Source organism: Lagenorhynchus albirostris, chromosome 5 (genome assembly GCF_949774975.1).
Source record: "Lagenorhynchus albirostris chromosome 5, mLagAlb1.1, whole genome shotgun sequence".
Taxonomy (NCBI): domain Eukaryota; kingdom Metazoa; phylum Chordata; class Mammalia; order Artiodactyla; family Delphinidae; genus Lagenorhynchus; species Lagenorhynchus albirostris.
The window spans coordinates 15802951-15947129 of NC_083099.1; the positions used below are offsets into that span (position 1 = coordinate 15802951).

The 144179-nt window shown below is 37.2% G+C and overlaps 2 pseudogenes; one reads left to right on the forward strand and one right to left on the reverse strand.

The window, feature by feature from the left end:
- Window positions 1-63612: 63612 nt before the first annotated feature.
- On the reverse strand, window positions 63613-75322 carry LOC132520804 (ferritin light chain-like; annotated as a pseudogene).
- A 9976-nt stretch (window positions 75323-85298) lies between these two features.
- Window positions 85299-109227, forward strand: LOC132520805 (52 kDa repressor of the inhibitor of the protein kinase-like; annotated as a pseudogene).
- The last annotated feature ends 34952 nt before the right edge of the window (window positions 109228-144179 follow it).

The window sequence follows — 144179 nt, forward strand, 5'->3', positions numbered from 1 at the left end:
TCTATACAACCGAAAATCAAGCTATTTTGGAAACACGTCCCGGAAAATTGAAAACTGTCCTAAAAAAATGGTTTCCCAGCAAGATCATAAGGTGAATATTTATCATCATTGGAACAGGGGTGGATTTAACATTTGTTAAGGATCTTATTTGAGCCAAGCATCTATTTTTAGCAAGAAATTTTACTGAAACAAATTCAGTGGAAAAACCCAGAAATAAGGATTAAATGGTCCGCTGTGAAGGTATCAAGCAGATTTATGAAACTAAACAAGGCAAACTCACAGTAAAACATTTCAGTTGAACGGATAGAACTTTTTTTGGTTCCTGCTCCACCTGCAGGTGATACTGTGCTACTCACCACATCGTCTCTGGGAAAGGAAAACTCAGAGGGACACAAGCGTTTAAAAAAATAATTTTGTTTCACTTGCAATGTTTTGCAAAAAGGACTTCAGAATAACTAGCTATCCAAAAAAAAAAAAAGCCAACACACAAGTACTTAGAGTAAAAACCAAAAAAAAACCCATAAATATTACCATAGTTATAGGTAGTCTGTTCAAGGTGGGGAGATAGCAGTTTGCTTACTTGATTTTCATATCTGCAACAGTCAAAGGTCATCATATGTCTCCAGTCATCAGTATTTCAAAAGTAGGGGAGATAGCAACTTAGAGAAAGGGCTGAAGGCTTTACTTACTCAGAAACCAGTGCTCTAAAAGAATGCTTTTGCTTTAAGTTTATCTGAGGATACAGATTGCTTTTTTTCTCACTGTTTATGTGAGGCGCTTAGTAAAAAAGGCAACAGAGCAAGGAGTCCATTTTGCCCTCTCAGTCCCTGTTTCTGGTTAAATATCATTCCCACATAAGTAGGGATTTGACCACATATGTTTGTATAGCTATTTCTAATTCAGTATCAATAATTTGATGTTTATTTGGCTGGTTTTATTTTATTTTATTGTCATGAATAAACAAAAATGTTCTTGTTAATATGATTACCATAACTAGAACCATGTGAAACTAGAGCATGATATTTAATTTCTCTCTGGAGGCTTTGTAAAAGTCTGAGGGCCATAAGTTAATCGCTTTTTTTCAGAAGTACTTTTATTGCCCTTATAACTATAAATTGCAAGGCTTGGGTTCAGAAAACAACCAATGTACCCCTACTAAGTTTTGCCTGCAATACTATAAATGTAGAAATATTTCTCTTTCTCTAAGATCTCCAAGATTCCTGTCCTGCAAGAAGGTAGCATTCTTTCCTATCTGTAAGTCTAGGAATCTATAAATCATAGAGCAGGAACCAAAGAGTATATTGTGGCATCATTTCCATATGAAAAATATATTCTTTTTTCCTCAATAGACTTATCATGCCTTACTAAATAAGATTTTTATTGAAACTATGCAAATAATTATAATAAAAAGCCACAAGAGATATTAAAGGCATTTTGCCCAATATTTAACCATTGTTCTGAGCAGTTCTGTCAATAGGAGCCAATAATGTACCTTTGATTTAAACAAAACCATCTTTCTTAAATTTTTCCAATTATGTTTATTTTGTATATTGAGGGTTTTATTTTCAGGACTCTTACTGAACTCTAAGAAATCAATTAAATATATGTCATTTAAAGAATTTTTGCAGTTTGTAATAAGGCTGTTAAAATGGATAGATCAAGAAGAAAAGTGTTCTCACACTTAATAAAAGATAAAACATTAAGTACAATTAAATTTTCTCTTTAGAGTCATTCAGTCTGAAGTAATTACTTCTTACTCATTTGATCTGAAGTTTTTGGGGAGTCCACTATCACAAAGTCATCTGCATCTATACCAAGAATGCTAGAAATCCTGTCTGATAGATATCTGCTCCTGAGAGCTGTATGCTGAAGGCTGTTCCTTACAGAATCAGTAGTTAAGAGTGTGTGGTCAAGTCCTTTACTGAAGTCATCATTCTTTTGATGTTTCTTCCAGTACACTCTGAAGCTTCTCTGATGTTTCTCCAGTACACTCTGAAGTAGGGACCTTTAGATAAGTGTGAATGAAAAGCAGAAACCACTTTTTGTTTATAGGATTGAAAGACTCTGGTTATTTTATTATAAGAATGAACAAAATAAGAATGGAGAAATCCGCTACTGAAGTTTCAGAGAAATCAATTTTTTAACAATTCAGTAAATGATTACCCTGAGAATAAGAACATATTAATGAAGTGATGTCACTGACAAGTCTCCAGGGTCTTTTAATTTATCCCCCAAAATGTGTGTTATAATTGTCACCAATTGGCAAGCTATTTTAAACCGAGAAACTAACTCTTTATAATCAACTTATTGATAGTTGTTGTAGCCGTCTTTGCACACTATGGCTGTCTTTGTACATTAACTTGACTGTTGCTATTCATCCTAAAAAGTACAAATGTACTAAACTATTTATTTTGCATATAATTATTATAGGAAAAATGTGCTCTTTTTGATTTGTCAGCTCTTATATCTTGGGCTTGGCAAACAAGTCAGGTTTCACAGTAATGTCGAGCCAATTAAAATTATGGTATGATTTTATATACATACACAATTATTTTTTAGCATCCCTTCTTTTATAAAGTAAAAGAGAAATTTACTGATGTATGATTATTGATTGATCTATTAGTCTTCTGGGTATAAAAGACACCTTGATAGTTTTATTACTCTGGTTTTGAGGGCTGAATCTGTTGCTCTCAAAAGAAGATAATATATGTTATGAGGGTTTAAAGATAAATGCTTATAGGAAACAGTTACAATCTTGATTTTGACTGAAAATAAACACAGCAGTGAGTAACAAGATATATGAGGAAATCTAGCTTTTCAGAAGTGAAATCTTGTTAAAAATATATTCAAAAGCATGAAAAAAGTACACACACAAAAATCAGTAGGCTCTTGAGTGAGACTGTTTTGATGATTATAAGAAACTTTTGCCATCTAAGAAGAGAAAAATGTAGTGCTACTTGTCAAGAGTGGCCAGTAGATTCAAAGATCAATTTTCCTTTGAACTATTTCGTTGTTTTTCTCTTTATTATTTCTCTTTATTATAAGCTTCCTTTAACAATTTTAATATCTTCATATTTATCTTTAGACATATAGCGATGCACATTTAGTTAAAGGCTATTGTTTAGATTATCTCAGGATGCAAATTGCTTTCTCCCCCCTCTCTGTGGCAAATAAATAGGCTTATTCAAAATGGCAAAGAATAACAAGTCAACATTTCTTCTCACCTGGTACACAGGAAAGAAAGGGCTTGACAGGAGAAGTCCAGTATACTTTCTTGTCCAGGAGAGACATCACACATGTAAGCTCCTGAGTAAAATGTACCTTCTCTTTCCAAAACGAACACAGCAGGCTTGTATTTCTGTTAACTTGGCAGAGGAAGAAACCATGAACTAAAAAAGATAAGTTCTACGTAGGCCAAATTTCTTAACTATTCATCCTGTTTTAAAATGGTGAGGATAGAGGTTCAACGTAACTGTCTCATTGCATTCTGTTGTTTAATAAGCTAACAGTTAAGGAAAACGCTGTGCCTTTATCCTTAGGGAAAGATCAAGAACACTCATTTGGTACAAGCTTTATGCATCTAAATTACATAAGGGTGTGTCCTTTGAAATCATAACAGGGGAAATACACTGAAATTGGCAAATATATTTAAGAAGGGTTAAAAGAACCTTGGAAGTGGAAGTTTCAAATTTGCTCTTTGCACACTCTGTATTTTGTTAGCTAGCCATAATTTATCTTTAAATCATCCCATAGTACTGTTAGGGTTAAAAAAAAAAAAAGATGGGAGGGAAGGGAGTATATAATTAATTTGATACAGTTGGGTATGACCTATACATTTTGATTCCTGTCCATCCCACAACACCACAAGTACATATTTTACTATAAAAATATGCCTGGGTAGTTCATTCAAGGTCGCCCAAGTTGTGTCAGAAATTAAAGTATACACATCACCAGTTTATGGTAATTTTTAGGATCTTAACATTCCTTGGGGGAAAAAAATGAGGGAGTGGGGGCTTAACCGTAGATTTTTTTTTTTTTGCAAGGGTGATTATTCTGTAGAGGAGCCCACTTAATGTGACTTGTTTCAATAAGGAATCTTTAAGTGTGACTAAAATATTTTAAAAAACGGTTAAAACATTTTTAATGCAAAAGAGAATGGTTTTCTTTCTCATCTGTTATTAATTACCAGATTAGGACTTGCACAAATGGAAACAAATAGCTTCGTTTCATGAATCATCTTCTGAATAAACATACAACTCCAAAAACAAAAAAAGAATTCAGATTAAATACCTCATGTATTTGAGGCAGGCCTGGGCCAAAGTGTCTTTCACCAAAAGAAGTACCAGAAAAAATGCTGAGTAACATCAAGAAGATGGAGGAATAGGAAGTTCTAGCCTAATACAGAAACACCAATTTTATAACTGTCCACAGAAGAAAATACCTTCATGAGATTTCTGGAATCCATGTGAGAGGTAACAGCACCAAGGTGGAGCACAGAAATAAAAAAAGATGAATTGAAAAGCGTATGAGTAGTTTCACTTTATGTGCATCACCCATCAAAGTACAATGCTAAGAGAGATCCCCTTGGCCCACAAGTCTCTCATGGAGGAAGGGAGACTGAAGTGAGCAAGGGACTTTGCTGCAGAACCTCAAACACTGGTGGACCCCATCAGCCAGCCCACCCAGAATCTTTGGCTGGGCTGACTGGTGAAGGCCTTTCCCTGCAAAGACTGGAAGAAGTGTTCCTTCTTCAAATGCATGGACACCAACACAAGGCCACAAGGATCACAAAGAATCAGGGGAAACTTGACACCACCAAAGGAACTAAAATAGAACCCTAGTAACTGCCCTAAAGAAATGGAGATCTTACTACCTGACAAAGAATTCAAAATAATTGTCTTAAAGAAGTTCAATGAGCTATGAGAGAACATAGACAACCAAATGAAATCAGAAAAACAAAATACATGAGAAGAACTTTATGTAAAAAAGCAAAAAATCATGTACTGTATAGATGAGAATCATCTATGCTGCTCAAAAAATGGTTTCTTTTTATCTTACATCATTGTACGTTTATAAAGTCATGTTTTCAAAGACTGTATAGCTCTTTTTGAGACACTCCTAAATTAGAGGCCCTATATAGGAAATACATTTCGACTTCTTTGAATAAAGCAATTAAATATTCAATAGTAAAATAAACACACAAAGTATCTGGACTCCAAGCAATATTAATTTGTAATGTTTTAAATTCTAATTGAAGTGAAAAGAGTTTTGCTTTTGTACAGATGGGAAACTTCCTGAAAATATCTTTCCTCATGTTTTCATTCTTTCACGTTAAGCTAGTTGGGAGCCTGAGAAAAACAATGTGAGACTTTGAGGAGCATGAATAAAAACATGAGGTCAGAGGAGGCTTGGATGATGAGAGCAGAGATTCATGATGGGAAATAAACTGTTCTACTCTTGGGGGGAAAAACACTTATAAAATCATACTAAGTGGAACTGTCATTGTAAAGCCACAATGTATTTCATTTTAAAATATATATATAATGATTCTATGTGTGCATTCACATGTAACATTTTCTAGCTTTGTCAACTAAAAAAGCCTAAAAATGATTGACAATAACCAACCCATGAGCAATAAGCATTTTAAGTTTCCAAACTGTGATCTTGAAATAACAATTTAAAGGGAAAGAAACCAGAACATCTTGAAAAGTGACGTGATTCCAGTGCAAGAAATATACTAGTTGAGCCAAGAACACCTTGTTCTACCAGGTGGTAAGGAAGCTGTCAAATATCACAAGGGTCATGTTAAAAGGATGCAGGAGCCAACTTGAAGGGGCTCCCACTGACCAAATATGGAACAATTTAAGTTTTAATATGGAGAAGAAATGCAGTGGATTGAATTCCATCAAAAATGTTTAAATATGTAAGTTCATAATAATATTTAAAAAGTAAACCAATAAACTAGGTATCTTCTGAGAATGACAGTGAAGCAGTTTTTCATCTTGAAAACTGTATGTTTTCAAGAATCAAGAATTTATCCTGACTGTCCCATATAAACTGTACTACTGGTCAACCTAGGAGTAGGTAAGAGTAAAAGGCTTTTTATTAAAATCATTACAGCTAATAAATGAAAAAGAAGTGATACAACTAGAATATCACCTTTTTTCAAACTCAATTGAGGTTAACAGGTCTAGGTACTAAGTATCAATGATTACCACACCAAAAAGGAGCAAAAACCGACAGCATGTGTCTTCTGATGGAAGAACATAGCCTTACCTACAGAATGGCCAAAGAGATGGAACCTGAGTCTGATCAGGACTTCTAAACCAGCTGCCGATTTGCATGAAATACAGAAGACAGAGAACCATGTTGACCTACATCATAAGTGTGCAAGATGAATATATAAAAATTAATTGTATTTCTATACACTAGCAATGAATAATTCAAAAATAAAATTAAGAAAACAGTTCTATGTACAACATAAAAAATAATGAAATACTTAGTAATAAATTACCAAAAGAAGTACAAAACATGTTCTCTGAAAACTACAAAACATTACTGAAAAAAGTTAAAGAATACCAAATAAATAGAAAGACATCCTCTGTTCATACATCTTTTCTCTCTCACAGCTTAGTCAAGAAAGTTCAAAATCCTGTTCTTTATCTTTGAGAATGTCTTCTAACATAAGAGATTAAATAGAAAATAACAAAGAGTTCATTCCTCATAATGGCTCCTACAAATAAAAATGAAAGCTCTAAGATCAATAGATTTATAAGAAAATAGATAAAAATTTAAATGAGGTGAAACATATTGCTTGATATTTACTTATCCCCGGGAACTGGCCAGATTTCCAAGGCTCAGGAATCTTCGTGATTACTCCCTTCTTTATCTGTTAGTTCCCAAGACTTGCTAGCACCGTTTCTGCTGACCTGCATGTAGTCTAGCATTTCAGCATGTAGCTCTTTCAGGGTCTTTGTTTAGTCAGAGGCCTACTGTTGCCTCTGAAGCCTGAACAAGACTATTTTACTAGCTTCCCCAACACCTTCCAATACCAGTGGAGCTCCAGGAAATGTCAAAAGATGACTCAACACATGAAGGCCTGGTCAGGGTTCCATAAATTTATTTAGATAAAAGATGAAAGCATCAGGAGATACAGGAGGATTTTGTGGACTTCTCACATCTCAGCTCAGGTGTTACCCCTGCAAGGTCTTCCTTTATAGAAAACATTAGAGAGGTACAAAGATAACAGAAGCATCATTTGAAACCAAATAAACAATACAAGTGACAATTTCAATTGCATGAGAGAAGCCTGAAGCATACAGCATCAATACTTTGCTACTCAAAGTGTGGTTTTCAGACCAGGATGAGCATCACCTGGGAGCTTACAGAATTCCAGATTATAGGCCTTGCCAGACCTACTGAATCAGATTATGCATTTTAACAAGATCACCAATTAATTCATAAACACATTAATGTTTGAGAAACTGTGCTAGACAGATACTCCTTCACCTTATTTAATGGGTAGATGAATGGAATCATATAGATAAAAGCTAAGGAATATTTTAGTCTCAGCACTTCAGAGCCAGGTGATCAATATTTTCCTTGCTTCCTTAAGCTATAGTTTACAAGAGTCTAATTGAACATTTTCATAGGAAATAATCATTCGAGTTACTAAATCTATAGATATAAAACTATAGAAAAGTTATATTTATTGAAATTCTAGGCTAAGCATAACATATGCTAAATGTTGTAGAAAATATAAAAACAGAAGTTTGATAGCCTCAAAAACATGATTACCATGATCAGAAGGCTACAGACACCCAGAAAAAAAGCATTCTATATAAATAAAGATAGCAATAGATAGAAAAGTAAATATACACAAACATTTGTGGATAATAAAACCACCTTGAATCAGAAATGGAAACAGATATGGGGAAAAAACAGGGAGAAATAAAAAAAGAGTTGCTTGAACTCAGGAAAGAAATGGCAGAAAAGACAAAATTATCTCAGAAATGAAAAATATAAGATGCTGAAGGCAGAGTCGTGTCAAATAAAAATGTAACAAAGGCATTGAAGAAAGGCAGGAAAATGACCAAGAGAATGAAAATGACATAAAGAAGTAAAAAGGGTGGAAATAGAAGACAGGTAAAGTAGGAATAATATTTATATTATCAGAGTCGCTGGAAAAGAAAAAGAAAGCAATGGAACAGAAATAATATGTAAAACTATAGCCCAAGAAAATATTCCAGAAATTAAAAAAAAATCACCTAAATCTACACATTGAGAAGGTTTACTGAGTAGCTGGCAAAAATGATGAAGGCGTTTTCTTAGTAAAATAACTAGATTTTAAAGATAAATTTAAAATCTTCAAGACCTCCAAGCAAAAATTCAAATAATTTACAAAGTCAAAATAATTAGATTGACAGATTTTTCAAAACCAAATACAACTATGAATCAATCTTTATAAAAATATTCAGTAAAAGAAAATGTGAAAAAAGGATTTTATGTTCAATCAAGCTGTCCTTTAAATATCAAACTTAGTAAATTCATTTCTAACATACAAGAACACAGGAGATTCTGCACTTAGCAGCCCTTCTTGAGGAATTAACTAGCGAAAGAATTTCAACCAAGCAATGATGAGGAAACCTTCATCAAAAGGATCAATAATAAGTGTAATAAAGTATATAAATGTACATATAAGACTAAAGCAATATGGGATAAATGTGGAAGACTAAAATACAAATGTTACATGCTGTGACATAGTAGAAATTAAACTACTAAAAAAATGGAGTAGAACAAAGAAGGAAATAGTGAAACAGAAAAGGCTCATTGCTATATAGGTAATAGGTGAGCATTAAAGAATGCTGAAAAAATAGTATAAACCAGATAGTAAAACGTTAGATAAGAAAACATGGAACTAAATATATATATATATATATATATATATTTTTTTTTGGCAGTACGCGGCCTCTCACTGTTGTGGCCTCTCCCGTTGCGGAGCACAGGCTCCGGACGTGCAGGCTCAGCGGCCATGGCTCACAGGCCTAGCTGCTCTGCGGCATGTGGGATCTTCCCGGACCGGGGCACGAACCTGTGTCCCCTGCATTGGCAGGCTGACTCTCAACCACTGCGCCACCAGGGAAGCCCCTAAATATATTTTTAAAAGGAATAAATACAAAGGTAATCACAAGAATAAAAATACAAATCTTCCTAAACACAAATAATAAATGAACAAAGAAGAACATAAAGAATATTCATCTCATAGATGAAGACAGAGCAAATACAACAAAATATCCATAATTACAAAATATCGTGACAATTGAAATGAAATATATCAGTCATATCAATAAATGTGAATGTATTTAACTCACTTATTTAATAAAAAAACAATTTCCAATTTGGCTTAGAAAACAAGGCCCAAATATATGCTGTAAACAAGAGACAACCCTAAATCAATGTAATTCAGAGATGCTAAAAAATAAAGAAATGGATTTCCACTTACAGGAAGATAGAATAGACACACTTTTCCCTATTTCTCCCACTAAGTACAACTAAAAGTCCTGAATATTATACATAAAAGAAACATGAAAAGTCTCTGAAAGGTGGAAAGAAGGCAGACCAGCTAGGGCTCTCTGGACCTAAGGAACAAATCATAGTGAGTTTCTTGGGTTTACTCTTTTGGCTCATGAGTCCTAAACTTTGAGCTGAAAAAAGCAGCTACCTCGAAAAGCCAAGGTACACAGACAAAAACAAACAAAAAACCCCTGCTCTCTTTAAAAAAGGACTAAGAAAGGGGCAGCTTAGCACAACATAAATATATAGATAATAACCACGCTACTCCAGTCAAACAACACAGAAAAAAACTGTGGCTCACCCCAACCTATGCCAGAAAAGGCAAAGTAGGCAGCCACCACTTCCACCATCATGCTTGCCTTCCACATAGCAAAGACTGTAAAAGAAGAGCAATTAGCCTGTCATATATAATAAAACTCACTCTTGTCTCCTTTTTGTCAATATGGTTTGCTGTTGGGCCTCCAATATTCTGGACCTCTCACCTATGTGTACCTCTGCCTGCCTCATGAAGTTGGCCTTTGCACTAGATCTGTGAGATGTAACAGCTAGTTTTGGTCTCTGCTCTTCAGACTGACCTCGATGCCCTCCACATTCCAAAATCACACACAAAATTATGTAAAGTCTCTAAACGGCTTTAGCTTTTTATTTCCCAATTGTTTTAAAATTTGTTGAAACAATACCACTTTCACTAGATTACTTGTTGAAAGGACAAAAATATTAAAAAACATGGAAAAGAAATAAAAGCTAATATTCAACACATGTTAAAAACCACTACCACTAAATATTTGAGAGTTATTTGCTTATGTAAGGGGAAACTTCACCCAAGCCACTGCAAATAATTTTCAAATGATGTTGCATAATATTATCAAATATTGGGCATTAGAATAAAATGCTTATTTTCTGATTGTGTGAGATTTCTCAAACAGATCCAGACATAGTGTAACATCTCTTCAGGACAGATTGTATTAGAAGATATTTTTAAAGTTCTCAAAAAGAATGAAAGTCATGTTTTATATCTAATAAAGTATTTCTTGAATTTGAAAGGTAATGTTATATTTGTATTATCTGCTCAACTATGAGATGACTTTGGGACAATATCTTTATGAAAAGATAAAAACCATTGTTTTATCATCTCTCCAATAGGACATCAAAGGCACAGGCCATGAGAGAAAAAAACAAACAAATTGGACTTCATGAAGAATTTTAAATTTGTGCACCAAAAGACAATATCAACAGAGTAAAAAGGCAACCCATAGAATGGGAGAAAATATTTGCAAATTATATATCTGATAAGGGATTAATGTCCAGAATACATAGAGAATTCCTATAATTCAAAAAGTAACAAAAGATCCTTATTCAAAAATAGTCAGTGGGGCTTCCCTGGTGGCGCAGTGGTTGAGAGTCCGCCTGCCGATGCAGGGGACACGGGTTCGTGCCCTGGTCCGGGAAGATCCCACATGCCGCGGAGCGGCTGGGCCCGTGAGCCATAGGCCGCTGAGCCTGCGCTCCGCAACGGGAGAGGCCCGCATACCGCAAAAAAAAAAAAAAAAGTCAGTGGATTGAATAGACATTTCTTTAGAGAAGATATACAAATGGCCAATAAGCACATGAAAAAATGCTCAACATCAAAACTTTAACAAGATACCATCTTGAGATACCATCTCGCGCCCATTAGGCTGGCTACTAAAAACAAACAACTACAACAACAACAGAAAATATAAAGGGTTGAAAAGGAGGCAAAGAAATTGGAACCCTGTGAACTGTTGATGGGAATGTAAAATGCTGTTAAGATGCTGCAGCTGCTGTGGAAAACAGTATAGCATCTCCTCAAAAATTAAAAATAGAATTATCGTATGATCCAGCAATTCCACCTCTGGATATAAACTCAAAAGAATTGAAAGTAGGGCTTCCCTGGTGGTGCAGTGGTTGAGAGTCCGCCTGCCAATGCAGGGGACACGGGTTCATGCCCTGTTCTGGGAAGATCCCACATGCCGTGTAGCAGCTAGCCCTGTGAGCCATGGCCGCTGAGCCTGCACGTCTGGAGCCTGTGCTCCGCAATGGGAGAGGCCACAACAGTGAGAGGCCCGTGTACTGCAAAAAAAAAAAAAAAAAAAAGAATTGAAAGTACGGTCTCAAAGAGATATGTAAAACCATAGTCATAGTCATAGCCGCATTATTGACAATAGCTAATAGCTATTCACATGAAAGCATCCAAGAGTCTATGGATATATGAATGGATAAGCAAAATGTGCATATGCATACCATGGACTGTTATTTGGCCCTAAAAGGAAGGAAATTCTGACATATGCTACAACATGGATGAAACTTGGGGTTATTATACTAAGTAAAATAAGCCAGTCACACATGCACACACATGCACACACTGTATATGAGATACTTAGAGTACTCAAAATTATAGAAAGTATAAAGTATCTGTGGGACATCCAGAAAGCGGTTAGATGTCAGATTGTCAGAGGAGTCGACTGGGATAGAAATAAACTTCAAACTCAAATAGGTCCACAAATCATCAATTTATCCCCCAATTTATTCTTACACCTATTTTCTCTATCTTGATTTTAATATCTCATCCATTCCATTTTCCAAAACCAAAACTGTTTCTCTTTCCCTTCCCCAAACCAAATTGATTCCACATTTAGTTGTAATAACTAAATAACTTCTCTTCATTCTAACTCTCACTCAGCCTGAATTATCTGTCCTGGGTTCCTGAAATGCTTTCTCAGGGGGCTTCATGCCTTTCATTTCTCCTCCCTCCTCCTAATCTATCCTCCAAACTGCTCCCAGGATTATCTTTAAAAAATATTGTTCTGTTCTGGTTTCTCACCTAGTAGCTGGTATCATCAGTGATTCTTCATCACTATCAGGATAAAAATCTGTATTTCTTAGCATGATCCTGTTTACTTTTCTAGACTTATCTGTTGCTACCTTCCCCCTTAACGACAGGAACGTTTTAAATTATCTTTGTTTCTCCTAACACAAAGTGTGGTAAAAGCAGGCATTTAATGTTTTTCAAGTAAAAGAATAAAGAAGGATCATTTTCCTTAACAAACAGTATTATTTTGTGCTCCTCAGTCTTTTGCACAAGTCTAGAAAACCTTTACATCCCACACCACACTGCTGCTCTCCACTGTCTCTAACATTCACTTATTTGTCCTTCAATATTCAGTTCAGGTGTCACTTTCTTCAATGTATCTTCACTCACTCCTCCCTACCAAATAGAGTAAATCAATTTCTCTTCTCTGACATACTTTATCATGGTGATACTATTCTACATAGCAACAAGCAATTATAATTAATTTGTTTACATATATTCTTTCTTAACAGACTTGAGGGTAGTATTTCAATCAACTCATACATTCCCAAAGTTTGGCATAGAAATTAGCAAGTAGTGGGCTTCCCTGGTGGCGCAGTGGTTGAGAGTCCGCCTGCCGATGCAGGGGACGCGGGTTCGTGCCCCGGTCCGGGAGGATCCCGCATGCTGTGGAGCGGCTGGGCCCGTGAGCCATGGCCCCTGAGCCTGCGCGTCCGGAGCCTGTGCTCCACAATGGGAGAGGCCACAACGGTGAGAGGCCCGTGTACTGCAAAAAAAAAAAAAAAAAAAAAAGAAAAAAAAAAAGAAATTAGCAAGTAGTAACATAGAAAGGGTACAACAAATGATTTTTCAGAGAATAAAGGAATAAAATTATAAATCAAAATATAAGAAATTTGGTAAGGGAGATTTACAACATATATCATTATAGTAGAGCTACTGTCTATTAGTGTAAATATTTTCAAATATTCTAACTATTAACCTAGGTGTATTCTTGACATGGTATGCTGTACTTTCAAGAAATAATGATTCATGATCACTAAACTTCCAAGCCTAGGAGTTTTGAAAAATATTCCAAAGAACTAGAACTAATCACAACAAAGAGAGTGAAAAGGAGACATGTCTCTGACAAAAACAAAAAGACTAATTTTATCCAAAATAGAATTAAAACACACATTTTCAAATTCAAAAATCTTTGTTTTGACTTCTATTGCTTATTTTTCTAAATTTCTTCTCTTCTTAGAACAGAAGTCTTAGTGTACCGTTTCGTGGTCTAAAATAACCTGACCAATTTCAAGACCAAACACACTTTGCTAAGATCAGGATGCAAATTCTTGCCCCAAAGTAACTTGTAACTGCTCATCCATCACATATCAGTGGGTAATAAGAAGTATTTGGGATCTGGGTATGCATAAGCTTTGCTCTGAGGAGGCCAGAATTTGATTTTAAACGGGACACATTCCTTCAATGGAATTAGAATGTTCTTACAAGAAAGGAGAGAGGGATATTTGTAGGGTTAAAAACCAAAGGATATAATAGTGGCTGGCATATAGTAGATGGTGGATAAGTGTTTGTTAAATAGGATTGATTATTTGTGATTGAATAAAATAGAATATGTTTGTTAATTCCTAATTACTATCACTTACATAACAGAGAGGATTTGAGAAGCAATCCTTACCTTAAAGTGTCTTTTCCTTATAGAAAGGCTCAGCAGTAACTCTTTCTCTGACAGATGACCACTATGAAATTATTCTTATGAGAACAAATTGTTGCATGTGAAAGCTATAAAGTTAAATGTTACTTGAGTTATTAATAACATTACCCCCCCACACACACACACTATTCCATATATAACTAATAAGTTTACCCCTCAAATGTTAAGGAGAAAATGAGAGTTGAGATAGTGTCTACAAGAGGGTAAAAAAAGTAGATCCAGAGATGAAGAAAATGTTTTTTGAGGAGACTCCATGGATAAGTTAGGGAAGAGAGGACTCCTCTGCTGTGGAGGCTACTATAGCTGGAACAAATATCTGAGACAACTTTCACTGTGTCTCATAATTTTGCCTAATTTAGAATATAAGACATTGATCACCACCCCCAACTCTCAACCGTGCCTGCCTTAAGATGAAGCAGCTTTATATGGACCCCTTTCATTTCACAGTTCTCTGAAGACCATACCTTATGAAGCTCCAGGAAGTCCTTTAGACTTGTCTAGTCACCCTAGGGCATTCATTTCTTAGTTACCTCTCTAAGAACCTAACTCCAAAAGGGTGTAATTCATCCATACCACTCTTCTGCCTTCTGTTTTCTTTGTTCCCATCCTGGGGAGAATGAGAAATCTAAAACATCACTTAGAGCCCCTGCTGTAATTTTTACTTTATCTGTAAATACCTTAGAACAAAATGATCTGCTAGAAAGAAAATCTAAGGAAACTTCAATAGGTATTTGACGTCCAAATCAGAGAGTCTGCTTATAGCTTTCCAGAGCTTAGGAGCCAAGCTCCAAGAAGAGTCAAGAATGGCTTTTCCAAAATCCGCATAACGGATGAATAACTTCCCTTCAGCCTGCACCTGATCACCATTCAATGTGGAGGCCTTTCTTTTGTTCCTTAAGTTGTTGAGTGCTCTTATTCTATGATTTATTGAAAGCTTTTGTTTCATAATTTGTTGAGGGCTTACTGAGTAAAGACCAGATGCCAAGATACAAGCTTTACATATATCACTTCTCCTGTTTTGATGGAAAAAAAAATTTTTTTTTACATCTTTATTGGAGTATAATTGCTTTACAATGGTGTGTTAGTTTCGATGGAAAAATTTTAAATGAAGTTCTTCCATACCTAAGCCAAAGGTTTTTTTTGGTATTTATATTGCTACTATTCAGTGAAACTGGACAAAGCATTTTAGATTTATTTATCCACCTTTTTCTTTTGACCACTGCACTAGTTTAACCCGTCTTTGGAACATCCACAAACAGATCATAAAAATTATCATCAGCAGAAAAGAAGACTAAAAATTTAAAACTAGAAAACAACCAAGGCTTGATCTAAAGTTTATTTTGGTTATTAACAAGTTTATATTTCAGTGCCAAGATGACTGTGGAGGGTATGGAGGGAAAAGAAGAGTAAATGATGGTGTATGTATTCTTTTTGTTTTTGATAATTTTAATTCCATTCCTCAAATTGCTCCAAAAGCACATTCCCTCTTTATCTTCAAAATACCTTTCTTTTACATTCTGTTTATTGTCCCTCCTTGTAGCCTTCATTTTTCATTTCCACCTACAAATGTTTGAGTTGATAGGGAAAGGAGAAAAATGAGGCTTAGGAAAGCTTAATGATGAGAAGTAAAAATGATTTCAGAGCTATTAAATCAATTTTGTTTTGTCCATCCAAAGGCCAACTGCAAATGTTATTTGGGTTTCTATGAAGCCAATTGTATTTAGTCATGAGAAAACTTTTATTGAATAAAAATAAGGTGAAATCATCAAAATGGCTGTATAGGAGTTTTCTACCATCTTCCTCCCCAGAGAAAATAGACTTTTGGCTATCATCCATGAATGACAGAGCCTCTGTGGATTTCCGAAGTTCAGCAGAGAAGATACACATACCAATGGAGCAAAAAAAGTCTGAATTGGATTCGTTGAAGAGGGTAGGAGGAGCAGTTTTACTTTACCTGTGTCACTTTCCCCAGGGTGCACAAAGTGCCAAGAGAGACCTTCTTGGCCCATGATTTCTGCCACAGGGGAAACTGAGAACATGTGAGTGAGCACCTGATTTCCCCAGCTGTGCGGGTCACTGCCATTTCTTTCTTGCTCCACCCACAATACTGCATCATGAACTGCACAGCTGGGAGGCAGTGAATGGCTGGGAGAACAGCAGCCTGGGCTATGAATGAAACATATCGAAGAAATGCAGATCCTACTAACTGGTTTGCAGACTCCATCAGGAAGACCACCCATGAGCCTCTGGGGCTGCCTCACCTGAAGATCATCCCAACTGGCCCATGGGTTCCTCCAACACTCCACATGCCTCATTCTCCCTCCCCCACCATGCACCCCAGGCCAGCTCCCTATGTGTGCCCCTAACTGCAGACAGTTAGTGAATGTGTGCAGAAAGAGACTCAACTCTGCAGGTTTGGGAAAAAGTACACAAACCTGAACATTCAATACCACACTAGGGAAAGCAAACAAGACACAGTGAGCACCTGGCCTGGCTTGGCAGGAACCAGAGAAGGCATATAATCTTGAGAATTCTTCCTCAATAGGACACAAGAAATGTAGAGCAGGCATATCCAAATAAAAGGTCTGAGAAAGCCTCAGAATCCTTAATAAGGAAGTACAAGAGTTTTTGTATGAGATCAAAGTTAAGTTGCTATCATCTTAAAATAGACTTTTTTATCTATAAGGGTTTTATGTGAGCCTCATGGTAACCACAAAGTAAAAACCTACAGCAGATACACAGAAGATAAAGAGAAGGGAATCAAAGTATACCATTACAGAAAATCATTGTTACAAAAGACAGCAAGAGAGGAAGAAAGAAACAAGAGAACTACTTAACAGTCAAAAACCAATAAAATGCCATTAGTAAGTTCTTAACTATCCAGAATTTCTTCAAATGTAAATGGATTAAATTGTCCAATCAAAAGGTACAGAGTGACTAAATGGATTAAAAAAAAATAACACACAACTATATGCTACCTACAATAGACTCATTTCAGCTTTAAGAACACACATAGTTTCCAACCGGGAGAAGGGAAAATAGTATTTAATGCAAACGGAAACCAAAGAGAACAGGGGTAGCTAATTTTTTTTTTCTTTTAGATATTTATTTATTTGGCTGCACCAGGTCTTAGTTGTGTCATGCAGGTTCTTTAGTTGTGGCATGCGGGATCTTTTAGCTGTGGCATGTGAGCTCTTTTAGTTGTGGCATGAGGAATCTAGTTCCCTGATCAGGGATGCATTGAGAGCATGAATCTTAGCCCTGGACCACCAGGGAAGTCCCACAGGGGTAGCTAATCTTAGATCAGATAAAATAGACTTTAAGTAACAAGGGACAAAAAAGGGTCATTGTATAATGATAAAGAGGTCAATTTATCAAGAGAATATAACAATTCTAAATATATATGCAACCAACATCAGAACACTTACATATACTAAATATACTAAGCAAATACTGACAGATCCAAAGGTAGAAATAGACAACAATACAGTAATAGTAGGGGCCTTCAGTACTCCACTTCCAACAATGGATAGATTATCCATACAGAAAATTAATAAGGAAACATTGAACTTTAACTGTACTTTAGACCAAATAAGCCTAACAGGTATATACAGAATATTCCATCCAACAGCAGCAGAATACACATTCTTCTCAAGCACACAAGGACTATTCTCCAGGATAGATCATATGTTAGGCCACAAAACAAGTCTTAGCAAATTTAAGAAGATTGAAACCATACTAAGTATCTTTTCTGACCACAGTGTTATGAAATTAGAAATCAATAACAGAAAGAAAACTGGAAAAATTCTCAAATATGTGGAGATTAAACAATAGGCTATTGATCAACCAATGTATCAAAGAACTCAAAAGGGAAATCAAAACATATCTTGAAACAAATGAAAATAACATACCAACAGTTATGGGATACAGGAAAAAAAGCAGTTCTAAGAGGGAAGTTTATAGTGATAAACATCCACATTAAGAAAAAAGAGAGATCTCAAGTAAATTACTTAAATTTATACCTCAAGAAACCAGAAAAAGAAAAACATACTAAGTCCCAAGTTAAGAGAAGGAAGGAAATAACAAAGATTAGAGCAGAAGTAAATGAACTAGAGAAAAAAAAATAACAGAAAAGATCAACAAAACTTAAGAGCTGTTTTTTTTTTTTTTGAAAGGTAAATAAAATTGAACATTTAGCTAGACTAAGGAAAAAAAGAGGGCTTCCCTGGTGGCACAGTGGTTAAGAATTCACCTGCCAATGCAGGGGACACAGGTTCGAGCCCTGGTCCGGGAAGATCCCACATGCCGCAGAGCAACTAAGCCCATGCGCCACAACTACTGAGCCTGAGCTCTAGAGCCCGTGAGTCACAACTGCTGAGCCCGCATGCCACAACTACTGAGCCCATGCACCTAAAGCCCATGCTCCACAACAAGAGAAGCCACTGCAATGAGAAGCCCGTGCACTGCAATGAAGAGTAGCCCCCGCTTGCTGCAACTAGAGTAAGCCTGTGCAGCAATGAAGACCGAATGCAGCCAAAAATTTAAAATAATTAATTAATTAATCTAAAAAAAAAAAGAAAAAATTTTCCTCTAGGATCAGGAATAAGCCAAAGATGCCTATTCTTGCCACTCTTATTCAACACAGTGTTGGAAGTCCTAGCCAGAGGATTTAGGCAAGAAAAATAAAAGTTATCCAAATTGGAAAGGAAAAAAATTCAAATTGTCTCTGTTTGCAGATGACATGATATTATATACAGAAAACCATCTCATTTACAGTAGCATTAAAACAATTTTTAAAAACATTTGGAATAAATTTAATCAGGAGGAGAAAAATCTGTGCCCTGAAACATGAAGACACAGATGAAAGAAATTGAAGACACAAATACATGGAAAGATATTTCATTTCATGAACTGGAAGAATTAATATTGTTAAACTGTCCATACTACTCAAAGCCATCTATAGATTAAATACAATGCCTATAAAAATTCTAATGTTATTTTTCACAGAACTAGAACAAACAATCCTAAAGTCTGTATGAAACCACAAAAGACCCCAAATAACTGAAGCAATTCTGAAAAAGAAAAACAAAGCTATGGGCATCACACTTCCTGATTATAAGCTATATTACAAAGCTACAGTAACCAAAACTTTATGGTACTAGCATAGAGACAGACTCACAGATAAATGGAACAGTATTGAAAACCCAGAAATAAGCTTATGCATTTACAGTCAACTAATACTTGATAAAGGAGCCAAGAATACTCAGTAGAGAAAGGATAATTCAATAAATGGTGTGGAGAAAACTGGATATTCACATGCAAAAGAGTGAGACTGGACCCTTATCTTACACCCCTCACAAAAATTAACTCTAAATGGATTAAAGGCTCAAATGTAACACTGGAAACTCTAAAACTCCTAGAAGAAAACATATTGAAAAACTCCTTGACATTGGTCTTGGCAACAATTTTTTGGATATGACACCAAAAACATAAGCAAAACTAGCAAAAATCAACAAGTTGGCCTATATCAAACTAAAAACCTTCTACATAGCAAAAGAAACAGTCAACAAAATGAAAAGGCAACCTATGGATTGGGAGGATATCCTGATAAGGGGTTAATATGCCAAATATATAAGAAACTCATATGACCCAATAGTTAAAAAAAAAAAAATCCAATTAGAAAATGGGCAGAGGAACTAAATACACATTTTTCTAAAGAAAATATACAAATGACCAACAGGTACATGAAAAGGTGCTCAACTTCACTAATCATCAGGGAAATGCAAATCAAAAGCAATGAGATATCACTTACACATGTTAGGATGGCTATTATCAAAAAGACAAGTGACAGCATGTTGGCAAGGATGTGACAACATGGAAACCCTGTGTCTTGTTGGTGGCGATGTAAATTGGCAGAGCCACTATAGAAAACAGTATCGAGATTCCTCAAAAAGTTAAAAACAGAATTACCATATGATCCAGCAATCCCACTTCTGGGTATATATCCAAAGAATGAAAACACTAACTTGAAAAGATTATCTGCACGCCCATATTCATTGTAGCATTATTCACAATAGCTAAGACATGGAAACAACCTGTGTCTGTCAACAGATGAATGGATAAAAAAAAGTGAGATTTATATAAATATTATTCAGCCATAAAAAGAAGGAAATCCTGCCATTTGTGACAATATGGATTGACCTTGAGAGCACTATGCTGAGTGAAATAAGTCAGAGAAAGACAAATACTGTATTGATATCCCTTATACATGGAATCTAAAAAAACCAACTCACACAGAAAGTAGAATGGTGGTTTCCAGAAGCTGGGGTGGGGGAAATGGTGAAACGTTAGTCATAGGGTACAAACTTCCAGTTACAAGATGAATAAATTCTGCGGATCTAATATACAGCATGGTGACTAAAGTTAATAATATTGTATTATAGACTTGACAGTTGCTAAGAGAGTATATCTCAATTGTTTTCACCACACACACACACACACACACACATACACACACATGCACAAAGGTAATTATGGGAGGTTATGGATGTGTTAACCAAGATTATTGTGGTAATCACAGTATATACATGTATCAAATCATCACATTGTATACCTTAAACTTACACCATGTTATGTATCAATTATATCTCAATAAAGTTGGGGGAAAAAGAAGTACATTTATATTTTCTTCTCATCAAAAGACTCAGTTACTTGTTAGAAAGTTTTGCCCTTTCAAATTAATTAAAGGCAAATATATTAGGATTTTAAAAATAATAGTTGCTAACAGGTGAAGGGCACACTAGACCTCTCTGTACAAACTTTGCAATTTCCTATGAATCTATTTCAAAATAAAAAGTTAAAAAAACAATAAAGATAGAGAAAGTAGTATGCAAAATATTCTTCTTGAATTTAATAATGGGTATATAGGTGTTCACTGTATTACTCTTTTTACTCGTCTATGTGTTTGGAAATTTTCATAATAAAATTTGGAAAATAAAACTTTTATTTAAAAGAAGTAAAAATTATTATTCAACCCTGGAATTCATTCATTTTAATTGTGTGTACATATATATTCTGTTATAAATTGATTGCAGCCGTTTAACTTCTGCATATATACCATGTTTCTCCAAATGGATGAATACAGACAAGTAATACTCAGAAAAAAAAGTAAAAGGAAAATTATGAGAGAAAAGAAGAACACATAAGAAGTCAATTTAATTCTTCAAAATTCACTTGAAAATGGCTTTCTCAGGGCCATTTTATGAAATGAGTTTTCTACTTATCCCCTTACAATGTGTAATTTTCAGTTCTTTAACCTGATCTTTTCCATTTTCAGGGCTTCAGAACACTAAATCCAAGTGGATTTAGTTTGGCTTTAGTTAGAAATTTCAGGCTAAAGTGGTTTTCATCCTGCTGAGCTTTTTTTTTTTCTATCTTTCTTCTCTTCTTTCCTCTCGCTCCTTCTAAGAATGACATTTGACTCTAATCCCTAACAACTAGAAAAAGACTTGACTTTCATTTGTATCTTAAAATGATACTTTGGAGATAATGACAGAACAACCTAGGACTAGTTAATTTTAGAGAAAGGCGGTATATGAATGTTAAGTTATTAAGTTACTCAGCAAAATATACCAAGATTATATCAATACATTTATTGGGGGCCTGACATAGAGGCTCTCTAGGACTTCTAAATGATGCTAAAGTGCTTTAAAAACTTAAAGCACCTGAGGTATGCGCACCAATCTCACTCATCACACAGTAGACTGATAAAGAAGCCCTTGAGATTGGAAATAAAAAAACAAAGATAAAAAATACACTCAGAGACTGGAAATAATCAGTTTTCTGGTATCTTTGTAAATAAGACATTGCTGAAAGAAACCCAGATTAACTTCAGCTCCCCCTGGTCTAACCACTTCTCAACCTCTCTCAACATTCATGAAAAATTCATTCATTCCATAACAAAAAAGACCTACTTGACGTTGACAAAATTGCTCATTTCCCATATGCAAATAATATTTTCCAAAACATCACTGTAAAAGGATAACACATGTCAAGGAAAATGAAAACCTTTAATTAACATTTAGAGACAGGGACTTCCCTGGTGGCACAGTGGTTAAGAATCTGCCTGCCAATGCAAGCGACATGGGTTTGAGCCCTTGCCCGGGAAGATCCTACATGCCGTGGAGCAACTAAGCCCGTGTGCCACAACTACTAAGCCTGAGCTCTAGAGCCCACAAGCCGCAACTACTGAGCCCACATGCCACAATTACTGAAGCCTGAGTGCCTAGAGTCCGTGCTCCACAACAAGAGAAGCCACGACAATGAGAAGCCTGCGCACGGCAACGAAGAGTAACCCCTGCTCAGTGCAACTAGAGAAAGCCCACGTACAGCAACGAAGACCCAAGGCGGCCAAAAATAAATAAATTAATTAATTAAAAAAATTTAGAGTCAGTGCAACAGCGTGGTCCCAGGAATGCAAAAATACTTATATGTTTATTTTCTGTGGGTCCTTCTTAGTTTTGCCTTGCTGTTTTCAATAGTTCTCTGAGAGATTTAACTAAGGGTTCAAGAATATATTTGTGATTTCTCTTCTGGTCTGAGTTAAAAACCCTGAATGCCCTGCGGTTACTCTTTTTATAGCATTTTATCTGTACAATTGCAAATGTGTTTGTCAGTCTCTCCTCTTGAAGGCAGGAATAATAATTTTTTAAGGGCTTTTAGAATACGGGAAATAGGTGCACATATCAGAACATTTATTGCTGAATAGGAAATTGTGCGTTGACTAACAAAACTATGTTTAAAAGAAGTTAAAACAAAAAAACTGTTTTAATACAGCAGAACATGTACCAAAGCCAGCTGAGTGACCTGGATTGCCTTTTCTTTTTCACATAAAATTTGTTTGTCAACTAATTAAAAAAATACCATAATCATTATTATAAAGGAGTGAAAACAAATTCTCAGAACATAAAACCAACACATTAATGAAAAATAAACTCTGAGGAAGAGAAGGTTAACAGAACCTGTGCCCTAGCCCTCATTTATATCCATACCTCAAGGTTGCATTATTAGTTTCCCTTTTATGAGAAGAAGGGAGAGTGGGAAGGAGGGAGGAAGCAAGGGATTAAGAAAGAAAGAAGGAAATAATGAACTGTTATGATTGTAAGCCAGAATTTTGTGCATACATTTAATGTTCAGAAAACAATGGATTCCCTATTTTACAGCTATCTTTAATATCAACTAGCCTGGACTTAGTATTTTTAGCTCATCTTTTCTTACTTTAAAATAATAGTTCTTGTCCTAGTTAGGGCTCAGAATTACCTACAAAGTTATACAAAATGCAGATACTAAGAACCCATCCCAAGATTACTGAATCTCCAAAGGTAAGAAGCAAGAATTTGTATATAGTTTTATTTTTTGTTTTTTTAATTTAATTTTTTAATTGAAGTGTAGTTGATTTATAATGTTTCAGGTGTATGGCTAAGTAATATATATATATATATATATATAATTCTTTTTCAGATTCCTTTCCATTATAAGTTATTACAAGATATTGAATATAGTTCCCTGTGCCATATGGTAAGTCCTTGTTGTTTATCTATTTTATATATAGTAGTGTATATCTGTTAATCTCCAACTCCTAATTTATCCATCCCTCCCTGCCTTTCCCCTTTGGTAGCCATAAGTTTCTTTTATATGTCTATTGTATATATTTTTAAAAAGAAAAGGTAAAGGCACAAGGGATTCAGATATGCATCTCGGTTAAAAACCCAGTGCTACTAAAAATCCAGAGAACCAAATGAAAAGGGTAACACATAAGTAAGCAAAGTAAGAGAATATAAAATTAATGTGTAAAAATATTTTATCTTTAAGATATAATGTTACAAATAAAATAAATAAAATAACAGCAAAAATATAAAACATCTAGGAATAAAATTAAATAGAAGCCTTCAAGATCACTCCAGAAGAAACTTTAAAATTCTCCTGCAGGACACAGAAGAAGACAGAAACAAATAGAAAGTCCATGTCCTCAAGAAGGAAGATTCAACAACATGAAATCACCCAGCAGGATGTTGTAAAAATAGGGGGAGACCTTCAAGATGGTGGTGGAGTAAGACGTGGAGATCACCTTCCTCCCCATAAAAACATCAAAAATACATCTACATGTGGAACAACTCGTACAGAACACCTACTGAATGCTGGCAGAAGACCTCAGATTCCCAAAAGGCAAGAAAAGTCCCATGTACCTGAATAGGGCAAAAGAAAAAACAGAGACAAAAGAATAGAGATGGGACCCACACCTCTGGGAGGGAGCTGTGAAGGAGGAAAAGTTTCCACACACTAGGGAGCCCCTGCACTGCCGGGGATGGGGGCGTTGGCAGGAGTGAAGCTTCGGAGCCATGAAGGAGACTGCAGCAACAGGAGTACAGAGGGCAAAGTGGAGAGATTCCTGCACAAAGAATAGGTGCCAACCAGCACTCACCACCCTGCCAGGGCGGGTGGGGGCTGGAAGCTGAGGCTCAGGCTTTGGAGCTCAGACCCCAGGGAGAGGACTGGGGTTGGCTGCATGAAGACAGCCTGAAGGGGGCTATTTCATCACAGCTAGCTGGGAGGGTGTCCAGAAAAAAGTCTGGACCTGCCAGAGAGGCAAGAGACCTTTGTTTTGGGGTACATGAGGAGAGGGGATTCCTTCCCAGTGTGCCCACAGAAGGCAGAGCACCACCTAAGTGAGTTCTAGAGATGGGTGAGAGCCACAGCTATCAGCTCAAACCCCAGAGATGGGCAAGAATCACTAATGCTGCTGTGACTGCCACCAAGAATCCTGTGTGCCAGCACAGGTCACTGTCCACACCCCCGGGAGCCTGTGCAGCGTGCCACTGCGAGGGTCCTGTGATCCAGGAAAAAGTTCCCCAGGAGAATACATGGTGTGCCTCAGGCTGTCGCAATGTCACGCCAGCCTCTGCTGCCTCAGTCTTACCTGGCATTCCAATTATGACTACCATACCCCTCCCTCCCCCTGGCCTGTGTGAGCAAGAGGGCCCTAATCAGCTGCTGCTTTAGCCCCCACACCCATCTGGGCAGGGAACAGACTCCTGAGGACAACCTACATGCAGAGATGAGGCCAAAACAAAAGCTGAACCGCAGGAGCTGTGCAAACAAAGAAGAGGAAGGGAAATCTCTCCCTGCAGCTTCAGGAGCAGCACATTAAATCCCCACAATTAACTTGATAAACCCTGCCTCAAGAATACCTGAATAGACAACGAATGTTCCCAAAATTGAGGCAGTGGACTTTGGGAGCAACTGTAGACTTTGGGTTTGCTTTTTGCCTCTAATTTGTTTCTGGTTTTATGTTTATCTTAGTTTAGTATTTATTATCACTGGTGGATTTGTTTATTGGTTTGGTTGCTCCTTTCCTTTATATATATATATATTTTTTTTTTCCATTTTCTCTTTTTGTGAGTGTGTATGTGTATGTTTCTTTGTGTAATTTTGTCTGTGTAGGTTTGCTTTTACCATTTTTCCTAGGGTTCTCTCTGTTCGTTTTTTGTTTTTTTTCTCTTTCATTTTCTTCTGAGCTATGTGGCTGCCAGGGTCTTGGTGCTCTGGCTGGGTGTCAGGCCTGAGCCTGTGAGGTGGGAGGGCCGAGTCCAGGAGTTTGGACCACCAGAAACCTCCCTGCCCCAGGTAATATCAACTGGCGAGAGCTCTCCCAGAGATCTTCATCTCAACACTAACACCTAGCTCCACCCACTGCCAGCAAGATCCAATGCTGGACGTCCCATGCCAAACAACCAGCAAGATAGGAACACAACCCCACCCATTAACAGAGAAGCTGCCAAAAGTCATACTAAGTTCACAAACACTCCAAAACACACCACCAGATGCAGTCCTGCCCACCAGAAGGAAAAGATACAGCTCCACCCACAAGAACACAGGCACCAGTCCCCTCCACCAGAAAGCCTACACAAGCCACTGAACCAACCTCACCCACTGGGGGAAGACACCAACAGTAATGGGAACTATGAAAGTGCAGCCTGTGAAAGAAGACTCCAAACACAGTTAAACAAAATGAGAAAACAGACAAACATGCAACAGATGAAGGAGCAAGGTAGAAATGCACCAAACCAAACAAATGAAGAGGAAATAGGCAGTCTACCTAAAAAAGAATTCAGAGTAATGATAGTAAATATGATCCAAAATCTCTGAAATAGAATGGAGGAAATACAAGCAACATTTAACAAGGACCTAGAAGAACTAAAGAGCAAGCAAACAATGATGAACAACACATTAAATGAAATTTAAAAACTCTAGAAGGAATCAGTATCAGAATAACTGAGGCAGAAGGACGGAGCAGTGACCTGGATGATAAAATAGTGGAAATAACTGCCATAGAGCAGAATAAAGAAAAAGGAATGAAAAGAACAGAGGACAGTCCCATGGACCTCTGGGACAACATTAAATGCAACAACATTTGAATTGTAGGTGTGCCACAAGAAGAAGAAAAGAAAGGGACTGAGACAATATTTGAAGAGATTATAGTTGAAAACTTCCCTAATATGGGAAAGGAAAGAGTCAATCAAGTCCAGGAAGCAGAGAGTCCCATACAGGATAAATCCAAGGAGAAACATGCCAAGACACACAATATTCAACCTATCAAAATTAAAGTCAGCAAGGGAAAAGCAACAAATGATATACAAGGGAAACCCCATTAGGTTAATAGCTGATCTTTCAGCAGAAACTCTGCAAGCTAGAAGGGAGTGGCAGAATATACGTAAAGTGATGAAAGGGAAAAACTTAAAACCAAGGTTACTCTACCAAGCAAGGATCTCATTCAGATTCGATGGAGAAATTAAAACCTTTACAGACAAGCAAAAGCTAAGAGAATTCAGCACCACCAAACCAGCTTTACGACAAATGCTAAAAGAAATTCTCTAGGCAGGAAACACAACAGAAGGTAAACACCTACAAAAACAAACCCAAAACAATTAAGAAAATGGTAATAGGAACATATCAATAATTACCTTAAATATAAATGGATTAAATGCTCCAACCAAAAGACACAGACTGGCTGAATGGATACAAAAACAAGACCCGTATATATGCTGTCTACAAAAGACTGACTTCAGACCTAGGGACACATAAAGACTGAAAGTGAAGGGATGGAAAAAGATACTCAATGCAAATGGAAATCAAAAGAAAGCTGCAGTAGCCATTCTCATATCAGACAAAATAGACTTTAAAATAAAGACTATTACAAGACACAAAGAAGGACACTACATAATGATCAAGGGATCAATCCAAGAAGAAGATTTAACAATTGTAAATATTTATGCACCCAACATAGGAGCACCTCAATACATAAGGCAAATGCTAACAGCCATAAAAGGGGACATGGACAGTAACACAATCATAGTAAGGGATTTTAACACCCTACTTTCACCAATGGACAGATCATCCAAAATGAAAATAAATAAGGGAACACAACCTTTAGAAGACACATTAGACTAGATAGACTTAATTGATATTTATAGGACATACAATAAAAAAAGGACAGAATACACTTTCTTCTCAAGTTCTCATGGAACATTCTTCGGGACAGATCATATCCTGGGTCACAAATCAAGCCTCTGTAAATTTAAGAATATTGAAATCATATAAAGTATCTTTTCCAAGCATAGCGCTATGAGACTAAATATCAATTACAGGGAAAAAAACTGTAACAAATACAGGGAGGCTAAACAATACGCTACTAAACAACCAAGAGACCACTGAGGAAATCAAAAAATACCTAGAAACAAATGACAATGAAAACACAATGACCCAAAACCTATGGGATGCAACAAAAGCAGTTCTAAGAGGGAAATTTATAGCAATACAATCAAGAAACAAGAAAAATCTCAAATAAACAACCTAACCTTACACCTAAAACACTTAAAGAAAGGAGAACAAAAAAAACCCCAAAGTTAGCAGAAGGAAAGAAATCATAAAGATCAGAGCAGTAATAAATGAAAAAGAAATGAAGGAAACAGTAGCAAAGATCAATAAAACTAAAAGCTGGTTCTTTGAGAAGATAAACAAAATTGATAAACAATTAGCCAGACTCATCAAGAAAAAAAGGGAGAAGACTCAAATCAATAGAATTAGAAATGAAAAAGGAAAAGTAACAACTGACACCGCAGAAATCCAAAGGAACATGAGAGACTACTACAAGGAACTATATGCCAGTAAAATGGACAACCTGGAAGAAATGGACAAATTCTTAGAAAACTACAATCTTCCAAGACTGAACCAGGAAGAAATAGAAAATATGAACAGACCAATTACAGGCACAGAATTGAAACTGTGATTAAAATTCTTCCAACAAACAAAAGCCCAGGACCAGTTGGTTTCACAGGTGAATTCCATCAAACATTTAGAGAAGAGCTAACACCTATCCTTCTCATCTCTTCCAAAAAATAGCAGAGGGAGGAACATTTCCAAACTCATTCTTCGAGGCCACCATCACCCTGGCACCAAAACCAGACAGATATGTCACAAAGAAAGAAATCTACAGACCAATATCACTGATGAATATAGATGCAAAAATCCTCAACAAAATACTAGCAAACAGAATCCAACAACACATTAAAAGGATCATACACCATGATCAAGTGGGATTTACCCCAGGAATGCAAGGATTCTTCAATATATGCAAATCAATCAATGTGATACACCATATTAACAAACTGAATGATAAAAACTGTATGATCACCTTAATAGATGCAGAAAAAGCTTTCAACAAAATTCAATACCCATTTATGATAAACACTCTCCAGAAAGTAGGCATAGAGGGAACTTACCTCAACATAATGAAGGCCATATATGACAAATCCACAGCCAACACTGTTCTCAGTGGTGAAAAACTGAAAACTTCCTCTAATATCAGGAACAGGATAAGGTTGCCTACTCTCACCGTGCTTATTCAACATAGTTTTGGAAGTTTTAGACACAGCAAAAGGAATCCAAATTGGAAAAGAAGAAGTAAAACTGTAACTGTTTACAGATGAGATGATACTAAACATAGAGAATCCTAAAGATGCTACCAGAAAACTAATAGAGCTAATCAATGACTTTGGTAAAGTAGCAGGATATGAAATTAATGCACAGAAATCTCTTGCATTCCTATACACTAATGATGAAAAATCTGAAAGAGAATTTAAGGAAACAATCCCATTTATCATTGCAACAAAAATAGTGAAATACCTAGGAATAAACCTACCTAAAGAGACAAAAGTCCTGTATGCAGAAAACTATAAGACACTGATGAAAGAAATTAAAGATGATACAAACAGATGGAGAGATATATCATGTTCTTGGATTGGAAGAATATACATTGTGAAAATGAGTGTACTACCCAAAGCAATCTACAGATTCAATGCAAACCCCATCAATCTACCAATAGCATTTTTCACAGAACTAGAACAAAATTTTACAATTTGTATGGAAACACAAAATAGCCCGAATAGCCAAACCAGTCTCGAGAAAGTAAAATGGAGCTGGAGGAATCAGGCTCCCTGACTTCAGACTATGCTACAAAGCTACAGTAGTCAAGACAATATGGTATTGGCATAAAAACAGAAATATAGATCAATGGAAGAGGATAGAAAGCCCAGAGGTAAACCCATGCACATATGGTCACCTTGTCCTTGCAAAGGAAGCAAGAATGTACAATGGAGGAAAGACATTCTCTTCAATAATTGGTGCTGGGAAAACTGGACAGCTGCATATAAAAATGAAATTAGAACAATTCCTAACAGCATACACAAAAATAAAGTCAAAATGGATTAAAGACCGAAGTGTAAGGCCAGACACTATAAAACTCTTAGAAGAAAACATAGGCAGAACACTCTATGACAGAAATCATAGCAAGATCGTTTTTGACCCACCTCCTAGAAAAATGGAAATAAAAACAAAAATAAACAAATGGGACCTAATGAAACTTAAAAGCTTTTACACAGCAAAGGAAACCATAAACAAGATGAAAAGACAACCCTCAGAAATGGAGAAAATATTTGCAAACATAGCAACTGACAAAGGAAAATATACAAGCAGCTCATGCAGTTCAATATCAAAAAACAAACAACCCAATCCAAAAATTGGTGGAAAACCTAAACAAACATTTCTTAAAGAAGATATACAGATTGCCAGCAAACACATGAAATGATGCTCAACATCACTAATCATCATAGAAGTGAAAATGAAAACTACAATGAGGTATCACCTCACACTGGTCAGAATGGGCATCATCAAAAAATCTACAAACAATAAATGCTGGAGAAGGTGTGGGGAAAAGGGAACCCTCTTGCACTGCTGGTGGAAATATAAATTGATATAGCCACTATGGAGAACAGTGTGGAAGTTCTTTAAAAAGCTAAAAATAGAACTACCATATGACCCAGCAATCCCACTACTGGGCGTCTACCCTGAGAAAACCATAATTCAAAAAGAGACATACCACAATGTACATTGCAGCACTATTTACAATAGCCAGTGCATGGAAGCAACTTAAGTGTCCATTGACAGATGAATGGATAAAGAAGATGTAGCACATATATACAATGGAATATTACTCGGCCATAAAAAGAAATGAAATTGAGTTATCTGTAGTGAGTTGGACGGATCTAGAGTCTGTCATACAGAGTGAAGTAAGTCAGAGAGAGAAAAACAAATACTGTATGCTGACACATATATATGGAATCGAAAAAAAAAAAAGTTCTGATGAACCTAGGGGCAGGACAAGAATAAAGACGTAGAGGTACAGAATGGACTTGAGGACATGGGGAGGTGGAAGGGTGAACTGGGACAAACTGAAAGAGTAGCATGGACCTATATACACCATCAAATGTAAAATAGATAGCTAGTGGGAAGTAGGTGCATAGCACAGGGATATCATCTCGGTGCTTTGTGTGCACCTAGAGGGGTGGGATAAGGAGGGTGGGAGGGAGATTCAAGAGGGAGGGGATATGGTGATATATGTATACATATAACTGATTCATTTTGTTATACAGCAGAAACTAACACAACAATTGTGAAGCAATTATACTCCAATAAATACATTAAAAAATAAAAATAAGCTGATTCTAAAGTTCATATACAAAACTAACAAGGAAAAGTCACTAGGGAAATTCTGAAGATTACTGATGGATTATCAGTTTTTCAGAAGTCAAAGCATATTATAAAACTCTAATAATCCAGCACATGAATGTCGTAAAGCTACAATAAAAAGCATATGATTAGCTATAATAATGGAAAACTGATAGTGGGAAAAGGAAATCCAATAGTAGATGAAACACACAAAGAGATATGGTATACAATAAAAGTGGCATCTCAAATCAATGAAGAAAATCAGTTTATTCAGTAAATGCTGTCATCATCAACAATAAAAAAATGTAAATCTACTAGATGATAATATGAGAGTAGCATGTAAAATAAACTTGGAGTAAAAGTTTTCTTTCTAAGTGTAGCATAAAACTCAGAAGCCAAATAAAAGATTGATAAATTCAACTACCAAAAATTTTATCAAGGCCAAGAATAAAGCCTATAGAAGGAAAATAAGGAAAAATATCAACAACATATCACAGACAATGTGTTAACTTCATTAACTGACAATAAACTTTTACAAAATTTAAAAGGGTCAGCAGTCCAACTAAAATTTCAGCAAAGGCTATGAACAAAATGCAGAAGAAGAAAACAATAAACTAAAACTTCAAGTAGGTCTTAACCATGTGCAGCTACAGATATTTTCCTCTTGTCAGTTTGGCAAAGATCACAAAGTGTTACTTTCAGAAAAACAAAAATTGCTGCCAAAGGTGTGGAAAAACAGGCATTTTCATACATTACCAATGGGAGTGCCACTGAGAAGGGTGATTTAACAATGGCAGTTCAAATAAAAAATGTGTGTATTCTTTGACCCAGAAAAGCCACTTCTATTAATATAACCTGATTTATATTTGGAACTGATATATGCAGAACTTATTCATTTTAGCATTGTTTATAAGATCAGAAGGTTGAAAACAACTTAAATCTCTATTACTAAGGGTCTAGCTAAATAAATTGTGGGTACACATCTATGCAATGGAATAGTCAGCAACTGTTTAAAAGAATAAAGTGTTTCTATGTAGATTTACAGTGAAAAACCAAGGTGCCAAGTATTTTGTTTATTCTGCTAAGTTATTTTCACATAGCATATATACTTTTTTGTGAAATGGAGTATCTCCAAAATATACATGAAATTGATACTAGTGATTTCCTCTTGGGAGGAGGATTAAGTGGCTACAGAGAAAGAGTGGCAGGAAGGTTTACTGTTCATCATATATGGTTTTGAATATTTTTTTAACATTTATTCAATGAAAAATATGAATTGGAACTCTAAAAACCAACACCCTACTCCTGCCTGAGGTTTTGCCAGTTTGTTTATCAGACACAGCCCCTTTAAAAAGAAGAGAGACAACACCCAAGGCAGAGCTTCCCTGGAAATGCCAAATTGGCCTGTTAAGACAGTGATCTTGAATTACACACTTTCAGCTACTGTGCCTGACTGGCTCCATTATTGTCTGGTCCTCTTTCAGCTCTCCTGGCTGAAATGACTTCCATTGTTCCTTGCTTCTTGATTGCTTTAACATGTGTGGGATCGCTAAGTCAGCTTGTTTACTCCCTCCAAGAATAGCTTCATTCTCATCTACAACCACTAAGGATACAAGCAGTACTTTATCCCACCATCTGCCTTGGATTTCTCATCACAGTCCCTTTGACCTAGCCCCAGCTCAGTTTCGCAACTTCTATTCCTACATCTACAGATTAGTTAGGCATGCCTGGCAGGCAATCCCCTCCTCACCCTACCTCCCAATTTAGTTACTAGCCTTGCATCAGCTTCCTTTTCCCTAGGGATATATGTCCACTTCTCAATTCAAAGGAGAAGAATTTCATGCAGAGCAAGGATATGTGTACTGATAGGTACATTATGGACAATGGATCAAAAAGGTCAGGAGTGGGAGGTACAAGAGGAGGTGGTAAAGTCAGAATTATTCTACTAAGGTCCAGAGAACAACAAACAAGAGTTTGGTTAGAGAGTTGAGGTTGAAAATGAAAAGAAGTGAGTGAATTTTTAAAATTTTCAAGACTAAGAGAATTCACTGAGATCTAGAATACCAGGGGCAAGGATGAAGGAGAACAATGATCCTTGGCTTCTCGCTTGATAACTACATGGAAGTTGGTACTTTCCTGATATGGGAAAAAGCAAGACACAAAAGGGTAGAGGGACAAAAAGAGTTTAAGATGCTTTGATACAACCTGGCAGAGAAGCAGGGTAGCTATCTGGGTATAATAGCCAATAGTTATTGATGACTTAACTGCACTCTAGATCTAAGAGATTTATATATTGTTATTTTAACAATATATATTTTTTATATGCCCCCCCACAAATTCATATGCTTAAGTCCTAACCCCTAGTATAATGGTATTAGGAGGCAAACCACTTGTGAGATGATTAGAGCATGAGGGTGGAGTTCTCATGAATGGAATTAGTGCCCTTATAAGAGACACAAGAGCATGCCTTCCCTTTCTGGTCTGGAAGATATAGGAAGAAGACAGCCATCTGTAAACAAGGAAGGGGTCCTTCGTCAGACAATGGATTTGCTGGTATCTTGATCTTGGAATTTCCAACCTCCAGAAAACTTACTTTTCACCAATACTGTAAGAAAGAAATGTTTAAGCTACTCATTCTATGGTATTGTATTATAGCAGCCCAATCTGACCAAGACATAAGTAATTCAAGCCACATAACAACTCCTAGTGATTTTTTTGTTTTTCGTTTTTCGTTTTTTTTCATACAGAACCATCACTGTTCTTTTTTTTTTTAAACATCTTTATTGGAGTATAATTGCTTTTCAATGCTTTGTTAGTTTCTGCTTTATAACAAAATGAATCAGCTATACATATACATATATCCCTATATCTCCTCTCTCTTGCGTCTCCCTCCCACCCTCTCTATCCCACCCCTCTAGGTGGTCACAAAGCACCGAACTGATCTCCCTGTGCTATGGGGCTGCTTCCCACTAGCTATCTATTTTACATTTGGTAGTATATATAAGTCCATGCCACTCTCTCACTTCGTCCCAGCTTACCCTTCCCACTCCCCGTGTCCTAAAGTCCATTCTCTACTTCTGCCTCTTTATTCCTGTCCTGCTCCTAGGTTCATCAGAACCTTTTTTTTTTCTTTTAGGTTCCATAAAGATGTGTTAGTACATGGTATTTGTTTTTCTCTTTCTGACTTACTTCACTCTGTATGACAGATTCTCGGTCCATCCAACTCACTACAAATAACTCAATTTCATTTCTTTTTATGGCCAAGTAATATTCCATTATATATATGTGACACATCTTCTTTATCCATTCATCTGTCAATGGACACTTAGGTTGCTTCCACATCCTGGCTATTGTAAATAGAGCTGCAATGAACATTGTGGTACATGACTCTCTTTGAATAATGGTTTTCTCAAGGTATATGTCCAGTAGTGGGATTGCTGGGTCATATGGTAGTTCTATTTTTAGTTTTTTAAGGAAATTGCATACTGTTCTCCATAGTGGCTGTATCAATTTACACTCCGACCAACAGTGCAAGATGGTGCCCTTTTCTCCAACATTTATTGTTTGTAGAATTTTTGACGATGGCCATTCTGACTGGTGTGAGGTGATATCTCATTGTAGTTTTGATTTGCATTTCTCTAATGATTAGGGATGCTGAGCATTCTTTCATGGGTTTGTTGGAAATCTGTATATCTTCTTTGGAGAAATGTCTATTTAGGTCTTCTCCCCATTTTTGGATTGCTTTGTTTGTTTGTTTTTTTTTTTGATATTGAGCTGCATGAGCTGCTTGTAAATATTGGAGGTTAATCCTTTGTCAGTTGCTTCATTTGCATATATTTTCTCCCATTCTGAGGGTTCTCTTTTTGTCTTGTTTATGTTTTCCTTTGCTGTGCAAAAGATTTTAAGTTTCATTAGGTCCCATTTGTTTGTTTTTGTTTTTATTTCCATTTCTCTAGGAGGTGGGTCAAAAAGGATCTTGCTGTCATTTATGTCATAGAGTGGTCTGCCTGTGTTTTCCTCTAAAAGTTTTATAGTGTCTGGCCTTACATTTAAGTCTTTAACCCATTTGAGTTTATTTTTTTGTATGGTGTTAGGGAGTGTTCTAATTTCATTCTTTTACATGCAGCTGTCCAGTTTTCCCAGCACCACTTATTGAAGAGGCTGTCTTTTCTCCATTGTATATTCTTGCCTCCTTTATCAAAAATAAGGTGACCATATGTGCGTAGGTTTACCTCTGGGTTTTTCTGTCCTGTTCCATTGTTCTATATTTCTGTTTTTGTGCCAGTACCATACTATCTTGATTACTGCAACTTTGTAGCATAGTCTGAAGTCAGGAAGCCTGATTCCTCCAGCTCTATTTGTCTTTCTCAAGATTGCTTTGGCTATTCGGGCTTTTTTGTGTTTCCATACAGATTGTGAGATTTTTTGTTCTAGTTCTGTGAAAAATGCCATTGGTAGTTTTGTAGTGATTGCATTGAATCTGTAGATTGCTTTGGGTAGTAGAGTCATTTTCACAATGTTGATTCTTCCAATAAGAACATGGTATATCTCTCCATCTGTTTGTATCCTCTTTAATTTCTTTCATCAGTGTCTTATAATTTTCTGCATACAGGTCTTTTGTCTCCTTAGGTAGGTTTGTTCCTAGGTATTTTATTCTTTTTGTTGCAATGGTAAATGGGAGTGTTTCCTTAATTTCTCTTTCAGATAGTTCATCATCAGTGTACAGGAATGCAAGAGATTTCTGTGCATTAATTTTGTATCGTGCTACTTTACCAAATTCATTGATGAGCTCTACCAGTTTTCTGGTAGCATCTTTAGGATTCTCTATGTATAGTATCATGTCATCTGCAAACAGTGACATCTTTACTTCTTTTCTGATTTGGATCCCTTTTATTTCTTTTTCTTCTCTGATTGATGTGTCTAAAACTTCAAAAGCTATGTTGAATAATAGTGGTGACAGTGGACCTCCTTGTCTTGTAACTGATCTTAGTGGAAATGGTTTCAGTTTTTCACCATTGAGAACGATGTTGGCTGTGTATCATATATGGCCTTTATTATGTTGAGGTAAGTTCCCTCTATGCCTACTTTCTGGAGGGTTTTTATCATAAATGGGTGTTGAATTTTGTCCAAAGCTTTTTATGCATCTATTGAGATGATCATATGGTTTTTCTCCTTCAGTTTGTTAATGTGGTGTATCACATTGATTGATTTGCGTATATTGAAGAATCCTTGCACTCCTGGGATATACCCCACTTGATCATGTTGTATGATCCTTTTAATGTGCTGTTGGATTCTGTTTGCTAGTATTTTGTTAAGAATTTTTGTATCTATGTTCATCAGTGATATTGGCCTGTAGTTTTCTTTCTTTGTGACATGTTTGTCTGGTTTTGGTATCAGGGTGATGGTGGTCTTATAGAATGAGTTTGGGAGTGTTCCTCCCTCTACTATATTTTGGAAGAGTTTGGGATAGGTGTTAGCTCTTCTCTAAATGTTTGAAAGAATTCGCCTGTGAAGCCATCTGGTCCTGAGCTTTTGTTTGTTGGAGGATCTTTAATCGGTTTCAGTTCCAGTGCTTGTGATTTGTCTGTTTATATTTTCTGTTTTTTCCTGCTTCAGTCTCAGATGGTTGTGCTTTTCTAAGAATTTGTCCATTTCTTCCAGGTTTTCGATTGTATTGACATATAGTTGCTTGTACTAATCTCTCATGATCCTTTGTATTTCTACAGTGCCAGTTTTTACTTCTTTTTCATTTCTAATTCTATTGATTTGAGTCTTATCCCTTTTTTTCTTGATGAGTCTGGCTAATGGTTTATCAATTTTATCTTCTCAAAGAACCAGCTTTTAGTTTTATTGATCTTTGCTATTGTTTCCTTCATTTCTTTTTCATTTATTTCTGCTCTGATCTTTATGATTTCTTTCCTTCTGCTAACTTTGGGGTTTTTTTTTTGTTCATCTTTCTCTAATTGCTTTAGGTGTAAGGTTAGGTTGTTTATTTGAGATGTTTCTTGTTTCTTCAGGTAGGATCGTATTGCTATAAACGTCGTTCTTAGAACTGCTTTTGCTGCATCCTATAGGTTTTGGGTCATTGTGTTTTCATTGTCATTTGTTTCTAAGTATTTTTTGACTTCCTCTTTGATTTCTTCAGTGATCTTTTGGTTATTAAGTAGTGTATTGTTTAGCCTCCATGTGTTCGTATTTTTTACAGATTTTTTCCTGTAATTGCTATATAGTCTCATAGCATTGTGGTCAGAAAAGATACTTGATACATTTTCAATTTTTAAAAATTTACTAAGGCTTGATTTGTGACCCAAGATATCATCTATGCTGGAGAATGTTCCATGAGCGCTTGAGAAGAAAGTGTATTCTGGGGTTTTTTTCGGTGAAATGTCCTATAAATATCAATTAAGTCCATCTTGTTTAATGTATCATTTAACACTTTTGTTTCCTTATTAATTCTCTGTCTGGATGATCTGTCTGTTGGTGTAAGTGAGATGTTAAAGTTCCCCAGTATTATGGTGTTACTGTTAATTTCCTCTTTTATAGCTGTTAGCAGTTGCCTTATGTATTGAGGTGCTCCTATATTGGGTGCATATATATTTACAATTGTTATATCTTCTTCTTGGATTGATCCCTTGATCATTATGTAGTGTCCTTCTCTGTCTCTGGTAATAGTCTTTATTTTAAAGTCTATTTTGTCTGATATGAGAATTGCTACTCCAGCTTTCTTTTGATTTCCATTTGCGTGGACTATCGTTTTCCATCTCCTCATTTTCAGTCTGTATGTGTCCCTAGGTCTGAAGTGGATCTCTTGTAGACAGCATATATACAGGTCTTGTTTTTGTATCCATTCAGCCAGTCTATGTCTTTTGGTTGGAGCATTTAATCCATTTACAGTTAAGGTAATTTTCGATATGTATGTTCCCTTTACCATTTTCTTAATTGTTTTGGGTGTGTTATTGTATGCCTTTACCTTTTGTTGTGTTTCCTGCCTAGAGAAGATCCTCTAGCATTTGTTGTAAATCTCATTTGGTGATGCTGAATTCTCTTAGCTTTTGCTTGTCTGTAAAGGTTTTAATTTCTCCATCAAACCTGAATGAGGTCCTTTCTGGGTAGAGTAATCTTAGTTGTAGGTTTTTCCCTTTCAACACTTTAAATATGTCCTGCCACTCCCTTCTGGCTTGCAGAGTTTCTGCTGAAAGATCAGCTGTTGACCTTATGGGGATTCCCTTGTATGTTATTTGTTGCTTTGCCCTTGCTGCTTTTAATATATTTTCATGGTATTAAATTTTGATAGTTTGATTAATACGTGTCTTGGTATGTTTCTCCTTGGATTTATGCTGTATGGGACTCTCTGTGCTTCCTGGACTTGATTGACTATTTCCTTTCCCATATTAGGGAAGTTTTCAACTATAATCTCTTCAAATATTTTCTCAGTACCTTTCTTTTTCTCTTCTTTTTCTGGGACCCCTATAATTCGAATGTTGGTGCATTTAATATCGTCCCAGAGTTCTGTAGGACTGTCCTCAATTCTTGTCATTCTTTTTTCTTTATTCTGCTATGCGGTAGTTATTTCCATTATTTTATCTTCCTGGTCACTTATCCGTTCTTCTGCCTCAGTTATTCTGCTATTGATTGCTTCTAGAGTATTTTTAATTTCGTTTATTGTGTTGTTCATCATTGTTTGTTTGCTCTTTAGTTCTTCTAGGTCCTTGTTAAACGTTTCTTGTATTTTCTCCATTCTATTCCCAAGATTTTGGATCATCTTTACTATCATTACTTTGAATTCTTTTTCAGGTAGACTATTTCCTCTTCAATTCTTTCATCTGGTGGGTTTTTACCTTGCTCCTTCGTCTGCTTTGTGTTTATTTGTCTTTTCATTTTGCTTAAGTTACTGTGTTTGTGGTCTCCTTTCCACAGGCTGCATGTTCATAGTTCCCATTGTTTTTGGTGTCTGTCCCCAGTGGGTAAGGTTGGTTTGGTGGGTTGTGTAGGCTTTCTGGTGGAGGGGACTAGTCCCTGTGTTCTGGTGGATGAGGCTGGATCTCGTCTTTCTGTTTGGCAGGACCGCATCCGGTGGTGTGTTTTTGGTGTCTGTGCTCTTATTACGATTTTAGGCAGGCTCTCTGCTAATGGGTGGGGTTGTGTTCCTGTCTTGCTAGTTTTCTGGTATATGGTGTACAGCACTGTAGCTTGCTGGTTGTTGAATGGAGCCGGTCTTAACATTGAGGTGGAGATCTCTTGGAGACCTTTTGCTGTTTGATATTACGTGGAGCCAGGAGGTCTCTGCTGGACCAATTTCCTGAACTCAGCTCTCCCACCCCAGAAGCACAGGCCTGACACCCGGCCTGAGCACCAAGACCCTGTAAGCCACACAGCTCAGAAGAAAAGGGAGAATAGAAGAAAGGAAGAAAAAAATAAATTTATTAAAATTAAAAGTAATTATTAAAATTAAAAAGTAATAAAAAAAAGAAAGAGAGAAGAGGAGAGCAACCAAACCAAAAAACAAATCCACCAATGATAACAAGCACTAAAAACTATACTGAAAAAAAAAAAAGGACCGACAGAACCCTAGGACAAATGGTAAAAGCAAGCCTATACAGACAAAATCACACAAAGAAGAATACACATACACACTCACAAAAAGAGAAAAAGGAAAAAAAATATGAAAAAAAAAGGAGAAAGAGAGCAACCAAATCAATAAAGAAATCTACCAATGATAATAATCTCTAAATACTGAACTAAGATAAACATATAACTGGGAATAAATTAGATGCAGAAAGTAAACCCCTAGTCTACAGTTGCTCCCCAAGTGCACTGCCTAAATTTTGGGATGATTCGTTGTCTATTCAGGTATGCCACAGATGCAGGGTACATCAAGTTGATTATGGATATATAATCCGCTGCTCCTGAGGTTGCTGGGAGAGGTTTCCCTTTCTCTTCTTTGTTCGCACAGCTCCTGGGGTTCAGCTTTGGATTTGGCCCCGCCTCTGTGTGTAGGTTGCCCTCTGGCATCTGTTCTTCACTCAGACAGGACGGGCTTAAAGTAACAGCTGATTTGGGGGCTCTGGCTCACTCAGGCTGGGGGGAGGGAGGGGTGCGGATGCGGGGCAAGCCTGCAGCGGCAGCGGCCGCCATGACATTGCACCAGCCTGAGGTGCACTGTGTGTTCTCCTGGGGAAGTTGTCCCTGGATCACGGGACCCTGGCAGTGGCGGGCTGCACAGGCTCCCCGGAAGGGGGGTGTGGATAGTGACCTGTGCTCGCACACAGGCTTCTTGGTGGCGGCAGCAGCAGCCTTAGCATCTCATGCCCGTCTCTGGGGTCTGCGCTGATAGCCACGGCTCGCGCCCGTCTCTGGAGCTTGTTTAGGCGGTGCTCTGAATCCCCTCTCTTCACGCACCCCAAAACAACGGTCTCTTGCCTCTTACGCAGGTCCAGACTTTTTCCTGCACTCCCTCCAGGCTAGCTGTGGCTCCCTTCAGGCTGTGTTCATGCCGCCAACCCCAGTCCTCTCCCTGCGATCTGACCTCCGAAGCCGGAACCTCAGCTCCCAGCCCTCGCCCATCCCAGCAGGTGAGCAGACAAGCCTCTCAGGCTGGTGAGTGCTGGTTGGCACCCATCCTCTCTGTGGGAATCTCTCCGCATTGTCCCCCGCACCCCTGTTGCTGCACTCTCCTCCGTGGCTCCAAAGCTCCCCCTTCTGCCACCTGCAGTCTCTGCCCGCGAAGGGGCTTCCTAGTGTGTGGAAACCTTTCCTCCTTCACAGCTCCCTCCCACTGGTGCAGGTCCCGTCCCTATTCTTTTGTCTCTGTTTTTTCTTTTTTCTTTTGCCCTACCCAGGTACATGGGGAGTTTCTTACCTTTTGGGAAGTCTGAGGTCTTCTGCCAGCGTTCACAGGAGTTGTTCCACATGTAGATGTATTTCTGATGTATTTGTGGGGAGGAAGGTGATCACCACATCTTACTCCTCTGCCATCTTGAAGGTCCCCCCAACTCCTAGTGTTTTATATCATTATTAAACCCATTTTTGTGCATTAACTCATTTAATCCTCATAACAAACTTACAAGTTTTGTACTAGTATTAAACACTTTTCACATGAAAAAACTGAAGCATATAGAGGTTAAGAGATTTGCCCAAGTCCAGATAGACTGATGAGGGGCAGAGCCAGTATTTAAATTGGGGCAGTTCCTAAATTGAGCTCAGAGAGGAGCTCTGAGACAGAGAAATCCATGGTGGAGTCAGTCAATAAACTGTGTTTATAGCCATGCAAATAGATTGACACAGTTTAAGGAGAGCATGTTTTAAAGGAGAATGCAAGTCCTGTGGAAAGCTAATGTTTTGAGGTTAATTAGAGAAGGGAGATTCAGAAAAGGTGACTAAGGAGGAAAGACCAAAAAGGTGGGAAGAAAACTCAGAGACCTAATGCCCTGCCACTCTCTCCAATGTCATTGTGTATTCAGAATGGTCAGCTTTGTTTAAAGTTTCTAGGAGAAGGAAAACGAAGAGGAAAGGCAAAGGAAAGAAATGCATAAAAATGTAATCAATCAAATATGCTTGTCATAATATGGGGAGGGGGCAAAAGATGGAATCTTAAGTCTCAAGTAACTCATCAGAGTCTTATTTTCCAGATGAAAAGCTGTATGTCTAGCATAGATCTAGTAACCATAGTTTCCAAAATATGGTTGAATTTATGGGACAATTGAATTGAAGGATATTCCAGAAACTCCAAAGCACAGGGTGGCCATTATCACATAGGGAATAATGAGTATAGGATCCTTCAAGGAAGGAGTTTCCCTTTTATTCCCCAAACCTGGAACACAGGAGACGCTCAAAAAGGGCTTGATAACATTGGACATAGCACAGAAAGATTCATTTAGAAGATAAGTAATTTTGAGGGAAAAAAATACTGCTTTCCTTTTATTTTTAATGTCACTAGATTTGCAAAGTTTGCACTCTCAGAATTAGACTAGTTTTACAAAGTTTTCCTCATTTGCTTTTGCCCAATGCCATACCAGTCAAGTAAAATAAATCTTCAGTTCCACTAACATAGCTTGAACTATGGATTTAGGTCTTATTTACAGAGCAGAGTTCAACCTTTGAAAGAGTTTTACCGCTACATCATGAAGTAATAAATGTGCAGTAATGTTTGACATTTAGAAAGTTATTACATGGAACTGTAAATTACAGATTTATAAGGGGAACGGTAGGTTTTTAATCATAACAGTTTCATTAAATTCAAGATGTGTATCTACACAGAAAGAAATATGTCTTTCTTATAGTTATTTAGAAACCAAAGAAATATGTATAAATTACCACAATCCTCTCTAAATGGAAATTTCGTGTCTCTCAGAGAGAGAATGCCATCTCTTATGTTTTTTAAGTACAGAAACATTTCACTGATTTTCCACAAAATGTTTTCATTAGAGTCAGGGGAAGCTTGGCTTTTCAACCTGTCCTCTTCTAAAAAGAGACGGCAAAAATGTTTAATGCAAGACTATTGAGAATTTTGCAAAAGACTTTCACCACCAATGTTTAAAGAGTTCCCAAATGTCATTTATATTTTGATAAAATTTGATACTTTTCTTCGACATGGGGAAAAAGGAAGTAGCAGAATGGAAAAAACTGATGAAAACAAATAGCTTGAACCTATGCTTAGCCCATCTCCAGGTTGTCAGGTTGAGATGAGAGCCCCAACAGAGTCCCCAAGAACCCCATGTCTGGGTTGTCAGTACACCACATGTGTCCAAGAGAAGAGAAAGAAACTTTATGAAGAAATAGAAAAATGTGTACTTGGTATTTTTTTTTCTTCTAATGAAGACAGCAAATAGAGGTATTTTCTTCCACTCCTCTCCTTGAGGCCCAGTGAATGGGTCAAAACCGTGAAAAATAGGGAAGGAAACATCATCCTCAGTAAGTCAAGGAAATGACCATGTTTTCAATGATGATTCAGGACACATATCTGTTAAATTGTGAAGGACAATAAAAGAAAATGTGTGCTACATCAGCCTTGGAGAAGGATACAATTCTCTCTCAAAATGAGTGTCATGACCCGGTAGGGCTTATCCAGTAATTGTCATAGGAAAATGAGTGATAAGGCATGATCAGGCCATGGGGACTAAAAGAGTCACAGGTTGATACTACAGAACATGGAGCAGAGCTGAAGGAGAAACCATGATGACACACCATTTTTGTTCTTTATAGATGGGCCTCTCAGCTGAGGAAGACGGGTAGAGGGAAAGCAGGGTGGAATGGAGTAGGGTAAGAGGACGTACAAAGAGCATGCAACTTTGTTGTGAGAATACCAACCTCTTAAATGAGGAGCTGTACTCAGCAGAAAGGAAGTAACTAGTAACTAACTAAGTAACTAAGACCTAGTTTTATAAGTTTTTACAAAAGGTTAAGCAGATTTAGTTTTAAAATTAACTGCTTCACAGGAGAACAGGCTAGCTTGTGATATGCACCTGGGGAGGGCTGCTTCTTGAGGCTGTGAGAATAGTTTTCTGATATAAGTGAGTTTGGGGTAACTGGGAGGAACAAGACATAAATAGGGGGCCAACACAGCCAGGTTTCACTAGGACTATCCAGGTTTCAGCACAGAGAGTCCTGCATCTTGAGAAACCTCTCATTCCTGGGCAAACGAGGATGGCTGGTCAGCTGAGGCAGGAACCACAATTCCTCCAAGATTCCTCAGCAAAGGGGATCCTAAAGGCAGAATTCTGGCTTTAGTTTGGGAATTACATTAGGAAAGAGGAATCAATCAAGAATATGAGTTGGGAAGAGATGGGTCTCAGGTAAATGACCGGAAACATCAAGGTTGCAGAAATCTGTCACCACACTGGGCCCTTCAGTTTACCCACTGGTAGGCAGTTCAGGCCCTGAGAAGCCTCATGCTTGTAGTAAAATGATTAGTTGATTTCTAAGCAGTTTTCAAAATATCATCCTGTTGCTGAAAAGTAGTAAGAAAGACATGAGGAAGCAAAGACTAAAGTTCAGTTTCCAGAAAGGCGGCTGCCACGTCCCTGTGTGGCGGCAGAGGCAATGTTGGCAGTGAAAGCAGTGAGTTTTATTAAAATGTTCCAAAATATTGTGCCTTGTGTGTGACTAATTTTATTGTTCCATTAGCTGCCTCCCTAGAGCTCTCCTCTGGAGAAGTATTAGTCATTATTAAATTAAAAAAGCCAAAGCCCTGCTGCTCCTCCCCTGTATCACACAACGTGGAGCAGCTCACATGACTGACACCCCGTGCCTGCATTTACGCACTGTTAGGGGCTCAGCCAAAATTGTAAACCACAAATCTGTGGTGACACCAGTTAAACCCATATGTGTGCTTTCTTCAACACATGTCAATCCAAGGAGAAAGAATTGTTTGATGGGCACAGTGGTGGTGAGAATGGGCTTGAGGAGTTACTGGGAAGGAGGTTAAAATAATTGACTACTGTGTCCCGGCTACGGAGGAAAGGACATGAGGGAGCTGAGAAAATGGGAGTGCAGGTAACAATCAAGATCACCATGCAATGGAAGAGCAAGTTAAGTGGGTCGAAAGTTTTGTTCAAAGGATGGAATTTCCAAGTTCAAGGTTTCAAAGATTAAGACAATCAAAATTAATTAAAGGTCCAGAGTATTGGCATGAAAGTGCCTTGCTAAAATTGAGTGAAGATAAATGTCCTTGAAGTATGACTGAAGGAACTCTTAAGGGATTGGATGGGTCCGTGTGGGCACTGAATTTTTCCAGATTTATGTTAAAAGGCACACTGAGCCATGAAGAACTCCATGGAATTTGGAGAACTATCAAGACCATTCTATCTCTGTCCCAAATTCTCAATGTGGTTCGCATTGCAATCCTTATTAGTGCAACTCTTAATTTTGTGTTAGGAGGAAAAAGATGATATATACTGGGAATCTAAATTTGGGGGCTCTTTTAACCTACCTATTACTATACACAGTGCTCAGAAAACTGCATTAAATATCAAATGCTGAAATAATTACTGACACTCTGTGTGCAAGATTTCCTGGCTTTGGGATGGTTGAACAGAGGCCTCAAGGATAGGACAGCCAAAGAATTACTTAACTGCTTAAATATCAACAAACCTGATCTTGAAGTGAAGCAGCCAGTCACTTCAACCACAGGATAAAAGGAAGGTTATGGAAATAATGACTAAATGATCACCATACAAAGAGCTTGGAGGCAAAAGGCAGAAGTATCATCTTGTGTGTGTCTGTGTGTGTGTGTGTGCGCGGACGCGTACTCACAAATGTTGTGGTTGTTGTTATTCTAAAGTTGTCAGCATGAGTTAGAGAAGCTAATTCACTTCATTTAGACTTAGATCTTTCAACTTTTCTGCTTACTCATGCCTGGATGTCCTTGCAGTTGATGTCTTCGAGTCTTGTACCTTTTACTTTGTTTCATGTAATTTGTTCATATCTTTCATTATGCCCTTTGTGTAAACATTAACCAAAAATTGCAGACATTAAAATAGGACTTTTCCCAGAAACTGAGAATCGATGTAACTTTTTCAAGAAGGTTGTCTTAACAAAGAATAGCAAACATATTTACTGTGCCAACCTCTAAGTATTTCATATTTATCAATCTATCTAATTCTAATCTATCTTATGAAGTAGATACAATCATTACCCTCATTATGTCAATATGGAAACAGGCATGGAGAGATAAGTAACTTTCCCAAGATGAAGCCTTGATTTGAACCTTGGTGTCTGGCTCCAGGGTACCTGTCCTTAATCACAAAAACAATGGTCTTCATAGGGTGGTCCCCAGATCAGCAATAGCAGCATCCTCTTGTAACTTGTTAGAAATTTCAATTCCTGGACACCACATCAGATCTACTGAAATTTTGGAGGTGAGTCCTAGGAATTTGTGTTTTAACAAGGTCTTCAGGAGACCCTGATGCAGGCTCAGTTTGAGAAACACAGCAACACACCACCCTGCTCAGAAGCAACAAAGTGGTAACAAACATGCACAGATTGAAAAGGCTGCACTGATAAATTTCCACCCATGGCATGGGGGGCGGGGTGGGGGTGCTCAGAATAACTGTTGTTTCAAAATTTCTGGATTAAATACCCTCAGGCCCTGAATTCTACTGAAAGGAATTCACTTAAAAACCCACAACAGGGTAATGTTCATGGCACAAGCTGTCAGTATGTAGCTTAGAGTAGAAAAATACACTTCCTTCTTGTCCAGCATGGTTTCCACAACTGCCCATTTTCCATTTCAGTTGGAGTGGTTTTGGTCAAGCAGAGTGTTTTGAATCACAGAGTGTGGTCAAGGTAAAAAGTCATCCAACTTTTTCAGAGTGGCAACTATAGACACAGCTAAAGCCATCTGGCAAACATCTGCATTTGTAAGCCCAGGCAACACTCTGCCAAATCATTGCAAATTTTGCATTTCTATCACTATGAAAAAGTGACTGTGTCATTTTCAGAGTTTCAACAATGTGTTTCCAAATCATATTAAGAGATGAAGTGTCATTACCTCTGGCTAAGGTCCTATATATTTTTAAAATATTCTTTTTGCTCAAATAATATATCTACATAAAAAGACTGAGAAGTAAACCAGCAGTTAACAGTGTCTGCTTCTGGCAAGTGGAATTATGGGAGTATTTTTCTTCTTACATTTTTATGTCTCATGTCTTGACCTCTGTCCTGAACTCCAGACTCAAATATCTAACTATCCACTCAACATCTATTTAAATGTTTGATAAGCAACTCAAATGTTATGTGTAAAAAAACAACCACTTAATTTCTAGGCCCTCTCAACCAAATCCTTCCCCTTTCCTTACCATTTTAGTTAGAAAAACAAAACAAAAAACCATCTTACAAATGGCAAATTCTTGGACCAAATCTTGTTCTTCATTTTTATTCTCTTTCTCTCACAAACTGTATCCAATCTGGCTGAAATCCTGTTTGGCCAAATATACCCAGAATAGGATAACTTTTCATTAACATTGTAAAACTACCCTGATCCAGCTTACCACATTTTCTCACCCGGATTACTATGGTTGTTTCCTTGGTGCTCTCCGTTTTTACCCTGGCCCTATAAGTCTATAGTCCATAGAGTAGTCAGAGTGACGCCTTTAAAACATGAGTCAGATCATGTCATTTTTATTGATCAAAACTTTGCAAGGGCTACCAAGAACTGTGAAGAGTCTGAGATCTGATTTTATCTTACTCGCAAGTTGATAAATTAGCCTATTATTATTTCATGGATGCTGACAGAAGACACAAGACTCCTGGGTCCAAAACAAGGATTTTATTACTCACAGCCTGGCAAGCAGCATGAGCATCAGCATATTTGTAGCAGTTCCTCATATCCTCCAAGTTCCAAGAGGGCAACACAATGGACCTAAATGATAATGTGCATAGACAATGGGTCTCATTGTAGGAGAGGAAACACTGAGGTCAAGAAGCCCATCATTTTGTAGGAAGTACTGAGCAAACCTGATCTTTGTCCTGGAGGAAGATGTCACATCATCCCTCAAGGTTGCTTATTACAAACACAACCCTGAGAAATGGCCTGGGTAAAGAGTGGTCAGGACCTTGCATTCTTGGCATACTTGGCAAGACATGTAGGAGAGCAAGAAATTCATGGAAGACAGTTTCTCCCAACAGTAGCTCCCCATGTTCATCAGAATAAAAACCAAGGTCTTTGTAATGATCTACAAGGCCCTACACTATCTGCATTCCTCCACCCCCATGTCTTTCTGTCTTTGCAAACTATCTCTCTACTAATCATTCACCTTAACTTAGTCATACCGGCTTCCATGCTGTTCCTCACACAGGTCAGGTACAATCCTGCTTGGGACTCTTGGACTTACTGTTCTTCTGCCTTGAATGCTTTTCCTCCAGATGTTTTCAGGAGCTTGCTCAAGTGTTACCTTCTCAGTGAAGCCTTTCCTGACCACTGTATTTATAACTGCTACTTCCGAACCTCTTGGCATTCCCTATCCCCCTATCCAGCTTTATTTTTTACTTTGCACTTATCACCATCTGACATATTATGACATACTATGTATAATTTATGTGTATGTGTGTACATATATGTATATATATAACTTGTATATGTTTATTTTATTGTATATCTCTCATATAAGAGGAGAGGGACTTCATTTTGTTCACTGCCGGATCAGCAGTGTCCAAAACCAGCACTACAGCTCACAGTAGATGCTGAGTACATATTTGTTGAATAAACTAATGATTTTGTATATTTTTCACATTTTCTAAAATAATCATTTTATAATAAGAAAAAATATTACTTTCTATATACAAGAAATTCCTAAATACAGCAAGTTGTTTCTATACCCAAACAACTCAGTCTGACCCCAGTCATGTCCCTGTTTGAGACAAGAATTGCTAGTAATTCTTCACCAAGAATTCTAGTTGACTAGAATTGCTAGTCAACTTCACCAAACATTTTCCACATTTGGGACACTTTATAAATTAGTTCATATAGTTTTCACAACATCTTTGTAAGGCATTACAAATGCCTTTTACCTATGAGAAAACTGAGGTTCAACTGAGTAACTTGTCTGAGATCACAGAGTTTGTAAGAATTGGGACTATGAACCTGGGCAGATCTGGGAAAGGAGGGCCACTGCTTGAGGCCCTGTGCTTTGGCATGCCTACCTCAAAATGTTTTAACTTCCTCTCAGGTGACTGGGACCAACTGGGTCCTGCAGTGCTGTCTGGGCAAAATGCCCTGGGTCTGGATGGAGAACTACATGGATCCTGAACTTATTTCTTCTCTTCCAAATGTTCTCCAACTCTCTACCCTGCATTGGGATCAACTGGATCCTGAGGAGCTGCAAAACTCACACTTATGGGTAACAAGAGACTGACCCAGATGTGGGTTCCAGGACAGCGGCTAGACAAGTGGATCACTCCCACTGGCTTTCGTTGGATCTCGTGAGATTGGGCCACAAGAATGGCAAACTCAGGTGACTCTTACCTCACTCACAGGCCATGTCCCAGGCTCAGAGATACTGGGTCCACTGCTAACACTTGGCCTTGAGCCACATGTTTGAGTCCTTGCATCATGACTTGCCTGTTTGTTTCAACCATGGTGTCTCTTAACTCTTTATAGCACCTGAGGATGGTAGGGGCAGTGGTCTTTTACCCCCCAACCCTGTGTACCCACACCCTTTCCTCAATATCTACATCCTGCTTCCAGCTGCATCAAAAAAGCCACCACAACTATCCAATGTTGCTTCAGCTGATGGAACAAAATCAGCTGTGACATACAACTCTGCTAAATACAGTTGCGTGCGTTTGCTGTGATGTTACAACATGAAGTCTGTGCACATGTTGCCCTGAAGCCTGAATATCTTTCGTACTCTTGTCTAATTTCCATGTTCTTTCATCAGACTCCTCAGGAAAGCCTTCCCTGGTTCCTCCTGCATTTCCCTCCAGAGGCCTGGTCTTCTTTGGAGTCACCCTTTGTTTATACCTCTTTCGATAGTAATGATGATACTGTATTTCTAATTATTACTTCATGAGACTGTCTTGCCCTCCAAACTATGAAGTTCTTCAGAGCTATCTTTATATCTCCAACAATTTATCACCATACTTGGTCCATATTAAGTATTTAATAAACATTTGTTGAGTTAATGAATGAAGAAGAAAACCAAGAAGCACAGACCCAAGTGATTTTGCAAAGTTTTAAAATGAATAACTTCAAATCATCTAAACGACGCTTCAGAAAGAAATATGTTACTTGAATCTACCACCAAATTTTATTGATTTCCTTATGGAAAACATGTGCTGTGTTCAAAGTCAAAGGAGCTTTAACGCAGGGTCAGATCCTCCTTCATAATACTTTGGAAGCAACATTGACAATGAGGAGATGGTGAAATGTTGTTACATTATAAATAAGGCTAAAAATATGTGCCTGATGTCGTTTAGCATTTGGGTCCTCCAAGAACCAAAAGTAGCCATGTGTGGCATTTAAGCGTAACATCTGCTCTTTCACCCTGTTCATTGGGCTATTTGTGAAACATTCTAGTTTATTTCTTCAAAGTAAAGTGAGCAGGAGTAGGATTCCTTTGCTGAGAGTACTTTTGTTAGGCCGTGGAGGTGCTGTTGTCCGTGGAAATCAGATGACTGATGGTGGCACTGGAGGAGCCACAGGTAGGTGGAGAGACTAATTTTGTTCCCCTATGACTTTTCCTCATGCTGACCTTCCTTCTTCTGAACTGGGAACTCTTGGCATAGTTTCTGGTCCCCCTTCCCCAACTAGCTCATTCTCACCCTCTAGTCCATTCCCTTCCCAAGCCCTACCACAGCAGCTATCTTTAACTGAAGAGACATTTGATTTTAGACATCCTAAAAATGAAGATGCTCGTCTAAATAAAACATCCTCCAAGTAACTGTCAAAGAAAAAATACTAAATCAAAAGAAACACCAAAAACTTAAAGCAACTGGAATTTTTCCCATGTAGATTTAATGGTTTCTGAATTTTCTTCTAAATTATACATTTTCTTCAGAGAAGCTCACATCATCATCTTCGAGGGTCAAGGCAAACTTTGATGGGAAGCCTAACACTGTCTAAAGAAATTCTCCTTCAACTTGCTCCTTCATGGCCTACATTCCACAATTAGATGTTCATTTGTTGGCTTAAAATTTTGGAGACTTCTTTGTCTATTTAAAAATCTGTAAGAGTATTTATGTATCACAACCTAACAGAGATACCTCAGAATGAAGAGATCTGTCATATCTATTTCTGAGACCAAAAGACACTGGTGGTGATTGCAGGGGGTTGAGTAGAGGATGGGGGATACAAAAGAGTATGGGGGTGTGTGCTATCTGGGCCTGTTTCGAGTGAGGGAATTAAGAGAAGTCTTCAGGTCAATTTCTTTTATCTCACAATTTCCCCCAGCACAGTCCTACTCAGAATTTGTGCAAAAAATTTTCACCATATGTTCTTTGATTCCTTTTGCTAGCAATAGCCTCCAAATATCAAAATGTTTTGGTATTCTTTAAGATCTTAATGCTCTTTAAAGATATTTTTTTATTAACTGTAGCACATGAATCCAAGTTGAGACAGAGACCAAAAGTCATGATGGGCATTCTCAGTGAATGCAGAATAGGATTGACAAACAGTAGAAATGGGAGAAAGAAAAAGATGCAGCAATCATGTCACAAGCTGTACACAGCTACATGTTTTCTGACAGAAATAAATTCTACCAACCATTTTGCGTCCACAAGCAGAGAAGGGAGGCATGAGTCAGAGATTCATTTTTATCAAATTGCTAATAGTTCGACCAAAAACTCCAGTGTGATTCAATTATCTACACTTCTCTATTCCTAATATCACAAATGCATTCAGCAAATTAAGGCCTTGAAAATGTATTTGCTGCCCCTCTAAAGTCTTTCCATTCTTCCTCTTCTCTCTTCCAACCATCTAGCCCTGCCCTAAATTCCTTCCTTCTCTTTATTCATTAGTAGGGCTAGTGCTTTAATATTCTTTATTATCCATGAATTATCTGACAAAAAAACTGGGTATGGTTAAAATTAAGTTCCTCTGAAACAGTTCTAAAATACTGCACATAGAATTTAAGTAGGCTAATAAATACTTGGAATATCTACCATCTTTAAGATATTACAAATGAAGGATACAGGAACTTATGGTCTAGCGAAGAATTTACAATCTAGAAGGAAATGATAGCCTAGTGAGAGAGGAAGACAAAGCAATGTGGCTTTGCAATGGAAGAGGAACAAAGCACGGTAGGAGCACCAAGGAGAGAGGTGCTATTTCTGTCAAAAAGGAGAAATCCTCCTAAAGAAGGGAGATGATGGCTAATTGAAATAACCACTGGTTTTGAATAATAATTTTAAAAAGTACTTGTGAACTAGATCCTTCTCTACATATAAGTTTTAGCAAAACATTAAATGTCAGGGAGGGAGGTTACATAAACTACTAAATAAAGACTAATTTATTTTTGCTATGACATCTGTTAATAACAACACTTTTCTGAAAGGCCATGTCCAAGTTAAATGCTTGTAGAGGGTGAGTTAAAAGGTAATATACAAGTAAACCTTGTAGACTTATACAACATCAGCATCTTTGAAAACTGTTCCAATGTCAAATTTAAGTGCCAAGACTAAGAGAGGCAGCAGGTGTCCTGGCTTTGCCAATGGAGGGACTTGAGTTCAAATCCCAGCTCTGCCACTTGTTAGTCCTATGACCTTTAATTCAGGTACTTTTTTGTTTTCTCAAAAGTTTTAGTTCTTTTCTCCTAGTAGAGAAATGTTATATAAATCTTACTGTTGTACACACCTAAATGAAGTTTCTGGGGAAAAAAATCACTGTTTAGTCACAAATAACTTTGTTAATTTCTTTCACTATAAAAATCAATCCCCCTCCCCTCACTGTATAAGTTACAATTATATGCACAGGAAGATTGGCTTGTAATCCTACTGAGTGAAAATTTTACTAATAAATTTCTCACATAATTCATAGATAATAAAGAACATTAGAGCACTACCCTTGGAAAAGGAGAGTCAGAAGGAAGGAATTGATTCAGGGTCTGAGGGTTAGAGGAGAGAAGAGGAAATCAGGGAAGCCTTGAGAGAGTCAGCAGAAGAAACTATTCATAGGTCCTTTAAGGTTTTTTTAAATTCCCATATTTTTCCTAAAGATTTTCTATACATACCTGCCAAATATGAGTTTCAAGTTGCTCTCTGTATGCTAGCATTCTTGATTTGTGTGCCTGTTTGACTCTTCAAGGGCTTTCATATTTATTATAATCACACTCATGACACCACAATGAATCTGGGCAGTGATTATTACCACCTACCTAACACTCCACCAGCAAACTAAGCCCAACCCTGACTGAGTTTCCCTAGCACTGAGCTCACTAATAGAAGAGCCCAGTCTTAACTCAGATTTCATAATTCTAATTGCTAGGCACTCTTATCTTCAAGCTTGTGAGGTTCCCCTCCTCACCTTTTCTAATGACGATATCATCCGTTTTGTCCTGGACATAATGCCAAGTGCTTTGCATGCAGTCTTGAATACCTAGAACCTCACTGCAAGTTAGGAAGGAGTATGCCTACTTTACAAATGAGGAACTAATGAGGCTCAGAGAGACTAAAAAACCTGCCCGAAATCACACAGTTAGTGAACGCCAGAGCCAAGATGCAAACCCACATTACTTAATATGCATTTCAAACGTCTTTTCCAAACAAATCTTGCTGCAGTTTTGTTCTCCGTTAAAACTCCATAGCTTTCTGTGTCTCCTCTTTGGAATGAAGTCTACAAACACCCTCTCTTCCCTACCCACCATTCTACTATAAAGTCCTAAAGACCCGTGGTTGGCTTACTCTACTTTTAGTACCATGCCTAGCGCTGTAACAGCTCAGATATATTTTTAAGTGAGCAGCACTACCCTTCAGAAAACCATTCCAAATAAACCAAAGCCAAGCCTGTGGCTCCGGCACTTAACTCCCATTGAAAATTAGTAAATGACAGGTTGCATCTGAATTAGTAGGATGTTCACTTCCATAGGAAGCAAACAGGTAGCCTCCTTTTATTTGCCAGTGAAATGAGAAAAAGTGATGCTTTTTCCTTTGATGCTTATTCTTATCAGTCTTTGAAGTTGACTTTCCACTTAAGGAGGCAAGACCTAGTATGACTAGGCAACAGCAGAAACTTCTAGATGGTGATTTTTTTAATCCTAATTATTTGATAAAGAAGATTAAAGTAACTCATGGTTTCAAAACTTGTTTATGGCCTTGAGGTCCTCTCAACTTTCGTCAAATCAGTTCACTCTCTTCTGTAGATCTAAGGGAAGTTCTGGTTAGGGCAGATCTCTCTATGGATTTAATCTCCATATGCTTTTCTTCCATTAATGTTCATAGGTGTCTACTGTTTTTCCTGGAAGCTCAGAGCAAGAGTACCAAAGCCTCAGAGATGGCAAAAGTTCATTCTTTGAACATCGTTTTTCAAGGGGAGGAAATAAACTCATGCTAACAGAGTATCCTCTGTCATAAAGTTTCAAATGGTAAGTTTCAAAACAAAATGAAAAGTTTTCATTGTTTCCTGAGGAAATAAATAAGGTCACAGAAGAGACAGCTTAATCTTTTGTTGGTCAGATGTATTTGAGGATGTATATAAATTTGTCTCAAATGCTTAATAACCCTTAGGCACCAGAAACTTAGGATAAGCTGTTTTGATGGGCTGACATTTGGGGTGTGATTCACTAAGACAAGCAGACCATCAAGATGAATGTCTAATGTATGCTAAATAAAGATGATGGAGTCTGAAAATCTGGAGAAGCATTTAGCACTACTATTCCTTAAATGTCAGTATGTGCCCAAGTCCCCTCTCTGGAAATACTACAGGTGAAAATTCCTTCAATGACTGTTCATGTCTGCCTCAGTGCCAAGAATATATAAGCTCTCATTCATGTGGACAACATCTCTTGAAGAGAAGGAAACTAACTTCGAATGGTTTAGTAATCACCTCAAAAGCACATCTGTCAAAGTAAATCAGGCTGAAGGTTTAGAGAAATATCTCTTGTTGTTGTTGCTTTGTTCAAATGAGCAGAACCCTTTCCCCCCAGAAATCTGAAAAGCTGACTCCCTCACATCCTTCAAGCCTCTCCTAAAAGTCACCTTCCCAATGACACCTTACCCCACCACCCTATTTAAAGCTGTAACCCTTCCCCAACCACCATCCACTTTCTTTCCCTGCTTGCTTTTCTCAAAAGCACTTATTACCAGCTGAAAAACTACATATTTCACTATTTTATAGCATCTCTGATTCCCTCAACCAAAATGCAAACTCCATGAGGGCAGGATTTTTTTTCCCGCTGTATCCCCCATGCCTAGAATATAGTTGCTTTGGCAGATATAGGCACTCAGTAAGTATTTGAGTGAATGTGTTAGTGAATAAATAATCTAGGCTTGGAATCTTATTAAAAGCAAAGCCATAAATTCAGAGATGTCAAGCAATAGTAGCTTTTCCTGTAATTTTTATAGGCCAGAATTTATCTTTAGTAAAACCACAGATTGCTTTTTTTTTAATGTATATGCCTGCAGTTCACACAGTTGGAGAGCTGTATATAAAATAGAATGTTTCAGGAGCGAAAACATGGTTTGTGAAATTTATCCTTTCTTTTTTTATTATTAACTCTCAAGCAGTTGCTGGTGGTGACAACTTGAGTATTCAAATACATGGTGCTTTCTATGCTGGAGCTTAGGAAGAATAGCTTCTTTGTGGAAATGTAGGAAAAACACTGTAGGATGGAGAGGAAAGTCACTCTAAATTCTATGCCTGAGTTTCTCAGGTTGTAAAACCCTTTCTCTGGAAAGGGGATGCTGTGAGAGTAAAAGTAAAGAGTAAAAGAAAATCAATTTGAAAAATATAAATGCTAGATATTATTGCTGTGAAGTTTTACACTTATTATTAATAAAGTTATGTACTTTGGCAACATGTTAACATTTAACACTTAATTTAGGAAAATGTTGGACCATAGTGAAAACTATCCAATGTTTGAAAACATTTGGATAAATATGCTTCCAGTGACTTTGTCTTGAAGAGAAGATTGAGAAAGGCAATTCTGACTTTCCTATGGTTGGATTTTCTGAAAACAACTTATCCAATCTACAAATATAAAAAGAATTTAACATGTCTTAAGTTCAATCAAAATGAATGGCAAATAAAGTTAGCTATCAATTTAAGATTTAGTCCACTATTTTAAATAATCAAATTATACAGTTCAGGTTTTTCTGTGAAAGTTCTAAAATAATAGGGACCTATCTATCTATACATCCATCCCTGAATAAAAATGACCCTAGAATTATAAACTGTAGTATATCTATGTCAAGAAATATGAGAACTGACAATTCTAATAAATACATTCACTGTTGCCATGCCATGGTGGAAACTTTAGCCGACTCTGGTACACAAATATTTGGTGTTTCCTGTCTTTGGTAGAATGGCTGACTCTGAGAAACCTCAAAATGTGTTGGGGCCTTAAGATCCCCACTCCCTTACAGATTGGTTCTGCTACAAAAAAAACTACTGCATGTGGTCTTGGCCACCCTGTATTCCCTGGGACTCAGTTTCCATTTATGTAAAAGGAAACAGATGAATTATATTATCACAGAAGCATCAGAGAATGTTAGAACTAAAGGAGATTTGGGGACCATTTAGCCTAACATATCTGTGTTATAGAAGAAACAAATTCTGAAGTGCCTGTATCTGTTGGATGTGCTAATTCTATTACTAATCTTTCCAGTCAGATTTTTACAGTAACTTCTCACTCCCTACCCCAAAATGAAATGAAACTAAGCTCTCTATTTAAAAAAATCACAAAAGATATTATCTAAAATAAGCAAGATTATCGGGAGTAAATTTATGACCTATGACTAGCAATGTTATTTTTTTGAATTTTATTTAATTTTTTTTATACAGCAGGTTCTTATTAGTGATCCATTTTATACATATTAGTGTATACATGTCAATCCCAATCTCCCAAATCATCACACCACCACCCCTACTCACTGCCACTTTCCCCCGTTGGTGTCCATACATTTGTTCTCTACATCTGTGTCTCAATTTCTGCACTGCAAACCAGTTCATCTATACCATTCTTCTAGGTTCCACATATATCTGTTAATATGCGGTATACGTTTTTCTTTTTCTGACTTACTTCACTCTGTATGACAGTCTCTAGATACATCCACATCTCTACAAATGACCCAATTTTGTCCCTTTTTATGGCTGAGTAATATTCCATTGTATATATGTAGCACATCATCTTTATACATTAATCGGTTGATGGGCATTTAGGTTTCTTCCATGACCTGGCTATTGTAAATAGTGCTGCAATGAACATTGGGGTGCATGTGTCTTTTTGAAGTATGTTTTTTTTCTGGATATATGCCCAGTAGTGGGATTGCTGGGTCATATGATTATTCTATTTTTAGTTTTAAGGAACCTCCATACTGTTCTCCATAGTGACTGTATCAAGTTACATTCCCACCAACAGTGCAAGAGGGTTCCCTTTTCTCCACACGTCTCCAGCATTTATTGTTTGTAGATTTTTTGATGATGGCCATTCTAACTGGTGTGAGGTGATACCTCATTGTAGCTTTGATTTGCATTTCTCTAATAATTAGTGATGTTGAGCAGCTTTTCATGTGCTTCTTGGCCATCTGTATGTCTTCTTTGGAGAAATATCTATATAAATCTTCTGCCCAATTATAGACTGGGTTGTTTGTTTTTTTATTATTGAGCTGCATGACCTGTTTATATATTTTGGAGATTAATCCTTTGTCCATTGATTGGTTTGCAAATATGTTCTGCCATTCTGAGGGTTATTTTTTCATCTTGTTTGTAGTTTCCTTTGCTTTGCAAAAGCTTTTAAATTTCAATAGGTCCCATTTGTTTCTTTTTGTTTTTATTTCCATTACTCTAGGAGATGGATCAAAAAAGATCTTGCTGTGATTTATGCCAAAGAGTGTTCTTCCTATGTTTTCCTCTAGGAGTTTTATAGTGTCTAGTCTTTTTTTTATCTTTTTTTTTTGCAGTACGCGGGCCTCTCACTGCTGTGGCCTCTCCCATTGCGGAGCACAGGCTCCGGATGTGCAGGCTCAGCGGCCATGGCTCACGGGCCCAGCTGCTCCACGGCATGTGGGATCTTCCCGGACCGGGGCATGAACCCATGTCCCCTGCATCGGCAGGCGGACTCCCAACCACTGCGCCACCAGGGAAGCCCTATAGTGTCTAGTCTTACATTTAGGTCTCTAACCCATTTTGAGTTTAGTTTTGTGTATGTTCTTAGGGAGCGTTCTAATTTCATTCTTTTACATGTAGCTGTCCAGTTTTTCCAGCACCGCTTAATGAAGAGACTATCTTTTCTCCATTGTATATCCTTGCCTCCTTTTTCATAGATTAGTTGACCATAGGTGCATGGATTTATCTCTGGGCTTTCTATCCTGTTCCATTGATCTATCATTCTGTTTTTGTGCCAGTACCATACTATCTTGATTACTGTAGCTTTGTAGTATAGTCTGAAGTCAGGGAGTCTGATTCCTCTGGCCCCATTTTATTCCCTCAAGACTACTTTGGCTATTCAGGGTCTTTTGTGTCTCCATACAGATTTTAAAATTTTTAGTTCTAGTTCTGTAAAAAATGCCATTGGTAATTTAATAGGGATTGTACTGAATCTGTAGATTGCTTTGGGTAGTATAGTCATTTTCACAATGTTGATTCTTCCAATCCAAGAACATGGTATATCTCTCCATCTGTTGGTATCATCTTTAATTTCTTTCATCAGTGTCTTATAGTTTTCTGCATACAGGTCATTTGTCTCCCTAGGTAGCTTTATTCCTAGGTATTTTATTCTTTTTGTTGCAATGGTAAATGGGAGGGTTTCCTTAATTTCTATTTCAGATTTTTCATTACTGTATAGGAATGCAAGAGACTTCTGTGCATTAATTTTGTATCCTGCAACTTTACTAAATTCATTGATTAGGTCTAGTAGTTTTCTGGTGACGTCTTTAGGATTCTCTATGTATAGTATCATGTCATCTGCAAACAGTGACAGTTTTACTCCTTCTTTTCCAATTTGTATTCCTTTTATTTCTTTTTCTTCTCTGATTGCCATGGCTAGGACTTCCAAAACTGTGTTGAATAATAGTGGTGACAAGGAACATCGTTGTGTTGCTCCTGATCTTAGAGGAAATGCTTTCAGTTTTCCACAGTTGAGAATGATGCTTGCTGTGGGTTTGTCATATATGGCCTTCATTATGTTGAGGTAGTTTCCCTCTAGGCCCACTTTCTGGAGAGCTTTTATCATAAATTGGTGTTGAATTTTATCAAAAGCTTTTTCTGCATCTATTGAGATGATCATATACATATATATATATATATATATATATATATATATTTTTTTTTTTTTTTTTTGCAGTACATGGGCCTCTCACTGTTGTGGCCTCTCCCATTGTGGAGCACAGTCTCTGGACATGCAGGCCCAGCGGCCATGGCTCACGGGCCCAGCCACTCCATGGCATTTGGGATCTTCTCGGACCGGGGCACAAACCCGTGTCCCCTGCATCGGCAGGCGGACTCTCAACCACTGCGCCACCAGGGAAGCCCCAGATCATATAGCTTTTATTCTTCAATTTGTTAATATGGTGTATCACATTGATTTATTTGCGTATATTAATGAATCCTTGCGTCTCTGGGATAAATCCCACTTGATCATGGTGTATGATCCTTTTAATGTGTTGTTGGATTCTGTTTGCTAGTATTTTGTTGAGGATTTTTGCATCTATATTCATCAGTGATTTTGGTCTGTAATTTTCTTTTTTTGTAGTATCTTTGTCTGGTTTTGGGTGGTGTCTGGTTTAGGGTGATGGTGGCCTCATAGAATGAATTTGGGAGTGTTCCTTCCTCTGCAATTTTTTGGAAGAGTTTGAGAAGGATGGGTGTTAGCTCTTCTCTAAATGTTTGATAGAATTCACCTGTGAAGCCAGCTGGTCCTGGACTTCTGTTTGTTGGAAGATTTTAAATCACAGTTTCAATTTCATTACTTGTGATTGGTCTGTTCATATTTTCTATTTCTTCCTGGTTCAGTCTTAGAAGGTTATACCTTTCTAAGAATTTGTCCATTTCTTCCAGGTTGTCCATTTTATTGGCATAGAGTTGCTTGTAGTAGTCTCTTATGATGCTTTGTATTTCTGCAGTGTCCGTTGTAACTTCTCCTTTTTTATTTCTAATTTTATTGATTTGAGTCCTCTCCCTCTTTTTCTTGATGAGTCTGGCTAAAGGTATATCCATTTTGTTTATCTTCTCAAAGAACCATCTTTTAGTTTTATTGATCTTTGCTACTGTTTTCTGTGTTTCTATTTCATTTATTTCTGCTCTGATCTTTATGATTTCCTTCCTTCTACTAACTTTGGGCTAAGTTTGTTCTTCTTTCTGTAATTCCTTTAGGTGTAAGGTTAGGTTGTTTATTTGAGATTTTTCTTGTTTCTTGAGGTAGGCTTGTATTGCTATAAACTTCCCTCTTAGAACTGCTTTTGCTGCATCCCATAGGTTTTGGATAGTCGTGCTTTCATTGTAATTTGTCTCTAGATATTTTTTGATTTCCTCTTTGATTTCTTCAGTGATCTCTTCATTATTTAGTAATGTATTGTTTAGCCTCCATGTGTTAGTGGTTTTTACATTTTTTTCCCTGTAATTTATTTCTAATCTCATAGCATTTTGGTTGGAAAAGATGCTTGATATGATTTCAATTTTCTTAAATTTACCAAGGCTTGATTTGTGACCCAAGATGTGATCTCTCCTGCAGAATGTTCCATGTGCACTTGAGAAGAAAGTGTAATATGCTGTTTTTGGATGGAATGTCCTATAAATATCAATTAAGTCTATCTGGTCTATTGTGTCATTTAAAGCTTGTGTTTCCTTATTAATTTTCTGTCTGGTTGATCTGTCCATTGGTGTAAGTGAGATGTTAAAGCCCCCTGCTGTTACTGTGTTGCTGTTGATTTCCTCTTTTATAGCTGTGAGCATTTGTCTTATGTATTGAGGTGCTCCTATGTTGGGTGCATGTATATTTATAATTGTTATATTTTCTTCTTGGATTGATCCCTTGATCATCATGTAGTGTCCTTCCTTGTCTCTTGTAAGATTCTTTATTTTAAAGTCTATGTTATCTGATATGAGTATTGCTACTCCAGCTTTCTTTTGATTTCCATTTGCATGGAATATATTTTTTCCATCCCCTCACTTTCATTCTGCATGTGTCCCTAGGTCTGAAGTGGGTCTGCTGTCTCTTGTAGACAGCATATATACGGGTCTTGTTTTTGTATCCATTCAGCAAGCCTGTGTCTTTTGGTTGGAGCATTTGATCCATTCACGTTTAAGGTAATTATCAATATGTATGTTTCTATTACCATTTTCTTAATTGTTTTGGGTTGTTTTTCTAGGTCCTTTTCTTCTCTTGTGTTTCCCACTTAAAGAAGTTCCTTTAGCATTTGTTGTAGAACTGGTTTGGTGGCGCTGAATTCTCTTAGCTTTTGCTTGTCTGTAAAGCTTTTGATTTCTCCATTGAATCTGAATGAGATCCTTGCCAGATAGAGTAATCTTCATTGTAGTTTCTTCCCTTTCATCACTTTAAATATATCATGCCACTCCCTTCTGGCTTGTAGAGTTTCTGCTGAGAAATCAGCTGTTAACTTTATGGGAGTTCTCTTGTATGTTATTTGTCATTTTTCCTTTGTTGCTTTCAATAATTTTTCTTTGTCTTTAATTTTTGTCAATTTGATTACTATGTGTCTAGACGTGTTTCTCCTTGGGTTTTTCCTGCCTGGGACTCTCTGCGCTTCATGGGCTTGGGTGCCTATTTCCTTTTCCATGTTAGGGAAGTTTTCAAGTATAATCTCTTCAAATATTTTCTTGGGTCCTTTCTCTCTTTCTTCTCCTTCTGTGACCCCTATAATGTGAGTGTTGTTGCATTTAATGTTGTCCCACAGGTCTCTTAGGCTGTCTTCATTTCTTTTCATTCTTTTTCTTTATTCTGTTCTGCAGCAGTGAATTCCACCATTCTTTCTTCCAGGTCACTTACTCGTTCTTTTGCCTCAGTTATTCTGCTATTGATTCCTTCTAGTGTATTTTTCATTTCAGTTATTGTGTTGTTCATCTGTGTGTTTGTTCTTTAATTCTTCTAGGTCTTTGTTAAACATTTCTTGCATCTTCTTGATCTTGCCTCCATCCTTTTTCTGAGGTCCTGGATCATCTTCACTATCATTATTCTGAGTTCTTTTTCTGGAAGGTTGCCTATCTCCACTGCATTTAGTTGTTTTTCTGTGGTTTTATCTTGTTCCTTCATTTGGTACATAGTCCTCTGCCTTTTCATTTTGTCTATCTTTCTGTGAATGTGGTTTTCTTTACACAGGCTGCAGGATTGTAGTTCTTCTTGCTTCTGCTGTCTGCCTTCTCCATTTATCCTTTAATAATATCCTTTAATCCATAAACTGTGGCATACAACTTCAAGTGCATTGTTCTCTTGGCTGGCATAGTCCAGATAAGTAAAGATTAAATGGTACATTTTTGATAGTTTTGGATGCATTGAAGCAGTAAAATCAATTTAATAGTAGTCCCGATTGAATTAAGAATTTAGAAGAACAAAGTCTAGAAAGTCATTGACTTACAAAAATGTGTTGTTGGCTTGATGAAAATGTCATAACTAGTTTTGCGGTATGTGTGTTTATAAAGGAAATAATATAGCATGATGGTTAATGTAGAAATTCTAGAGTCAGCCCTGATCTTATTTCTAGTTATTAGTTCTGTGACCTTGTGAAGTCTCTTAATGTCTATAACTCTTAATATTCTCATTTCTAAATAGGGTTGAATATAGAGAGCTTGGCATAAAGTTTGTCAAATTACAGGGCACAATAAAGTGTTACACTATGTGACAGAGTCACAATGTATTTGAAAATGGGTGGCAAACAGTAAAGCACTATATAAATGTGAGGTGCTCTTGCCACATGACTTTCATGAGAAACATGTAGATTTCCTGCACAGAGCTGAGATGGGGAAATTGTCAACCAGACATTGTTTTTATTGCCAGTGGCTCAATAAGTGGGAGAAAGGGTTAGCTATAAGTAACAAAATAAAAATATTCATTATATTAAAGATTAGCTCAATACAAGCCTTTTTAGTGGTTTGTTTGTTTTTAACCTGAAAGTACGAATAAGCAACCAAGAATCCATATTCTGAAAATGCATCAAGGGGTAAATGAGTCTTAGAGAGTATGATCTTCCTGAAGCAATTCTAGTATAGCTAAGACCTTGGCTACTGTTGGAGCATGTATGTGGGGCAGAGGGTATAAATACAAATTCCTTAGCATGATATTCAAGGTCTTCACAATCTTGTCCCTGACACATTTCCAATTTTTCTTTGCAGTATATCCTCCCATATTCCATAATCTTCACTGTTTCTGTCCAAGCCATGCATATGCAGACATCTGTGTCTCTGTTTCACCTAAAATATCTTCTCTCTCTTCCTCACAATTGTATTTGACATCATACTTAATCAGTAACTAGAAAATCCTGAAAGCTTTTCTAGTTTCACTTTTGGAGATCATAACTTCTCTCCCTGTGTCTCCCAATCGTATTTCTTTTATCTCCATTTGTACAAATATGTCACTTTACTTTGAATTACAGTTATTTGTGTTTCTTTTCTTCCTTCCGTCCTTCCTCCCTCCCTCCCTCCCTCCTTTCTTCCTTTCTTTCTTCCTTCCTTTCTTTCCTTCTTTCTTTCTTTTCTTTTTTTTTTTGCTTCAAAAAGCTTTACTGTTTCCATTTGGTCCAAGGCTTGGGTGAGAGTGCTCCAGAGTGGTTAAATAGCTGCCTAGTGGCTACAGAGAGGGGCTTCCGGCAGAAGCCCTGACACCAGAGAGGGCTCCTCAAAGGCCACTGGGTTCCGGAGGCTCCTAGTTGTGCTTGAGCATGAGCCTTTTGAAGGGATTCTTGCTCAGGCAAACCTATAGATCAGCCAGCCTGCAGAGGTTGGTCAGGTGGTCACCCATCTTGATGAGTTTCACCTCTTCATCTGGGAGGTGGCTCTCTAGGAAGTCACAGAGGTGGGGGCCTGCACAGGCAGAACCCAGGGCATGGTTCAGGTTCTTCTCCATGAGAATGGCAGCTCCCATAGTGTCCTGGGTTTTACCCCACTCATTTTGAGATGGCTTCTGCACATCCTGGAAGAGGGCACGACCACCGTGCTGCTTTTGCATTTTCAAGAGACTCTCGGCACCCTCGCGCTTCTCCTCAGCCAATTCATGGAAAAAGTGGCCCATGCCCTTCAGAGCCATATAGTCACAGTCGAAATAGAAGTCCAAAGAGAGCTAGGTGTAGGAGGCCTGCAGATGCATATTGACCAGGTAGTTGATGGCGACCTCCACCTCAGTGGAATAACTCTGACAAATCTGGGAGCTCATGGTTGATCGGTAATAAGAAGTTAAGCTCAAAAAATGGTGTTGGCTAGTTCTGGTGATGAAGGATAGCTGAGTGGTGGATTCCAAAGGTTGTGACTGGAAAAAAGGTTGAAGAGTGGTCAGAGGCTGGAGCAAGGGATGTCCCTGAGGTCTGTTCCGTCCAAACATCGTTGGAGCAAGAGAGAGATCTGTGGGACTGCTGAGTGCACTGCCTATTTGTGTTTATTATTCTTTTACTTGAAGGCCAGCTCCTTGAGGGCAAGTTCCTTAAGATCATCCTCTGTGTCTTCTGGTCTCCATAGCCCCTCAGTGCCTGGTCCAAAGCTTTGCACACAATGAGAACTAAGAAATTATTTTTGGATTGAGTTGAAATCAGACTTCTTTGAATAAAGTCCATTACCTATAGGAGTATCCCTTCTGAGGTTTTGAGACATATCAGCTTTCCAAATGGCCTTAACAGTTAGGGGTAGTCATTGTAATCTTTGATGGTTTCAGAGAAAGAGGACTTGTAAAAACTTTGCTCTTACCAGTGAAAATGATCAGGCTGATATTGGGTATTAGAAAACCTATAACCTAATAATTTTGCTTACATCATTGGAAAAGGAACCTCATTAAAAATAGTGGCAGCTGTTCCCTTAATGATACTTTAATCCAGAAGTCTGTGGCCTTCTGCAATCTGTTAACATTTGCTGAGGACAGAGAATTTTAACATCACAATTTTTGGTAAGTTTGTTAGATATATTTGAAGAAACATGTATTGAGCCTCTACTATGAGCCATACAGTGTTCTAGTCTCTAATGTGACATTTGATCAAGACATAGCTAAAAACCATTTTATTTAGAAGACTGAATGCCAAACTTTGTCTTGTGATTTAAAGCAATGAAAATTAATTCACCTAAATGTACTTTTTCATATGTCTTTAATGTATGTATTACTTTCTTCTTATTTAGTGTTTTTCCTTTAGAATTTTTATATTTATCTCATCTATGTAAATATAGAATTTCCTTTTAAAAATTTCTTTATCACTTATTACAACTAGTATCTAAAAACAGTAGTTTTTCCCTTATTGTTCCATGCTGTGTTTTAATTATTCTACCTTTTTAAAATTGATTTTTATTGGAGTATAGTTGATTTACAATGTTGTATACCATTTTTTACTTAAACTCCAAGAAAGTGAAGAAATTTGCACTACGGTGTAAATAAGAAGTCGAAGCTATGCTAAGCATATGAAATGAAGTTAATGAGAACCTAGCAATGTTGAATTAATTTAAAAAATACTTTCTTTATAAGATCCTGATGGATCAAATAAACTACAAAAGGAAACAAGTAAGTAATGCTAAAAGGAAACAATAAAGGAAAATGGAAAATAAAACATATGGGCTATAAAAAATAATGATTAAAATAGCACACAAAGGTAGATGGATATGAGCCTTTTGAAGGATAAGAGATAAAGAAAGATTGGCAGTCAGTAATTCTTAAAATGACAACATATTCATTGAAATACTTAGGCACCTGTGGCTTCCTGGAATTATGTCAATTTATAACAATTCATTTATCCATTTATTTATTTACCAAGCATTTATTTTATTTTTTTTCATTTTTGTTTCATTCGTCCAACATAGATTATAGATTTCAGGTTTCAGAGATGATGACAACCAGTTGTAACTTGATATAGTAAAGCAACTGAAATATATAAAATTTCTATAAATAACATCTTGTAATAGAATGGTGACAGTATATTTTCTTTCTCATGGATATTCATTAGGTTAAAACATTTTGAAAAGGAGACAGTGGTTTTATGTCTTGGGAATTCTTTTAGAGGAAATGTACATGTCCTATAATAAATGGGCCCTAATAAAGCTGTTAAAGATAAATGAAATAAATGGTTATTTTTAAGGTAATACCAGTCAATAAATTTGAGTATGAAAATATGAGGAAGTAATTCTTAACAGAGAAAGCAAGGGAAAAAATTGATAACTTTAGCTGTCACTTTAAAAATGAACAAAAATACTTCGTGTTTTTGTAAATTACTCATGCCTCCTCATATTTGGGGAGAAGAATAAAATCTAAGGTAAATAACACAAAAGTTGCTTTCCTACATCAGATATACTTTCTTCAAAGCTGGGTATATGTCAAATTCATTTTAAGGCTACTATTGGCCTTTAGCTCTACCAAAAGACCATCAGAAACACATGTTGATCATGCAGATCTGAGTTTGTTAGACTTACAGTAAGAAAGAACACCAGTATGATAGATTTTTAGCCAGGTCTGTGAAGGGAGAATTTCCAGGAGCAAGTATATAGGGCCCTAGGTGATTTTGAAGGCTGATATTGCAAGGGAGGAAACTGGGATTGGCAAAATTTATAACAAAGTAGCTTTGGTTTGGTGGACATGATAAGGAGAAGGTCTTGAAATGAGCTATTGGTCTCTATAAGTAAGCTATTTTGGTTGGTTCATAGACTTATCTTCCAAAGCAAGTATTTCCTATAGCAAGCTGCTAAGTTGCTTTTGCCCAGTCCCAGTTTTGTTTAGCACAGTAGCAGGAAAATGTATTTAGTCTTCAAAGTTTGTAGCCCAGGAACAGTAAAGTATGATCTTATTTCTCACTGCAAATAACTTAAAATTAATTCAAAGACCAGATATTTTTCTTTTAGGGTAAGCATGCTTCTAGTTCTAGTTCATTCCTTCACCATGAAGGGATCTCAAATGACTCCTGTGCTTCTTTTGGTCCTTACAGTATTGTATTCTTGTCTCCTTTTTAAATAGTCAAACTCTCATTGTTTTATTCACATATTTGGTTGATCTCCACTGTTTCCAGTGTTGTGCTAGCTATCAGGTGCACAAAGTTGAATGAGTGTAATCTTGCATGAGACGAGCATGCAAACAAATACATGCAAGAATTGATAGCTTGTGCTGTTGAAACATTTTGCAGAGGGTACACAAAGAAGGTGTGGATGGTTGGACAAAGTTTTATACCGGAGCTAATGCTCGATCTGAGTTTCAAAGCATATGGAGGAAGAGGGAGAGAAAGGAAGAGAATTGTAGGTTAAGGAACAGGTGTGTAAGTTTGGGAAACTGCCAACTAAACAGAATGACAATTTAAAATAGAAGTATTACTTATATAGGAATATTTCATTCTTGCTCACATTTTCTTTTGAACATAGGTCTTATTTCCCTAATAAATCTGAAAGGATCTTGTGCATGGAAAATCTTTTTATATCCCTCATGTCACCTAAATCTGTATCTAGAGAATGTGCCGTAAATACTCTGATTTATTTATATATGGTAACTGAGAAGACCAGAAGGAAAAATATTGTGAGTTGGATTATTTACTCTAACCAGTTTAGCAAATTACTGTTATTTTAACAGGGTTTTCAGTGGGTAGAAGACACATGGGTGATTCCTATAGTAATTCAAGCAAGAAGCTCTCCTCAGCTCTATAATTAATGATTGTGCCCAATATTCAGGGCCAGATTATTAATAACTCATAAGAAAGAGTATTTGCCTGATACTTATGTGCAGTAATTTTGCATGGAAAGAATGGATGCATGTGTATATCACATTAATATCACCAAGTATGAAAGAAAGTCAGCTAGGGGGTTGGGGGAAAGCTTTTCTTTATGTATTAAAAAGATAGCTGTGACAAAGCGAGAGAGAGGCATGGACATACATACGCTACCAAATGTAAGGTAGACAGCTAGTGGGAAGCAGCCGCATAGCACAGGGAGATCAGCTCGGTGCTTTGTGACCGCCTGGAGGGGTGGGATAGGGAGGGTGGGAGGGAGGGAGGGAGACACAAGAGGGAAGAGATATGGGAACATATGTATGTGTATGGCTGATTCATTTTGTTGTAAGGCAGAAACTAACACACCATTGTAAAGCAATTATACTCCAATAAAGATGTGGGAAAAAAAATTTGATTGACCATAAAAAAAAAAAAAAGATAGCCCTGTGAGGTTTGCTCTCCTTCTTTCTTGTAGTCTATGATGCTGATGTGATACAGTCATGCCTGAAGCTCTGGTAGCTGAGTTGTTTCATCGAGGTTACAATAACATAAACACCAAAAAGCCCAAAAGCTGAAGATGGCTGAGCAAGAGGTTATGAATAGGCTGGCTTTTTGATGACTGAGTTGAGGAACCAATCCTGGGCTTCCTAGCTCCAGACTTCTCCTTATGGAAGATTATTAAATTGCTTAAAGAACTGTCAGGTCCTAAAAATCTTGCAGGGATAAGCTTTCCTTACTGAAACAATCCCAGTATATGCCTCTTACTAGATTTTCAATGAATATTTGTGTAAGGGGTGTTACTGAACTCAGAGGGGTTTGTGGGTCAAATTGTGTTAGTCTGCTAGGACTGCCATAACAAAAGATCACAGAGTGGCTGGCTTAAACAACAAATTCATTTTCTAACAATTCTGGAGGCCAGAAGTCAAAGATCAAGGTGTGGACAGGTTTGCTTTCTCCTGAGGCTCCTTTCCTTGCCTTGTAGATGGTCACCTTCTTGCATTGGCCTTATATGTCCTTTCATCTATACATGAATATCCCTCATGTCTCTCTGTGTATCCTAATCGGTTCTTATAAGGACACTAGTCAGATTGGATTAGGGCCCACTCTAGAGGACTCATTTTAACATAATTACCACTTTAAAGGCTCTATCTCCAAATATAGTCACATTCTAAGGTATTGCACGTTAGGGCTTCAACCCTATGAACATGAATTAGGGAGGACACAGTTAATTCCATAACATAAATATTATGATTTAGTGTCTATTACTGCTTGTTTATTTCTTCACATGAACTTTTGAATCAGCTTGTTTATTTCCAAAGAAAATAAGTTCTTATTTTGTTGGGATGCTTTAGACCTGCAGACTAATTTTGGGAAAATTAGTAACTTTATGCTATAAACCTTGTGTAAGGAGAGGTAAGTTTTTCTTTTGATCAAGTGTTTTTCTGTCTCTCAGAAGCATTCTAAAGTTTTCTTCCTAGAATATTTTTATTTTTTGCTAATTATTATGTAGCTATATTATCTTTGTCTAAACATATTGTAAATATTATGTTTTTTAATGCTTTTTTTTTATTGAAGGCTGTTTATATTTGTACCTAAAACTTCGTATAGCTTGTAATAGTTTTGATTTTGAATCTCGTGGCTTTTCAAGTACTGCAATACTATCATGTGCAAGTAACGTTAATTTTGCCCTTTTCCTCCAAGTTTTACAACATATATTTCTTTCCTTTCTTTCTTTCTTTCTTTCTTCTTTGTCTAAGTGTGTTAGCTAGAAGCCAGTTTTCATCTTCTAGTTGTTTCCTATTAAGCTTGCTGATGGCTTTTGTATTTAGAAATAACTAGAAAATATCCATCTGTTGTTATTTTATGAATGGCTTTAACCCAGCATAGATATTAAATTTTATCAAATGTTGTTTCAGCAACTACGGCAGTTGTGCATCAGTATGGGTGCAGATATCATGCAGTCTTTCTGTACTCAAATGGAATGTCTCTAATTGTAACTGTGTAAGTGGGTAGAGCTATTTCAGCTCTTTTAAATAGGCAGACAGTATGGTCCTACTTCCTGGGCTCACATGGGGAGCCATTTCCTGTTCCCTGCTATGTGTGTGCCCGATTTGACTTCCATACCTACAGTCCCTAAAGTACCATCTCTAGTACATATATATGGTTATGACTCGATCTGGGTTATAATACTGTAATCTCTGCTATTGCTCTGGGTTCCCTCTGCTTCTGTAACATGAAGATTTTCCCTTTCCATTTTTGAGTGTGGTCCTATACCTTTTAACACTTGAGTATTCTATCCCTTATTTCTATTTTGGTGGGAAAGAGAGATCCAAATGAGGAACTGCTCCATGTTGACCCAGACATTCTGCTCTCTCTGTGCACTGTCAAGTCACTGAGTTATTAAGTGGCTTTTATCCAAAAGTGGATAACTAATGAAACTTAAAAGCTTTTGCACAGCAAAGGAAACTATAAACAAGGTGGAAAGACAACCCTCAGAATGGGAGAAAATGTTTGCAATCAAATCAACGGACAAAGGATCTCCAAAATATATAAACAGCTCATGCAGCTCAATATTAAAAAAACAAACAACCCAATCCAAAAATGGACAGAAAACCTAAATAGACATTTCTCCAAAGAAGACATACAGATGGCCAAGAGGCACATGAAAAGCTGCTCACCATCACTAATTATTAGAGAAATGCTAATCAAAACTACAATGAGGTATCACCTCACACCAGTTAGAATGGGCATCATCAGAAAATCTACAACCAACAAATGCTGGAGAGGGTGTGGAGAAAAGGGAACACTCTTGCACTGTTGGTGGGAATGTAAATTGATATAGCCACTATCGAGAACAGTATGGAGGTTCCCTCAAAAACTAAAAATAGAGCCACCGTATGACCCAGCAATCCCACTACTGGGCATATACCCAGAGAAAACCATAATTCAAAAAGACACATGCACCCCAATGTTCATTGCAGCACTATTTACAATAGCCAGGTCATGGCAGCAACCCAAATGCCCGTCGAGAGACGAATGGATAAAGAAGATGTGGTACATATATACAATGGAATATTACTCAGCCATAAAAAGGAACAAAACTGGGTCATTTGTAGAGACGTGGATGGACCTAGAGACTGTCATACAGAATGAAGTAAGTCAGAAAGAGAAAAACAAGTATCGTATATTAACACATGTATGAGGAATATAGAAAAATGGTACAGATGAACCGGTGTGCAAGGCAGAAATAGACACAGATGTACAGAACAAACGTATGGACACCAAGGGGGGAAAGCAGGGTTGTGGGGGTGTGGTGGGATGAATTGGGAGATTGGGATTGACGTGTATACACTAATATGTATAAAATGGATAACTAATAAGAACCTGCTGTATAAAAATTTAAAAAACAAGGCATTTGGGAGGAGGCTTCCTTTTAAAAAACTGTGCAATTAGGCATTTGTTTAGCATTTCGCCTATTTTATAGAGGAGGAGATTGAAGCTTGGAGACTGAGGAGCTGCCTGAGGTCACACAACCTCTAAGGGGGTATTGTTTGGTCTGCTCAGTTCAGCTCAGCTCAGTGCTTGCCCTCATTCTGGCTGCACAGGCCGAGCTAGGCAAAGAGAAGGTCAGGGAACAAGAAAAAAAAAAAAAAGGATAGATGGTTGTAAAATGCACCAATGGTAAGGCAACCATTTTGAAACCTAAACCTAAACATATTTTAGATTATAGAATTCTGAATATATTTCATTACTTTAATACAAAACAAAATTCTTAAGAGGAAAGTTAAACAAGTAAGGTTTCTGAGGTGAAGGTCAGAATGAAATGTGTAGTCTCTCAAGAATTATACTTTTTCAAAACTGTGTCTCCTGGATGTTATAGATGTGGCCTTGGGGAAGTTGGGTGTTTTATTCATAGGTGAGTAGGAAGGTTTTTGGGGCATGCCCTCTGAACTCTGTCATTAGTGTACTTCCATTCCCATTCAACTAGCAGCATCAGCTATGTTTCCCATCCCTCTACCCTCCCAAATGTAACAGCACTTTCCTGCAATGTTGCTAGTTGGATTCATTCTTGCCTCTCCTTAAGAAGGTCATTGCCCGGTGAAGAAAAAATGAAGCCTAATAAAAACTACAGGAGTACAATTAAATTGAATTTAAATGAACATTTTATTAGAGGAAGATAAAAGTTCTCTTCCTATTTGTTAATGAAATACCATTTTGATGCTATACATAATAGAACTAAGCAAGAAATTTTAGCCCTAGAAGGAAATTGCTAGCCTGGTAATGTTCTACCAGAGAAAAGAGCGAAGTGCCTTTTAAAAGAAGTTTTACCATCAAGTTAATTCTAAAAATCTCACAGCTATGAGATGTTCAATAACAGCTGAAAATTTGAAAAACTATCCAGGATGGAAAACCAAGTAACAATAGTTTTGTAATTGAGTGAAAATCATTTGTTCAAGACAAGTGCCCAGCTCCTCCTTAGCAGAAATCCCAAGAGAACAAATACGTGGAGCCACTGAATGATCAAGGAGAAGTGAAGAAGAGAAAAATATATGACATGAAAACTATTCTTATTCTGGAGACAGATAAAAATGGTTTCCCTCTTGAAAGATGACATGAGCCAAAATAACTTCAATGGCCATTTGGGGAAACATGATTGACCAAGTAGCAGAGTGAAACATGCTCTCCAGGGAACTGAACAGACCTTAGAAACCCCACAAATAAAAATGGGTAAGATCACGATGACAACTTATCTACATTTTTTTATTACCTTGAGAATTCATTAAAGAAAATAAATGTGTTCTCTCATAAGAAAGACCTTGTTCCAAAAAAATTATTTGGTATGCTTTAAAAAACCATATTTATAATTCACAGGCATGTATGTTCCAGTAAATCTTAGTATGAAAACCCAAGCAAGATAATTTGAGAAATCTATTCACTTTATTTATAGTTAGCACTAGGGAAATCAAATGGCTATGTTTCTGGTAAAAATGACTGATTTACATTTCATTGATATAAAAAAGATAAATAACAGTTTTATTGACTCTATTTTGAAATATTAACTTGTAAAAAAGTAAAAATAGGCATTCCTTATCTTTCATTATTTAACACAGTTTCAATGTTCTCCTCTTCTAAATGTTCTTTTTCTGCCTTTTTTTCTTCCTTCCCTTTCTTTACTCTTATTCATGCAGTTTCATAGGATGATGACAGTCACAAGCATATGAATATCAATAGTAAACCCACAGCACTGAAGTCTTATTATGAGCCAGGCACTTTATATTTTAATCCTCATTTATTTGTCCTTTCAGTACCTGAGGAAAAATCTCCCACTTCATTGTGTTTTACAGAACTTCCTTCCTAGGGTATAAACCATTTTGCTGAACTTATTTTATATCTTTTTCTCTATTGGTCTAAGCTCCTTGAGGGCAGGACCCTCTAAGCACCTTTGTGTCTCCGGAAACCAGCTCAATACCCAGGACTGAACAAGTGGTGTTAACCTCATACTAACAAGCTTTTTCTTAAAGGGCCAGTAGTAAATATTTTAGACTTGAGTAGTAAATATTTTAGACTTTCTCTGTCACAACTACTCAGCTCTGCCACTGTAGTACTAAATCAGCCACAGATAAAACGTTTTTTTAAAAATGAGCATGGCATAGCACAGGGAGATCAGCTCCATGCTTTGTGACCACCTAGAGGGGTGAGAGGGAGATGCAAGAGGGAGGGGATAGGGGATATATGTATCTGTATAGCTGATTCACTTTGTTATACAGCAGAAACTAACACAACATTGTAAAGCAATTATACTCTAATAAAGATGTTTAAAAAAATGAGCATGGCTCTAGTCCAATAAAACTTTCTTTACAAAAAGGTAGGCAGCCTGTATTTCAATAAAACTTTATTCACAAAAAAGGTGGGCTGCCCCCAGCACCATAATTTACCAACGCCTGCCATAGAAGGGTGGGCATAAGCACAAAATTGAAGGCTAAAGGGTGAGTCTAAAAACATTGTAGCCTAGGTGAGAATTACTTACACCTCATGCAGTGTGTCCATAAATAAAATATGGTTGTCTTCAGGTTTTAAAACTTTATATAAATGGTTTCATAGAATAAATGGCTTCCTACAACATTTTGTTATTGAGAAATGTCTGTGTTGACACCTGTGGCCTCTAGTTCATTATTTTTGACTATTGTATAATATTCTGTTGTACCAGTAGACCACAATTTTCCCTTGCTCTTGATGATAGACATTTAGGTTATACTACCAAAAATGCTGCAACTATCTTATATAAATTCCCTTGAAAGCTGCAACTATCTTATATAAATTCCCTTAAAAATGTGCTATATTTTCTGAAGGGACTATACCTAGAAATGAAATTGCAAAGTCATCAGACATAAAAAACATTCAAGTTGAATAGATAGTTCCTATTGTAGGCAAAATAATAGTTCCTCAAAGAAGTCCATGTCCTAATCCCCAGAACTTGTGAATATGTTTGTTTACATGGCAAAGGGAAATAAAGGTTGCTGACTGACTGACCATGGGATGAGATTATTCTGGATTGTCCAGGTGGGCCCAATGTCATCACAAGGGTCCTTATAAGTGCAAGAAGGAGGAAAAGAGTGAGAGGAAGAACCAGAGAGATGGTAGTATGAAAAGGACTCAGCTCAGTGTTTCTGACTTGGAAGATGGAGGGAATGTAGACTGCCTCTAGAAGCTAGAAAAAAACAAGGAAGCAGACTCTCTCCTAGAATTTCCAGAAAGGAACACAACCATCCTGACACCTTAATTTTAATCCAGAGAGACCCAATTCAGACTTCTGACCTCCAGAACTGTGAGATAATAGATTTGTGTTGTTTTAAGCTACTTAATTTATTACAGCACCAATAGAAAATTAACACATATCCAGATCGCTCTACAAATGTGAGCTCATGTTAATTTATACACTTACTAGCAGTATATAATACCTGGAGTTATTGTTTGTATATGGTTTTAGGAAGGGCTATAACTATGTTTTTCAATATGCATAGCTACTCAGTACAATTTATTGCATCATTTCCCTACTGATATGCAATACCAATTTCATTATTATATCAAATTTTTATATATAGGTGGATCTGTTTCTTAGTTTTTTTATTCTGTACAACTGGTGCCTTTACCTAGCCTGTTTGAATACCATGTTATATTGATTACCATTTTTTTAAATAACTTTTGTCATTTATAATTTCACCTTATTTTTCTTCAAAGTTTTAGCAGCTCTTGGCATTTTGTTCATCCATATAAAGAATTCTCAGAAATTCTCTCTTAATATATTAATTCTCTGACGTTCTATTATTTTCTTCTCTGGTATCTCTTCTAGAAGCCTCTCTATTTTCCGTCTCTTACAACTGCTCTATTATTTCTTCTTCTTTTATTTAACTGATTTCTCTTTGCTTTGCTCTGGCATTTAGCACTCTTCTACCTAATTAATTTGTTTTCTTTACAGAGTTTCTCTCATTGCACGACTTGCAGAAGGTAAGGGGAAGCTAACGGTCCAGAATCCCCAGTTGACACTCAAGCTCATTTTTCCAGAGAGCAGCATTGTTCACGATAGCTGTTTCCTTAATGGTATTAGTATCCATGGACATTTCAGGAATCCTGTGAGTTAAAGAGGCTTTTGATAGCTGGTGTAGGAACCTAGCCACTATACAGAACAGTTGGTTCTAAGGAAAAATGTATTCTAGGTTCCAAACAATGAACTTTAAAATACAATCCGTTTGTATGGTGGAAACTGCCTTTATAAACACAAACTCACATAAACACCAGATGGATTTTGTTTGTATGTGCTCCACAATCCCAACTCCCTCCACTTGTAAATAGACTTTATAGTGGCCTCCAAAATTATCTATCAACTTAATGACATCAAGAAAAATGTTTAGTTCTCTAAGAGCCAAGTCCAAGGTCTAGAAGAAATTTTATTCAGCATTGAAAAATTATAATACACTGTGCTAAAGAATGCAAATAGCCAGACGCCATACTGAAGAGAACTACCTAAACAATTTTATAAGGGTTTCTGTGGATATTCCCTTAATCATTGGCCAGTGAACACCAAACCAAATGCACGCCACTTCCATAACCATTAGCTTTTTCATATGCCAAACTTTGAACACTATATCATTGGCTTTTAAAGCATATTTTAAGAAACATATTAAGGATATACTCAGAAATACTATGGTAAGCTCTTTCCCACAGGGATGCTCATGACAAAAATTATAAATTAAATAAAGATTGTCTTTGGAGTCTATTCATCTTGGCATTTTTGATACTCCTTTCCATCTAGATAATCTTTTTCCAATTCAAATATCAACTATTTTTTTTTTTTTTTTTTTTTGCGGTATGCGGGCCTCTCACTGCTGTGGCCTCTCCCGTTGTGGAGCACAGGCTCCGGACGCGCAGGCTCAGCGGCCATGGCTCACGGGCCTAGCCGCTCTGCGGCATGTGGGATCTTCCCGGACCGGGGCACGAACCCGCGTCCCCTGCCTTGGCAGGCGGACTCTCAACCACTGCGCCACGAGGGAAGCCCTCAACTACTTTTTAAGAAGTATTTTGCCCTTCTATATCCCAATAGAATTTCTCCTTCAACGCTCTAAATCAGTGTATTCATACTTATATAAAATTCACATATCCACAGTAATTTCATTGCAAAGTAGTTACTATTTGAGAAACTAATTCTGAAAGGACATGACCTTGCATTATTGAAAACAAAACGAGCCACTTTCCTTAGGAGTATATGCATTATAAAAGACATTTTTGAGAAAATGTCTCAACACAAAGGGATGTATTTCTAACAATGGATTATCTAACATTATTATAGATGATGGATGATAAACTTATTTTCCCCCCACATTAAGGATCATGTATACAAAATTTAACCTTGAGTCCATGAGCACTTCAATGAAAAATATTCTGTGCTTTTATGAGTTTGCCTAATTTAGATACCCCATAAGAGAAACCATGCCATATTTGTTCTACTATGACACTTATTTCACTTAGCATAATGTTCTCCAAGTTCATCTATGTTGTAGCAAATGGCAGGATTTCCTTCTTTTATAAGGATTATAATATTCTATTGTACATGTATACATTTTCTGTATCTATTCATCTGTGATGACATTTGGATTGTTTCCCTATCTCGGCTATTGTTGAATAATACTGCAATGAACATGGGAGTGTAGATATCTCTTCAGGATTGATTTCACTTCTTTTGGATACATACCCAGAAGTAGGATTGCTGAATCATATGGTAGTTCTATTCTCAATTTTTTAAGGAAACTCCATATTTTTTCCATACTTGCTGCATTATTTTACATTCCCATCAACAGTGTATAAGAGTTTCAATTTCTCCACAGCCTTGCCAACACTTGTTATCTTTTGGTTTTTTTTTGATAATAGCCATCCTAACCAGTGTGAGTTGATATGTCTTTTTTTTTCTTTTTTGCGGTACGCGGGCCTCCCACCGCTGGGGCCCCTCCCGTTGCGGAGCACAGGCTCCGGATGCGCAGGCTCAGCCGCCATGGCTCACGGGCCCAGCCGCTCTGCGGCACGTGGGATCCTCCCAAACCGGGGCACGAACCCGTGTCCCCTGCATCGGCAGGCGGACTCTCAACCACTGCGCCACCAGGGAAGCCCCGATATGTCATTTTAAATTTGCATTTCCCTGATAATTAATGATGCTGACCATCTTTACACACACACACACACACACACACACACAAAGAGCAGGGGACACAAGGAAGCTTTGGGAGGTATTGGATATGCCTGTTACTTTGATTGTCATGATGGTATCACAGGTGTTTGCATATGTTCAAATTCAAATTGTACACATTAAATATATGCAGTTCTTTATGTAGTAATTATACCACAGTAAATCTGCTTTTAACTGCAAATTAAACAGTTTTATGGAGAGAAACAACATCCTAAATTGAATACATACGCATATAATCTGAAATTACAGAAGAAACAGTAAATCAAGTATGGAATATATTTTCTTTATGTCGGCAAACTGGAACAATTGTGGCTCTTATTTTATAACACTTTTTTTTTTTTTTTTTTTTTTTGCGGTATGCGGGCCTCTCACTGCTGTGGCCTCTCCCGTTGCGGAGCACAGGCTCCGGACGTGCAGGCTCAGCGGCCATGGCTCACGGGCCCAGCCGCTCCACGGCATGTGGGATCTTCCTGGACCGGGTCACGAACCCGTGTCCCCTGCATTGGCAGGCGGACTCTCAACCACTGCGACACCAGGGAAGCCCTTTATAACACTTTTGAGCCATTCATGTCATGTGTAATTCACTCAAACAAGAGTAATTGCTAGACCCTTTCTGTAAGGGGTGCTGTCTCCTGAGACTGCTCAACTTAAATACCAAAATGTACTAGCAAATTCAATTGAGATATAGCTGGTACAAGTAATTATCTCTAGCAATATATAATTGGATAATAGAATTTAGAGAATAAAAAAAGATTAACTGAGAATGTCTGAACTCAAAACTCAGGAATGGACTATATATATACATGTAACCCCAAGTTTCACCAAGACCCAAAGATTGCAATAGTATCAACTCAGATTACACTGGCTCTTTCCTGCATTTTCCACAATAATATCCATGTTCTGCTGAGTAACTTGCATGCATTTCTGTGAGAACCCAGAGGATGATTTGCATGTACTTAAACTCCTTTGACAATCTCTACAACCACCTCTATTCACTCTTCTTGTTCTTCAATAATTCCATGACAGGCACTGACATAGCCACCTCTCAGCAGACACTGCAGTCACTATGCTGAAACTATGGAATAAAATGAAGGAGGAGAGTCACTAAAAACCTCTAAAAGCTGGAAAAGTTAAGAAACAGATTTTCCTCTAGAGTCTCCCAAAGGAATGAAGCCCTGAATTCCTTCCAACACCTGATTTTAGCCAAGTAAGACCCATTTCCAACTTCTGACCTCCAGAACTGTAAGATAAATTTGTACTGTATTAAGCCACAGGATTTGTGATAATTTTTCATACCAGCAATAGGAAACTAATATAGAAGGAAACTTATCTTCCCCGGTTCAATTCAAATTTTCCTTCCCTTTTGTTGGTTGGGTGTGACTTCCTAATCCTGTTATATTCTGCACTGGTTTTGTAATCCACAAGCATCTATTCCAGAATTTCTGTTTCTTTATATCAGGTCTTTAACACTAATTGCAGAGAATTTTAGGTCTTTTCCTTAGAGTTTATATTCCCGTATCTCTAACTTTTTTTTTTCTGTTTGCATCTGTATCTCCTTCAGTTGAATTCTCAGCAAAGTGTTGGGTGCAGATAACTGTTATTTGGAAATGGCTTATTTTGGGGATGGGGGATCTTTCTTTTCTACTTTTTATACTCTTTTGTTGCTCTTTCCCTCTGGGTCATTTTGGAAGAGAAAAACTTGAAGGTTAACCACCACCTGAAAAAGCATTTCCCAAGATGCTGAAATCACTGTTTCTGTGGTATGTGGGTATCACACAATCAGACATCTTTTTTATTGGGGTATAGTTGCTTTACAATGTTGTGTTAGTTTCTGCTGCATAACGAAGTCAATCAGCTATATGTATACATATATCTCCTCCCTCTTGGACCTCCATCCCACCCCCCCGCCCCCCATCCCACCCCTCTAGGTCATCACAGAGCACCGAGCTGAGCTCCCTGCGCTTATACAGCAGGTTCCCACTAGCTATTAATTTTACACATGGTAGTGTATATATGTCAGTCCCAATCTCCCAGTTCATACCCCCCATGTCCACATGTCGGTTCTCTACATCTGCGTCTTATTCCTGCCCTGCAAATTGGTCCATCTGTACCATTTTTCTAGATAACACATTTTTTGTGAATAGAACAGCCTAGGATTGTGCTATGAAATCATCTTACACTGTGTGTGGGTTACACCAGGGGAATTAAATGAGAAAGAAAATGTTTATCAATTCATTTCCAGGGTTTCTCTTGGGGTGCTGAGATTTCAGCAAGTTTCTGAAAGAGAAAGAAAATGCTTTGAGAACTTGATAAGAATTACATACTAGGTACAGGAGCAAACGATAAGAAAATGGAAGATGGAGCTAGGAACAAAAGAACCACAAGACATTCATTTGGAGATAGGGAAAGAAGTCTAAAGGAGTGGAGGATAAGGAAGGAAACAGTCCTATGATCAATGCTGTTGATTTCCCTGCTGTATCAACATTTATTCAAAACATCTGAGCTTCCATAACTTCTCACATCCAACCAATGTTCCTATTCACTAGCAGAATTATCTTAAAGCTGAAGGTTAGTCAGTGGCTCAGCCTAGAAGGGAATTCCTACATAGTTTTTTGTTAACTACTTAATATTCCTTCTCCAATCTAGTACCTAGTATAGGTATTCAAGTAATAAATCTTAATTCTTAAAAAAAGAAGGAATGCAGAATTCAGGTTAAAATACAAGTGGCAAAAGGTACATGTAATTTAAGCTGTTTTCTACATGCAGCTAAAATTTTAGAGGTAGAGTTTGTTATTATTGGACTAGCATACATCATGTCAGGAGGTCTTAATAATTTTGGCAAGCAAGAAAGCTCATGGAAAGTTTCTCTGGCTAACAAAAATCCTTTTTAAGGACTCATGGAAGGTGTCCATTACAGAGAATGGAGAAATCCATGAGGAAAAGGCAACATTAAAAAATACTGTTTTTGTTCTGGCTCTCATGTTTTCTCTTTCTCTTTTTATAGAAACAAAATCAAGACATTCTTACTTTATAGGTCAATAAATCAAGATATTGGATCTGTGCAGGCTCAAAATGTATGTTTTGCCCATTTGGTCACAGGCAAAAGTAACAGACCTTTACATTCAAAATGTATAAATAATAAATGCCCAAAGACTTAATACTTAAAGTTTGGGGAACTTAAACATTTGGTGAATTTTCATTGAAAACATTAAAGTACTTTTTCCAGGTGTACTTTCAATAGAAATATGAAGACTGTTTATAACATTTTTAGAGAGATATTCTCATTTACAAGATTTTTTTGAACTATGTGAATTTTTGCATATGACAAGCTACATTAGAAATTTCATATCCTTAGTTGTTTTTCTCAAACTTGATTTATGACAGTCTAACAAAAATCACAACGTTTTCTTCCTTCTTTATAACCAAACTACTATGTGCTTTTTTTAAAGACAAAATCAGTTTAGCTGGACAGCCTGAGGCCAGCAGAATGGAAACCCAATTAAAAAAAAAAACAAAAAAAAACTTGGCCTTGAAAATATGCATGTCTTACCCGAGTTTAATTAAAACACATTTACACACACCTTTGTGTAAGAAGTTTGCAGTTTTCATAATTTATATATTTGATCATTATGTCATTCACTAAAGATAAATCTTATTTTAAAAATGATCATTAAAGGGGAATCTAAGAAAGTCTGAGTGACTGTTATACCTGTAACCCCTCTCCAGATAAAGCTCTTCCTTCTGTATGCGTTAACTTGCTTTGTCCCACATGAGCTGCATCATGGGCCATGATTCGTTTGAGCTCCAGATACTAAGACAATCGTCCATTGACTGACACAAGGAAAACTAGTAGCCTGTAAGATGGCATGGTGTTCTGCAATGGGAATGGAGTGGGTCTATTAACTAAGTTACTGACTCACTCTCAGATTTTCTTTCTTAGGGAGTTAGGTAATAGCTACATAGCAAGTCCTACCAGTTTGTCTTCAAAAATATTCTCCATGTCCATGCATTCCTTTTACCCCACTACCACCACGCTATCCAAGACACCATCTTCTCTATCGGGCTGAGGCCATAGTTTCCTTATCTGGTCTCTCCACTGTGACCACTGACCCGTTAAAATCCATCTTCCATGAAGCAGAGAGTGTGTTCTTTTAAAAAATACTTAAGATCATGTCACTTACCTGGTTACAATTCTCCAGTGACTTCTCATTTCATTTAAACTTCAAACATATAAAACACATAAAATTCCAACTCTGTCATGAACTGCTCTCTAACTGCCTTTTTAAATCTCCATTCTCTCTAATCTACTGTGCTCCAGCTATGCTGCCCTCCAGTGTCTTCCTTGGGCACACCAAAGTCTCTAGCACCTCAGGGCCTTTCCAACTGCCCTCTCCTTTCTCTGGGGCAATCTCCTCCCCCCTCCAGCAAGCTGGCTTCCTCTTCTTTTTCCTTCAGGTCTCAGTTCAAATATCTTCTTCAAGAGATCCTCCTCTAAAACAGTAATTCTCAATCCTCACCATGTATCAGAATCACCTAGGAAGCTTATAAAAACTTCAGCTGACCGCATCCCACTCCTAGTAATTAATCTGAATAGGACCATGGCATCAGGATTAAAACAAAATAAACCAAACCTCTACAGGTGATTTTAACTGCAGCCAACTTGTGAATCAACAATCTAAAGAAAATTACTATCTCCTCATATCCACCAGTTAGTGTGCCTCTTAGTATAATATGTATCCTACTCAGCAATTACCTTGTTTACTTGTTTTCCTGTTAATTGTCTCTTTCTTCCACTAAAATGCTGATTCTGTGAGGGCAGGGAAATTTCCTACCTATTCACTGCTGTATGCCCAATGCCCAACATAAAGTAGGTAAATGAAGAAAGGACTGAAGATCCTTCAGGTCGATAGACAGAAGTTTTAAGCATATGAAAGACAGTATGGAGAATCTGCCAACTAGAGAGGATATAGAATGAGAGAGTAAGTGGTGAAAATAGATGAAGAAACAAACTGAGCGATGAGAATGAAGCAGAGTGTAAACCATGGACTACAAAAAGCTCTCTTGGGCCACTGTCTTTTCCAATGAAACCTGAAAATTCAAACGCTAAGATTGAATCCTGTTTTGTGAGCCCTTAACATACCCTAAATTGTCTCAGTTCCGTACAAACTCAGTTCCGTGCAAACAATGCCTACTTTGTTAACACACTGAGATTAAGGCTATCTCGTTATTTTTAGCACAGAGAAGTCTTACCTTAGATCCTGAAGGTTTCTCCTTTTATTCAAACTATTTTGTTAGAAGCCTTCTTAAAAATATATATTACATTTACTTACCTTCTTTAAAAATACGTGAAGGAAATTTAACATTATCTTGATAACTCCAAGATTTTCAAAGTCAGATATTTTGCTATCTATATTACCTTGATATTCTTAAGAAATCTTTAAACATATAGACCATATTATAAAAGTCTTTGGAACAGGGAACTTTTATGGCTCATAAAAACATTTTAAGTTTTCTTTTTTCAGTTTACAGGAGCTCTGCTTATACCTGCATGCCCTCACTGCTTATCTTGCTTATATTCAGCTGTGACCTTTTAAAGTTAATCACATCCTTTTTAAACAAATGCAAATACAAAGGCTCAGTAGTTCCCAAACTTGGCCATGATTGTAATCACCTGGAAAGCTTTAACATCCAGGAATGCCTGCCTGCCTCCCTCTTCAGACTGTAGAATTCATGATTTAATTGGCCAAGAGTGTGACCAGAACATTAGTTGTTTTTTGGCTTTGATTTTGAATTTTTGGTTCCCAGGTGATTCTAACCCTCACCCTCATGTTGAAAACCTTGCACAAAGGCTTAATAAAGAAGTTTGGAATGACCAGATTTTCTCCCTATTTTTAAGGGTAATTGTTTAAGCCGTCTTGACTCTTCCTCTTAGTTTGGTTCTCTCTTTAAGGTCCTTCAGGTGAATGCTGCTGTCCCCACCCAGACTCAGCCCCAAGGCTCCCATTTAAAATTCCAGATCAAGAATGGGCAACGTGGGCTTCCCTGGTGGCGCAGTGGTTGAGAATCTGCCTGCCAACGCAGGAGACACGGGTTTGAGCCCTGGTCTGGGAAGATCCCACATGCCGCGGAGCAACTGGGCCCGTGCACCACAACTACTGAGCCTGTGCGTCTGGAGCCTGTGCTCCCCAACAAGAGAGGCCGCGATAGTGAGAGGCCCGTGCACCGCGATGAAGAGTGGCCCCCACTCGCCGCAACTGGAGAAAGGCCACGCACAGAAACGAAGACCCAACACAGCCGAAAGTAAATAAATTAATTAATTAAAAAAAAAAAGAATGGGCAACCTCCATTTTCCTTGTTTTCCTTTAGCATAAATATTAGAGCTGGAAGGGCTCTTTAAAAATAATCTAAATGAACTCTTCTATTTACAGGTGACAGATCTGAGGTAGGAAAGTAATTTCCCTGAGGTCCTGTAACTAATTCCTCACAGAGGCGTCACTGCTGATTCTCCATTCCTCGCCAATTACAACACTGTCCCTGAAGAAAGGTGGTTCTATAGGAAGAGTGTGTCTGTAGCAAACTCTCTTAGGCTATTCTGGAGGGCAAAAACAAAAACCCACTCAAAAAATCAGAGTCTCAGAGAGAATCAGGAGCATCTTACAAACCTCTGGTCAGGTCTCCTTAGGAACTGGAACCTGCAACTGGAAAAGCAGCAAGAACCCAGTTATTCTCTGCCCCTCTATGTGGGTGTGTGTATGTGTCTCCAGGCTGCTTTCTCTGCTTCATTTTGCACATGAAGGTAAGTAATTGACCCCCCTGCTCCTGCGTATAAATGTCCTTCAGTTTCTAGAACTAAATGAATCTATAACAAATACCTCTGTTTCAGAGTCTCAGGAGAAGGATCTGCTCAGCCCTTTTGGTCCGGCATCCACCCATTCCCCTTCCAGGAATGAGCAGGGAGCAAAGGCAGGTTGTAGAAACAAACATAGGTACAGGGTTACCTTACAGCTGGTCAGAGTTCTAGGGAGAGATTCTCAGAAATGGGACACGTGGGATCTACTTACACAGTCATAAACAGCAATCTTAGCCATACATAGTAGGACAACTTACAAAATTTGCATAACAAAATCTTGACTGTTTGTTTTTCTTTGACTCATATTATGAGATTAATAGCAGTAGTTCCTGCGCAGTCCCATATTGAAAGCTCTATTCCCGAAACATTGAGTTTTTTTTACTTTCAAAAGATTTTTTTTTTTTTTTTTTTTTTTTGCGGTATGCGGGCCTCTCACTGTTGTGGCCTCTCCCGTTGCGGAGCACAGGCTCCGGACGCGTAGGCTCAGCGGCCACGGCTCACGGGCCCAGCCACTCCGCGGCATGTGGGATCTTCCCGGACCGGGGCACGAACCCGCGTCCCCCTCAGCGGCAGGGGGACCCTCAACCACTGCGCCACCAGTGAAGCCCCAAAAGATTTTTAAAAATTAAATAAATAGCCGAAAGCTGAACTGCACCAAGGATACAATCATAGAGAAAGTAGTTCCACATGCATGCTTAGACGGGTGGCAGAACTTAGTAAAAACACAGTAGAGTAGCAAGCCCAGCCTGTCTTCTTTCACCCGCCTCACCGAGAAAGATTAGCCAGTAAAACTGGTTCAAGTAGCAAAGTGAAAATGGCCTCCAACCAGCAGCGTCGGCATCACCTGGGAACTTACTGACAGAAATTCTCAGGTCTAATCTAGACCTACAGAATCAAAAACTCTGTGTGTGAGGAAGGGGGGGCCAGAAATCTGTGTTTTAAACAGCCCTCTAGTTGATTCTGACCATTTTGAACTTTGGAAACACTAGAACAGAAAGCTATTGAGGCCATGGCCATTAATCTGACCTGGTATAAGCTGGTCATCTTTCCATACCGAGGTGAGGTGGAGAAATGAGCATGGGCTATGTCATGGGAATCTAGCTATGTCCTGGTGTCATCTTTACTAGAAGTATTATGGCCTTGAACAAGTCACCTAGCTTGTCTAACCCTTAGTTTCTTTCATCTTTAAAATAGAAAATAAGGTTTCTGAAAATCAAATTTGGAGCAATTCATGATTTTTTTTTTTTTTTTTTTTCCTGCGGTACGCGGGCCGCTCACTGTTGTGGCCTCTCCCATTGCGGAGCACAAGCTCCGGATGCGCAGGCGCAGCGGCCATGGCTCACGGGCCCAGCCGCTCCGCGGCATGTGGGATCTTCCCGGACCGGGGCATGAACCCGCGTCCCCTGCACCGTCAGGCGGACTCTCAACCGCTGTGCCACCAGGAGAGCCCCGCAGTAAGTTTTTTGAAGAGAGAATTTTTTTTTTTTTTTGCGGTACGCGGGCCTCTCACTGCCGTGGCCTCTCCCGTTGCGGAGCACAGGCTCCGGACGCGCAGGCTCAGCGGCCATGGCTCACGGGCACAGCCGCTCCACGGCACGTGGGATCCTCCCGGACCGGGTGACGAACCCTTGTCCCCTGCATCGGCAGGCGGACTCTCAACCACTGCGCCACCAGAGAAGCCCCATGATATCTTTTTGATTAAAAAATTTAAAATAACTGTACCACAATTTTCATAGCCATAGACTATACCCAGTGCTGAAGAATAAAATCCAGAAATACAGAGTGAATAGCTCTCCTGGGGGGTTAGGCCTCTGAACTCAGACTAGAACTAAACATCAGCTCTTCTGGGCCTCCAGTTTGCTGACTCATCCTGCAGATCTTGGGACTTGCCAGCCTCCATAATCAGGTGAGCCAATCAATACATATATACTGGTTCTGTTTCTCTTGTGAACTCAGACTAATAAAAAGGAGTGAAAATTATAGAAATAATGATAAGAATGAAAGAGAGAAAGTTCTAGGAAGAAAGAAAAGCGGTACAGAGATCTGGAAGCAGAGGGTATAGCATCTTAAAATAATTGAAATAAAAATTACAATAGCAAATATTTACTTAGTACTTACTGTATGTCAGACCTTGTTTTAAGTTCCTTTCACATGTTACCTCATTTAATCCTCACAACAGCCTCATGAAGTAGGTTCAGTTATTATCTCAAAGTGCAAATGAGAAAGTTGAGGCACAGAGAATTTGAATAACTTGCTCAAGGTCACAGAGATGGAACGAAAAGAACCAGGTACCACAACCAAGTGTTCTATCTCCAGATCCATGCTCTTAACCATGACTCCTTCACTTCTCTATGGGGCTGGTGACGAGAATAAGGAAGTGGTAAAGAGAAACGCCAGATCATGGGGAACCTTGGAAGCCCTGTTAAGGCATTTGAGCTTTTCCCTAAAAGCAGTGGGAACCACAGAAAGGAAGGTTTAAAGCAGAAGAGTGACAAATCAGATTTTAACAGATAAGAAAAAATTGCAGGGAGGAAAATGGAATGGGGATAGCAAGACAGGTGATTTTTGCTTTGATACAAGATTTTCTCTTTTAACCACTTTAATTGAACATTTAAGAATAGTTTAAATCACTCCAGAAAATCCATACTATGGGATTAAATGAAACCATGTGTGTAAAATTCTGTAAATTGTAAAGCAGTATAGAATTTAAAGAATTTTTCATTCAATAAAAAAGTACTCCAGAAAATATCAAAAGCAAAAATTCAAACAATATAAACGTGTATGTTAATATCATTTAAGTTTTTCTTTTTTTTAAACATCTTTATTGGGGTATAATTGCTTTACAATGGTGTGTTAGTTTCTGCTTTATAACAAAGTGAATCAGTTATACATATACATATGTTCCCATATCTCTTCCCTCTTGCGTCTCCCTCCTTCCCACCCTCCCTATCCCAACCCTCTAGGTGGTCACAAAGCACCGAGCTCATCTTCCTGTGCTACGCGGCTGCTTCCCACTAGCTATCTACCTTACATTTGGTAGTGTATATATGTCCATGCCTCTCTCTCACTTTGTCACAGCTCACCCTTCCCCTTCCCCATATCCTCAAGTCCATTCTCTAGTACGTCTGCGTCTTTATTTCTGTCTTACCCCTAGGTTCTTCATGACATTTTTTTTTCTTAAATTCCATATATATGTGTTAGCATACGGTATTTGTCTTTCTGACTTACTTCACTCTGTATGACAGACTCTAGGTCTATCCACCTCATTACAATGGAATATTACCAGTCCTATTCTTAACTGAAAACATCAGAAGGTGTCCACAACAAAGCCTGCCTTAGCAGAGAAAGTCTCAGAGAAAGAAAGTCGCAATAAATATGCCCCTAGGCTGCCTCTAGTTTTGTTTTCATTCTTAAGGGTTGCTAGTTGAATACCACTGATAAAAATAGGAAATTCTTGCCAAGGCTTTAACTTGATTTATAGCAATACTCCTTGAGTGATGACATGTGTTTGACATCCACGATCCCTCAAGAAAGATACCTGAGAGTGTACTTAGCTGTCTTTTTCTGTAGGAAGAAAGTTTTTGAAGACTGTGGCTAACTGCCCTGAGGGGACACATGGCAGAGCTTGGACTGAGCTTTCCTTAAGGGTCCTCCTCATTGTAAGCACAGACTCTTGAGGTCTTTTAGTTCAACGCCCTCTTGTTCCTGGGTGTCCGTTACTGGTTCTGTGTCTATGGGAGTACACGTATAGATCTCTGTAATTTTCAAAAACTTATTGACAGAAAGAAGCACGAGGGTGCTGAGCTCAAACCCGCACCTCTGAGAAACTTTACTTTGGATTTTAGCCTATGTGTTAAACCTCATGAAATTTTATACATGGGCAGAGAATACAAGTCCCAAGAAAAGCAGTCTGATCATTAAGCCTCTGTCTCATTTAAAACAGGTTTTTTTGAGCCAAAGCAACAGCTTTTTGTTTGGTAAGCATCTTTTTCCTAGGCAATATGAGAGTTGACTTTAAAATTTACTCAAATAAAAGTGTGTGTGTATTTTAATTCCAAATTCCATTCTTCTTTCAAATGTATTTTTTGCATAATTTTCAGCTATTCTGCATGAATTAAAATTGCTAGTTGTTTCTTCTCTTCTGATTACTATTCCAGTCCTCTTGGGATTGGCTCTGTTACATTAAAAGGATTTTACTTTATTTTTTCTTTACCCTGGATCTGCGTCCCTGAACTTGTTCATTTAGACTTTGGGCCAGTAACTGATTATTCAATAGGGAGATATGGTCACAAAAAATATTGATTATAGATCACATGGATTTGTGTGGCTCTCTCACAGGATGTGGTGTAAAAGTAAGCTAAGTTGGGCAATTCTTGTTTTCTGGTAAAGTAATTGAAATCTTTGAATAATAAGGGTTTTTTTTTTCCATCTATAAAATTTGGCTTGAATAGGATTTCTTTCCCTAACAAAGTACTTTCAAGAATTGTATTATTTTTAAAACAGAACATGATCCCAATAGAAGAATAAGCCAAGAACATGAACAGACAATTCAAAGAAAAGGAAATGACCTTTAAACACATGAAAAGATGTTCAACTTCATGATCATATGAGAAATGTACTTAAAGATTATAAGGGAATGACTTGTTTTTTCATCTATCAGTCTGGAAAAGATTTAAGAGTTGGCTATTACCCTATTTTGACAAAGAGATTAAGAAAATATACACTATGATATACAGTTGAGATGGTGTAAATTAGTTCAACTTTTGAAAGTCAATTTGAATATTTGTCAGTTTAAATTATAAACATCCCCTTCTCTGAAATTCTACTTCTAGAAATTTTTCTTATAGAAACCCTGTACTACATGCATAGAGATGTTTGTACACAGTTATTTGTTATAGCATCCATGCGTCAGAATACTGTGGAGCTCTTAATAAGGGAGAGCTATAAAGATTGATATGAAATGATATGAAATCAACGCCAGGTTACATTAACCGGCAAAAGGAAGATACAGTACAGTATGTAGAGTGCGTTACTGTGTGAATAAAAGAAAATGGCACTATATGCATATGCACGTTACATATGTATGGGTATGAAGTATAAGAAACTGGCAAAGTAAATTGCCTCTGGAGAGGACTGCCAAACTGAGGAACTAGCAGACTAAAGTGCAATGGAAGTTCACTTTTTACTGTGTATCTTTTTCTCCTGTTGGGATTTTTTTTTAAAGCATCAGCACTATCTTGTATTTTTTTTAATAGCATTTAAAAAAAATAAGAAATTATGCACTTATCTACATGATGGTATGTAAAAAAAATGCCAATATGTAGAGAGGAGTTCTATTTACCTGATTTAACTTGATAATGACGATATAAAGCCCTTTTTAAAATGCACATTAATGATCTTAAGTCTTAATGATACTACAGCTGATTGAAAATGATCAATTTAGACAACTTACTGTTTTGTCTACATGGCAAAAACATATTTGTTACACCCCTGTGTTTTCCAAATCAATGCATAGTCAGAAAATTAACATCCTCTTACAGGGACTCACACCCGAATGGGCCTCACTATGAGGTCCGTTTCCTCCTGTCCTTTCATACTATCCTCATTATTTCTCATTTAGACCAGGAGCTGGTCAACTCGTTCTGTAAAGAACCAGAAAGTAAACATTCTAGGCTTTGTGGGCCAAGAGGAAAAGCTGAGGATATTATCTATGTGCTTATATAACAAAAGAGAAAACAAATTTCTCCAATTTTTTACTGAATAAATTAAAAATATAATAATTATTGAGAAAAAATGTAATGTAGATCTACTAATGAGAAAAATAGAATTCAGGGAGATAAATTTTGCTTAATTGGGGTTCAAGGTTAGTGTTCCTTATCATCAAGTCGATTGAAAATGTTTATTTGTAAAAACCTTTCTTACCTCCTGGGCCCATTAAAAAGAGGTGGTGAGTCAGTTTGGGCCTAAGCGCTGTAGTTTTCCACCGCTAATTTTAAGGGCAGTGTCCTCACCAACCAATCTACCTTCTTGCCTCTAGTATTTTGACAAGTGGACCCAATCTGCCTCAGAGATACTGCTAACCTCTAGTGTGACCACCCACTCTTCTGCTTAAATCTTGCAGTAATTTCCCACCACTCAGACTACAGAACAAAGCCCGAGCCCCTTGGCCCATCACGCCAGGTCCTCCCAGCACGCTCCTTGCTGGGTCTCAGCCTCATCTCCTTCCTTTTCAGCCCTCAACCCGCCTCCCATCCCAGACACACAGGCACTTTTTGCTGTAACAACTCTGAACTACTTCCTGGCACACCGCATGCCGTTGTACCACCTCATACCTGCTGCTTCCCTGTCTGGAGTACTTCCCTTCCTTTTCTGTTTGATGGGCTCCCAGCCGCAAAGTGCTCACCACTCACCCCTCTGGGAAGCCTGGCTGCCCCTCCCCCACCCCATCCCCATCAGAATAACAATTTCACCACCTCCGTAGTTTGTCTGCACTTCCATTCTTGAATGGATAACATTTATTGTATTTATTAGTAGCAGATTTCTATTGCCTTTCCTATGTCTGATTTATCTATCTCTAACCTCTAGAATATGCCTAGAACACGATAGTTACTCAATTTTTGTTAAACTGAGCTTTTATCAATTACAGAGCAATTATGATGGTGAATACAGCTGAGTCCATCATCCACCCACTTAGCACGTATGATGTTAATAACGTCCCAGACTTGTATTTTTTTGGGTTAAATAATTAGGCGAACCCTTTAGCACGAGCGTCATCAGTCATGTTCAAACATCTGAGAGCTTTCCCTTTTGACTGAGATGCCTAGGCTTTTGCAAGCACTATTGTACTTAAAGGCTAAAACATGTTCACAGACATAGTCCCAAAGGACAGCTCTCCAGATGAGAATTCGCTCATAAAAATATATAATACTTGCAGGAGGAGTTTAAGCTTAAGTACTCCAGCACTGCTATATAATTTACTCCAAACCCAGAGCAGATATGGAGGATGGGGGTGGGAAGAAGAGGTCAAGAATAAATCTTTTTAGAAAAATTTTATTGAGGTATAATTGGCATATAACATTATATTGGTTTCAGGTGTACAACATAATGATTCAGTATTTGGATATACAGCAAAATGATCACCACAAAAAGTCTAGTTCCCATCTGTCACCATACAAATTTAACTTTTAGGATTTACTTTCTTGGCAACTTTATTATTTTTTTTTTTTTTGTGGTACGCGGGCCTCTCATTGTTGTGGCCCCTCCCGTTGCAGAGCACAGGCTCCAGACGCGCAGGCTCAACGGCCATGGCTCACGGGCCCAGCCGCTCCGCGGTATGTGGGATCCTCCCGGACCGGGGCACGAACCCGTGTCCCCTGCTTCAGCAGGCGGACTCTCAACCACTGCGCCACCAGGGAAGCCCTTGGCAACTTTCTTGGTATGCTCTATGATATTACTGACTGTAGTGGCCATGCTGTACATTACATCCCCATGACATTTATTTTATAACACTTGACCCCCTTCACCTGTTTTGTCCACCCCCAAACACCCCTCCCCTCTGGCAACTACCATTTTGTTCTCTGTACCTATGATTTTGATTTTGTTTTGATTTGTTTTTTAGATTCCACATATAAGTGAAATGATGCAGTATTTGTCTTTCTCTGACTTATTCCATTTAGTGTAATTCCCCCAAGTTCCATCCATGTTGTTGCAAAGGGCATGATTTCATTCTTTTTTATGGCTGATTAGCATTCATATATATATATACATATTATAGATATATAATATGTAGATATATGTGACATCTTATTTACCCATTCATCCATTGATGGACACTTAGGTTCTTTCCTTATCTTGGTTACTGTAGATAATACTGCAACGAACATAGGAGTGCATATATATTTTTAAATTAGTGTTTTAGTTTTCTTCAGATAAATATCCAGAAGTGGAATTGCTGGGTCGTATGGTAGATCTATTTTTAATTTTTTGAGGAACCTCCCTACTGTTTTCCATAGTGGCTGCACAACTTTACATTCCCACCAACAGCGTGCAAGTGTCCCCTTTTCTCCACATCCTTGCCAACACTTGTTATTTCTTGTCTTTTGATAACAACCCTTCTAACAGGTATGAGATAATAGCTCACTGTGGTTTTAATATGCATTTCCCTATTAATTAGCAATGTTGAACATATTTACATGTGCCTCTCAGCCATCTGTACATCTTCTTTGCAAAAATGTCTTTTTAGATCCTCTGCCCATTTTTCCATCAGGTGTTTGTTTTGTTGTTGTTGAGTTGTATGAGTTCTTTATATATTTGGGATATTAACCCCTTAACAGATATATGATTTGCAAATATTTTCTCCCATTCAGTAGATTGTCTTTTCATTTTGTTGATAGTTCTCTTTGCTGTATAGAAGCTTTTTAGTTTGATATAGTCCCACTTGTTTATTTTTGCTTTTGTTACCATTGCTTTTGGAGTCAGATCCAAAACTTCATCACTGAGACTGATATCAAGTGGCTTACCACCTATGGTTTCTTCTAGGAGTTTTATAGCTTTAGGTCTTACATTCAACACTTCAATCCATTAGGAGTTAATTTTGTGTGTATGGTGTAAGACAGTGGTCTAGTTTCATTCTTTTGTGAATACATCTTTTTAATGTGCTAAAGAATTCATCCACACTCAAAAAAAGAATCACTACTCATTTGCACAGGTAAAATTTTCTGTTATTACTGTTGTTCCCTTCATGGGTTCCAGGAAGAACTCTTCACCAAAATATTTTGGTTTGTACCTCCATATAGATATAGTCACTATTGTGTATAATTTGGGGGACTGTGGAATGCCAAAGTATTTCCCATCAGTTGTGGGTTTCTTTGTGCCAGGCCACAATAAAATAGCATGCAGTGAAATTCTCCAAGTGATCATATTTTCTGATAATGACTGTTTAGGAGTTCCATGGCCTTTGCCAAAGCTGGACCTTGTGCCTTGGATGTTCTTAGTCTTAATCTTCATGGTTTCAAATCCTACTCATGGTTTCAAATTCTCCAACTGCTCTGGCTTGCATGTCATGGAATTTACACCAGCCCTCACTCTAATATGTCCATTTAGTTTACATGCTTAACGTTATCTCACTATCAGCTTCTTAGTGACCCAGTTCAATTCTTGAAAGGAAGAGAAAAACTGATTGGCGTAAATTGGGGGTCTATTGTCCAGTTCTGATCTAGACAGCTGTGGCCTGAGGGATGAATACAACACAAGGTACCCTAAAAATTGTGAATATATGCCTTCTAAGATGCTAATGTGAGAGGATACAAAGGCATGAGAAATGCCTAGGCAATTGTGGTTAGGCATAAGGGCATGCACAGAAACCATGCGCCCCTCCACACACACACAGTCACACACGCACAGACCCCATAATTTCTCTGTTTTGAATTAATTTAGTCTGGGCCTCCTTATATGAGAAACCTTTTTTGTTCATCATTTTGCGTTTTGTTTATCCTTCAGACTATTGAGAGTGCAAATAAAATTTTTTAAAATACATAGCCCCATCTTGTCCAATGCATCCAAAAATAAGTAAACAAACATAATAAGAAGTAGCTCACCCAGAGACTACCAGGCACCTAGTAAATGGGCATTCAATGGCATGCCCACTCTCATAAAAACATTTGTTTTGTCTATTGATTCATGATACTGTTTTTAAAAACCGACTATACCAAGCTCATTGTCACTCATGGCTCAGCTAATTCGAACAGAATGGCACTAAAAAGAAAACTGGAAGAAAGTACAAGTACTGAGTAAAACCTCACTGAACCATGGATGTAACCCCATGATTTGCATGTTCAGTTCTCTAGTTTGGTGCTTATAATACCTCCCAAGTGTACATGGAAACAGTCAATAGAGTTTTTTACTTAGTTACATAATGGAACCTTAGAAACTCAACTCAGAGTTCCTTAAAAAAAACAACCTCTGTGACATTACACTCATGGACTGTCTCCTATAGCTCAGCCAGCAGGACAAACTCAATCTGGGCATGTTTCTCAGGATTCTGAGTTCCAGTACAAGCCTTCCAAATAGTGTTAATGATGAGTCAGTTGAAAATGTAGTGTGCTACAGACCACATAGAAGCCACTTAAATTTAACAGCAAGAAAGCACTGAAACGAGAGAGCAGACTAGAGGCAAGCTGTAGTTGACCCCGTTGAAGGTAGCCTGCAGTACTTATAGTCTCTTCTGGTCTGCCACATTAATTCCTTCAACCTATTCCTCAATCTTTTTTTCTTTTTCTGAGATGAAATCTATCCAGAGTTTCTACTTGTTGTTAATATTATCAATTTTTTCATCAAAGTTTGTACAAATAGACTTTCCCTTTCTTTTCCACTTCAAATTTTCTTTTAAAAAAATCAGGGTCCCCCTAAGAAGCATTTTAATATTCTTTTTTACTTACAGTTTTTAACTTTGAGTTGTCTTTTCTTTTAATATCTCCCTATATCATCCGTTTCTGGCATTTAATAGCTGAAACACTCAACATTTCAAAAGTACTCCTTTACCAATATTATATATACTTGCTATTTTTTTCCTGTCTTTCATCTTTCCTAAATGATCCTTGACTTTCTCTTTCCAAATATTTGTTCGAAATACGTCTTTGTCCTATTGTTGTCAAAAAAAATTGTTTTAATTTTTCCCTGATGATTTTCCATATCTACATATGTACAAACGTTTGTGAAATGGTCCAAAAATCTAAAGCCCTAAGCATCATAATAATCAAAAGAAAAAGCCCCAGACATAATTTGTTGTGCATAAAAGGTGGTAACAGCCTCTGGCTCCCTCACAGAAAGCTATCGTAACATTAATTAGGATCATTTTTACATTCTAATTGTTATACTTTGGGTTAATTAATAAAATATTGACAGTGTTTAAACTTCTGTCAAAATGACTAATGGACCCAAAGCAGTTAAGGGCTACTGATCCAAAACAAAATTTCAAATTTCTCCAAGTGTATCTCTGAGAAATATCTGTTAATATAAACACATTTCTCTGTAATTCTTTTTTTTTTATTGGAGTATAGTTGCTTTACAATGTTGTGTTAGTTTCTGCTGTTCAGCAAAGTGAATCAGTTATACGTATATGTATATCCACTGTTTTTTAGATTTCCTTCACATTTAGGTCACCACAGGTCACTGAGTAGAGTCTCTGTAATTCTTTTTACCTGAATATATAGTAAATATTGCAATACTCAAACCTTAAGTTAAAGTTTATTTCACAATAGTTGTGCTTTCAAAGAACTACATTTTAGACCACATAGACTATTCTGCAGTAAAGATAATAGTGTATATTCACTGAGTCCTTTTTAATTTATTTTTTTATTGAAATAGTTGACTTACAATGTTGTGTTAGTTTCAGGTGTACAGAAAAAAAATGATTCATATATATATATAGAGAGAGACATAGGTATATAGATATATATAGATATAGATTCCTGTGCTTTACGGTAGGTCCTCGTTCTTTATCAAGAGTCTTTAATATGTGCACAGCACTGTTCTTAAGTGTTTACACAGTTGAGGGAGATGGTCTTTCATGAGTATCTCATGCCCCTATACGCCTTGCTAGGTATGCCAGTAACGCAAGGCCTTAATAGCCCATTACCCAAGCCATTTCTCAGGGTTGTATTTGCAGCAAGTAACACTGAGGAATGAGATAATGTCTCCCATTAGGACCAAGAGCAGGCCCACTTACTAGCTGCTATGAAACAGGTGGATTTCCCAAGCTTAATGCTTCCTGGCTACAACATAGACTCACCGTGTGCATAACATCTACCTGGATCCTCTACATGCAGACCTGATACTCGTGCTGCTTGCTGACCATCACTAGTGAAGTCCTTTGTCTCTGACCCAGGAGTTTGATATGTTTTGCCAACATCCATGAAAAAAATAACAGTGTAATTTATTAGCTTTTAAGTAGGGTAAAATAAAATTCCAGACCCTTATATAATCAAATCCCAGCCCCTTATATGTGTGTGTGTGTGTGTGTGTGTGTGTGTAATTTAATCTCAAAATATTTTACAAGGTAAACATTACTCTAGCCCCCTTTTTATAGATAGGGAAACTAAGACAGACATAAGAAGTTCAATCATTTACTCAAAGTCACACAGCTGGTAAGGGTTAGAGCTAGGATTTGAACCCCGGCCATTTGCCTCCAGGGTTCATGATTTTAACCTCTGTGCTTTGTTACCACTTTAGGAGACATATTATTTCATTTATCTTTTATATTTTAAAAGACCTTTAATTCCTTTTCTTAGCAGTACAAACTATACTAAAATTTTTATCTTAAAGCAATGTTTCCGATGTAATGAAACAGAATGACATATTTGTACAGCCAAAAAAGGGTTTTTTTCCCCTGCCAAAATATTCCCAGGATTTTTGTATCTTTCAACAAACAGTAAATAAAAAGAATAATGCAAAGCAATATTCTTCCCCTCTCCAGACCTTCATGGCCAGTCTCACACATTTTCCCAGGCCAAGCTCAAGGGCCATTTCCCCAACAAATCTTCGCTAAATAGCTTCATATGATCTCTCCTGCCTGTTTAGCATTTTCTTTCTAGCTGGAACTCAGCACCTTAGCCCATGCATTCTCCTTAGCTGGTGTCGGTCACCTCCGCTTCTAGACAGTCAGTTCCCTAAAGGCAATTTCTACTTATGTTTCACCTTTTCTCCTTCACAACTTTGAGCATGATGCCTTGCAACTGTTAATAAGTACTAGTTAAGAAACCATCTTTAGTATTTGATAAAAAATAATAAAGTGCAATGTGAAATTTTTAATGTTTTTTTTTTTTACAAAGAATATTTGGAGCATACCAAGATTTTTTAAATCTCTGCTGTGATTGCCTGACAGCGGAATTAAGGTATTCCCACTATAACTTATAGGAAAATTTACTGAATTTATATTTCCTGATGCATTATTGTAAAATACATGCTTCAGTTGAATGTTCTGACATTTTGCGGGTGAGAAATGTGTATTTTCATCATGTTTTCCCACTTAACAGCACATGATAGCCATCACAAGGGAGATTTTTATCACATCACATCTCTTCTGCCATTAAAGTCCACGCCTGGCCTCCTCCTCTCCAGTCTCCTCCTTCAATCCGTTCCACTACCAGATGGATCTTCTTAATATCCTACTTCCTCTACACTGTGATTCTACTCAAAAATCTTGAGTGACTCTCTATTGACCATAGTATCAATCAGAACTCCTTGAGAGCCTGGCACCCAAGTCCAAATTTAACACAATATACCTAATGACACTTTTTGCCTGCTTTTCTACGTGAAAACATTACTTCAGTCAAATTGACCTACTCCCTAGCTAACACATGTCCCTTGCATTTCTCTGCTTCTTTTTCCATCCATGGGATGGAATACACGTCCTTTTCTGTACATCTAAATCGTACACATTCTTCAAGGGCAACATCTAAGGCATGCTTTTCTTAACACTCTGGTCAGGAATATTGCCTCTATTCTCACCTTTCTCCCCATGGTGCCATGCTAAATTTACTTTATTCCACGTTATTCTTTTTACCTGAGGGGTGATTATGATGTATATTGAAATGTTTGCACTCTACTAAATGTCATCTTTCAAAGATTTCCCTCAGGGACTCTTCTAATAATGCTCACATTGTTTGAAATACTGCAGCAGCTCTTTCCTGGTAACAGCAGCCCCAGCTACACTAGAGAATTAGCCTCTTTATTTTACAATCTCTTCTGGTTTTTATAAAAGAAAAAAAGTGGCCCAACCTGATCATCCATCCTCCTTCACAAAATCAGCTAGCTGCCAATGATTTTTTTTTTTTTTTTTTTTTTTTGTGGTACGCGGGCCTCTCACTGTTGTGGCCTCTCCCGTTGCGGAGCACAGGCTCCGGATGCGCAGGCTCAGCGGCCATGGCTCACGGGACAAGCCGCTCCGCGGCATGTGGGATCTTCCCGGACCGGGGCACGATCCCGTGTCCCCTGCATCGGCAGGCGGACTCTCAACCACTGTGCACCAGGGAAGCCCTGCCAATGATTTTTTATTGTCTCTTTAAAAAAAAAAAAAAAAAAAAGTGTGTTCTTTCAAAGGGGAAAAAGTTGACCACCATTGAGGACATCCTAAAAAACGCACCATGGGTTCTAAAAGCATATACTCCTTGCCATGAATAAAAAAGAAAATCCTTCCCTTAGATTAATTGATAAAGTAAAACTAGGGTCAGGTCTATCTCCATTTACTTTAGTAACCAGAAGTTCCAGTCACCCTGCAGAATCCTTTAGAGTTCATTTGCATCACTTTTGGCAATGACTTAGGCGGTGGTTTTCCCATTAAAAAAACTTTTTTCCAACTGGCATGGCATGAAAAGGTGAAATATTTTGTCGCATTTCAGACTGTGCAATAATAAGAGAGCATATTCCACTGCCTGAAATTGCAGACAAGTGTGCTTGCAAATCCTTCCTCTGTGGCCAAAAGAGCAATGGAGATTTTTTTTTACTATGGAAGAATTGACTATGAATTTCCTCAGTATTTCTGCCACTTCTAAAGGCTACACAAGTGTTCTGTGGTCAGCTGGGTTAAATATGTTAATGTTATACATCTGTGTATATGTGGATGTAAGACCACTGTCAAGTATGTCTTCAGACAGAAAATTAGTGATAGTACATCTGCATTAAATAAAACCTAACTTCATTGCCTTTCTCAGAAGGTCTGTGGGAGGATAATATGCTTCTACCACCATTTCCATTTGGTTTCATTTGTGGAAACCGAGCGTCTTCCAGCTTTTAGATGATCTCTAACTTTACAGAAGCCAGAAGTACAGTAAGCTAAGAAGATTTTAGCAAGAGCTCACTGAATTTTCCATGAAGTTTTACTGAATAAAATCTAGCAAAAATTCGTTTTTGGTTACTTCTGATTTTCCAAAGAAGGCATATTAATTTTACCCATCATTTCTTTTTTTAAAATCAATTTATTTAAGTAACCATAGAAAGAACTTTAATGAAAGATTTTATGATTCCTACATCTTATATTCCCAATATTATTGATATAAAGAAATTATAACAAAGGTTTAGAAAAAATAGTTTAAAAATCATTAAAGAAATGCAAATTTTTGCATTTGTTTTATTTTGATGTAGTTTTCTTCATAGCATGCTGTCACTCTTTACCCTCTTACCATACTTTGTTATTTTTTCATTACACTTACCTAATTTTATATTATACATTCTTTTGTTTTATCTGCTTATAGTTATCTGTCTCTCTTCTCACTAGGATATAAGCCCTATGAGGGCAGGGAGTTTTTCTTCCTCATCATGATATTTCTAGCACCAAGAGCAGTATATGTAGGTCCTCACTAAATATTTACTAAATGCATAGATGATTTATTTAATTTACAGTAAGTTCTGATTGACATAAATTTGTATATCATATCAGAAACTGGGCTATAGTCTTGTAATAGGGGCTTATAACTGGGTGTCTCTGAATTTATACAGCAAGATTTTTGTATATGCATCTCATGATTTTCATAAGATTCTCTCAATCGATCATAAACCCCCAAGGGACAGAGGGTTGTTGCTATAGGGGGAAAAAAATGAGGAGAAAGTATCAGCTATGCCAGGAAATATCTGGAACTGAGACAGTGGGGAGAACTAGACACAGGGGCTACAGGACGTAGGAAGGGGCACCCTTGCACCCCATTCTGAATTTTCTCCAGTGACATTTTTCTGGAGATTCAGGACCAGAACAGAAAACACCATCATGATGGAGACACATAGAAGTGAATTATAAAATCCTAGAACATAGTTTTATATGCTCAGAGGAGTTCCCTTTATTTATCTGTCTCTGACACATGCCTCTAACTGAAACGCTGACAGTAGCTGATACATCATGATCTGGAGCCCCAAATCCTCAACTTTTAGAAGCTCAAAAATTAGTTTACATTAACTATTTATTTCATACCACGCTATAATTCATTTAGTGTTTTCTGGGAATTTTGACCTTATGTCTTTAAAGGTTGAAATTTCTTGGGCCAATATGCTACTGGAGGAGATTTGGCAAACGTTAACAAGAAAACGAATTCATAAAGTATCAATTTGAAAACAAATCTGTAATCCTATACAAGCAATAAAAACTGGGAAAAAGAATCTGATTCAACGCCCAGAAAGCAAAGTACCATTCAAACGCTGCAGGTAGTAAAAGTTAGCTATTCTTTTTAAGCAAATTAAAGCATCACCTTAGTCCAAATCAAATCAGAAATTACACATTCTCAACGAGAATCCAAACTTACATATTAGTTCACAAGGCAAGATGATGTTAATCCAGTGCAATCACAAAAACAGTATGGCTTTCAGCACTAACTGTAAATTACCTCAGTGCACACTGAACCCTTGCTGCGGGAAGAGTAGGGCCTGATTTATTCAAGTGTTGTCTCATTTCCTTTGCCAATAGTTTCACTGGGTTTACTCCTTTTTGTTTATTTGTTTTTTCTTTTTCCCTTATGATGTCATTTCATTGGATATTTGGGCTGGTAACAGAAGCCCCTTAAGTCAGCTTTAAAGAACAAGGGCATCTTTTTTTTCACCTTTTGTTTACTTCATAAGTAGGACAGCCTTCATGCTTGGTTGATTAAGCACTTCAACAGTGTTATCAAGGACCCCAGGTATTTTGCACCTTTCCACAAGGAAATCATCAGTGTCAGCTTAGCAAGATATCCAGGGTAGTTACAAATGCTATATGCAAACATGACAATTTTAAGAGGAGATAAGAATACTCTGAAGAGAAACTTTTCCCAGATTACTGACAGAAGGCTTATCCTCATGTTTCACTGGCCCTGATTACATCATATTTCTGATCTAATTACATGCTCCATCTTCTCCTGGTTATGATAGTTGTTTTCCCTTTCCTTATTGTCAGTTTTTGTTTCCTCAGGTTAGCTTTGATATCTTAGTGCTAATTAGTAAAATGAGAGCACTTAGCCTTGAAACTGCAGACCTTTAGACCTTTCTAATGTTTGTGAAGAAATACCAGAAAGGTTTAAAAAGAAAGATGTATCCTCTCTCACTGCAGCTATAGAAAAGCAGTTATTATTTTGCATCATAACGTCCACGTTAAATTTAATTCTAATAAAGAAACTTTTTACAATAGATGAACTTCAGCAATGGTTATATATTATAAAAAGTAACCTTTAACCTCTAAAGTGTTTGTAATTCTGATTGGCTTATTTCATAACTTCTTGTCCAGGGAATGGTATTAAATTGACATCACCGTATTCTAAAATGTATAAAAGTTCATGAGTCTGTTAGGCCACAAGAGGTTAATTGACACTTTCTTCTTCTCCCAAATGCATGGAGGTAAAAAGAAATAAAAGATACGAGTTTTTCGATATCTGATTTAAGAGAGAGAGAGAAAAACTATTTCCAAACAAACCAAAACTGAGTTTGTCAACAACAAAACCGAAATAAAGTAAATACTAAGGAGAATTCTTCAGGCAGAAGAAAAATCATCCTAGAAGGAATAAGGAAATGCAGAAGGAATGGAGACCAATGGAAAGATAAATAATAATGAGGGCAAATATAAATAAATATTGACCATATAAACAATAGCAATGAGGGAATTCCCTTGTAGTCCAGTGGTTAGGACTCCACGCTTTCACTGCCATGGGCCAGGATTCCATCCCTGGTTGGGGAACTAAGATCCCACAAGCTGCATGACACAGCCTAAAAAAATAATTAATTAATTAATTAAAAAAAAAGTTCCTCCATATCTTTAAAAAAAATAGCAATGATATTTTATGATCCTTATTGCTGTTTCCATAACCAGTGAATTTTTACCTTACAATGCAATTTAGTAAACATTCCTTATTTTGCTTTGTGCATTCTACTTTAAAAAAAACAAAAGGGCTTCCCTGGTGACGCAGAGGTTGAGAGTCCGCTTGCCGATGCAGGGGACACGGGTTCGTGCCCCGGTCCGGGAAGATCCCACATGCTGTGGAGCAGCTGGGCCCGTGCGCCATGGCCGCTGAGCCTGCGCGTCCGGAGCCTGTGCTCCGCAACGGGAGAGGCCACAACAGTGAGAGGCCCACGTACCGCAAAAAAAAAAAAAAAAATGTATGCAACAATAACAAGTGTGAGAATGAGTAAAAAGGATTTTAACATTGTAGTATTGCTTGGGAAGTAGGAAAAGCACCAATTTATATCAGAGTAGTCCCATTGAAATATAATGCAAGCCACTTACATAATTTAAAATTTTCTAGTAGTCACATTAGAAAAAGTAAAATGAAATTGTTAACATCAATTTTAATGTATTTTATCTCACCAAAATTATGAAAATTTCAACATATCATCAATTTTTAAAATATTAATGAGATATTTTACATTCTTTTTTGTACTAAATCTTCAATATTCAGTATTGTATACTTACAGCAAATCTCAACTCAAACCACACTATAAGTGCTCAGTAGCCACATGCAGTGGCTACTATGTTGGACAAAACAATATCAGACCTGAATAAGTCAAGGAACTATCTTGCAGTCTTTACAGGAATCACTAAAAGTACTAAAAGTAGAAGAATATATAGCCCTCAGGTGTGAAAATGGAAAAAAGTGGAATATTAAGTAAAATTAGTAAACAATACTGATGGTGCCCTGCCCAGATCCCCTCTAGCTGGCCAGCGTACCTGCACTCCAGCTGTTCTGAGTGTTTGCTGCTAATGGCTCACAGCTTCCCTTATCTGAAGAATTGTCCTTAACCAAAAGGGAACCAGCTTCCCCTGGAGGTTATGCTCCTGACCCCAAAAGGAAGTCAAAGGCAATGACTGACTGACACAGGGCAAAAAGGCCTGGCATCTTGGCAAAGATTGGACCAAAGGAACATAAAACAAGTGAGACAAATAAAACAACTATTAATAATATAGTGGATATAAACCCAAATGTATCAGCAACTAAATTAAAATATAAACGGTCTGAATATGCTAGTTAAAAGGTAAAGATTGTCAAATGATTAAAATATTTTTAAGAAAACCTAATTATATGCTTCTTATGAGAAAGAAACACATCTTATATATAAAAGGACTCAGAAAGATATACTATACAAACACATACCAAGAGAAAACTGATTTTGCTATACTAACGTCACATAAGATCTACTTTAAGGCAAGAAACATTCCTAGAAATGAAAGAAATCTTTAATAATAATAAAAGGGTCCATCCACTAGAACGATATAAAAATTCTTTTTTAGAGACCTACTAATACAGCTTCACAATACATAAAGTAAAACTGACAGGTTTAAAATGAGGAATATACAAATCCACAATCAGGCAGAATTTCACACATCTTTTGGATAATTGATAAAACAAACATCCAGAAAATTAGTAAGGCTATAGATAATCTGAACAGCACCATTAGCAAAGTAGAAACATTGTTTTGTTAAAATGCACCAAAAAATGACAGCATACACAGTTTTGGCTAGTATATATGGAACATTTACAAAAATAGACCAATATCTGTGGCCAAAAAGCCAAACTCAACAAATTTAAAAGGACTCCAACAGTTTAAATGTATTATTTGATCTTAGTGGAATAAAGGTAGAAATCAATAACTAAAAGATAAAAAAATCCTCAAACATCTAGAAATTAAGCAACATGCTTCTACATAACGAGTTGAAGATGAGATTATAATGTATAGTAAAATACTTGAACTGAATAATAACTGAAATATAATATTTTGAGACATGTAATTTAGCTATCACTGTGCTTAGAGGGAAATCTATAACTTAAATTCATATCTTAGGAAAGCAAAAAGCCTGAGTATCAATTGTTTAGGTATTCATCTCAAGAAATAAGAAAAGATACCAAATTAAACTCAAGAAAGAGTAAAGAAGAAAAAATAAAGATAAGAGTAAAATTAGTAGTAATAAAAATAATAAACAATAAAAGGACAAAGATAAATAAGAAACATACATGCAAGAGAAAAATCAATAAGTTGAAAAGTTGATTACTTGGAAAGACCAATGAATTGATATTGGTCTCCTAGTAAGACTAAACAATGAAAAGCAGAGAAGTCACAAATAACATATATCAAGAATGAAATAGGGAACATCACTATAGGTCTCAATAGATGTAAAAATTTTTTGATAAAATGGAAGACCACAGCAGGAAAAAAATAACCCTCTATGCAAACTGGGAATAAAAGGATTTTCTGTAACAAAAAAATATTTACTGAAAAATGCAAACCAATAAAAGAAGGGAATTACCTTAAACTGACAAAGAATATTTATTTTAAAAAAACTATCACGAAAATGATACTTAAGTGTGAAATATTGAAAACTTACCCCTAACTTTGGGAATGGATGAGCAAAGATTGCCCACTATCAGCATTTGTATTTGACATTGCACTTCAAATCCTATCCAGGATGGTAAGAATAGATTATTGATTGATTGATAGCATCAATAGTTGAATGGATGAATAAATGGTGAAATATTCATACAATGGAATACTATGCTGCAATGAAAAATAAACTGTTTCTACACAGAAGAGTATGAATCAATCTCATAAACAAGGTGATGGACTAAAGAAGCCAGGCACAGAAAGGTATATACTGTATGATTCCATTTATAGAAAGGTCAAAAATTTGTAAAAATAAATTGGTGGTAATAGAAATAAGGATAATAGTTAATTTGGTGGCAATAATCACTAAGACGGAGAAAAGTGGGACTTCTGGGACACTTGATTAGTGCTCTATTTCTTGATCTGAGTATTGATTACATGGCTTTACACTTATAATTTGTGATTCTTCTCTCTCTCTCTGATATTTTCAATAAAAGATTTATTTAGAAACAAAAATGTATAATACCTATTAGGTGTCCTTGGGTCTTTCCTGAGACTCATGAAAATATCTGTTTGTTACGGAAGGCAGATTAAATTTTGTGAGACAATCTACTAAATTATTATTTGTTCTACTTACCTTTTAGAAATATATTTTAGAAAGAACATTTGATGTTTATTAAAATAAATAATGGCTATATTGTACAAATACAGTCACTATTTAATAACAACTGAAATGCAGAGAATAGAGAAACTGTAAACTTGGTCACAAATGACTTTAGATAACCTTTTAAGTTTTCATTATTACTTCTCACACTAGGAGTCTGGTCTTCAAAATGTGCTGGAAAGGATTTTTTCTAGTAGTGAGAAGGAAAGATGTAAAGTTTAGATCCATTACCTGGTGGAGGCAACAGAAATCTCTGGAGTGTGAATGAGGTGAGCTAAGTCGTTCGCCTAATGAGAACCCCAGCACTGTTTCAGTAATCTCATTATATCTTTTTTATTTTATGCAGCTCCCTCTATAGTGTGTGTGTGTGTACATATATACATATGTGTATATGTGATGTATAATATTATATAAATTATAGGTGTACAATAATTCACAATTTTTAAAGGTTATATACCAAAAAGCACAATGAACAACAGTCCTCCAGACACTGTTCAGTTGTGACAGTGGGCACTCTATTTCTCTAAAAGAAATAGTTTTTAAAACATCTTCTCTCTATTTTTCTATTTTGATGGAGATCATTGTAGGTTACAAGAAGTCTGTGGAGGCTTGTGGGATGAGTAGAAAGTGTGAGAAGTGCTGACTTCTGTTGAAGCAGTTGGGGTCTTAAGATGAATGGGGTTTCTGACCTACCACATTACATCACTCCTGGCTGTATCAAATTTATATTTACTAAGCACCACAGAATTTTTGCGGCAGACTTCTTTTGCCCACAGCCTAACACAGATACATATGAAAACGGAGTTAAATGTTTGCTTTAACCTCAAAGCATAATAGTCCATTTATACACACAGAAAAAAGAGGGATGAACATGCATATAAAAATATGAACTTTTTTTACAAATCAGTTTCTACCCAAAACAAGAAAAATTATATAATAAAATAGTTTTTTCTGCTGTAATAAAAGACTTTTCCTCTCCTCTCTCTAGTCTTCTCTCTCTCCTCCAATTTCCCTCCCTCTTTCACTCTCTCTCTTTCTCCCTCCCTGTCTCTCACGCACACACACAACACACACAAAATCTGATTTTACAAAAAGCAGAACTGCAATTTAGATGCCATGGGAAGACAGTAGACAAATGATATCATAAATTTAGAGAATGCTGTTGGAAAAATGTCTGGTATAAACAAATGGGGGAAGCTGCAATGTATCAAACTGGGCAATTCAGCTCTTTCTTCTCTAAAGCACAAAGGATATCAGAGTGGGAAAAGCAGTAAATCCTCCTTGGAAATTGAACCACAATGAAAATCATACATAAATGTTCACACAATAAGTTCCCTTTTAGACAAAAATTTTAGATAGAATTTAAACTGAATTTTAGAGATAATCTGTTTTTAATGTTAAAACCTCTGGAGTTTTTTTGTTGGATGATTGGTGGGTAGTTGAATAAGAGATATGATAAATAGCAGTCTTGAGTCACAGCAAACCTTGACAGGCTTACTCAATAATCAAATATTAAAATGATTTCGGCCCGCCCCTCCCCCCGGCGCGCCGGCCCTGACGAGCCGGGGGTGCCCAGCTCCCCTCCCCAGCTCAAGAGGTTGGCTGGCTGCCCTAAGCAGGGGGGGAGGGGAGGGCTGTGCCGGCCGGCGGGCAGACTGCGGTGCCGAACCTCTGCGCGGACCCCCAGCTGCACGCGGAAGAGCACGCAGTCGGACCTGGCCTTTTTCAGGTTCCCGCGTGATCCAGCCAGATGCCAGAAGTGGAGAAGTGCAGGAGAGCAGACTTAGAAGATAAAATACCTGATCAACTAAATAAACATTATCGATTGTGCGCCATACACTTTGAGACTTCTTTGATCTGTAGAACTAGCCCTTAAAGGACAGTTCTTCTAGATAATGCAATACCAACAATATTTGGTCTTACCAGCCATTTGAATAATCCACACAGGAGACACAGAAAATGAATAAAAGCATTGAGTGAGGATGAAATCAGGACACTGAAACAGAAAAAAAAAAAAAAAAACCTGATGAAACTTCTGAACAGGAACCAAAACATAAGGAAATAAACAACAGCAATGCTCAGAACCCCAGTGCAGAAGAAGGGGGTGAAGAGAAGGATGAAGACATTTTACCTTTAACCCTTGAAGAGAAGGAAAACAAAGAATACTTAAAATCTTTATTTGAAATTTTGATTCTTATGGGAAAACATGTCTTCATGTCTGGATGGACGTGAAGCTGATGAAATCCCAGAAGGTCTATTTACTCCTGATAACTTTCAAGCACTGCTGGAGTGCGGGATCCATTCTGGTGAAGAGGTTCTGATAAAGCGCTTTGAGACAACAGCAGTTAACACACTGTTCTGTTCGAAAACACAGCAGAAACGGATGCTAGAGATCAGGGAGGGCTGCACTCATGAAGAAACCCTCAGGGAAGTGAGAGGCTCTCACTTCTTTTCCATCATCACTGACGATGTGGTGGACATAGCAAGGGAAGAGCACCTGCCTGTGTTGGTGAGGTTTGTTGACGAAGCTCACAACCTGAGAGAGGAATTTGTGGGCTTCCTGCCTTATGCAGCTGATGCAGAAAATTTGGCTGTGAAATTTCACACTACGATAACTGAGAAGTGGGGATTAAACATGGAGTACTGTCGTGGCCAGGCTTACATTGTGTCTAGTGGATTTGCTTCCAAAGATAGTTGTTGCTTCTAGAGTTTTAGAGAAATACCCCCAAGCTATCTACACACTGTGCTCTTCCTGTACCTTAAATATGTGGTTGGCAAAATCAGTGCCTGTTATGGGAGTATCTGTCACATTAGGAACAATTGGGGAAGTTTGCTCTTTCTTCCATCCATTACCACAATTGCTTTTAGAACTTGACAATGTAATTTCTGTCCTCTTTCAGAACAATGCAGAAAGGGACAGAGAACTGAAGGAAATTTGCCATTTTCAGTGGACAGGCAAGCATGATGCTTTTGAAATCTTAGTGGACCTCGTACAAGCACTGGTTTTATGTTTAGATGGTATAAAGAGTGACACAAATGTTAAATGGAATAACTGTATAGCTGGCCGAGCATTTGTACTCTGTAGTGCGGTAACAGATTTTGATTTCATCATTACCATTGTTGTTCTTAAAAATGTTCTATCTTTCACAAGAGCCTTTGGGAAAAATCTTCAGGGGCAAACCTCCAATGTCTTCTTTGCAGCCAGTAGTTTGACTGTAGTGCTGCATTCACTAAATGAAGTGATGGAAAATATCGAAGTTTATCATGAGTTTTGGTTTGAGGAAGCCACAAATTTGGCAACCAAACTTGATATTCAGAAGAAACTCCCAGGGAAATTTCGCAGAGCTCAGCACAGTAACCTGGAATCTCAGCTAACCTCTGAGAGTTACTATAAAGAAACTCTAAGTGTTCCAACAGTGGAACACATTATTCAGAAACTGAAAGAAATATTCTCAGAACAGCACCTCAAAGCTCTTAAATGCTTATCTCTAGTACCCTCTGTCATGGGACAGCTCAGATTCAATACATCAGAGGAGCATCATGCTGACATGTACAGAAGTGATTTACACAATCCTGACACGCTGTCTGCTGAGCTGCATTGTTGGAGAATCAAGTGGAAACACAAAGGGAAAGATATAGAACTTCCATCCACTATTTATGAAGCCCTTCATCTGCCAGACATCAAGTTTTTTCCTAATGTTTATGCATTGCTGAAGCTCCTATGCATTCTTCCTGTGATGAAGTTTGAGAATGAATGCTATGAAAATGGGTGAAAACGTTGCAAAGCATACCCGAGGAACACTTTGACAGACCAAAGTTCAAGTAACTTGGCTTTGCTTAACATAAATTTTGATATAAAACACGATTTGGATTTAGTGGTGGATACATACATCAAACTCTATACAAGTCAGAGCTTCCTACAGATAATTCAGAAACCATTGAAAATACCTAAGAGACTTTTAAAATAGGCTTTCTCTTACATTTGATATTTGAAAAAAGCTGTAAGAAATTTGAAAATATCTTACAGAAAACTTGCAAGGTGTACGTAGGCCACTTAGTCACTGAATATCTTGACCTGTAGGCCTCCCATTGAGTACGTTAGTCATTGATAATCTGCCTGTTTAAATGGCCTGTTTGAAGTCCCATGCTTTGGAGACCTAATTGTTCTTCCAGAAGATAGCATTGAAAGTACCATGTTACATTCTGTGTGATCTCTGCTAATGGCACTTTGGAATTGTATTAGTTAAGTCACTTTAGACATAAGTTATATCACGGTGGATCTAATTGTCAGGTATTGAGTTATCAGTTCTTTGAAGAAATAAATTTTGAGGAGGTATGGGAGGAAGGAATACATTTTATAAAACATTACAGTGAAGCTCATGACTGACCTTTGCATAGTAGAAGTTTTAAGTATGCTGTTAAAAATCTGTAAGGGACAGTTAAGAAAATTATCAGACTGTAATAGAAACATGTGAGCTCGCCAAACAAGGATTTCAGTGTAGATTTTGTCTTTATCAAATGAGGTTAAAGGAGCAAGTTATAGTCAAAGTTTGAATGGAAGAGCCTGCCATTGTTGTTCCACATGTGGTTGTTGCTGTTTACATTCCTTTATTGAGCCTACATCTTCATAAGCTTTTTGACAGGTATATGTTGAACACTTCTATCTTATGGTCAAGACAGGATCAGAGGCCATGGATACTGACAACTGATTTCTCTGTTTTCTTCTGTCTTTTTCCATGATTGTATCTACTGCCTCATCTTGATTTACAAGCAAAACCTAGAAAACCTGCAAATATAAGTGTTTTGTGGTTTCTCTAGGAATAATACATAAAATATTGCTGTTATTTTTGGTGAAGAAAATCAATTTTTATAGTTTATTTCAACCTAAATAAAATGTGAATTTTGTTTAAATAAATAAAATGATTTCAATAAACATTTATATATTGTATACACATAACACATTACTTCTTCTTTAGTCAATTATCTTTTAGTATTATCAAAATAAGAAAAGTGAATTGTATATCTACTGTCATTTTTACCATTTCCAACATTTTTTTTTCTTGTATAGATCCAAGTTTCTGTCTAATAACATTCCTTCTACCTAAAATACTCTTTTAACATTTCTTGTAGTGAAAGTTTGCTGATAATGAATTCTTTTTTTTTCATTGTCCATAAATTCTTTATTTCTCTTTCATTTTTCAGTGACAGATTAACTGGGCCCTGATTTCTGAGGTGACCATTTTTTTCTCTTTCAGTGCTATAAAGATGCCCCTCTATCATCTTCAGACTTAGATAGCTTCTAATAAGAAGTCTGTTGTAACTCTCACCTTTGTTCCTCCATGTGTATCTTTTTTTCCACTGGGCTGCCTTCTAGATTTTATCTCGATCATTGGTATTGATGTGTCTAGGTGTTTTCTTCCTCCCTCCTACATACTTTCCTCCCTCCCTCATCTTCCCTCCTTTCTTCCTTCCTTTCTTTTTAGTATTTCTCCTACTGGGTCTTCTATGAGTTTTCCAAATCTGTGGTTTAAAATCTTTCATTGTTTGAGGGGAATGCTCTGCTATTATATTTTCAAATATATCTTCTCCCCATTCTCTTTTTTCATTTTGGAATTCCAATTGCTCATATATTAGACTATTTGACATTGTCCCACAGCTCTTGGATGTATTGGCTTTTTTCCCCTCTTTCTTTGTGTTTCGTTTGAATCATTTATTTTGAGTGATCTTTATCTTATGACTATATCTTTATTTCTGGCATTTCCATTTCATACTTTCTTACAGTTTCCATTTCTCTGCTAAAATTTTCCATGTGTTCTTGTATGTTATTCTTCTTTTACACTAGAACCTTTAACACATAACTCATAGTTTTATCTTTTTAATACCATGCCTATTAGCTCCAACATCTGGGTTCTGCAGATTGCATTGTCTCTTGGTAGAAAGTTGTTTTCTCTTGAATTTTTGTGAATCTCATCATTTATGGTTAAAAGCTGGATATCACGTGTAGGACAGTAAAGACCGAGATGGATATAGGTATAGGTATAGGTATAGATATAAATATAGGTATAGACATATATATAGATAGAGATATAGATATATGCCTGGATTGGGCATGCCTCTTTTTCTACTATACATTTAATATGGGGAATTGTGTCAATCTAGTCAAAAGTTGAGTAGGGTTTGGGTTTTGCTAGCTCAATGTTTTTACCTTCTGCACACTATTGACTACAGATTCCTCTAGAATTACCTGTACTTAAGGTGGGGGTTGAGTTTCCAAAGAATATTTTTCAATGTTCCATTTTCAGTCTCAAGTTTAATCTTCTTCTGTGAATGTAACCTCAAAGGAGGTCTCTCTTTATCTTCTTGCCCTGCCCCCAGTGGTAGACTGCTGTTACTTGTTATTCAGTGCTAGCAAGCCTGGTGGTGGAGGGTGGGAATATTCTCTATTTCTTCCTTTATCTTCAGTCTTAGGCAAGACCTCTCTCTTGTGTCTCACAGAAAGAGATTTTTCAGTGATTCTGCCCCTTGGCCAGCTGTAGTTGACCTCTAATGGTCTGGGCCAAGGGAAATTCCTTTCCTTCCCTCAGGCGTTGAAGGGTTTTTTTTTCTGTTCCCTTCCCTTCCCTTCCAATGGGTCTTCAGTTATGTCTGAGAAAGACAGTATTTGCTGCCAGTTCCCCAGAGGCTTAAAGTTTTTGTACCATAGAAAAGATAGAAAAAAGGATCCAGTGATCCCCCACTGCTGTTCCCCTACCTCAGTCCTGCATTGCCAGGGGCCTCTTTCTGGTCTACTGCCCTGCTCTCAGTCTATCTCATGAGAAACCAGAGAGGTCCATGGAAAAGAGTCTGGAAGTGGATACAAACTGCCTTTGTGTTTGTCATTTTCAGGTATTCTACATTAGGGCACAGAAAACTATGGTTTGTGGGCTAGTCATCTGTTTTTTTAAATAAAGTTTCAATGGAATGCAGCCACACCCAATCATTTGCCTAATGTCTATGGTTGCTTTTGCACTATAAACACAGAGTTCAGTAGTTGCAAGAGTTACCTTATGGCCCACAAAGCCTAAAATATTTACTATTTGACCTATTAAAATAAGGTTTCCAACCCCTGTTCTATACTCTTACACTAGCCCACAGTTAGCCTTTAGCAATTCATTAAAAATTTAGGTAATTTCTTCTTACCCACTTGTTTGGTAGTCCCATTTTCCTCCCTTGCTCTATCCCAGGTAAACTCACTTTCCCATGTTTTAACAGAGCCACCTATATTTTCTTAGTTTTCAGGTTGTTGGTTACCCTATGAAACTCAGTTCTCTGGTTGGTTGAAGAAAAGGTATAACTTTGTCAAAGTGCTGGCAATTTTATGAATTTTGGGGGGTTTTCTTATTGTTATATTGGAAGTGATGCTTTTTCCAGTTTTTAATATTATAGCAGAAGCCCCTCAATGAACTTTTAGTTTAGTATGATATGTAGTTTTTAATTCCAATCATCAGAAAGTTGGTAATCAATATGTAGTATAGATGCTACAGAAAGGACTTAAGGAGTATCTTTAGAATTTGAGGACAAGCTTAGAAACTGACACAATCTGAAAGTCATGTAAAAATGGAAAAGATTAGCTGCTGGAGAAGGTTTGTATAGCATTGTAAGCATGGTAACTGTAACCAAAGCACGGAATTCTTAAAATCCTACAGGATGTGTATTGCAGTTCCAAATCCTTGTTCTTGACCTTGTTGTATAGCTTCTCCATTCTCAAGAGAAATTTTAAAATATTTTGAACTAAATTAAAATGAAAACACAACTTATGAAATTTGTGGGATGCAGCAAAATCATTACATACAGGGAAATTTATAGCATTGAATGTACTTATTAGAAAAGAAGAAAGATGTAAAATCAAGAATCTAAGTTTCCACCTGAGAAAACTAGAAAGAGAAGAGTAAATTAAATCCAAAGTATGCAGAACAAAATAAATAATAAGAATTAGAACAGAAATCAATTAAGTTGGAAGTAGGAAATCAGTAGAAAAATCAACAAAACAAAAATCTGGTTCTTTAAGGTAAATAACATCAATACATCTCTAGGAAGGCTAACTAAGGAAAAAAGAGAGAACACAAATTATTAGCTTCAGAAATGAAAGAGGGCCATCACTTTGGACCCCATGAACATTAAAAAGATAATAAAAGAATAGTACCAACAACTCTATGACCACAGATTTGATAATCTAGATGAATTAAACCAAATCCTTGAAAGACATAATCTGCTAAAACTCATACAAAAAGAAATAAGCAATCAAAATAGGGCTATATATTTCAAAGAAATTAAAATACATATTGTTAATAATCTTCCAGTAGAGAAAGCATCAGTACCAGATGGGTTCACTGGTGAATTCTATCAAATATTTAAGGAACAAACTATAACAGTTCTCTAAAATCTCTTTTAGAGGATAGAAGCATAAGGAATACTTCCTAACTCATGCTACAAGCTAGCATTATCCAAATGACAAAACAGACAAAAAATTACAAGGAAAGAAAACTACAGACTAATAGCTCTCATGAACATAGTTGCAAAAATCATCAACAAATTTTAGGCAAATGAATTCAACAAGTATAAAAAAAATTATATACCACAATCAAGTAAGACTTATTCCAGGTATGCAAAGTTGGTTTGTCATTCAAAAATCAAATAATGTAATCCATCACAATAACAGACTAAAAAATAAAAATAGCATGATCATATCGATACAGAAAAACATCTGACAAAATCGAGCACCCATTCATGATAAAAACTCTCAGTAAACTAGAATATAGAGGAATTTCCTCAACTTGATAAAACATGGCTACAAAAAAAACTACAGCTAATATTCCACTTAAAGGTGAGAAATGGAAAGCTTTCCCACTAAGATCAGGTACAAAACAAGAATGTGCCCTCTCACCACTGCTTTTCAACATGTTGCTGAAACTTCTATCCAAAGCAATGAGATAAGAAAAGGAAAATATACGTATACAGATTTGGAAGGAAGAAATAAAACTCTTCGTTCACAGATGACATGCTCGTCTATGGAGAAAATCCAAAAGAACTAACCAAAAAAAAAAAAAAATCTTGGAACTAATAAGCAATTTTAGCAAGGTTGCAGGATACAAGGTTAATACACATAAGTCAATTGCTTCCCTATATACTAGCAATGAATGAGTGGAATTTAACATTGAATGTATGGTATCATTTACATTAGCACCCAAAATATTAAATACTTAGGTATAGGTCCAACAAAATATGTACTAAATCTGTATGAGGCAAACTACAAAACTGATTAACAAAATCAAAGAACTAAATAAATGGAAAGATATTTCATGTTTATGGATAGGAAGACTCAATATTGTCAAGATGTTTTTCTTCCAATTTGATCTGTAGATTCAATGCAATCCCAATCAAACTCCCAGCAAGTTTGTAGGTATCAATAAACAGATTCTAAAGTTTATAGAAGAGGCAAAAGATCCAGGATAGCCTACACAATATTGAAGAGGAACAAGGTTGGAGGACTAACATTACCCAACTGCAAGACTTACTATAAAGCTGCAAAAATAAAAAACAGTGTGATATTAATGAAAGAATAGACAAATAGATCAATATAAACCTAGAAATAGACCCACACAAATATAGTCAACTAATTTTTGATAAAGGAGCAAATGGTGCTGAACAACTAGACATCCACATGAAAAAAAAAAAAAGAATCTAGACACAGATATTACACCCTTCACAAAAATTCACTCAAAATGAATCACAGACCAAAATGTAAAATGCAAAATTATAAAACTCCTAGGAGATAATGTAGAAGAAAACATAGATGACCTTGGGTATTGGTGTTGACTTTTTAAATATAACACCAAGCACAATCTATGAAAGAAACAATGGATAACATGGACTTATTAAAATTTCAAACTTCTGTTCTTTAAAGACAATGTCAGAGAATGAGAAGACAATCACAGATTTGGAGAAAATAGTTGCAAAAGACATAGCTGATAAAGAACCATTATACAAAATATACAAAACTCTTAAAGCTCAGCAGTAAGAAAACAAACAACCTGATTAAATAATGGCCCAAAGAGCTTAAGAGACACATCACCAAAGGAGATACACAGATGACAAATAAGCATATGAAAAGATGTTCCACACCATAAGGGAAATGCAAATTAAAATAACAATGAGATATCACTACACACCTATTAGAGTGGCTTTTTTTGTTGTTGTTTGTTTGTTTTTTTCCACAACATAGACCAGCATTCATTGAATTGGCAATACATGTTCTGTGTAACTATTGGAAAATACTCTGGGTAACTGACAGGTCAAATTTTCTTGGCATTGTCAGGTATTGTGCTCTTGTGCAGCATTTCTTTTTTTCCCTCACTTTTTAAAAATAAACTTTTAAACCAAAGTACAGTACTTTTTATATACATATATATTTATATAGGAAAAATACAAATATATAACTAGGTGAGTGATCACAAAGTGAACATATCCATGTAACTAGCACCCAGGTCAAGAAATAAAATACAACCAACACCCCCAGAAGCCTTCCTTCTCCCCCATTACTACCTTTTTTCCTACCAAAAGGTAATCACTATCCTAATTTCTAATAACATGTTACTTTTGCCCATTAAAAATTTTTTAAAAATTTTGCTTTACAATATTGTGTTAGTTTATACTGTACCGCAAAGTGAATCAGTTATATGTATACATATATGCCCTCTTTTTTGGATAACCTTCTCATTTAGGTCACCACAGAGCACTGGGTAGAGTTCCCTGTGCTATACAGTAAGTTCTCATTAGTTATCTATTTTATACATAGTATCAATAGTATATATATATGTCAATCCCAGTCTCCCAATTCATCCACTCACCCCTTCCCCCTTGGTATCCATACATTTGTTCTATACATCTCTCTATTTCTGTTTTGTAAATAAAATCATCTATACCAATTTTTTCAGATTCCACATATATACATTAATATATAATATTTGTTTTTCTCTTTCTGACTTACTTCACTCTATATGAAAGCCTCCAGGTCCATCCACGTCTCTACAAATGACCTAATTTCATTCCTTTTTATGGCTGAGTAATATTCCATTGTATATGTGTGCCACATCTTCTTTATCCATTCCTCTGTTGATGGACGTTTAGGTTGCTTCCATGTCCTGACTATTGTAAATAGTGCTGCAATGAACAGTGGGTTACATGTGTCTTTTTGAATTATGGTTTTCTCTGGGTATATGCAAAGTAGTGGGATTGCTGGGTCATATGGTAGTTCTATTTTTATGTTTTTAAGGAATCTCCATATTGTCCTCCACAGTGGCTGTATCCATTTACATTCTCACCAACAGTGGGTTGGTGCAAGAGGGTTCCCTTTTCTCCACACCCTCTCCAACATTTATTGTTTGTAGATTTTTTGATGATGGCCATTCTGACCAGTGTGAGGTGATACCTCATTGTAGTTTTGATTTGCATTTCTCCAATAATTAGTGATGTTGAGCAGCTTTTCATGTGCCTCTTGGCCATCTGTATATCTTCTTTGGAGAAATGTCTATTTAGATCTTCTGCCCATTCTTTGATTGGGTTTTTTGTTTTTTTGATACTGGGCTGCATGAGCTGTCTGTATATTTTGGAGATTAATCGTTTGTCAATTGCTTTGTTTGCAAATATTTTCTCCCATTCTGAGGGTTGTCTTTTCATCTTGTTTATGTTTCCCTTTGCTGTGCAAGAGCTTTTAAGTTTCATTAAGTCCCATTTGTTTATTTTTGTTTTTATTCTCATTACTCTAGGAGGTGGGTCAAAAAAGATCTTGCTGAAATTTATGTCAAAGAGTGTTCTGCTTATGTTTTTCTCTAAGAGTTTTATAGTGTCTGGCCTTACATTTAGGTCTTTAACCCATTATGAGTTTATTTTTGTGTATGGTGTTAGGGAGCGTTCTAATTTCATTCTCTTCCATGTAGCTGTCCAGTTTTCCCAGCATCACTTACTGAAGAGGCTATCTTTGCTCCATTGTATATTCTGGCCTCCTTTGTCATAGATTAGGTGACCATAGGTGTGTGGGTTTATCTCTGGGCTTTCTATCCTGTTCCATTTGTCTATATTTCTGTATTAGAGTGGCTTTGGACAACACCAATGCTGGCCAGGAAGTGGAGCAACAGGAACTCTTCTTCATTGCTGATGGGAACATAAAATGCTACACCTACTTTGAAAGACAATTTGGTGGTTTCTTTCAAAACTAAACATATTCTTACCATACCAAACAGTACTCTCACTCCATGATATTTACCCAAAGGAGTTAAAAACTTACTGTATTTCCACACAAAATCCTGCACACAGATGTTTATAACAGCTTTATTCAAAACTGCCAAAACTTGGAAGGAACCAAGATATCTTTCAATAGGTGCATGGATAAATAAACTGTTGTACATCCAGACAATGGACTACTAAAAAAAAAAAAAAAAGAGCTATCAAGCCATGAAGAGACATAGAGGAAACTTAAATGCCTTTTACCAAGTGAAAGAAGTCAATCTGGAAAAGCAACATACTATATGAGTCCAACTATATGACATTCTTGAAAAGGCAGAACTATGGATTCAGTAAAAGAATCAGTGGTTGGAGGAGGGGGGAGGAGAATGATGAATAGGTAGAGCACAGAAGATTTTTAGAGCAGTGAAAATATTCTGCATGATACTGTGATAGTGGATACACATCGTTATACATTTGTCCAGACCCATAGAATGTACAACACCAAGGGTGAACCATAAAGTAATCTATGGACTTTGGGTAGTAATGATATGCCAGTGTAGGTCTATCAGTAGTAACAAATGTACCATTCTGGTGGGGGATGTTCATAATGGGGGAGTCTATGCATGTATGGCAGCAAGGAGTATATGAGAAATCTCTATCTTCCCAATTTTTTTATGAACCTACAACTGCTGTAAAAAAAATTTCTTTTAAAGTCTTTTAAAAATCTTCCTAAATACCAAAAGAAATGCCAAAAAACCCCATCACCCCAACAATTCTACCTACTGCAAGTATGTGTGTCCATACATATACTTCTATATACAGAAACATATGCACAGAATAAATATAGCATAAAATAACATGATTGAACTGGGGCAAAAATACTGGTAGTTTAATTAAATGTAAATAGGATATCACACCTATGGAAAATTTCAGATTGTCTACCAAAACAAAGCGCAATTCTAATCTGTGTTTATGGAAACATCCAAAAAAGGGAGATTCAGAAACATGATATTGCAGATGAGATGATGGCAAACAAAAATGTAAATAAATAAATAAAAGGAATCCCAATCTTGATTTCAAACAAGGCCTAATTTAGCCCCCAACATATAAAATGAGACCAAGAAAAGGATGCTTTATAATGCTAAGGACCAAAATGCATAATGAAAAATGTTATTAATATCTCTACATAAAATAGCACGGCAGCTACTTTGGAGAGCAGAAACAGGAGGAGATGAATAAAGAAGGAGGCACAAACAAATACACTAACATACCCCTCTTAAATCTAGTAAAATCAAGTGGGAAAAATGAGAAAAGTGGGAAAAATGAGAAAAGTTATCACAGTTCTAAATCACACAATAAAGCAGAACATATAGAAAAATCCATGTTAAACTGTGCCACAGTAAAAGGGAACATGCTGTTCACTCAGATGGACATGGAACCTTTTGTGAAAATTGCCTGTACCTAAGTCTACAACAAAGCCTAGTTTAAATTTTTAAAAATAGATATAGTATCATGATCATTTGAAAGCATATTCACAAGTTCTTTCATATTCCTAAAATTCAGAGATGGAATCTATATTCCCTACCCTTGAAACAGGGCAGGCCTTTGTGATTGCATTTGAAATTGTTAGGCCTTTAGAAACAGCTTTTGTGTCTGGGTGATAAGGCATTATAATGTCCTGATAAAATGGTGGGACAGATTGTTTTAGCACTCAGGATCACTTCTGCACCTTTTATACTCTCCTCTGGTGTCACAGGGCTGGAAGCTTGGGAGCTACATCTCGCATGGTGCTTTCCCATCAGAGTTTAGTACAGCTAACAAATGAGAGGCAATGGTGACACCCAATAGGTGTATTCTTGCTACAGAAATGCTGTGGTAGACTAGTAGCCATGGCTTGCTGAAGCTACCTCAGACTGCACACGCGTCTCTTACCCTCCAGTGTGAGGGTTATGAGGTGGCTGAGCTTCAGTATTAACTTCTGCACTTCCCTGTAATCTCTGAAGTCCCACTATTGAATTCTTTTCTCCTTGAAATATTTAAAGTAGTTTTGTTTTTATGACTAAACCCTGACAAATACACCTGAGGGCAATCATGGGGTTTCCTTACCTGGCGTATCAAGCTTGAATAGCCCATTCTTCCTGAGCCAGAAAGAGCTAATTCAGTGTGTGGGAACCCAAGACTGCTGGGTTACACTTTTCTATTTTACACCAGCACTAAGTGGGGAAATAAATAAAATCCTGCTGTCCTAAACTCTCCCCTGTCTTGAGGTTCTGGGACTAAAGGGAGGTAAATATTCTCAATAAACTCTATAGTGATTGAATGTCAGGTTATTACAAACAGAAGCAAAGCTATGAGTTTATAGAGAGAGGAAAATTGTGCCTTGAGTCTCCCCTAGAGAGATATGTCAAAATCATTATTCAAGCATTTTCGTGTCCCCTAGCCAAACACTGTCTAGGAGTGTCCCAGACTCCACTTAAAACCCTAACAAGAGGATTTTAGTATCAGTAATTTAATTCTGACAGAACTGAGGTCATTGTCTTGCTGTCATAGTAAAGAATGGTAGTTTTCACAGTGTTTGGAATAAAAGAGGAAGAATGTATCCATGTGCTTCTAAGTTCTGTCCAAGAGAGAGCATGCCTGTGACAATTAGAACTGATTTTCTACATAAAAATATGCTTAGAGAGAAGGATGATTCATTGTAATGATAATATAAATTTAAGGGAGGAAAAGTACTTCCTTTACTCTGTTTTTTCTGTGTACCTAAACAGCTTACAATTTGAATATCTAAGAGGACTGCCTACTACAACAGAGGGTCCTACCTCTTCAGACAGATTAATCAATAGGTAACCTAAGGTGGGGGCCCAGAAGAAAACAGAGAGAGGTTTTATTTTAATATGTACCTGGGATTTCTTTTAATCATGTATGGTAAGACAAGCAGACACAGAAATGACTGTTGTGAAGGATGAAGTTTTATACTCACAGATCCCTAGAAACAGGAGACGTGGCACACAATTCAGGGGGGCCACATGGGGAAGCACCAGGGTCAATCTGGGATCCAAGGACATGAGAGGAAAGCAGGTGCAGGAACCTTTGTTGTGGTTTTTGTGAGAAGGAATAGACAAAGCAGGGGAAGCCAGGATAAGCAGGTTTAAGATTGCCCTGCTTTGAATAATTTCAGCAGGCTCTGGGGTGTAGCGGCTGTCCCCAGTTGTCTGGTGCCTTACCCCGGGGTGTTTAAGGCAGGGGAACATTGGCCTGGAGTCTAAGAGTCTAATCAAGGAGGGGTTGGGTTGGGTTGGGGTGGGGGGAGGCCTCTGGATTGGTTGTTTGCATACAAAAGGTGTATTCCCAGGCAAGGTGTTTGCTAGCTCTAGGAACTAGGTAACCTGGGAGCGGTAATCTCTTCAAAGTCAGTGAGGTCCCAGATGCCAGAGCATCAAGAATACAGAAAATAAGAAAATTAAGTTAATAAAGGTTTACAGTGAGATTCTTTTCTATTAGTCCCCAACTGTACACCCCAGCATGAGTTCCAAAATTTCTACATAGATCCGGCATAGACCAGGGGTGACAATCTAGGTAGAGACAGAGTAACTAGGATTCACCATTCATATAGATAATCAAATGGCTCAAACAAGGATTTATTAAAAGGCTGTAAAGCTACCTCACAGGAATGAGGCACAGAATAAGACCTTATTCATGGGAATAGGAGCTGGGATCTAGGAACAACTGAAGATGCAAGAAGTTTCTCTTGCACTCTAGCTCCTTCTCTCTCTCTCTCTCTCTCTCTCTCTCTCTCTCTCTCTCTTTCTCCAGAACCACATATAATCCTGTATCCCATTTATTCCACTCATCTTCCCTTATCATTGGCTACTCTGCCCAATCTCTGCTTGATTAATTTAGGATTATGATCATGGCTGAAAATGCCTGCCCTAGGCCCAGTTCTATAGAACCATTTAATTCATAGGCCCCACACCCATTTGATTATAGACTCTGTGACTCAGAAAATATGTTTGGTTACAGGCTAGCCAGCAGATTGGCATCCACTGCCATAGGTGTCAATCCCTAGTTCCGTCTGTCGTGGGGAAACGTGATGACATGTACAAACATGACCAGAGAGACTCATGTCTTCAGCAAGGGGTGAGTGTGGAGCACAGTGCCCAGAGAAGTGGAGAGGGGGGAATAGGCACCCTGTAACTGCCAGCCACAATCGTATGTCCTACTGCCGTGAGAGTTTTTCAATCATCTCCATTTTCTAAGTGCGTTCATTTCTTTTTTTAAGTGAGTTAATTTTAGCAAGAAATTGCTAAAACTCTGACAGGACTTCTGGCTCTTTATTCAGGGAGAAAGATGGTAGCAATGACTACTGCTCATTGAATATTTCCATCATTCTGCCTTCCAGGCACATGTTATAACAGCTCTTTCTGGCTCCCATTGGTTGGCTGAGGGCATGTAACCATTCTGGCCTGAAAGTACAGACTTTCTGGCTGAACATTAATTTCTTGCTGTGATATCCTCTGAGCTCTCTTTTGTCCCTTTTATGACAGCATGTTCCTGATGGTGGCTATTCTATCAGTCTGGGTGTCGAAGAAAGGACAACACATAATAGAAATGGGCTGTCGCAAGAGCAAGAATGAAATTCACTCCAACACTTTAAAATAGAGCGAACTGGGATTCCCTGGGGGGTCCAGTGGGTAGGACTCTGTGCTTCCACTGCAGGGGGCACAGGTAGTTAGCATAGCGCTAACTACCCAAGTGAATTTTACTGCTGTTGGTGATGACTCCACAGCATGTGGATGTATTCTAGCAGAAAAGCAGGTTGTTGTTGAGGACATGTATGTACCTGAGTAGGATTCGACTTGATGACTGCTGAGGTCTCTTTCAGGTTGAAAAGTGTACTTCATCTTACTTGGCAATGAAGCTCACAGAGAAAACTGCGCTCTCTCCCCAGAGTTCTTAGCTCTTACTTAGACGCAGGATTTTCTGAAACCTATACAGGCAGACCTCCAATTAAGAAGGCCTGAGTTTTATGGTTTTGTTATTCTAGTTAACTGATGCCTAAAAGCTAAGCAGTGTGTCCTGGGACACAAGAGGCAGAGGCTTGAACCTTTGCAAGAAGCACCAGGGAGAAGGAATGGAGCGGAAGGTCATCCTTAAGGCTAAAGCTGTTTAGTCTCCCTCCTAAAGGAACACAGGATGAGAAGAGCAATTCACTGGCATTACGAAGCCTAGGGCTCTAGTCTGGACTTTGATACTAACAAATAGTTTAACCCTGGGCAAGTATCTTCCACTCTGTTCTGCACCTCAGCCATGAAACGGGGCAGTTTGACCAGATGATCCTCAAGGCCCCTTGAATAGTCCGAGTATGAGGACAGGACAGGGCTGAAAGGCATGTGCTCGGAGCAGAGGAAGGTCAAAGCTGCACATGTGGTTACATTTTCAATGATTTATTTGTTTACTTTAAATGAGAAATATCGTCATGTGCTTAAATATTTAAACAGTACAATGGATGGCATAATAAATAATAAAAACATTATTCCTCCTACTCTGCCTTCCCCATACCCTGGATTCCTTTCCAGAGGCCACTAGAGATATGCACACATTATGACACCTCCCCTTTTTTGAACTGCAAATGGTAGCAAGATGTAGGCATTCATGTGCTCCTTGTTTAAACAAAGAGTGTCTTCGAATAAATTCCACATCAGTACACATGCATGTTCTTCATTCTCTTTAAAGGCCACATAGTATTCCATTACATAGATATAAACAAGTAATAAAACTATTCCCCGGGGCTTCCCTGGTGGCGCAGTGGTTGAGAGTCCTCCTGCCGATGCAGGGGACACGGGTTCGTGCCCCGGTCCGGGAGGATCCCACATGCCGCAGAGCGGCTGGGCCCGTGAGCCATGGCCGCTGAGCCTGCGCGTCCAGAGCGGGTGCTCCGCAACGGGAGAGGCCACGACAGTGAGAGGCCCGCATAACGCAAAAACAAACAAGCAAACAAACAATTCCCCTATTAATAGATATTTGTATTTATTTAAAAAGTAATCTTCTGTAACTAAAATCAATGCTTTGTACTGATGAGCTTTGCGGAGGGAACAAAATACTTGGTTTTCTAGGGATTCTTAGACTCTTCATAAAAGAAGTAGAAAGAAGATGCTTTTGTCTGAGAGAATAGACTAAGTTCTCATTTAGAAAACTATTTAATCTATGTGCCTCAGACAATTAGATCTTTCTTGCTTTACTTTAGCAATAAAATCCAACAATCTTTTGTTTTCTTTTTGTAAGATAAAATTTATCACAAGTCTTTAAGGGTCATAAGATGTTTCCAAAACTCTCTTTGGGAAGCTGCTTATTGTTCTGATTCCAGTCTGTCACTGGTGGGCTGTTGTCAGCAAAATTGTACTAACTTGTTTGACAGGAAACAAATAACAGATTCTTCCAGAAATGTTAACCAGACTTTATAAAAGAATGTATATCCTCAGGATATCTCGGCCTGAAAGATGTTGGCTCATTTTATATGGAAAACAGGGATTTCATCGTCTTCTTCCTTGGAACGACTACAACAAATAGTTTTGTTAATTCTAAACATTTGCCAACAAATAAACTAAGATTCAGAGCCTATCTAAATTTAAAGTGTGTTGGGCCAAAAAGCCAATGTGGTTAACAGCCCATGTGGGTCTTTTTTTTCTCTGATTACTTTGTTCATAACATCTTGTAGCTTAAACAAACAACATACCACAGAGGCTAAAATTCCAAGAGATGGTGTCAATACAAAGAAATACACAGCATAGCTTATTCCCTTTGCTCAGGAGACTGTGGGAGGGAACAGAAGGTGGGGCATTGCATTATTTGTTATAGATCTTTAACTTGACTAGTCCCAGACCTTACCAGCTTGTGTTTATAAGTGGGATCAAATTTACATAATGACTTACATTTCATTGGCTCTAGCCCTTCTTGAATAAGACATGTATTTCATGTAACATGTCCACCCCCAGTAAGACACCTGCCCCCAACTCAGAAAGATTTCCTTGAATTCTCAGAGAATGCCTCGCATATATTCAGATGTGCCCTTCTCTAGCCTGTTATCATTGATTATACTGCCTGAGAAGAACTGGTCCCACTGCCACAAAATAAACAGACCCTTCAGGAATCCAAGAAGCTCTCAGATATCCTGAGCATGCCTCATTCACACAGTATTTACTGCAAAACTCTTACTCCGCTCTGGGTTAGACTTGGTCATCTGAGCATCACACCATCTCCTCATAAACACTGATTTGACAACCTTCACCTGGAGCTCTGTTTTCCATAACTCAGATGACCCGAAGACCAACCGGGGTATCCAATACAGACAGATACTAAGCTGCCTTCACCCCACCACCACCTTGCTCTATCTACTAATCACACATGAAATCTTTTCCTCCAGCCAAATGCCTTCTTGGTGACAACAGTTCATCAAACCTATTCAAAGCAGTCTGAATCCTCGTTTAGAATAGGCTGAGATCACCCCCACTCCACCTCTACCACACACACGTTTCTCTAACCCACCCCTCAAAATCTTTTCAACCATCATTTTATATATCAGATTACTTTATTTCACGCTTATAATTACCTTGATCCTATAAAGCATTTTACCATGTTTCTGCAATAAATTAAGGAATTTTTCTGAATGTCCGAAGTTATCTATACAACCAAAATAATTATCTTCTAGAATCTCCAGGTTTTTAAAAGATTCATATGTCAATTATTCTCCCAATAGTTGTTTTCTAGCACACCAATCCATTTATAGTGTTTGTTCATGGTTTCCCAATAGTCATGTACTCCAGATGCTTATAGCATTTTTATTCTAAACTCTCAGTGATCAAATCTTTTATTTGGTGGATTCTCAATGTATATGTGATGCCACAGTCTGAAGGAACATTGATGTGGGATTGTCAGTCATCATTGACTAAAAACATTCTGCCTTCAGATACATGTTTACAGTTTCACAGAGATTGGCAAATACTTTGATTAGTAGTTTTATTTTGTTTTTCCTTCTTTGCATCATTCTTCTAGTCTGCCTAGAAGGCTCCTTCTATCCTGTGACTGGGATTAGCCTGAAGAACCTAGAAGTTGAATTGTTTAAATGACTTGAATTATTCCCCTCAGTGCAATGGAATCTATTTTTTTCCATTGGGTTGGGTTCCTGTAACTGAAGCCTTAAGGCCTTTCTCTTACCTCATATCATTTAAATGAAGCTGGGCCAACACTGACTTCAGCATTACATTCCTAAAATTCAGGAGGCAAGAAACATGTGATCATATATAAAGACTGTACATGAAAAATAGAACCTGTCCACTGGAATTCTCCAAAACTCCTCCTAACATTAGACTCATTCTGTCTCAAGAATGACATGACATGGGTCATGGGTCAGGAGGACAGTCCACGAGAGATGACACATCTTCTGGGTTCTGCCAGAGCAGGCCAAACATTTTCACTGGCAAGCTCTAGGATTTCATGACCTGCCCAGGCCATCTTTTGCATCAAGTGGTAGGAAAAATATTTATTCATGTGGCCTATTTCCCAGGTAATGTGACAGCAATTATTAAACCCCAGTAGTATAGAAAGAGTATGTGGTTGGCAGCCTCTTGAGTGGTCATTACCTACATTTGTGGCCTTTCATTCTATTTTTTTTCCTGTCAAGGCTGGGTAATTCCTATAGAAGCCATCCTGAAGCAAGATTATAAAATCTCTGAAGCCCCCCCCTCCGCCGCCTCTCTGTCACTTACTCTCTCTTTGTCTTTGGTACCTTCTTTTAATCTATTAAAATTGAGTGAAAGGAAATCATGCAATATAGCTCATGGAAATCTCTAATTAAGGAAGGAATAAGGAAGGAAGGAAGGAAAGAAAGAAAAAGAAAGAAAGAAAGAAAGAAAGAAAGAAAGAAAGAAAGAAAGAAAGAAAGGAAGAAAAGGAAGAAAGAAAGAGCAAAAAGGAAGAAAGAAAGAGAGAGAGAGAGGGAGGAAGGAAGAAGGAAGGAAGGGAAAAAGGTGGAGAAAAAGAAGCTATACTCCAGCTGGTAAATAGGTCTCTAAAATGCAAATAATATACTGAAGAGGAATTAATTTTAAACTCGGGGGAAATGTTTAAACTTAGTAATAAAGAGATCAATTTTAGCAAGTAAAGATCTCAAACTAGGGAAGTGTCACTATTTTCACACAGGGAAACTAAGCAATCCATTCAACCTTCTTGGATTAGAATTCCTTCAAAAACAGGATAAATCTAGTCTTTAGATGAATTCTTTCCAGAGAGATCTGAGTCTGTCCAGAAAGAGATTAATGAAACACTTAAAGCCAGCTAGCTAATGCTTCTTTATCTTACATGTTAAGGAACCTGAGTCCCTCCCAAGAACTTAAGACCCTCTCTTCATCCTCCCTCTCCCCTCATCCCACCATTTTATTGGTCTCATTCATTTACACATTAAACAAATATGTGTTTTCTCCCCAAATCCTTGCTCTTCCCCTCTCTCTAAAAGCATTTCCAAGTGCCATTTGTGTAAGATGACCATAGAATTTATTGTCCAAACTGAGATATTTTAGCCAGGACAAATGGCAAACCATATGGGATCCTGGGGCATTAAGTGTAAACCATGACTAGTCCATGAAAATGCTAGATATTTTGAGAGACAGAGAGAGACCACATTCATATAACTTTTATTAGAGTATATTGTCATAATTGTTTTATTTTATTATTAGTTATTGTTGTTAATCTCTTACTGTGCCTAATTTATAAATTAAACTTTATCACAGGTATGTATGTATGTATAAGGAAAAACATAGTATATACAGGGTTTGGTACTATCAGCAGTTTCAGGCATTCACTGGGGGTCTTGGAACATATCCCCTGTGGATAAGGAGAGACTACTGTAGTTTTAAAGTACCTGTGATAGTGATTTGTCATAATTGACAACATAATAGTGTTTTAATGTGATGTGGAAAATTCTTGTTCAATTTTTTAATTATCAAGAGAAAACTTTACAGTTCATGCAACATGATACAGGCATGGTTTTATATAGAGATATAAACAGAGCAGCAAAATATATTAGGTAAAACAGAAGAAACATAATGAAAACAAAATTAAAATATCACATCTCTCTGTCATTGACTTTTTAGAAAACCCTGAAATAAGATAAAGTAAAATGGCCAAGGATAATTTCCAAAATAAAATAGTTAATGCAAATTTTATGTAAATATAAGACTATACACTAGAAAATGTAGCTTCCTTCCTCCCATCTTAATCCAATTTACCAAAGCTGATCCTACCTTTGTAGGAAAGCATCAGAGTCACAAAGACAGAAAAACAATGGACCCTCTGACCCATAGTGCAGTGTCCTCTGACAGAAATGCCACATGACCTTGCAGTGCCTCCTGCAGTAGTGTAGACATGGAGATGGGGAAAGAGTTGGTTGGATTGATACAGGGCAAGAATCCACAGAGAAGTTGCATTATAGAAACAAGTTTCATCTCTCTCTAAATCAAACTTACTTCACCCATGATTTATCATTATTCCTTTCCCCGCCCCCCAAAATAATCTTTGAAAAGAGCTCCAAGAGAATGTTAGAATTGTAAAAGAACAAGATAACAAAGAATATTGGAGAGGAGAATAATAGTGGGATGGAGATATCAAAATATTCCAAACAATTGAAAGAGATAAACAGTGCCCTTATTGCTAATTGACTTAGCAGAGTGGGAATTCTAAAATCTTTGTGCCTGCCGAGGAAGATGCTCATGAGTTGTGAGTCAGTTCTCACTTACAGCATCCCAGGAGAGAACAGGATTATGTTCCAAGGGACAGTGTGCAAAACAAAGAAAACAGGGGCCCTGGTCAAGTCTTAGTAAGGAGAAGTTCGACCCACAGATTTCCTATCTCAGGTAATATATTCTAAGGACTGCATCTCACACACTGCATGTGGTAGACATAGATATATGCTACCCAGATCCTCCTTCAAAGAAGCACTTTTAACCCCTACTATTGGGAGGACTTAGTGGACAGCTTCAAGCTCTCAGCAACTTAAGAGTTAGCCTCAGCTGCAGAGAGAGGCCTCAAACAAGGTAGCCTCTCCCAGAAAAGACCACATTCAATGATAAACATGAGGGTGTAAATTTCAGGTGAATTGCAAGTGCATCAGAGGTACTCGCCCTAAGATACCATGCAGGGATGAGGAACCATATTGAAACTGCACATATACCCTAAAGCATGACTAGTACATGATTCTATGTCATGAATTTAAAAAGTATGGATTCTAGTACTACAGGCTACAAATAGGAGTGTCTCTCTTTCCATCACACCCAGTGATCCACTTGGATAATGTGTGTGTTTGTTCCCTACAACGCTGGGCTTTGTGGGTTTGGAGCCTGTGATTCCTACAGGAGAGTGTGCACACAAGAGGACACAGCAAAAGTCCCAATAAACTTCAAGTTCAGCTCCATTTGGTCACTTGACATGACAAGAGAGCAACAAGAAAAGAGAGAAGCCACCAAACTGGCAGGAACAATTCCATCTGATGAGATAAACATGCTTTTGTGTAGTAGAGACAGGAAATTTTGTGGCTGACCTCCATGAGATCTAGTGGCACACCTCCTCTTGCCTAATTTGGATAATAAGGGGACAGATCAAACCACGCAGCTATGAGAAAGACATTGTGACTGAGCTCAGACACCCCAGGGGTAGGTAAACCACTTGGACCAGCCCAGGTGCTCACCAGAGTTGAGGCAAATCTAGAATGGTTGGTGGAGGAGGAGAATGATTAACCTTGGTTACATCCTTGAGACCAACCTGCTCCAGGAATGGACTATGCTTTCCCAAGGAACAAGTGTAATCAGCCAGCAGACCTCAGCTGAGTCCCATTATGAGGCTAGCCCTTGGATATGGGATGGTCCAAGCTCAGTAACTCTTGTAGAAGCAGCCCATATTAAATAACTGACTAACAGAGTCATGCAGTACCATGCCATTTACCTTCTCGGTAAAGAACTTCTTTAACATTTCATCCAAAAGAGTTCCCATAATTATTGTTTATCTTACAAGTCTTTATTTCTCCTTCACTTTTGAAGGATAATTTCACAAGGGACAGAATTCTAGGTTCGTGTACTTTTTTTCTCCACACTTTCAATATTTCATTCCACTCTCTTCTTGTTTGCATGGCTTCTGAAGAGAAGTCTGATGTAATTCTTATCTTTGCTCCACTATAGAGAAGGTGGGGTTTTTTCCCTCTAGTTTCTTTCAGGATTTTTTTCTTTATTTGATTTCTTGTATTTTGAAAATTACATACCTAGCTGTTGTTTTTCTGTGGAATTTATCCTGCTCGATGTTCTTTGAACTTCCTGCATCAGTGGTTTAGTGTCTGACATTAATTTAGGGAAATTCTGCTATTATTTTTTCAAATATTTCTTCTGTACCTTTCTCTCTTTCTTCTCCTTCTAGTATTCCCATTACACTTATGTTACACTTTTTTGAAGTTGTCCTGTAGGCCTTAGATATTCTGTTTGGGTGTTTTTTTTTCTTTTTTTTTTCAATCTTTGTTCTGTTTGCTTTTCAGTTTTGGAGGTTTCTATTGAGATATCTTCAAACTCAGAAATTCTTTCCTCAGCCATGTCCAGTCTGCTAATAAGCCCATCAAAGGAATTCTTTATTTCTGTTACAGTGTTTTTTTTTTATCTCTAGCCTTTGTTTTTTTCTTAGAATTTTCTTCTCTTTGTTTACATTGCCCTCATCTGTCCTTGAATACTATCTACTTTATCCATTAGAACTCTTAGCATAGTAATCATAGTTGTTTTAAATTTCTGGTCTGATAATTCCAACACCCCTGCTATGTTTAACTATGATTATGATGCTTACTCTTTGTCTTTAAGTTATGTTTTTCACCTTTTGGTATGTCTTGTAATTTTATCTTGGTAGCTAGGCATAATGTGCTGGATAAAAGAAACTGCTGTAAGTAGGCCTTTAGTAATGTGGTGATAAGGTGAAGGAGAGCCTTCTGTAGACCTATAATTATGTCTCAGTCTTTTAAGGAACCTGTACCTCTGGACTGTGAACTTCACATTTGTTTATCAGTTTCTCCTGAGCTCTTAGGTGGGACAGGATGGCTATAGTAGGCTGGAGTTTGGTATTTCCTTTCCTGTGCATGGAAGGCTAGAGCCAGCTGGAGTTGCATATTTCCCTTCCCCTAGGTCAATTAGGCTCTGATAAAACCCCAGCAGATTAGGCTCTGGTTAATTAGTTTCTCTTGGGGACAGACCTTGTTAAGAAACACAGAATTCTCCAGTGTATTTTAAAATGGTTTCTTTTTCCCTCCCCCTGTCAGAAGCAAAGGGGGATTTTTTTCCAGTATTATGAGAACCTGCTTGAGCTCATGGAGGAAAACTCACAAAAGTGTGAGTGGCTCCTGATGACTGAGTTCCCTTGGAATTTTTCTCTCTCAGTTTTTTCCACAATGAGCCTCAAACAATTTGTCAATTACAGAATTACAGTTCAGGTTTGTTTTTTTTTTTTTTTTTTAACTCCAACACCATTTCCAAAGACATTTCAGCTCATGAGTTTCTGCTCCAGGAAATTGTAATTCTCTATATTTTCCTGTCAGTCCCTCCAGTTTGGGAGGCAGTGGTTTGCCCTATGACCTCACTTCTTTCTCATATCTAAGAGTTGTTGATTTTTCAGGTTGCTTAGGTTTTAACTTGTCATTAGAATGGAGTGGCAACTTCCAAGCTTCTTATATACAGGACTGGGCACTGCCTCAGTTCAGTTTTTTTTTTTTTTTTGCGGTACGCGGGCCTCTCACTGTTGTGGCCTCTCCCGTTGCGGAGCACAGGCTCTGGATGCGCAGGCTCAGCGGCCATGGCTCACGGGCCCAGCCGCTCCGCGGCATGTGGGATCTTCCCAGACCGGGGCACGAACCCATGTCCCCTGCATCGGCAGGCAGACTCTCAACCACTGCACCACCAGGGAAGCCCCAGTTTTTAATTTAAGTAATGCTTTAAGAATTTTTTGACAATTTTAACAGCTACTGCCTCAGCAGCATAAGGTTTACCTAATTTAAAATTAATAACAGTTTTATAATAAAAACTCAAGAAAGGTTGTCTTCTTTAGCATTAATTTTGTTAGAATTTAAATTATATGAGTTTTGAATATAAAAACATTCAGTGAACTTGCTGAAATAAAGACAAGTAAATTTCATGGAATAAATAGCACTTAATTTTTATATTTGTCTTTATTTTATCATTAGTAAAATTTCTGAATCTTCAACAGAACACTCAGACATGTAACCATAACAGTTATGGTCATCTTTTTTTAATTTAATTTTTTGTTTTTTTAAATTGAACTATAGTTGATTTATAATGTTGAGTTAGTTTCAGGTGTACAGCAAAGTGATTCAGTCATATATTTTATATATATACTTTTTTTTCAGATTCTTTTCCCTTATAGGCTATAACAAAACATTTAATATAGTTCCCTGTGCTATACAGTAGGTATGTCAATCCCAAACTCCTAATCTATCCTCCCTCTCCCTTCTGGTAACCATAAGTTTGTCCTCTATGTCTGTGGGTCTATCTCTGTTCTGTATACAAGTTCATCTGCATCATTTTTCTTTTTTTTTAGATTCCACATATAAGTGATGTCATATAATGTTTGTTTTTCTCTGTCTGGCTTACTTCACTCTGTATGATAATCTCTAGGTCCATCCTTGTTGCTGCAAATGGCATTATTTCATTCCTTTTGATGGCTGAGTAATATTCCATTGTATAAGTATACCACATCTTTTTTTTTTAATATTGCTATTAAGATATATTTATTGTTGAGCTTTTTTTTAATATATATATATATTTTTTAACATCTTTATTGGGGTATAATTGCTTTACAATGGTGTGTTAGTTTCTGCTTTATAACAAAGTGAATCAGTCATACATAAACATATGTTCCCATATGTCTTCCCTCTTGCGTCTCCCTCCCTCCCACCCTCCCTATCCCACCCCTCCAGGCTGTCACAAAGCACCGAGCCAATATCCCTGTGCCATGCGGCTGCTTCCCACTAGCTATCTACCTTACTACGTTTGTTAGTGTGTATATGCCCATGACTCTCTCTCGCCCTGTCACAGCTCACCCTTCCCCCTCCCCATAATCTCAAGTCCGTTCTCTAGGAGGTCTGCGTCTTTATTCCTGCTTTACCCCTAGGTTCTTCATGACATTTTTTTTCTTAAATTCCATATATATGTGTTAGCATACGGTATTTGTCTTTTTCTTTCTGACTTACTTCACTCTGTATGACAGACTCTAGGTCTATCCACCTCATTACAAATAGCTCAATTTCGTTTCCTTTTATGGCTGAGTAATATTCCATTGTATATATGTGCCACATCTTCTTTATCCATTCATCCGATGATGGGCACTTAGGTTGTTTCCATCTCCGGGCTATTGTAAATAGAGCTGCAATGAACATTTTGGTACATGACTCTTTTTGAATTTTGGTTTTCTCAGGGTATATGCCCAGTAGTGGGATTGCTGGGTCATATGGTAGTTCTATTTGTAGTTGTTTAAGGAACCTCCATACTGTTCTCCATAGTGGCTGAACCAATTCACATTCCCACCAGCAGTGCAAGAGTGTTCCCTTTTCTCCACACCCTCTCCAGCATTTATTGTTTGTAGATTTTTTGATGATGGCCATTCTGACTGGTGTGAGATGATATCTCATTGTAGTTTTGATTTGCATTTCTCTAATGATTAATGATGTTGAGCATTCTTTCATGTGTTTGTTGGCAGTCTGTATATCTTCTTTGGAGAAATGTCTATTTAGGTCTTCTGCCCATTTTTGGATTGGGTTGTTTGTTTTTTTGTTATTGAGCTGCATGAGCTGCTTGTAAATTTTGGAGATTAATCCTTTGTCGGTTGCTTCATTTGCAAATATTTTCTCCCATTCTGAGGGTTGTCTTTTGGTCTTGTTTATGGTTTCCTTTGCTGTGCAAAAGCTTTGAAGTTTCATTAGGTCCCATTTGTTTATTTTTGTTTTTATTTCCATTACTCTAGGAGGTGGGTCAGAAAGAATCTTGCTGTGATTTATGTCATAGAGTGTTCTGCCTATGTTTTCCTCTAAGAGTTTGATAGTTTCTGGCCTTACATTTAGGTCTTTAATCCATTTTGAGCTTATTTTTGTGTATGGTGTTAGGGAGTGATCTAATCTCATACTTTGACATGTACCTGTCCAGTTTTCCCAGCACCACTTATTGAAGAGGCTGTCCTTTCTCCACTGTACATTACTGCCACCTTTATCAAAGATAAGGTGTCCATATGTGCATGGGTTTATCTCTGGGCTTTCTATCCTGTTCCATTGATCTATCTTTCTGTTTTTGTGCCAGTACCATACCGTCTTGATAACTGTAGCTTTGTAGTATAGTCTGAAGTCAGGGAGCCTGATTCCTCCAGTTCCTTCTTTCGTTCTCAAGATTGCTTTGGCTATTCGGGGTCTTTTGTGTTTCCATACAAATTGCGAAATTTTTTGTTCTAGTTCTGTGAAAAATGCCAGTGGTAGTTTGATAGGGATTGCATTGAATCTATAGATTGCTTTGGGTAGTAGAGTCATTTTCACAATGTTGATTCTTCCAATCCAAGAACATGGTATATCTCTCCATCTATTTGTATCATCTTTAATTTCTTTCATCAGTGTCTTATAATTTTCTGCATACAGGTCTTTTGTCTCCTTAGGTAGGTTTATTCCTAGATATTTTATTCTTTTTGTTGCAATGGTAAATGGGAGTGTTTTCTTGATTTCACTTTCAGATTTTTCATCATTAGTATATAGGAATGCCAGAGATTTCTGTGCATTAATTTTGTATCCTGCCACTTTACCAAATTCATTGATTAGCTCTAGTAGTTTTCTGGTAGTGAGAGGCCCACGTACCGAGAAAAAAAAAAAATACAGACAGAATTAGCAGTAGGTTAGATGATACAGAGGAATGAATCAGCAGTAAGGAAGACAAAGTAGTGGAAATTACCCAAACTGAACCCCCTGAATTTTTTTTTTTTTTTTTTGAGATACGTGGGCCTCTCACTGCTGTGGCCTCTCCTGCTGCAGAGCACAGGCTCTGGACGCGCAGGCTCAGCAGCCATGGCTCACGGGCCTAGCTGCTCCGCGGCATGTATGATCTTCCCGGACCGGGGCACGAACCCATGTCCCCTGCATCGGCAGGCAGACTCTCAACCACTGCGCCACCAGGGAAGCCCCCCAATTTTTTTTTAATGAGGATAGTTTAAGAGACCACTGGGACAACATCATTTCCATATTAGGGGGTCCCAGAAGGAGAACAGACAGAAAAGGGGCAGAGAAATTATTTGAAGAAATAATAGCTGAAAACTTCCCTAACCTGGGGAAGGAAACAGACATTCAGGCCTAGAAAACATAGAGAGTCCAAAACAAGATCAAACCAAAGAGGTCTACACTAAGACACATTGTAATTAAAGTTGTAAAAATTAAAGATAAAGGGAGAATCTTAAAAGCAGCAAGGAAAAAACAACTAGTTATGTACAAGGGAATTCTCATAAGGCTATCATCTGACTTTGCAGTCTAGGAGGGAGGGGCATAATATACACAAAGTGATGAAAGGAAAAAAAAAAAACCTAAAACCAAGAATATCCTATTCAACAAAGCTATCATTCACATTGGAAGCGCAGATAAAGAGTTTCACAGAAAAGCAAAAGCTAAAAGAGTTCAGCACTGAACTGGCATTACAAGAAATATTAAAGGGACTTTTTTAAATGGAAAAGAAAAGGCCACAACTAGAAATACAAAATTAACAAAAGGAAAAATCTCATTAGTAAATGCAAACATACAGTAATGATAGTGGATCAACTACTTTTAAGCCAGTAGGAAGGTTAAAAGACAAAAGTAGGAAAATCATCTGTATCCACAATAAGTAAAGAGATACACAAAATACAAAGATGTAAAATATGACGTTAAAAACATTAAATGTGGTGAGGGGATTAAAATGTAAAATGGTTAGAATGTGTTTGAACATAAGAGATTATCAAGTTAAAATCATCACAAATATTGATATATAAAGCTTGTTATATATGAACCTCATGGTGACCACAAAGCAAAATTAGATATAGAAAATAAGAAAGGAATCTAAACATAACACTAAAGATAGCAATCAAATCATAAGGGAAGAAAGAAAAAGAAAGAAACAAAAAGAGCAACAAAAATAACCAGAAAACAAGTAACAAAATGGCAATAAATACATATCTATCAATAATTACTTTAAGTGTAAATGGACTAAATGCTCCAGTTAAAAGACAAAGAGTAGCTGAATGGATTAAAAGACAGTAAGACTCATGTATATGCTGCCTACAAGAGACTCACTTCAGATCTAAAGACACACACAGACTGAAACTAAAGGGATAGAAAAGGGCACTTCATGTAAGTGGAAATAAAAAGAAAGCCAAAGGAGCATACTTAGACAAAGTTGACTTCAAAACAAAGATTGTACAAGAGACAAAGAAAGACATTAAATAATGATAAATAGATCCATTTAACAAGAAAATATAACAATTGTAAAAATATAGGCACCCACTATAGGAACACCTAAATACATAAAGCAAACATTAACAAACATACAGGAAGAAATTGATAGTAATATAATAATAGTAGGAGACTTTAATACCCCACTTATGTCAATGGACAGATCATCCAGACAGAAAATCAATAAGGAAACCCTGGCCTTAAATGATACATTAGATCAGATTGAATTAATAAATATATACAGAACATTCCATCCAAAACCAGCAGAACCCATATTCTTTTCAAGTGCAAATAAGATATTCTCCAGGATGGATCAGATGCTAGGCCACAAAAAAAGTATCAACAAATTTAAGAAGTTTGAAATTGTATCAAGCATCACTTCCAACCACAAAAGCAAGAGATTAGAAACAACTACAAGAAAAAAATCTGCAAAAGAACAAAAACATGTGGAGGCTAAACAATATGCTACTAAACAACAAATGGGTCATTGAAGAAATCAAAGATGAAATGAAAAATACCTGGAGACAAATGAAAACAAAAACACAACAATCCAACATGTATGGGATATGGCAAAAGCAGTTCTAAGAAGGAAGTTTACGGCTATACAAGGCTACCTCTGGAAACAAACAAAGAAAAAAACCTCAAATAAACAATCTAACCTTACACTTAAGGAACCAGAAAAAGAACAAACAACAGCAAAACGTAGTAGAAGAAAGAAAATAATAAAGGTCAGAGTGGAGATAAATAGAAACTAAAAAACAATAGAAAATATCAATGAAACTAAGATCTGGTTTTTATTAATTTTAATAAATTAATAAACCTTTAGCCAGACTCATCAAGAATTATCATGCTAAGTGAAGTAAGTCAGAAAAAGACAAATATGATATGATATTGCTTATATGCAGAATTTAAAAAAAAAGATACTATGAATTTATTTACAAAACAGAAACTGATTCACAGACTTAGAGAATGAACTTATGGTTACCAGGGGGGTGGGAGGAAGGGATAGACTGGGAGTTTGAGGTTGGCATGTATACACTGCTATATTTAAAGTAGATAACCAACAAGGACCTACTGAACAGCACAGGGAATGCTGCTCAATATTCTGTAATAACATAAATGGGAAAAGAATTTGAAAAAGGATAGATACATGTATATGTATAACTGAGTCACTTTGCTGTACACCTGAAACTAACACAACATTGTTAATCACCTATGCTCCAACGTAAAATAAAAATTAAAAAAAAAGAATAAAAGTGAGCAGCCTCCAAAAACTGAGAAATGAAAGAGAAGTTACAACCAACACCACAGAAATACAAAGAATCATAAGGTATTACTATAATTATATGACAAAAAATTAACCTAGAATAAATGGATAAATTCCTAGAAACATACCATCTCTCAAAAATGAATCAGGAAGAAATAGAAAATATGGACAGACCAATTACCAATAATGAAATTGAATCCATATTTTTAAAATTCCCAGTAAACAAAAGTCCATGACCAGATGGTTTCAAAAGTATTCTACCAAACATTTAACAAAGAGTTAACACCAATTTGTGTCAAACTATTCCAAAAAATTGAAGAGGATGAAATGCTTCCAAACTCACTCTACAAGACCAGCATCACCCTGATTACAAAACGAGATGAAGACACCACAAAAAATAAAATAAAATTACAGGCCAATATCACTGATGAACATAGATGCAAAAATACTCAACAAAGTATCAGCAAATTATATTCAATTATACATTAAAAGGATCATACACATGATCAAGTGGGATTTATCCCAGGGATGCAAGGATGATTCAATATCCATAAATCAACCAATGTTATATATCACATTAACAAACTGAAAAACAAAAAACCTATGATTATCTCAATAGATGCAGAAAAAGCTTTTCACAGAAATCAACATCCATGTATGATAAGAGCTCTCAACAAAGTGGGTATAAAGAGAATTTATCTCAACATAGTAAAGGCCATATATGACAAACCGATAGCCAACATCACACTCAACAGTGAAATACTGAAAACATACCTTTTAAGATCAGGAACAAGACAAGGATGCCATTCTTGCCCTTTTATTCAACATAGCATTGGAAGTCCTAGCCACAGCAATCAGAGAAGAAAAAGAAATGCACATTAGAAAGGAAGAAGAGGTAAAACTGTCACTTTGCATATGACATGATACTCTATATAGAAAATCCTAAAGATGCCACAAAAAACCTATTAGAACTAATGCATGAATTCAGTAAAGTTGCAGGATACAAAGTTAATATGCAGAAATCTGTTGTGTTTCTATGCACTAATAACAAACTATCAGAAAGAGAAATTAAAATAACCACTCCATTTACAATTGCATCAAAAAGAATAAAATACCTAGGAATAAATCTAACCCAGGAGGTAAAAGAGTTGTACTCTGAAAATGATAAGACATTGATGAAATAAATTGAAGATGACACAAACAAATGGATAGATATAGCATGCTCAAGGATTGGAAGAATTAATATTGTTGAAATGACCATTATCCACAAGGAGTGTGCAATCCTTATCAAAATAGCCATGACATTTTTCATAGAACTAGAACAAATAATTCTAAATTTTGTATGTAACACAAAAGTCCCTGAATAGCCAAAGCAATCTTTAGAAATAAAAACAAAGCTGGAAGTATCATGCTCCCTGATTTCAAACTATACTACAAAATTCCAGTAATCCAAACAGGAAGGTACTGGCATAAAAACAGACACACAGATCAATGGGACAGAATAGAGAGCCCAGAAGTGAATCTATACTTAACCGATCAGTTAATTTACCACAAATGTGGCAAGAATATTACAATGGGGAAAAGACAGCCTCTTCAATAAATGGTGTTGGGAAAACTGGACAGTTACATGCAAAAGAATGAAACTGGACTACTTTCTCACCCCATATACAAAAATAAACTCAAAATAGATTAAAGACATAAATGTAAGACCTGAAACCATAAAATTCCTAGAAGAAAACATAGTCAGTAGGCTCTTTAACATTGGTCTTAGCAATATATTTTTGGATATGTCCCCTCAGGCAAGAGAAACAAAAGCAAAAATAAACAAATGGGACTATATACATCTAAAAAGTTTTCTCACAGCAAAAGAAACTATCAACAAAATGAATAGGTAGCCTACTGAATGGGAGATATTTTCAAGGGGTTAGTATTCAAAATATACCAAGAACTCATGCAACTCAATGGCAATGAAAAGCAAACCAATTAGAAAATGGGCAGAAGGCCTGAATAAAAATGTTTCCAAAGAAGACATACAGATAGCCAACAGACATATGGAAAATGCTGAACATGATTAATCATCAAGGAGATGCAAGTCCAAACCACAATAAGATAACATCTCACATCAGTCAGAATGGGTCTCATCAAAATGACAACAAATAAGAGTTGGCAAGGAAGTGGAGGAAAAGGAGCCCTCATGCACTGCTGGTGGGAATGTGAATTGGTATAGCCACTGTGGAGAACAGTATGGAGGTCCTTCAAAAAATTAAAAATACGACTGTCATATCATCCAGCAGTTTCACTTCTGGGTATTAACCTGAAAAAACAAAAACACTAATTTGAAAAGATCATCCACTTTAATGTTCACAGCAGAATTATTTACAATAGCCAAGAGGCGGAAGTGTTCATCAATAGATGAATGGATAAAGAAGATGTGGTTCAAATATACAGTGTAATATTACTCAGTCATAAAAAAATGAAATCTTGCCATTTACAATAACATGTATAGACCAAGAGAGTATTACACTAAGTGAAAAAAGTCAGACAGAGAAAGACAAATACCATATAATCTCACATGTGGAATCTAAAAAACAAAACAAAACAAAACAAAATGAAAACAGACTCATAGATACAGATAACAAACAGGTGGTTGTCAGAAAGGAGGGGAACGGAAGGTTGGGCAAAATAGATGAAAGGGATTAAGAGGTAGAAACCTCCAGTTATAAAATAAATAAGCCACGGAGATGTAATAGACAGCATAAGGAATATGATCAATAATATTGTAAGAACTTTGTATGGGGACAGATGGTTAATAGACTTATCATGGTGATCACTTTGTAATGTATGCAAATGTCAAATCACTGAGTAGTACACCTGAAACTAACATAATATCATAAGTCAACTATATTTTAATAAACATAAATAAATGTTTTAAGTATTAAAAAAATAAGATACCATTCAGTTCATCACAGGCTTATAATTATGTATAAAAGGTAGTTAACTTTTGTGTTTAAGGGAATAAAAGAGATGTTATCCGTTACACAACAAACACCCTGCAATCCAACAAACCATTCTTTATCTCTGGTTGCCAGTGTGGTGTGAGTTTGGATGACAGGGCCAAGTTAAACCTGGTAACACACAAGCGAAGTGGGCAATCCTGGGTCTGTGTTTCAGGGACCAGACTGAATCATGCAGGGCTATAGGCAAGTCCATTCCAAGGAGCAGAGCCAAGTATAAGCACGAAAGGAGCAACATCAGCCCTGAGATTTAAGGGATGAGTATGAAACAACAGGCCGCAGACCAGGCAAGAGGTCAGAAACCAAGAACAGGAACAAATCAGGAAATGCACTACCCCCAGAAAGGAAAAAATGATAGGATCAACTCTAGGGTCCATGGCTACAGTTGTATTTGGAGCTGGCCATACGAAGTCAGAGGTATCAGATTAGCTGAGTTAATGACTCAGGGCGTGGTCAGATAGTAGAAATGTAAAAATGCAAACAAAAATAAAAAAACACACAAAACAAAATAAAAAACCCTCCGATTTTTAAAAAATCGGGTTTCTTAATATATCTAGAAAAAGATTTAGTTGGCAGCCATATGGCCCATCCCCTTCTTTAAAAGTCATCCCCCGAGAGAAGCAACATTTTAAATAGTCATTGTGAAATCAAATGCTCTAAGAATTAACTTTGCCAAGTTGGACACTTTCCCTCACTGTAACCCGAGGATACGTGTAGAAACCTCATATGCCCTTTTTCTTGTACAACAAAGCTCTTGGAATTTTCTCTTTTATATTGGCACATGTACAGTAATACTTTAAAATTCTCAGTTAAGGATTATCAAAGATACTCTAGAAATTTTCATAACATGTCATCATTTTCAACTCCTTAATAGCAAATAGAAATGAAATCTAAATGTTTGACCACATAAAATTCAGGATTAAAAATGTCAAACTCACTACTCCTAAGATGTTAATGAAGAAATCCAATGGAACATGATTTCATTTGACTTGAGGTAAAACTTTAAAGTTTGTATAAGTCCATGATTATTCATATTTTTCTTACTATTAGTAGTGTCAAAATATAAGACAAACAGTTAATGAAGTACTACAAGTCTTTTTCTCTCTTCCCTTTGTTGCTAAAATTTTTTCTTAATTTTATTTTTACAGTTAATTATGATAGTTTCTCAATTCAAAGATTTCTGGTATTTTACACTTGGGTTTTTCTTAAATCAGAGTCTCTCTTACAACACACATGTATATTTATTGCAAATATTCTTCTTCCTCAGAAGCTGTTACTAATTTGAAAATGCTTCTTATTATTGAATTAAGCAACTACAGCATAAAAATTTGTAATAATCTTTTAAGAAAAGAAATTTAATAAGACATATCTAGATAAGCTAACAAATCCTAAATTTTGCTGCAGAGAATCTGTTGATGTGCAGATTTAGATAGATGTTTGGATAGGAGATTGAATACATGCATTTATTTTCTCTGCCTCCCTGGATTCCATTAAAATCATATCAAAGAGCTGTCTCAAAAGCATATCATCCGAGGACAAAGAGAAAAGGAAAAAAAAATGCCAGTCACAAAATTTCAGAAGCTATAAGAGAGATGCATAAGTGATAACTGACTTAGCAATAGCAAAACTAAATCATAAAAGCTAAATCTTAAGCCAGGTAGGAAAAATTAGGAAATAAAATTCATACCGCAAACCCTTAAAACCACAGTTATTGAAGAGATCGGGCTCTTCTAGAGGAAAAAGGTAGGGTTAGAAACTGGAGGATGGTTGTATTCTAAGTTAGATGCCAGGTTACACCTCTTCCATTCCACATAACTAAACAACTGTCCTCTCCCCCTGGAGGCTAGAGGCTTATTCTCAGAAGACACAGTGCACACAGATGAAGATAAGAGTGTCAAGTAAAATGTCACTCAACCCTCTTCCCCACTTGATTCCTAGATGCTGATAGCTAGGCCTTTCCACTCAGATAGGAAGTTGGTCAATCACTCTCTTAGAATCTGACCAGCCCTTCCCCCTCCCAAAAATAATGACACAGAAATTTCCCCAATGAATTGACCCACCCAGAATATCAAGCGGGAAGCCCGCAATCAATCACTTCTCCCCGATTTTAGTGTCCCATTCTTAAATATGAGAAAACAACCAAAGATCAAAACAAACGTCAAAGCAACAGACCAAAACAAACAGATAAAAGGCAACGGAGATTAGTTGAGTTAAAGAGGGGAAAAAAACCAAAAATAAGCAAACAAAAGTTGGTTACTAATATCATAGTATAGATAAGAAGAGAAATTACATACATTTTTAAAAAGAAAAAAGAATAGGATGCCTGAAAAAAATGTCTTGGATATTAAAACTATGATATGTACAGGGAAGACAAAGTTTAGGAAGTATCCCAGGAATTAGAATAGAAAGATTAAGAGCTGGAAAATAAGATAAAATAAATAAGAAATGGGAAAAATTGATGATTAGCCCAGGAGGTTTGACATCTAAATAACAGGAGCTCCAGAAAAAGAAACAATAGAGGGAAAATATTACCGCTGTTGCAATTCAAGAAAATTTCCAAGAATTGAATGATAAGAACTTTTTTTCAGATTGAAAGTACACACATAGTGCCAAATATAATGAGTAAAATGACCATCATAAACTTTCAGAATGCTGAAAACAAATATAAAACCCTAAAAACTTGTAGAAAAAATTTTAAAGTCACATATTCTTCCAGTTACTAGTATCATGCAACAAATTCTCCCAAAACTTGGTGTCTTAAACAATTTTATTATGCGCTTTGATTTTGTAGGTCAGAAAATTGGACAGGGTACAGTAGGAATCACTGTTTCTTCTCCACAACATCTGCAGCTTCATCTGGGAAGACTCACAGCTAGAGCTAATCCAGTAGGTGGATGGAATCATCTGAAGTCTCATTCACTCTCATATTTAGCATTTGATGCTGTCAGCTGGAACCTCAGCTGGAGCTGTTGACAGAAGCGGTCCGTGTGGCCTCTCTCTTTGCCCTGGGTTTCCTTAGAAAATGGTGTCTAGAGCACTCAAACTCTTTTTTTTTACATTTTATTTTTAATTTAAAAAAATTTTATTGAGGTATAGTCGTACAATATTATGTAAGTTTCAGGTGTGTAACATAGTGATTCACAATTTTTAAAGGTTGTGGCTATTATAAAATATTGGCTATTCCATTTATGACTATTATAAAATATTGACTATATTCCCTGTGTTATACAATGTATCTTTGTAGCTTATTTATTTTATACATAGTAATTTGTACCTCTTACTCCCCTTCCCCTATCTTGCCTTTCCACCCTAGGGTATTCAAACTCTTACAGTGCAACTCAGTGTTCCACAAATGCCTGTCCCCACAAACAAGGTGAGAATACATTGCTTTTTCTAACCTAGCCTCAAAGTTCCCACAATATCACTTCTATCACATTGTATTAATTATAAGCAAATCACTAGCCACCCCAGTTCAAGGGAAAAGTACACACAACTCAATCAAAGGGTGAAAAGTTCATATTGTAGAAGAGCTTGTGAGATAAAAAAATATTTTGCAGCCATTTTTGGAAAATACAAGCTACCACACCACAACATAAGAAATTAGAATGAGTATTCTCACAGCAAGGGTGAAAGCTGGATGACAGTGGAATGATGCCATCAAAATATAAAGGAAAATAAGTTTTAACCTGGAATTTTATTTGTAAGGAAATCATCAATAACGTGCAGATGAAATAATGACATATTCAGGCACACAACATCTCAAGCATTTGAGGTCTCCCATGCACTTTTCCTCAAGAAGTTACTGAAGGATATATTCCAAAATGAAG